Source organism: Branchiostoma belcheri, unplaced genomic scaffold (assembly GCF_001625305.1).
Source record: "Branchiostoma belcheri isolate BF01 breed outbred unplaced genomic scaffold, Haploidv18h27 scaffold207, whole genome shotgun sequence".
Lineage (NCBI taxonomy): Eukaryota > Metazoa > Chordata > Leptocardii > Amphioxiformes > Branchiostomatidae > Branchiostoma > Branchiostoma belcheri.
In genome coordinates, this window is record NW_017803569.1 from 5,670 (window position 1) to 131,807 (window position 126,138).

General features: G+C 39.0%; 8 protein-coding genes across 8 annotated transcripts in view; 2 read left to right on the forward strand and 6 right to left on the reverse strand.

Moving 5' to 3' along the window:
* The first annotated feature begins 26,981 nt into the window (after positions 1-26,981).
* LOC109469543 (cannabinoid receptor 1-like) lies at positions 26,982-28,505 on the forward strand. The gene is made up of 2 exons (XM_019768076.1): positions 26,982-27,995; positions 28,029-28,505. Exons 1-2 carry the CDS (start codon positions 27,084-27,086, stop codon positions 28,113-28,115), a joined length of 999 nt encoding a protein of 332 aa, XP_019623635.1. The 5' UTR covers positions 26,982-27,083; the 3' UTR covers positions 28,116-28,505.
* Positions 28,506-28,935: 430 nt separating this feature from the next.
* On the reverse strand, positions 28,936-36,339 carry LOC109469541 (peptidylglycine alpha-hydroxylating monooxygenase-like). The gene is made up of 12 exons (XM_019768072.1): positions 36,288-36,339; positions 35,578-35,665; positions 35,105-35,220; positions 34,249-34,326; positions 33,958-34,006; positions 33,555-33,614; positions 32,478-32,484; positions 31,599-31,680; positions 31,042-31,118; positions 30,026-30,079; positions 29,706-29,755; positions 28,936-29,201 (listed from the first exon to the last, which is right to left on the reverse strand). Exons 1-12 carry the CDS (start codon positions 36,310-36,312, stop codon positions 28,997-28,999), a joined length of 891 nt encoding a protein of 296 aa, XP_019623631.1. The 5' UTR covers positions 36,313-36,339; the 3' UTR covers positions 28,936-28,996.
* Positions 36,340-39,657: 3,318 nt separating this feature from the next.
* LOC109469533 (nucleoside diphosphate-linked moiety X motif 17-like) lies at positions 39,658-48,981 on the reverse strand. The gene is made up of 5 exons (XM_019768065.1): positions 48,955-48,981; positions 47,941-48,063; positions 45,163-45,372; positions 43,952-44,038; positions 39,658-39,897 (listed from the first exon to the last, which is right to left on the reverse strand). The coding sequence occupies exons 1-5, from the start codon at positions 48,979-48,981 to the stop codon at positions 39,658-39,660; spliced, it is 687 nt and encodes a 228-aa protein (XP_019623624.1).
* A 2,795-nt stretch (positions 48,982-51,776) lies between these two features.
* Positions 51,777-68,131, reverse strand: LOC109469534 (protein tyrosine phosphatase domain-containing protein 1-like). Its single transcript, XM_019768066.1, has 3 exons — positions 68,034-68,131; positions 53,999-55,251; positions 51,777-53,906 (listed from the first exon to the last, which is right to left on the reverse strand). The coding sequence occupies exons 2-3, from the start codon at positions 55,124-55,126 to the stop codon at positions 52,572-52,574; spliced, it is 2,463 nt and encodes an 820-aa protein (XP_019623625.1). The 5' UTR covers positions 55,127-55,251; positions 68,034-68,131; the 3' UTR covers positions 51,777-52,571.
* Positions 68,132-68,539: 408 nt separating this feature from the next.
* Positions 68,540-90,340, forward strand: LOC109469547 (DNA-directed RNA polymerase III subunit RPC3-like). The gene is made up of 16 exons (XM_019768080.1): positions 68,540-68,731; positions 69,351-69,472; positions 70,532-70,665; positions 71,068-71,244; positions 71,796-71,920; positions 72,187-72,291; positions 72,582-72,674; positions 73,970-74,050; positions 76,360-76,411; positions 77,105-77,165; positions 77,481-77,547; positions 83,535-83,618; positions 85,586-85,687; positions 87,987-88,036; positions 88,878-89,027; positions 89,671-90,340. Exons 1-16 carry the CDS (start codon positions 68,585-68,587, stop codon positions 89,756-89,758), a joined length of 1,638 nt encoding a protein of 545 aa, XP_019623639.1. The 5' UTR covers positions 68,540-68,584; the 3' UTR covers positions 89,759-90,340.
* Positions 90,341-90,683: 343 nt separating this feature from the next.
* LOC109469542 lies at positions 90,684-93,121 on the reverse strand. Its single transcript, XM_019768073.1, has 3 exons — positions 92,660-93,121; positions 92,241-92,307; positions 90,684-91,805 (listed from the first exon to the last, which is right to left on the reverse strand). Exons 1-3 carry the CDS (start codon positions 92,731-92,733, stop codon positions 91,197-91,199), a joined length of 750 nt encoding a protein of 249 aa, XP_019623632.1. The 5' UTR covers positions 92,734-93,121; the 3' UTR covers positions 90,684-91,196.
* Positions 93,122-97,439: 4,318 nt separating this feature from the next.
* Positions 97,440-126,138, reverse strand: part of LOC109469552 (molybdopterin synthase catalytic subunit-like) — a 50,295-nt gene continuing 21,596 nt past the window's right edge. Inside the window, exons 4-8 of the mRNA XM_019768084.1 lie at positions 123,741-123,888; positions 121,861-121,979; positions 115,354-115,504; positions 101,860-101,983; positions 97,440-99,792 (exon numbers count right to left, since the gene is read on the reverse strand). Of these exons, the coding sequence (XP_019623643.1) occupies positions 99,730-99,792; positions 101,860-101,983; positions 115,354-115,504; positions 121,861-121,975 (453 nt within the window). The 5' untranslated portion in view covers positions 121,976-121,979; positions 123,741-123,888 and the 3' untranslated portion in view covers positions 97,440-99,729. The remainder of the gene's footprint in view (positions 99,793-101,859; positions 101,984-115,353; positions 115,505-121,860; positions 121,980-123,740; positions 123,889-126,138) is intronic.
* LOC109469535 (molybdopterin synthase sulfur carrier subunit-like) overlaps positions 123,762-126,138 on the reverse strand; it is a 21,263-nt gene continuing 18,886 nt past the window's right edge. Inside the window, exon 3 of the mRNA XM_019768067.1 lies at positions 123,762-123,888. Within this exon, the coding sequence (XP_019623626.1) occupies positions 123,762-123,888 (127 nt within the window). The remainder of the gene's footprint in view (positions 123,889-126,138) is intronic.

The window sequence follows — 126,138 nt, forward strand, 5'->3', positions numbered from 1 at the left end:
TAACAGTTGAAGAAAGTCCGTGTCTTTCCTGATGTTACAGTTCTTACATTTATTCAAATACCAGCACCAGGCACAGTTTTCATTCATCATATATTATGGCAGGGAGTAGGTTGATGTTCATATCAGCGCTGCAAAAAGACAGTGGCTTTTTCCTGTCCTCTGCATTAAAGGTTTTAATAAACATCACATTTAAATGTTGTAAATGTATTTTTGGCAACACCACAGGGGCAAAGACAGTTTTTCACTTTATTGTAGTTTCGGGCTTGTTTTAACATGTTCCTGTGTTGTTTTTCCTCTTCTTCCTTTAGCTGGTTAGGTCCCTGGTGGATGCCGTTGTCCTCCTGTGTACCCTTGTGGAGCTGGGCCTGTGCATCGCTTCTGTAACTGTCACTGCCTACACACTGACCAATGGGTGCTGTGCTTGCTGTGCGAAAGGGAACACCCAACAACCCTACCAGGTGATTTTACTATGTTATGTCAGACTGTGCATTTATGACAGGAAATTCGAACTATCCACTATTCAGACTGTCCACACACAGCTAACATGACTGTCCTTGGTGCTGAACACCTTCCACACACAAACATGCCTATATTGTGTGTGGAATATGCCTGTATTGTATAGACAGGATAACTGCCCTTCAGTATAACACACCAGCTTCACAGGCACGCAGCATGGCAGCAGCTTTTATACCGAGTGTAGGCCCAATCTTTGCACATCTAACTGTAGGAGTTGTTTAAAGCTTTCTAGTGATGATGCCCTTACTGTGCTTGGTGGCACTTGGTTCCACTCTAAGTTCTTGGAAAATAGGAGTTTTGAGCACCTCAATTCTTGACTGATAAATCTGATGTTTACTGTGAATTGACGATTAAGTTCCTTATTACTACATGTACTACTGTATCTTGTATCTGGTAAGCTAACATTAAATTTAGTATTGTAGGTCTTACACACACACTCATCTGTAAAAACTCAATTCAGCTTTGGGGTTTTGTGCAGTTCTTTTCATTTCAACCAGAATGAGCAGAGTGGGCTGATATGTACTCTAGGGACTAGTTCTAAAGTTGTTGAGGGCACTGTGCATGCTTGGTAGCTATTTTCTAACCTTCACCACATGTAATATAATTTAAGAACAGTTAGGTTGGGACCTAACAGCATCTTGACTGTGGCTTCCTGACAATTGATCAATATTGTTGATACAGAATGTACCCATGAAGTGCAAACAAATCAATTCAACAAAGAATCTGTACATCGGTGAAGGTTAGACATCCAGGTAATGAGATACACGGTCAAGAAATTGTTGCTTAAGCAACTGAATTGAAAACTGCCAGACGTTTCAACTTGCACCCACTACTTTTCATTAGTGACTAATATTGAAAGTATTTGTTAGTTTTTAGGTGATGCTTATTTTCATTTACAGTGATTTGTCACCATTTTATTTAGGTTCTCCTGGATGTTGGCCCACGTGGCCCCCTGCAGCCCCTTCAGCAGAACGTTGTCCAGTTTGACAGCAGGACAGCACAGGTGGTCTCCCCCCCTGGACAGCCGACTTTTGTCGCTACCTACAACACTGGCCCACAGGGAGGTACTGATCAAGGTGACAATTTTCATAATGCCTTAAAAATTGCTTCTCTACTGAATTGCAATTGTGGAATCCTGTCATCAGTAAATGTATGTACTAGACTTCTTTTTCAAAGTAGTATAAGGCAACAAGGCAATCTTTACAACACGACAAGAAACAAAATAATAGTTTGCTGATATAAATTGTGTTCCACCTTTTGCATTTCATAGTCATAATAATTTTAAGGTCATGGAATATCCCTTTGGGCCATAAGATTCACAACAATCTAAGGAAGCAACATCCAGCAATTCAGGCCTGGTATCCATTGTTTTGTAGCTCCAGTCCACTCCTCTGATACTAGCCTGGGTACCATCCTCTGTAGTATTTCTCAGTACCCCTGTGGTAGGGAGTGGTATAAACTACGGAGGAGGACACCCAGGCTATCAGATTGTTTCCCTGCCAACTAATATGTTAACCAAATTTGATATAGAAACATTCGGCATTCAAATATTCGCCATAAGTATTAATAATTGGACTGGAGCTACAAAACTGTAATATTCTCTAAGCTACACAGTCCTGTGTAAGACTATTTAAAATTTGGCAGAGATTGATATTATATATAAAGTTTGTTGCAAAATACCCAAGGGCTAGTTGCAAGTACAAACAACATGATGTGTATGAAAAAAGAAAATACCATGATATAAAAGACTATGTCTAGCCTAATGCTAAAGTCTACAACATATGTGATACTGATTTTGCTCAGGGTTTGACTTCTTTTCAGGCAGTGGAAGATGAAATTAAATGATGGCTTGGCCGGAGTGAATTAGTGCTAGGATGGATACCAGATTGCAACATGCCATGACAAATGTCAACACTACTTTTTTGTTCTGTGTGTACATTTTGAACAGGTACAGGTGGGCAGGTCATCCTGGCAGGTGCTCAGCCGCCACAGCAGCAGCTGCAGAGTGAAGTTCCAGGTGCAGGTGCACCTGCCAGCCCCCCTCCCTCATACAGCACTGGACAATAAAGTCCATGTCATGTGTTGCGAACTTTTTTTATCAGGCTACACTGACTTGATTTTGTGAATGACATGAAAGAAAAGAAGGGAAATGATGTCTTGGGTTCTTTTATGGATAAATGGAGCAATTTCTGTGGATAGAGAGGGTGGGCATGGTGTGAAGGATTGTATTCTGTTATTATCTTTTCAGTTGGGGGCTTAAAACTGGCAGCCCAGTGTATAGGGCTGACCTACTAGTCATCGATTGAATGAGAAATACTGTGAAATACCTATATGTGATATACTGGCTAGGAAAACGTATATTAATCAACTTGAAGCTGACAGTGGATTAAACCTGAACCAGCTGCCTGCAGCGATGGACAACAGGGAGCTATGGAGACATCTAGTCATGAAAGATTCCGAGCGAGTCTCGACGGAGTGAGTGAGTGAGTGAGTGATATACTGGCAGTAAATTTTGTGTTGCATGGTGACTTGCACCCATTCAGCATTATTATATTTTTTATACCATCATGCAACAGACTTATGGCAATATTAACTATAATTGTTTTACATGTACTATGTGCATTATCAATTTTTAGTAAATCACAATGCTTAGTATTAAAACATATCTTTTGTATACCTATGTTACATATCTTTTGTGTACCAAATAAGTATGTTATTGAGTATGTTGAGTTATTTTTTGTACTACATTGTTCATGTATATCACCAATGAACAAGTTAACATTTTACAATTTGTACTTTTCAATATGATGGTCACACCCCTGTTGTTTAATTTGGTCAACTTTGGCCAACCTCCGAGCAGATATAGGTATTTTGTGGTATTTTGCAGGTATTTTTATGAAGAGTTAAAAAGGTGCACTGCTAAACAATGTGTTAAATGAAGCAAAAACATGTGTATTAAAACTCTGAAACTGAGCAACTGATCCTACATCTGCTTGGCAAATGGTAAATCTTCAAGCAGACATTGGAGGAAAGATTGTTTTCCAGTAGTTTATCCAGTAGAGTGTGATTTGTCTTTGAATGTGTTCGAAGCTGTTGCTGGCTTGAACTGAGTAAAGGTATGTACACCTGTGTCTACACGTCACGATAGACCATGCGTAACAAAGTACTTGTGTCATCACACAAATAATGGATTACACCGATTAATCCATTGACGATAAACTCATCAAAACATGAGATAAGCTACAGGAGGCAGGACGATTGCTTGATTGATCAATATTGATCAGATATGCTTCATATATTGACAAAAGGTTGAACAAAATACAATTTAGGTGAGTATAATTGAAGAAATAGTGAATTGGTAGAAAACATGATTAAATGGTGTAAGAACATGTGTTATGAACAAAAGGAGAAACCTGGTGCGGCCACTACTGTGTTTGTCCTTGGTGCTGAAAGTGTTATCCGTCAGAATTTTCAAGTGCCACAACATACTTCTCACGAATAAAATCTGTTCTAGCCAGGTGTGGACTGGATGAATTGTTCTTATTCTCGACATGGTGCCTAACCCTGTAACTAATAGAAAATCGGTAGGTTAATATATTCATTGAAAATTTTGTTTACCCCTCGTTGATCCTCCATGTTCAAAGCTGTTTATATAATGCTAGTCATTTTAAGGTTTGCTACCATCCCTTGTACGTCTCCTACACTAAAAGTAACGTTTAAGCCTGTAGCTGTTCTTGTATTATATATGGAACAAGAGAAGAGAAACCTGATGTGGCCACTACTGTGTCTGTCCTTGGTACTGAAAGTGTTATCCGTCAGCATGTTCAAGTGCCACAACATAGTTCTCACCTTTGATTCATAGCCAAGTTATGAACCCACTATCATCATAATGCAACCGAAAAATCTTACTGAATAGTTACGTATATCAAACGTAGACATGACTGTGCTTTGGACTTGGAAGGTTTAAGTATCAAGTTAATTAGATGCTGATGGCCATAATGATCCCAATTTTAAGTTTTTATTTCATCCTTTGTGAAAATGAAAGTAAAAACCAGAAATCGGTCGAAGAGACCCTAAACAGTCGCTATTGTCGGATGGCAACGTTCCGAGAGACAAGTCCAAAAGTTTGAGTCGTTCCTTTAATTAGTCTATGATAATTGAATTAATTAGATCAGCTGGATAGTGCACCTGGTGTTAATTACCCATGGCGCATCGCGCCACGGACCCGCCATTTCCGAAGAGGAGGAAGACGAAAATGGCGGCTGGGCACTTGGAGAGAAGAAACAACTCCCCGAAAATTCGTTGTGGACCCGTGCAACGCCATGTTTTTGAGGCAAGTCCCATTTCATTTTGTTGTTTATATGTCTGTATCTCGTTTGGTCCGAGATTTAGTGCAAATGTGACGTTATTTTGCAGAATACTGAGAGGAAGGTATTCTGACCTCCGACTGTAGAAAAAAAAATCGCCGCCACGTTTTGCCCCGGCGGTTGGGCAAAACACAAAATGTGCAAGTTGGGTTAATGGACAATACTGAAGTCGGTACATTCTTTGATAGTCTAACAAGTAGTACTCGGTAGGTTAAACCATTGGTCTTTTTTTATTTCGTTACCCTGAATTTAAAAGCATGAACCAGTTCAAAACCAGGTTAGATACTAGCCGCGGCGACTGTTGCAGGGCTTCTCTTGCTTGCAGTCCCTAACAACAGTCGCGGAGTGGTGTATAATTTGGGCCAAATGAACAAACATGCGTTTTACCGTGCCGGTTAACACTTTGAGACCGAAGTTAGCACGTCCCTAGAATCCTAACAGCCTCACCTAACGTGCCGGGGTGTTTTGCGCGTCAATCGGCCCCTTCTCTCCTGTATAAGTATCAATGTATCAAGGTAAGTTTGGTAAAACATTCCCATGCCTCTATTCTGTGTGTGTTTTGTACCATGCTTGCTTTTAAAAAAATTTGTGTCACGTGTAAGTATATTTCAGTACAATATTGGTCAGTAGCTAAACTTCAACGGTAAGCCGCTTCAAGTTAGGCGTGATTTTGACGGGTTAACACCTAATTGTCTGGTCTCAACACGTGGTTTGTGGAGACTTTTTTGCTGAATTCTAGTACAGAGGCTTTTCAACGATATAATAATTATCATATGAACGTGGACGACCAGGTGGTGTTGTTTTTTGGCGGGTAAATTGATTAATTTTGATTGATTAATTACTTTTCGTAGCCCAATATATAAACCATAAACTCCCGGACACATTTGATGACTTTTTTAATCTTCGTTCTCAGATTCACAACTATCAAACTCGCAAACACTCCGATTTTCATATCCCCCTAGTAAAAACTTCTCTTGCCCAAATGTCGGTTAGATACAAAGGTGTCACCTTATGGAATGAACTAACTCCAGCCCTAAAGAATCCTACCTTGTCTCTTCTCTCACTTAAACAAGCTTTGAAAAACCATCTGATTAACGAACCTAGCCCCCTGTAGTAGTTTTATTTAGTGTTTTCTCCTATTATAACTCATACCAATTATTATCATTACCTTATTTTCATTGTTATTAACTTATACCATACATTATTTCATTATCCTTATTGTATTATTTCCATTTTCTATTGTATTATTTCCATTTATTAATTACATTTAATTTTGTATAGTTTAGAGGAGGAGGGCCTAGTATAAGCACGCCATGCTTCTCCCCTCCTCCTGCACCTGTTTTATCATTGTTTTTATATTATTATTGTACGTCTTGTTAATGTGCAAACAATAAAATCAAATCAAATCAAAAAATCAATTAGCAGCATGTTGGCATATTTAACAGATATACACTGTAATCCAACAAGTAAAAGGTTGCACATATTGCTTCTCATGTGACTCTGCCCTGCCAACTGTACTTCCCTTTTCCTGGTATTGTTTGCTTCTACTAACAACATGCTTTAATTTAGTTGTTGTGTTTAAAAGGATAAAAGTTGTATAACTTGACTGCAGACCTATACTTAATTTGAATAAAACAGACACAACAAGAAATGACACCTGTTGACCAGTTTTCTGCTATACTTTGTTATGTAAAGAAAAATTTGATATTTTTATATTGATATATATCCATAAGAGAGCCCACAGGAGGAGGCTAGACAAAGTATTACCAACCAAAACTTGTGCTTAACAAGTACACTTCATTTTTAGTAGCTGTTTTTCAATGCGTCTATTCACTTGTTCTGTTCAGAACATATTCATACCTACATTGTACTTGTTTATAAAGTCATTGAAATGAAACAAACATTGCAAGCTGTGTGTTCTATAATACATTGCTGGAATGTTTTGCTGCTTTAACACGACTTTTGAGTACTTTTTGTCTTGACCGGTGGCACCGGGTACCCAAGAAGGACTGTTTGAACGGACAAAATATACGTAAGAAATGTGAAATAATGACACAAATGTGTTGAAAAGTGATAGTAACTGTTAATAACACTGAAATTTAGTATAATTAGAATATTCCAAATTTTTGCGCAAAAAACTACATAGAGTGCCTTTAACTGCCAGACTGAAATCATTAAGGTCATTTGTCTTTGTCATAATGTTTGTGTTTTCTCCAACAACAAAGGATTTTTACAATGTGCAGGGTTGGACAAGTCCCATTGCCCACTTGCCCAGGGCAAGTAAAAGTACTGTCCGGGCAAGTGAATATCCCCATGTACTTGCTCGATTGGGCAAGTAAATTTTTTGGAGCAAAATTTCACATTATTTTCAAATAAAGATATTATATTGATACCAGTCAAAACAATATGCCTTTTTGTAAAAAAAAAAAAGTCTCCAGGTACCCTATGGTACCCTTATATGAACTTTTTTTTTATTGAAAAATAGAATAATTTCCTTTCTGTAAGTATAATGCATAGAAAAACGTCATATTTTTGGGCAAGTGAAATGTTGGTTCGGGCAAGTGGAAATAACAATGTACTTGCCCAATAGGGCAAGAGGATTTTTGAAAACTTGTCCAACCCTGAATGTGATTGTAATTTTTTATAGATTCATACTATTTTCATAGTATAATTTTCTGTTGTTAAAAACGTTTTTGAACCATGCCATTTATGATTGATAGATAATTTTTAACATGGTACATTTTCCTCCATAAAGTTACAGGTTTTTCAAGTCTGCTTTATAGCTTTACTAGATATTTCTTGGTTTTGATATGTTTTGTAGCTTACTTAACTTTCTTACAAATGTTAACATGAAAGCATGTTACCTTGCCTGATTGTTGCTTGGTCATGGTGATGTAATTCACTTATGGTAGAATATGTTCTATTTTTCCTCAGAAACAAATTTTATGTTTTCTTGCCCCAACCAAAAGTAGATTATAACCATTGTTAAATGTATTTTCAAGTTGTCTGATGACAGGAATTTGAATACTATTGGTATTCAAATTCATTTGTAAATTTGGCATGTGATTTTTCTGAATGAGTTTTTCTTTTATACCACAGGATACCTTATGACCATGTAGCCTGGGACCTAACCGTGTTCCTGTGTGTGCAGTCATTGGGACCTGTCGATCAGCTATCCTGTGTACCTTCCCACGTTCCTGGAGGACCTGCCTGTGTTCCTGTTCATATTCAGGAAGATCTTTCAGCAATCCTGTGTTCCTGTCTGTTATTCCAGGAGGATCTACTTGTGTTCCAGAGGGACCTGCCACCTATCTACAAGACAAGAGAACATCGGACTTTGACTGTGAGTTGTCTTTACTTGTTGGCTTTCAAAAATTGAGGTCTGCATGTCGCAATGTGTAATCAGCCATTTTAGTTTTGCATAATGTGAGGTCGGGTCATTCTGATGTAATGTTAAACATTCTCTGCGCAGTATGGGCAAAGCGCCGGGCTTGCATGAAGGAAGCGTAATTCGGAGCCATTGCTTTTCAGAACTTTTCATAATTTAAAGTCCACTCCTAGACATTTAAGTGCCTTGCCCTTCGAATTTTGCATAATTTCGAAGTCTTACAACTCTGATTTAACATCAAATGTGATCTACTTGTTAAGCGTCCAGTCTTAATGAATGAAGAGTAAATCATGGCCGCTGCTTTCCAGGATTTAACGTTAAGTGTGGTCAGGACCCCCAAATGCAGACCCCTAATTATAAGAAATGACAATTGTTTGTTTTTATTTATTTAACCAGGGGGATACATATCGCCCGTAGGGCGCTTTTTAATGAGCCCTGGGCCTGGGGAAGACCCCAAACAAAAACATCAAACTCAAACTAATACAAATAACAACAAAAGTAACTTATAAAGTTACAAAAGTTACTAAATAATACAAAAGCAAGGTAACTTAAGTAGTATACATTGCGCATGAAATCTTAATACCAAAATAAGTGAAACAAAAGTAAAGCCTGACCATCATATAACATAGAACCAAGGTAGGACAAAAAAGAAATCAAGATTAAAATCAGGCTTGGAATTTGCTTATCAATGATTGCCCAGTACATAAAGTTGTTTGAAGGCTGCTAGGGTCCTGGCTGCTTTTAGGTGATGTGGTAGTGTGTTCCACAATACCGCCCCAGACGAAGAAAAGGCACGTCTTCTGTATATCTAGCCTAGTCATTGGCAACTGAAGACCTCCTTGCGCCCTGAGGCTAGTGTTGTGAGTATGCACGTGTAATAATTGGGTGAACATTGCAGAGATGTAGGAAGGAGTCAAACCGTTAATAGCTTTATAGACAAGAGTAGCTTTGCTTTTCTTATGTATTTCAACCACTGGGACCCATTTTAGTGTGTTTAGAAGGGTTGAGGTAGAAGTTCGCCTGTCACAGCCCAGAATCACCCGACCCACCCTGTTTTGTAGCTTTTGCAAATTTTCAATGTATCCCTTCCCTGCCGTGTCCCAGACAGTGCTACAGTACTGTATGTGCGGAATGAATAGCGTTGTGTACATTACATCTAGGGCTTGTCTGTTTAGGTAGGGTTTCAAGTGCTTAATAATACCAATGGTCTGAGCAAGTTTCTTATACATATGTTTGAAATGTTCGTTCCACTTGAGTAGGCAATCATTAGTGACCCCAAGGTATTTAAAACTAGTCACCAGTTCGAGTTTAGCCCCATCTAATATAAGCTTGGTATTCGCCACATTCATACCTGCTGACCCTAAGCATTGTCTTACATTTACTAGGATTTAGGGAAAGCTTGTTTGCTACAATGAAAGATGTAGGAATAGGGTATCTCTGCGAACCTCAAAATTTATATTCCCCAAAACACCATGATATGTGATTGTTGAAACTAGACCAGATACCCTGCTATTTGTTGTCATTTCTGAAATAATTCCTTGTACTAACATCTAGTTTAAGGTTGTGACTAATGTCTTAGTCAAATATGGTGAAGAACACAGTACATTTTCCTATTGAGGAGAGCATTTGTAGTATTGTGTATTGTTTCATTCTGTATAGAAATGGGATATATTTTCAAAAGCATTAATTTAATTTTTGATCAAACTGATTGTGATCAAACTGTTTTTCCCTTATATCCTCTCCATCAAAGCATTGATTTAATTTTTGATCAATCTGATTGATCAAACTGTTTTTCCCTTTGTGTGAAGAAAAGAAAATGTTAAAAGTGAAGCAATCAATTAAAGCAATGAAATGTTCAGAGATGGAAAAGTAGATGGAATTTTTGTGATGATCATGAATTTTGTGATGATCATGAATTTTACTGCATGCATAGTCAAGATTTGGAAAGGTTTATAGCTCTTTTTTTTACCATTACAATGTATATCATTCTTTACAGATTTTCCAAAATTAATACCTTAATATGGTAAATAAAAAAAAATGCAAAATAGTTCATTGAACTCAATAAAATCCACTTTGAGGTTGGGAATGCTTTTTACGTTCTAAGTCACTAAATATTTAACACTTAACAGTGATTTTACCTACTTTGCTACATGAACATGTATGTTTAAATGCAATGTGTTTGCAATAATGCTTTGTACAAAGCATTCAAATCCAAAGTTAGACTCTGATTTACATTGATTTTGTGTCTTGTCAAATAAGCTTGAAGTAGTTATCAAAATAATATTGCAAGTGATGCATACTTATGATTGTTTAGTATTCTGTGATGGAGTGAATTTCAGGGAAAAATGCTTTGGTCACATAATGATTGTTGGAAATATGTGCTATCTCTTTACAGAAAATAGAAAAAGGAACACAGGTGTGTGTGTGTGATGTTTCAAGGGGAGGAATCAGCGAAACAAAAATAGGTCTAGTCTTTTTGCAAGGATTAAAAAAATATACTCTGAAGTTGCTTTCTCCCTAAGACGTAGTTAAGTCACAATGAGAGGTCCAGTGACCAGCAGGTATGGCCTTCACAGTGGGTCAGGATCTCTTTCCTGGTCCCGGTGGTCTCTGCAAAAAGATAAACATTAATACGAGGATAATATACATGTACTCTCATGTGACTTTCTAAGTTAAAAGTAGTCATCTCACAAGTACTTAGGCTGTTGTTATGCGCACTTTATACACAAATTTTTTGCAACAGTGGGAACGCAGTGTAAAGAGAATTCCTGACCACATAGCCCCGCTATCATCAAATTTTCTGCTTGTTATCAAATTTATCAACAAGTTGTCGGCAGAAAATTTGATGATAGCGGGGCGCGAAAATCTGTATTAACTGGGCTGTAGTGGGACGTTGAGTTGACACGTTGATTTAATTATATGGATGACAGCTGTGCCCGCATAAATTTTCGGCCGTTTTCCAAAAAAAAGTTTTCAACCATGCTGCAAATCGTACAAAACAGTTGCAAAGTCAGCAAATATATACCGTAAAAACGATACCAATGTCGTAGAATGCCAAAATCAAACAAAAGACGAAAATGGAAAGAAATGAATTTGAAGAGTAGATCATTCACCATACCATTCTGTGTCATTTGTTCAACCTTTAGGACCATGTAGATTTCATAACGAAAGTAACTTTTTTTTTTTTGCAAAACTTTTTTTTTATTAGCACGCGCACATCAGTTTTGTGGTTCCCAGAGAATGTCATCCATGTAATCAAATCAACATGGCCTTACATATGTATGTGTAAAAAAAAAAGCTTTTTGATTGAAATGCATCCCATATCTAAGTTACTGAAGTAGGTTTAAAAAGTAAACAGTTTTAGAAAGTAAAGGTTTTTGGAGGAAATAAAAACCTTTTTCGCTGATTCCTTTCTTCCTAAGACAATTTTCCCGCCAAAAAATAAATAATTTATACACAAATTTTTGCAACACTAGTGGGAACGCCGTGTAAAGAGAATTCCCGACAGCATAGCCCAGCTATCAATCATAAAATTTTCTGAAGTTATCGGTAGGAACTTTGATGACAGCGGGACTACATTGGCAGGAATTCTCTTTAAATGTAGCCCATATGTAATTTACAGAAGTTGGTTTAAACAGTTTAAGGTTTTTGGAGGAAACCTTTCAATTTTTCAATTTTTTCAAAAGGTATTCAATTTTGTCCATTAATTGCTTAACATACACCAATAAACAGTTACTCATTGACAACCAATATGATTTTGGAAACAGACATTTCAGGACTTCCAAAATATTTGTCCTCACCTATTTGCATATCAATCAATAGTTATTGGTTATTTTATTAAACCTGCCTTTCTGCCAAGTCTCCAGTGTCACTGATGAAAGGTAGTGGATGCTGCCTGAAACGTCTGACTGTCCAAAATCATATCCAGTTGCTTGTCAAAATGAATACCTATTTTTGGCATATTCTTATTATATTTAATACCTGGATGTTTAACCTTAAATGACGTATAGAAATTCTTTTCAAGCTGAAAATGCATTTGGTTTACTAGACCCTGTAAATGGACCAAGATTGGAGCTTTTAGAATGATCTTTAAGTTGTAAATTGCCTTTTGTACATATTTTGGAAGTTTTGGAAATTAAGGTGACCATACTAGATAGTGTAATTGTTTTGGCCACATGTTTTCCTTTTCCAATTTTAAGTTCTCTTCAGTAAAATTGAGGGTTTTCATGTTGGGAATTAAGTTGCATGTGGTTAATATAAACTTGCATGTTGACTGTGACATAATGTCTTGCAACACCTGAATCACTGGTTTCAATACACTGACTTTTGTTTCTCCTGTCTTCAACATGTGGACCCGAAGCCTGGTCTGAGCGGGAGGAAGAACCAGACTTTTATGGGCAGAGCTGTGTGAAAGAAGATGGGGAGGTGTGAGTATGATTTCTTTATTAACACAAGACAACACTCCACATGCCTTCAGGTGCACACATGTACACTCACGTTTCTTTCTCTTGCCCAGTTCACTCTACTCTGAGGGTCTGCATGCCTTTTAGCTTTCAATAGTAGCTGGCCACTTTAATTCCACAACTATAATAGTGCATTACTGAAAACTTCGTTGTATCGTATAGTTGAATGCAACAGATTGCCCCAAAATTGTTGCTTTGGACCTTCACACTTAAATTCTCCAAACACAACTTTTTATCGTGTAGTTGAAATAACCAGAAATGCCCAAAAATTGTCACTTTGTTGGACCTATTGTCTGGACATGTAGTTAATGGAAAGTTTCTGGTGAATTTTGCGGTTCTCTCCCCCCCCCCAAAAAAAATAACTGGGACCCTCACCTGGTTAATTAATTGGATTAAAGTTTTCCCGCCAAAAAACTTAGTATATGGGGGACTCTAACCTTGAACTTGTGCCCCCCCCCTCCCCACAGTTAACGTCTTCCACAACACACACAGTATGTTAGTTACACTTTAGACTTGTTTGGACATGTAACCTCTCCGAACATGTAGTCACCACACTCTGCTACCCAGTTAGTTAATGGACCGCAGTTTTTCCACCAAAAGACTTTGGAAGAAGTTCTCGCTCTCCTGGTCAGTCAATTGCACTGGTATACTGATGTGTCGAAGCATCAATGTCTCCGAAAAGACATCCCCCGGGGAGTACACTTAGTGCGTTGACTGACCAGGAGAGCGAGAACTTCTTCCAAAGTCTTTTGGTGGAAAAACTGCGGTCCATTAACTAACTGGGTAGCAGAGTGTGGTGACTACATGTTCGGAGAAGTTACATGTCCAAACAAGTCTAAAGTGTAACTAACATACTGTGTGTGTTGTGGAAGAAGTTAACTGTGGGGAGGGGGGGGGCACAAGTTCAAGGTTAGAGTCCCCCATATACTAAGTTTTTTGGCGGGAAAAATTTAATCCAATTAATTAACCAGGCGAGGGTCCCATTTCTTTTTTTTGGGGGGCAGGAAAATTGACTTACAAAGGAATCAGCGTGGAATTCATACAAGTCTTTGGGCGGGGATGCAAAGCTACAATTTTTGAGCAATTTGGCATTCAACTACGCGCTACAAAGGGGATAACGATGTGGAATTAAATGCGGCCAGCTAGGATACCGGCGGGAGAATTTAAAGTGTACAGGTCGAAAGAGACAATTTTGGGGCAATTTGGTATTAAACAATATGATACGAAGAGGATAACAATGTGGAATAAAAAAGACACCGGCATACCAAGTTTTTTGTGGGGGGGAATTTAAGTGTGAAGGTCCAAAGCAACAATGTTTGGGCAATTTGGTATTCAACAATACGATATGAAGAGTGGAATGAAAGCTGCCATAATAAGTTTTTTTGTGGGGAAATGTAAGTGTAAAGGTCCAAAGCGACAATGTTTGGGCAATTTGGGGAAATGTAAGTGTAAAGGTCCAAAGCGACAAAGTTTAGGCAATTTGGCATTCAACTATATGATGCAGAAAAAAGGCATGCCGACCCTAAGAGTAGAGTGAAATGGCAGAAGAGAGAACTGCAAGTGTGTGTGCACCAGAAGGCATGTGGAGTGTTGTCTTGTGTTAATAAAGAAAATATACTCACACCTCCTCATCTTCTTTCACACAGCTCTGCCAAGTCTGGTTCTTCCTCCCACGGTCCCACCCATTCCAGTCTCCGGGTTCACATCTTGAGGACAGAGAAACATACATTGTAAGTCAGTGTATTGAAAACAGCGATTGGCTGTGCACTGAATATGTCACACAACTTGCAAGTTTATGACAAGAATGTAGATAAAATCATAAACCTCATTCAACTTTCATGGTCGCAACATCAAAACCCAGGGTGAGTGATTTTACTCAAAGAGACTTAAAAAGTCACCAATCATATTATAATCAACCATCCATAAAACCACACTATTATTTGCCTAAATTCTCATCCAAACTATGTAAAAAAAGGCACTTTACAAAGATTCCAAAAGCTCCAATCTTGCAATGGTTTGCTCAGTTCAGTCTTAGTTTAAAAACAACATCGATTTCATCCCCAAAAGAACTATCTATGTTAAGTATTAATGACGTTCGATCAAAAAATAATAATCGATTGTCCACTTTGGTGGCCACGAAGTACAAAATCCATAGTTATTCACAACAAAAGGAACAATTTTGCACCTGCATCAACCTTAGAAAAAAATAGTCCACATTCAAATTATAATGGAATCTAACAAGTGTCCATAGGCGACAATTCTCCGTGAAGTTTTATATTTTGCAGACTGAGAACAGTAATACTATTAGTGTATGTAAACAGTGTGTGATCACTTAACAACTGCTGACAACGTATCGTAAAAATGGCTAAATCCCTTTTCTAATAAATCTAGCCTGACTAGAAAATCGCACTCCTGGTGGCCATCTGCCCAGAAGTTTGCCGCCCCCCCTTGGGAAAACAGTTGCAGACTGACTAGTGTAAACACAGGCTACATAAAATCAACAACACGACAATCTAAATAGATGGACAAAGTCAGCTTTTATACAATATCTTTCATTTACTACATACTATTCATTTGACAAGGTATCGCAGAAGGTGCCAACCACAATCCCAAAAGATACTCGCATCCATTATGCACAACAGCCACCTAATATCTGCTTAGAGAACCTCGGCTACGAGACAACTATCTAAACCTACGGCCTATTTCACAGGATTGTAAAAGTAGTCTAAATTAGAGTTCAACGATCTCATACCTTCGCCAAAATTTGAATGATGTTAATCTTTATGACTGACAAAGTAAAGATTATTCCTCCTGATTATGGAAATAGAATCCTCATTTGCATGAATTATATCAGTTGATCATATTCTCCACCAAAAGACAGCCTTGTCTTAACAAAGAAAGCCATTCTATCATTTCCTCATAAATTATGCAAATGAGGTCCTCATTTGAATAAGTTATGTTTTATGATGTTCACCTTAACTTAACTTTCAAATACCCCAAGTATGAAATTCCAGGCAGTTNTTTTTGGGGGGGGGAATTTAAGTGTGAAGGTCCAAAGCAACAATGTTTGGGCAATTTGGTATTCAACTATATGATATGAAGAGTATAACAACGTGGAATGAAAGCTGCCATAACAAGTTTTTTTGTGGGGAAAATGTAAAAGTGTAAAGGTCCAAAGCGACAATGTTTGGGCAATTTGGCATTCAACTATATGATGCAGAAAAAAGGCATGCCGACCCTAAGAGTAGAGTGAAATGGGCAGAAGAGAGAACTGCAAGTGTGTGTGCACCGGAAGGCATGTGGAGTGTTGTCTAGTGTTAATAAAGAAAACATACTCACACCTCCCCATCTTCTTTCACACAGCTCTGCCAAGTCTGGTTCTTCCTCCCGCCCATTCCAGTCTCCGGGTTCACATCTTGAGGACAGAGAAACATAGTTATTACTGTAAGTCTCTTTAGATTCGCGGGGCCTAAAGTTCGCGGTTTCGGGAAAATGGACAATCCGCTGTATTTTTAGATTCGCGATTTCTCCTTGGCTATTTTCAAAGAAAAATTTGTAAAGTGTATATTTAAAATAATAAAAGTTCGTGTTCCGGCATTTATATCCTAAAACGCGGCGCAAAAATTTGTTTCGTGCACCGCGCGAGACTGCCGGCGGTATAGCTGACGATCGATCTGACGCACGTGTAAACAATTTTCTTTGTTTGGAAATAAGCGCTAAAAAGCTATTTTCCACGACTACACATCGATACTCTAGTGAAGAAATGCATAATCGAAAGAATCTTTCGGGAAAATATATATTACTAAGAATCTTTATGCCGTCTTCGGCGAGATTTTGAACCCGGAAGTATGCAAAGGTCACCTACGGTTTTGTAGCGGCCCACGGTAGCGTTTCTATCCAGCAAAACAAGAAGAAAAAAAACGACCCGCAAAGCAGGGCGCAAAAGAGAACCAACTAACACTTCCCAGGTACCAGCAGTTATAATTTTCATCAAAATATTTGTAGATTTGCCCGATGTGCCCGCAATTTTCAAGCGCCCGGGCGCGCATGGCCGGCGCTCAGCACACAGAGATTTTTGTCCGGCGGTGCACGTTTGACACGGCCAGTGCCGCAGTATCACGATTCGGTGTCTCATAATATTATAATTTTTTGACATCAGTATAACTTAAAAAAATTTTGGTACTCAACATACGTACATTTGCTAAGAATGGAGTTGATTTGCAGTGATTTGTGTTTGTCGCGTGTGTTTGTGTTTCACTTACCGTCGTGAATGCATGTGGGGAGGGGGGCGCACTTACGCAAAACATATTCGCGGGGGAAATAGATTTGCGGTACAAAGGTCCCCGCGAATTCCGCGAATCTAAATATACCGCGGAAATTTGTAGACTTACAGTACATTGTCAGTCAGTGTATTGAAAGCACTGAATATGTCACACAACTTGCAAGTTCATGACAAGAATGTAGATAAAATCATAAACCTCATGCAACTTTCATGGTCGCAAAATCAAAACCCTGATTTTACTCAAAACAACAAATCTCTTGTCATTTTTTGATATCTTTCACATCATATTATTATCAACCATTACCAATACTCTATCCTGGACTCCGTTCATCAAAATTGTTGCCAAGAATACGGCCAGGTTATACATCCTTGGGCACACCAGAGACCTTCTCCCTCTTCAGGCTCGAATAACGGTATATAAGGCAAATATTCGTCCCCTCATGGAATATTCGTCCCCTCATGGAATATGCTTCCCAAATATGGAGCAGAGCTGATGCAACTGTACTTAAGCTACTTGACAGCATTAAGAAGAAAGCTGTACGTCGATCAGCTTCAACTTGGGGATCCGCAAATGGTAGGAATATATCCCTTGGAACACCGGAGAAAAGTAGCCAGTCTGAGGTCTTCCTGCAACCCTCAGAGGAACTCACTGGAATTCTGCCGACCAAAGTATCTGGAACGCGAGTAACTGATCGCTCAACTACAACTTAAGGTACAAGTGGGCACCCATACCTCGTTAAAGTGCAAAGATCCAACACCCAGCTTCACATGTCTTCATATGTACCAAGGACTAGCAGGCTGTGGAACTCCTTACCAGCCTCGGCCTTCCCTGACAGTCCTAATATGACTAAGTTCAAGACTGCTGTAAACAAATTCTTGTTGAACTCTTAGAGATTTCTACTTTATGACAATTAATTATGTACCATGCAATTATGTATTATGTATAAGGTATTTGATTATGATAGTTGGGATGGAATGCGCTGTGTACTAAAGCAAGGGGAATTGATGTGACATTATATTGAACCGAAAATCATCGATATATTATGTTAAGATCAGGTTCAGGTGCACTGATTAGAAAAAAAAATCCATAAAACCCACACTATTTGTCTAAATTCTCATAAATAATCCAAAAGATGTACAAAAGACAATTTATGAAGATCCCAAAAGCTCCAATCTTGCAATGGTTTGCTCAGTCCAGTCTAGTTAAACAACATCGATATCTAATGCATTTTCATTGTGTTAATAACATGTACATTGCAATTTTTCATTTTCTAGTGCTACTTGCAATAAAGAAAAACATTATCCAAAGTTAGAGCTAGATTGTTTGTGCAATTGTCAGCATACGTAATTATTCTGAACCGATTGCAACATGATAATTAGTTTCTAATATAAAATATTTGTGCAAACAAGAATGGACATTTATCAGGAGTTCTTAACAATTCAGAGATTAAAGAAATGTGCAAGTTTTAAAACATTGTCTCACCACTACAACTGTTTTTCTCATCTGCTCTAGTATGGACCGAAGATGCCTGGCCAACATGGATTTGATATATGGATGACATCCACGTGCGCATGAATTTTTGTGCGTTTCCAAAAAAAGTTTTTGACCATACTGTAAATTGTACAAAATAAGCAAAGATATCTCTAAGTTTGCAAAAAAAGTATTGGAAAACTAGAAAGGCCGACATTTGCTTGGGAGCAAATACAGCATATTTCAGTCCATCTCCCTCCCACGCAAAAGTGGACTATTCCAAACTTACCCCAGTGCAAAACTGGCAAAGGTTCTCAAATAAAGGAATTAAATGCTATATGAGAACAAAGATGCAACAACAAGTACTTTGAATCTTGAAAGCTTTACTAATCTTATTACAGGTATGCAAAAACTAACAATGATGAGATTTGATACATTTTGAAGGTCTTAGGCACATAAAATTGAATGTGTGGGTCATTACGCACCACTTAGGTGCAATGTGACCTCAGGTAACCCGCAATGGAACACGTGTTCCATGGATGGAACCGGCCATTCTTTAGATAGAACATGGAACGGGTACAGCACTTTTGGCCCTTTTTTTGCTGAAAATAGCCATTAAAGTCCCCCAAATGAGTCATTTGGACGTGGTGTATGCCAAATACATGACTGCTATTCTGTAGACACACGTTCAAGGTACCCTTATACCGAATGTCATATCATTTGGTTGTAATACCAGGGCTCAGGATCCAAAAATCCATTTTTTGTCGAAAAATGCCCCAAAAAACCTTCATAAAAATTTTTCAAAGGCATGTTTCAAAAAAATGAAAAAACACGTCTGGGGGTATTTGCCCACTCTACCTCCATGCCAAATTTCAGGTCATTTGGCTGAATGATGGCGGAGTTGAATCCCTCTGAACGAGTGGCAGGAGGAGAAGGAGAAGGAGGAGGAGGAGAAACATGAGGGAACACAATATATTTCATCCATACCATGGTATGGACTGAAATATAACAATATTATACAAATGTCATAGAAAGTCAAAATCAATTCAGGAAAAGAACAAAATGTGAAGAAATGACAATGAAGAGTTATTACATGTATTTGCCATACTCTGTGTGTTTAGTCATTTGTTCAACCTTAATGACCATGTAGATTTCATAATGAAGTAAACCTCTTTTTGCCAAACCTTTTTTTTATTCGCCCACTCACATCAGTTTTGAGGTTCACAGAGGATGTAATCCATATAATCAAATCAACAATGGCCTAAAGGAGAATAGTTACTGTAACAGTTATGCCACCCCCCCAAAATTCCAGGCAATACCGAATGGTTTTGAAATGAAATTATTATTCTTAAAAAAAGCAAATAAAAGCATGTTTTTATCATCATGTTTAGTGTTACTGGTAGCATACCATGCCTTGGAGTTAACTTGGAAGAAGAGAAAAGAGACGAAAATGTAACATGTAACATCCTTGGTCCTATTTATTGCATTATTACTCCGTGAAGGAGGTCAGGACCTCCGGACGGAGTGTTGTAATCGGCTGATTTTTCATGTTCGCAGTCAAAACACTGGGTTCTCTTTGTGTAATCGGCACGCAATTTTATACGCCGTCTGCGGGCATGCCCGTGTTGATGCACGAATGTGTATTTTTGCCGTTGCTGCATTCGCGGTCAATGTAATATCGCAGACGCACCCCTACAATTACGAGGCGAATTGGAATGGTCCAGAAAAACGCGTTGTTTGGAATAGCAGTGGGGTTCAAAAAAGTTCATGCAGATACGGGGTGGTTTTTATAAGTGGTTCCAGATGTTTTTGCCCATGGTTAAGAGATGCCAAGTTTTTTGGAAGATGTTCGCAGCCAAAACGCATTCTTCCGTACGTCGCATTTCTGTGTAATTTCGCGTGTGGTGTTGCATTATGTCCGGGATGATGCACGTCTTTTTATTTTTACCGTAGCTGTTTTGATATTGGAGTAAATGCTTATTTTCGAAACATCCCCATTTCTTTGAAATGGTTTCGTCCGTTTATGCAACTGTTACTGCGCTAATGACGACCAGTCGCGCTGTCCTGATACACCGCGAATGTGCGAGTGTTCCCTGTAGACAGTCCCGGGAGTCATTTTTTTCGCACATTCCAGGAGCCAAACCAAAATACGTTCATGAACCGAGTCCAAAAAACCGAAACGTGAAAATCGGATGATCGGACCTGATGTACATTTCTCTTTCTATAGATTGTACACACAATACACACATCTTTAGATAATCTGGCCATGGCAGGTTAAAAAAAAGTAACCCTGAATCATACTAGATTAGCGTAAATGCATGTTAATGCGTTCAAAACAAGAAAAAAATTGTTTCCGGGTATTAATCTCTTGAATCACGGCGCTGAATATTGACGCAAAAATATTTCGGGCATCGCGCGCCCTTCCCGCGTCACGTGTAGGCATCTCGCATCTCTGATTGGTTGTTGCGTCTTAAGATGACTGAGCCGACGCGCGTTTAAACAATTTTTCTTTGTTCGATTTATCACACTTCACAGAGAATTGTCGCCAATGGCTACTTCTTTTTGTTGCAATATATAATACTTCACGGAGAATTGTCGCCTATGGCTTCTTGTTATGATGTTGCAGATCATACAGGAGAATGGAGCCATCCTTTGTTTATTTAATACTATATAGTGCAGACTCTGTAATGTGGGTTTGCAGGTATTTACTACCAGCTGCATTCACAGGACTCTGTCATTGGTGAGATGAAACTTCACCCGGTGACCTCGCCGAGACATGCAAGTTGGCTACTGGTGAAGCCTGTATCCAGAGTCTAACAAAACCAGCAAAAATACAGAAACTACCGCGCACAATGACATGCCAATTTTTATCCAAGAGCATATCATGGAATAAATCCTCGATCATCCAAACTATGATCCCATGCTATTAGGTTTATAGGAAAGGCTTAATTATTTGAGAATTTTAATTTAGGCCACACCGACCTAATTTTATGGATGACATCCTCTGAAGACCCCCAAACTAGTGTGCGGTGCGTGGGCGAATAAAAAAAATTCTGGCCAAAAATAAAAATGCTACTAAACCAAAGGAATACATTTAGCTGGTATTGTGAATTTGCGGTAGTTCTGATAGTGATGTATTTTTCAAATTTGGACATGCGTGTGCCGGCTTGTCATTGACAAGCCGGCACACGCATGTCCAAATTTGAAAAATATGACGATAACTAGAGTTCCACGATCTCATACCTTCGCCAAATAATGTTAATCTGTATGACTGACAAAGTAAAGATTATTCCTCCTGAGAGTCCTGATAATGCAAATAGATTCTCATTTGCATGAATTATATCAGTTGACCATATTCTCCACCAAAAGATAGCCTTATCTTATATTAATTAACAAAGAAAGCCATTCTATCATTTCCTCAAATTATGCAAATGAGGACCTTAGTTGAATAAGTTATGTTTAATGATGTTCACCTTCACTTAACTTTCAAATACCCCAAGTATGAAAATCCAGGCAGTTACCATTATGGAATTCTAACATTTTCTCATTAATCAAGTGTTAATTTACATAATCAATATCTGCCTGTGTTTCTCTCGTTCTCAATTACATATGTCACAAGCTTGAATAGTCCTATAATGTAATGCAGCTGATTGATAGAATTTCCACATAAATTATGCAAATTACATCTAGGTTTGCATAATTGTCGCATAATTATGTCAAGCGTGACTTAAGCTACCTACATACCAAAAATCATGACGATCCGTTAACCGGTTCTTGAGTTATCCTGTTTTTAAAGAAATGCTTTTAAAGGAAATAAGGGGCCAAAACCTACGTCACTTCATCCTCAGCACAAGACCTACCTACCATCCAAATTTCATCACCCTAGCATGTCTAGATCATGAGATATCAAAAAGTTCCACTGCAGTACCACAACAAACTGCCAGGGGGCCTAAAATTTAATAATTTCGAGGTCTCATCAAGACCTGCCCTCCTACCATGTATGAAGACAACCAATTTAAGCCTTCTTGAGTTATTGTGTTTACAGACACACACACACACACACACACGAACGACTCTGAAAACATAACCTTCTTGCAGTTCTTGGCGAGGGTAATTAGATCAAATTAGGACCGGGGATGTTAAGTTGTAAAGTTTGTCTGAGCCGTCATCTACCGTGATTTCTCCCTGTCAGGACAGGAACATTAATAAGACACACATAACTACGGAGAGGCAGAGCCTTTGGTATAGTACTGCGATTGAGTTGGAAATACATGTAAATTAAGAATTCCACAAATGCATTCCCTGGGGAATTAAATTTTGTCAACAAGATAACTCAAGAATGGCTGGACGGATTGGTTTCATACTTAGTGAGTTGGTAGGGTGGGACATACTAGGGTCATGAATTTTAGATGGTAAGTAGCTCTTGTGCTTGGAAAGAAGTCACGTGAGTTAAGGCCCCCTAGCAGCTTGTTATGGAACTGCAGGACAATTTCTTTAAAAAAACATTTAAGAGAGGATAACTAAAAACCGGTTGACGGATCCTCATGATTTTTGGTATGTAGGTAGCTTAAGTGATGCTTGATGTACTAGTAATTGAATTACAATTATACAAATCAGGATCTAATTTGCATAATTAATCAAGAAATTCTATAAATCTGCTGTGTTCAGTATCAGGGCTATGAAACACTTGTGACATTATAATTGAGAAAGACATTGATTATGTAAATGAAGACCGAAGTTCAGTGAAGGTAAACATCACTAAACATAATTTATTCAAATCAGTCCTAATTTGTATAATTTATTAGGAAATGCTAGAATAGCCTTATCTCTCAAGTGCATGTTTATTATTAAATCCTCGTGAGAAACTTATGACTGGCTCACATACTTAAACAAGCACCTCCACCAACAATAACCAAAACAGACACCATGATCATCACTCACATCAAAAGAGAATCACGTCGCCGAGGCTTGTTTTAAACGCCACTTTATTACCGTCGCCAAGAAGGTTTTGTTGTTGTAGGCGTTTTCGTGTGTGTGTGTCACCACGATAACTCAAGAAGGCTAAGATGGATTGTCTTCAATTTTGATATTTGGTAGGTGTACTAGGTGGATAGGTCTTCATGAGACGTGGAAATGATTAAATTTTGATAGGACTATTGAAGCTTGTGAAATTGGTAATGGAGAACAAGAGAAACACAGGCAGATATTGATCATGTAAATGAAGACTTAATTTGCATAATTAATGAGAAAATTTTGTAATTATGTAATGATAACTGCCCGGAATTTCATACTTGTGGTATTTGAAAGTTCAGTGAAGGTGAACATCATTAAACAATGTATTCAAATCAGGACCTCATTTGCATAATTTATGAGGAAATGCTAGAATGGCATTGTTTGTTAATATATCTGTCTTATGGTTTAGAATATGATAAATTGATATAATTCATTAAAATGAGGGTCCTGTTTGCATAATCAGGGGGAATAATCTACAAATTGTCAGTTATAAAGATAAACATCATTTGGCGAAGGTATGATATCGGGGAAATCTACTTTTCAAATGCTGTAGAAGACTAACGCGAAGTCAGCCTACGAAACATAACGGTTATTAAATGAAATAACTGAGAATATCTGCTGTTGCAAGTTTGTTGGAAATACGAACATGTACACTCAAGGACATAATTTGTTGTCTTACCTGATGAGAATGAGTCCTCTCAACACCACGCCGTTCTTCCCGCCATGTCAGTGGCCATAATTTTCGTTTCTTGTCCAAGTTCGCCCTGTCAGGAAATGCGCATTTTCTCCATCAAATATCCAACAAACCGCATAAATCCAGCCCGGAAACGTTCGTCCTGGTAACTGCACACTTTAAGACGGATAATTTGCTGACAAAAAGCAGAAAATTGACCCTAAATGTTGGGGGAACTGGGAGACATCTCACTGAGCCACACGACAGCGTGCGTCACACAGCGGCAGCTGTGCTGCACCTGGTCAGACGGACCGTACCATGTGTGATTAGATAGGGGTGAAAAACAGCTAATTTTGTTAATCATCGATGTTTCATTCCAAGGAAGTAAAGAGAACTCGTCAAAATAATTCTGCTCCCTGCGAGTATTTCGGACTTGTTTTCTGTGAAAAAAAAACAGCGTAACGTCTTCTAAAGCAAGTGTTGATCTCGAAACTTACTTCTGAATAATTATTAATCAAAAGTTAATTGATATCAGCCAATCACCATGTACATCTTGTACGAACTGTAATGTTAATTACTTAAGGTTTGCTTGAGAAACATACTTCACCTGAAAGTGGGTATCTGAGATAGCCACTTTCAGGTGAAGCATGTTTCTCAAGCAAACCTTATTCTGTATGGAATATATTTCCGATCACAAATGCGTGGCCCAATGGCACAGCCCCTATTGACCGAAACAAGAAGGAAAGATTTTAATTTTCAAAAACTACTTTAAAAAAAAGGAGAAAAAAATTACAGTAGAACTTTCATAATGTTTAGGCCACACCAATTTCATTTGATGGTTCTCAGAATGTTTCGGAATAGCTCAGTTATATTTATATGAAAATTTGATAAAACAGACGCTTTCAACATCAACATATTTTGGTGACACAAAACGTTAGTAGCGTTAGATCAGTACTTCTATAACATTTGTAATGGTGGTCCGGGTAGATGTAAAAGGCCCTTGTAATACAAATGTACTCCTTGTATGTGTTACCTTGATGAAAAAGAGATAAAAAGAACAAATGACTTTGAAATAGCGATGTGTCAAGTTTTATGCATACGCCATTGAGAAACAGCAACTGAAATCTTCCAGTTGTTGTTTATCACTCTTTGTTGGTCATGATTCCGTAGATGACGTTCATGCGAGCGACAGAAATATGAAATAGTATAGTATGCGATATGAGATTGAGAAACGTGGTAATCAAGGACTCATTTTCTGTAGCTTGTCGCTGTTTTGGTTGTTGCCATGGGCAACCACACGCCAAGCAACCGTTTTGAAGTGTCAGAAATATTCAGTGACGTCTGAGCATTGATGAACCTCATTGTAAGATTGTTAGTATACATTAATACATTGTACATGTAATCTACAACCTATTCTCTGGTGATTGGCACTTTGATTCGCAATAATCAAGCCTGACGACAATAGAGATACGTGAAAAATACACTTATCAAGGACCTATTATTTACTGATTGACCATCTGTTAATATATATAAAGACACCCAAAGCAACTTGAAGGCAGTAAAATGTCAATTTTCTGGTCATTTTTTTAGGGATTTGATTAAAAAATCAAATTTGATTTAAAAATCAAATCCCTATCCCAAAGCATACTGATATCTGTGAGGCAAAGATGCGATGTCTGACGAAAAACGGTCGCTTGTTTTCTTCAAACACCTCTCCCATACCGTAAATTCGTTTGAAGGACTTAACTTTACGGTATTCGGTAGCATGGGGAAGGTGAATGTTCGCGGTGTTTTAGCTTCGCAGTTGCAGCAATACACTGGAAACGCATCTTCGCTGTTATTAATTTACTGTGGAGACACACACCGAAAAAACTTGAACAAATAAACAAAAGAATAATAAAAACATGAACATTTCATGACCAAAATTTACAGCATTTTCTTCTCTATTCATGCCAGCACTAATGAACGCCCATTCAATATTTCCAAGTATATCTAAGCCACAATGAAATGTTAACTACATAACAGAAACAGCATGTTAATCTTTGGCACAAAGGAATCAGTGGTTGATTGGCATATTGTATTACATCTTTTTGTGTCTCATACAATAGACCAATCATGTAAATCACGCCCACGTCTGTCCGAACATGAAACATGGATGGCCAAAAATTTGTCTGAGCCGCTCTCTGATTGGTTGAACCGCTACTTTTGATTGACAGTTGGGATGGGCGATAGCTAGTCAGCTGCATTCAGACACTTGTCTTCTTCAGCTCTCTGTTGCGACGGCACCACAGGCTTGGAACCGCTACTCGCCGTCCGAGCGCCCTGATATAGTAGGTGACTAAGAAGAAGGAGAGTTCGTAGGAGGAGGCTACGGAAGACACAGGAGAAGAAAGAGATGGATACCTGACGCGGTAACGCAGTCTTTCTCTGTCTTTTCCCTTCTTTCGGAAACCGCAGACGCCCACTGCTGAGACTCAGGCATAGTGACTAAAAAGAAGGAAAAATAGAGCTGGAAAAAGAAAGATAAGGAAATAAAGGAACAGTAGAAGAAGAGGAGCTAGAGGGAGAAGAGAAATAACCTCGTCACGAGCCCTCCTCTGATCAATTACTTCTTCACTGAACACGTCGGACCGCTAAAAATCAGACATGTACAACAATAGCTCTGTCCTTCCCTTGGTCTTCGCGGAAAAAGAGAGATGGAACGATCCTGTACAGTGTGTCCTGTGGCACGTACAGAACAAGACCACCACCCTTGAACAAGCTGAAGCCGCCTGCTCAATGGACAACATGGATGGGTTGGAAATAGCGCCCGTCGTCATCTTGCTAGGAATCTTCACTATTTTCACTAATGCTCTTGTGATATGGGGAATTCTCGTAACACACGAACTTCACAAACCGCTCTACTTCTACATGTCAAATCTGGCCATGGCCGACATTTTTGGCGGAATCGGACTGATGATCCAAGCGGCGAAGTTGGCCACGATACGCGGGGTCATGACTACGGTGACTTTCATGACGCATAGTCAGGTAATGTCGGCATCGGCTCTAGCCTTAATGTCTGCAAACTGCTATGTCGCCGTGAGGCATCCTATATACCTGCACACCCATGCTCACACTGCCAAACGTAACGCAGCTTTAGCTATCGTCTCTTCGTGGCTTGTTCTGTCGTTGTTCACTTTCTCGCCTGCTATGGGTTGGAACTGTCTTGACATGCCCGTGGCGGACTGTTTCGACTTCTTTCACAAGTCCTATATGGGGATTTTGGTTGCCGTAGCCCTCTTGTGTATCGTTGTCATGCTATTCACAAATATCAGCGTGTACATCGCTATCAAACAAAGGCAAAAGAGAAGGCTTGGGCAGCCAGGAGGGGTCCAAGTAAACAATCAGGGACAAAATATGGCAGGGGAAGATCAGGCTAACAACGACAGACAAGCCGAGGCGGACCGAAAATTTAAGAAAAGTGTGCACAAGGCGAGAACAGTTATGATTCACGTGGTGGTAGCAATTATCCTATGGCTCTTATCTCTTGTAGTAGTTCCCATTTGCGTAGGCGACAAAGAAAACTGTCCGCTTCCCGTTGCCATCCCCGTGCTCATAACTCTGAACTCTGCGATAAATCCCGTCGCTGGTATAGTCCGTACACCAGACTTAAGGAAAGGAATCAGAGAGAACCTTGCGAGTATCCATCGGGCGCTTGTCACCGCGATACGGGGAAACCGTGTGAACCCACAGGGCGAACAACCTGCAACTGTTACGGTAACTGCCATGAGCGTACAGGGCGGTGCTGCTACCAGTGGAAGCGCCCAAAAGACGCCAAAACAGCCAACTCCAAAATACTGCAAATCTGTTAGCCAGGGTAAAGAAAGGACAAAAATAACTCATAGAAACACAGAAGGGCCGAAAACACAGAACGCTAGTCTTCCCATCGTAGAAGCAGACTAGATAATAGAGCATTAAGATACAGAATGACATATGCCAGGAAAAAGGAAACCAGGTTGTGCAGAATACTGATGAACACGTACAACAACTATGGACAGCAATGGCAATCAACACTGTGCTATATAATAGACTAGACAATTTCTGTATAGACACTGTATACAAGTTCACACGGTGTATCTTCATGTGAATGTATCAAAATTGCACTGTATAATATAATATTTCATACCTTATAACAATTGCAGTTTAAGATACTGCATGCAAATTCATGATGTATAATTATCATACATGTTTGGGACAAATATGTTGTTTGTAATATTGCAAGTTTTGCACTTTGTACAGTCACAGACTTTACACATTAAATTGTAAATTGTACCGTGACCATATTCTCGTATTTCTTGTGTTGTGTATGTTAAGTCACTAAATCCACCCAAGCCTTCAGAAACAATTTGCCGGAAATTCTGACAAACGTGTACTAGGAAATCGACACAAACAGTACTAGCGACGGTATGCTTGGATATTTGAAACAACTACTTGTGTCAGAAAGAATATACATATATGACATATATTGTATCTATAAAAGTAAAATCCTTTTGCTAGGATCTCATTTTAATTTTCCATCACGAATTATGCTAATGAACTCACCCTTAATTAACTTATATATGTTATAACTAAAAAAATGCCACCCTTATTCAGGTTAACACTTCTAACACACCCACTTTAAACTTAAAGCATCAAAATGACAACTCAGTCGTTTTTCGTGGATAGATCGGCATACATTTTATGACGCGTTATTAGGAGTAACGACACGCTTCTATGACTCCAAAACTTGTTACATGCAAGTTTATTAGTCAGGTACGCCACCTAGCGTATACAGCAGAAATGCATCAATCATGGTGGTGCACCTGATGATCCATGACGTCATCATCAGCTGGCGGGATGCCGTCCAATGAGCTTGCCTTGTCGGGAATGCCGGAGAAATGTTCCTCCCAATGGTAGTTATTTTGGAAACACCACCGCACGGTGAGATCGTCCGTTCGTCCGGTGTAGTACATGATGTAGAAGTTGCACATCTCGTCAGCATTGGTCTCCCTACGCGTACAATAACAAAACAGACTAGACAGGTAACATTTGTCAAGCAAATGCATAATGATGGCCTAGTCCAACTCAATACTGCTGTTTGTCAAACACATTCTTATTCATTTATATGGTGACTGGCCCCTACAACTGTACTACCACACCTGTAATTCAACACCACATGGTGTCTGCCACAGCATCAGTTACCATGGTGACAGACGTCTGGTCCAGGTCATTGACTTTATTTGTTTATGCTGAGGTCACATTTCCAAACCGGGGCCCGGCCGGGCAGCTTTTGGGGACGAAAAGTACGATATAAAAGACAACAAAACACAGAAACGTTTTTGATGATAATCATGGGCACTATATCTATATACTCTTGATGTGGATTGTTAATACAGACAGCCCGGTCGGGCCCCGGTTTGGAAATGTAACCTAAGCATTAGGGAAGAAGTATGGGGAACCTTGGCAAGGTTTGTGGGGACTATACATTTACCAATCTAACGTTGTTTAACTTACCCAATCTTTGTCACAGTGTCCCTGTCACTTGTCATCGTACAACGCGCGGCCTACACAGTACACCAGAAGACAAATGTAATTCAGACTGGCTTTAAGATCATATCATTATCATAACAACAAGAAGGGAAGAAGCGTAAGTACCATTCAAGACAAATACGTTGTATAACGTTCGAGTTTGCGCATCGAATTTTTGACTATTCTACTGCAGTCCTTCCTCAGAATTCAAGTGACCAATCGTTTGACCAATCCTTACGTACACATGACGCCAATGATTGGTTAAAAGTGACAGAAAGTTGGATGAATACTAGTATTTTGCTTACCAGGACATCACCCTGCAGTACCGACATCCCAGGTGTGGTGGCGTTATAAAACATCTGGAGGGGAAAATGTCAAATGTACGATGAGTGATTGAGACTTTCAACCGCTGGCACAATACTACGCGATCACTAGCTGTGGTAGATACAACCATAAAGACTAGAAAGGCCAATATTTGCTTTGGAGCAAATACAGCGATGGGTTCACCACATTTTACGACATGGCAGGGAAAGAATGAGAAACACAAGGGAAAACAATGATTTACATTGATATAACTATAATATGAAGTAACATACAACTAAAACAACAGTTGGATAGCTATTCCCTACTTTATTGGTTAGGATTTTTAATTGCATAATGCAAACTGTTGATTTTCAAAATAAAAAAAAACGTTCATGCCCCGCATTCCAATGCTGGAGCAGAAAAGCTTGAAATACCTACCAAAACACTTGAATAAAGACATACTGTCAGTATGGAAATGCTCTGTGCAGGTGTTAATCAAGTTAAATCCCAACAGCCAATCAGCAAGAAGTATAGAGGAAAGCTGCATGCCTATTGGTTGATGCCCTGCATTCCATTGTGATGACTCATGCCCAGACGTGGTAAACACGGCACACTAACACAGTAATACATTTGCTATAACACAGCCAAAAAACTCAAATAAAACCATTCTAAAAGCCTGTATCACAAAAATTTAAAAAACGCCTAGGGGTATTTGCCCACTGTACCTCCATACCAAATTTCAGGACCTTAGGCCCTAAAATGAAGAAGCTGAATCCATTTAAAAAATGGCAGGAGAAGGAGAAGAAGAAGAAGAAACATCAGAAAAAGCAATATGGGTTCACCACCACTTCGTGGTGGTGAACCCATAATAAAGGATTGGTCCACAGAATTTTGATATGGTCTCCCAGTGACGCACGAGATTGAAAACGTTCCCGAACTAAATTGTTGGTATACAATTGTATGGCATTGGACCTAATAAAGTTCTGTAAGATAGATAGAAAGACAGTATGGAAAATACCTGTGGCCTCTGGGGAGACATCCGGCCAATCTCCGTCCATTGGTTGTTGCGGATTCGATAGCCTGACGTAACCACCCCTGATGAAAATATAGAGCGTTTCAGCTTTTGACCACCATGTTGGCGTCCTTTCAATGGTTCGTCGGTAAAGCGTACACAGCTTTTCTGTGTTTAGTCGCAATTCTTAAGTATTCGTTTTGTTATTGTTTTCTCTGTAGATATTAGATGTTATTTGGGAGCGTCAGATTATCAAGTCTAAAAGTGCTTGAGCCATCATTCACTGAAACGTTAATTGGGACACCAACATGGCGACGGTCGCAGAGATAACAACGTGAAGGTGGTCTGTACGTGCGAAAGGGTAGACGCGTAGTCAGTTACAGGAAATGATCGGGCTTCAATAGTTCTCAAAACACGGATCGGTGTGCCCGCAAAAAACACACAGTATTTATGGTGATCGACAGGGATAGATTTACGGTCATCTATGCAAACCAATTGGTCGTCTGTGATATAGTCAGGAATAGTGGGATTTTTGCCTTGCGTACAAATCGTATAAAACGTACCCAGACTGTGCGAGTGAGTCCGGTAGGCAATGGGATACATGGGAGATGGATCCGTATATTCACAGGCGGTCTCCATGTGGTAGTCTGTCAAACAAAACAATGAGGAATACCCGTTGTTGTTGTCCATCAGAGGTGAAGCATACGATATCATGCTTTTCCGAGTTGCTTATGCTTCGCTACGGCTCGCACATACCCCGCAACAAGCACAAACGCACGTTCGTTTATTGAAGTAACCAAAAAAAAAAAAAGATTTTCAAGACTTGGAATAGCAAAAGCCATGATTATTCAATGTAGTTAATGTATGCATGAACTTGTTCTGAAAAGGGGCGATTGAATTAAAACAAGATTGATGCTTCCGCCCCTGAGGCGTCACCAAGATATTCCAACTTACTTAATTTAATAATTGTTTATTGATTGATCGAAGATAAAAGAGTACAATCGCTAGCATGTTGCAGCGCAACTAATAAGTAGTGCTGAATTATATGCTAGTTTAAAAACAAAGAAACAAATATTGCACAGTTAACAAATACACGACTAGACAAGTGAGTATTTCACATTTAACATATATAAGCGAGTAAAATGAACTTAACAATATTTACAATATCAACATCATCAGTGTAAAAATTATTAATTATATAGTATGTTACGTGATAACTGATCTTGGGTGGGCCGGTCATGGGAGATTTACTATGTGCCATATTTGTTTAATAGACTTGTAAGATAGGGGATCGGGCTATTTTTGTATCGCTTTGTTCTCGGGAGGGGGGCAAGGAGCTGGTTAAACTGTTTACATTTTCTAACATGGATCGTCTCTCGGCAAGGTGGGAGCCAGGGTCTAAAGGGAGAGTTAAAAAGGGATCTGGCAAATTTCAAACTTAGGTCCTCCCTCCTCTTTTCAAGGGAGGGGAGACCTAGGTTGGATAAGGCGTCGTTATAGCATGTGTACTCAGGACCAAGGGTTATCCGTAATGCACGTTTCTGAATGCGTTCAATCTTCCTGGTTTGTAGGGCCGTAATGCCGGAGGTCCAGATGGGTGCTGCATATTCAAGAATGGGGCGTATATACATTTGGTAAAAATCGATTAGGTCATTTGAAGGGAGCCCAAAACGTTTCAATTTCTTTAGTAGGAAGAGTCGGGAACTAGCTTTGCTTATAATGGATTCAACGTGCTTGTCCCATTTCAAATTGTGGGATAGCCATAGGCCGAGAATACATGCGTCATCTGTATATTCTAGTGGCTTATCATTGACGGAAATTAATTGGGGAGGGGGGCAATCTCGCATAAAGGTAATCATCATTAATTTACATTTGTCAGCATTCAATGTCATGTCATTTTTGGAAGCCCAGACATTTAATTGATCAAGAGATGGTTGGATAAGGCTGGGTTCATAGAGAAGTCTACTTTCACAAACAGAGAGGTCGTCGACATATTTGTATCGATTTAAACTGTTGACTTGGAGAGCATCATTTACATAAATCAAAAACAGNAACAGAGAGGTCGTCGACATATTTGTATCGATTTAAACTGTTGACTTGGAGAGCATCATTTACATAAATCAAAAACAGAATGGGACCTAATTTCGTACCTTGCGGGACTCCAGATGAGATAGTTTTCCATTGTGAGGTTTTACCATGATATCGGACACACTGCGAACGGTTGGAAATGAAATTGCAAAGCCAAGGCATAACCGACGTACGTATCCCACATTCCAACATCTTATTTATCAATTTTGTGTGATTAATCCTATCAAAGGCTTTGCTGAAGTCGGTTAACAAGATGGTCTGTATATTGTTTGGCGTTTCAGCGTTAAGGAATAAAAAATTCGTCATGGTAGTCAAGTAATGAACAGTTGACATGCCTTTTCGGCTGCCAAACTGATTAGGATCGAGGACTTTTGTGACATCAAGGAGAACCCATTTTGCTACGAACGATTCAAGAACCTTAACAAGTATAGACGTGTGGAGGTATGGATCCCCATGTGCCAAGCACGTAAAACCCAGCCTGGAATTTCGGTCTGAAAGAAAAATCGATTGAAGATAAAACACACAACATATTATCATACGACCAGATGTGACTAACCAATCAGGAGCCTGTATTAGATACTAATTATCATTTCGTGATGCCATTGGCCAGTCAACGTGAATAGCGCAGGCATTACGTCACATATTACACATACGGTCGGGACATCAACTCTTTCTTTATGACTCACATACAAGTGTTAGTTTGGAACTCTTTATTTTAACATGAGAATAATATAATGCATCATTTCCCCATGTCATTTCTACACTAAAGACAAAAGCAATCCTAATGCAGGATTTTCACCTAGACGCAGAACAGTCATGGTGAACACTACTCACTGTTTCCTTTGCATGTGCAGTGTGACTCCAGAGTTGTCATTGGTTCCCGCTAGGGGGTTAATACATGTACATAATTATATAATCATAAAAAGTGAAAATGACCTTAGAGCATTCATAGACAACGCATAAAATCAGCACAGGTTCAGCATATGTAGTACATAATGCATATTATTTCAATATTTCGTACATGCGATTGCCTGGTACGGTGTTTGGCAGAAAAAATCACCCAGTAATGTTGGACATTACAGTAATGTTAGACATTACTAGTATAAACACTTGTTTAATGGTCACCTGGCAGCTTGTTCTTGTAGTGCAGCTGCAGTACGATATACTTGATCCGTGTTGTCCCGCCAACTCGGAAGCCGACGTCTAAAACAATACGGTACAGACGACAAGTATGAAGGACAGAAAACAAGTACATGTGACATGCTGCAGATCTAGTGTTCTTCTAATAACGTCAACTGTCATAAGACCACCACATAAAAAAACGTGAATTTGAAGATATCTACCAATGCATGAAGTCGTAATCCCTGAGGTATGCAGACCTCAGATATTCCGCTGTTCAAAACATTCTTGAGATTATGCCTCAATAACCCAATATGGGTCCCCGGCGGACTTCTGAGGGTTGGCATTACTCCATCAATCATAACTAATTATTGTTCGTTGGTGCCAAACGTGCAATCCAATGTAACCCGATATAAAATTTTCTCTTTTTCAAAGATAGATACGAACGGACTAAATCTCACTAGTCGCTAGCCATTATGTATCATAAAAATATACACTATAGTATATATGATATGTGTCTGTAATATATTCAGTATAACCGCCCTTCGGCGTAACACATAAGATTCGCAGGCACGCGGCGCGACGGCAGCTGGATATACTTCCCCGAATGACCTGTTACACCAAATCTTTGAACGTCTAACTACGGGAATTTTTAAAAGTTATCTAGTGATGATGACCCAACTGTAATTGGTAACAGCGAGCTAGTTCCACTCTACGATGGTTCTTGGAAAATTAATACGAATTTTTAAACACATCCTTGGTTGATAGCTCTGATATTTGAAGGCGTGACTGCTTCTTGTTCTCTTCTGAGCTGGTATTTCGTACTTAGTAGTAACTAATGTTTGTATGTACGAAGTAATACCTTCCGGCATGTAGAGTGCCGGAGCGTCCAGGGCCCAGGCGTACACCACCTGGCGGGAGTCCTGCCCCTCCCCGTCCGCACACACCCGCCCGCCTCCCCGGGTCTCCTCACAGTTCCTGAAAAATCAAACAAGAAATCGTCAGACTTCTGTGAGGCAAAATACGATGTCGCTGAAAATAAAGAACGGTTACTTGTTTCGTGCTGGCTAGTTCTAGCTATTTGTTGGTGGTAAAAAAAGGGATTCCTCACGTAGCTTGTTTTGGGACTATTTCAAATGCTTCAATGATGATGAAAATGTGCTAAGAAATGTCAGCAAATGTCAATATCGAACAGAATATTTTTGTATTTCCGCCGTGAAAGTACATTGAATGCCTTTAAAGGTTTGAAATTGAACCAACGACAGTAATGCAATGGAAGACAGAGCATAGAAGGACTACTTTGTAATTTTCAGTATTTCTACAATATAATCCTACCACATCTCGTCAGTACTCCCCGGCTCCTCACACCCGTACAGCATCATGTGATGGGCGATCTCTCCGGACGCATGCGGCTCGTACCCAACTATCGGCAAAAAATCATAGAAATCAAGAAAGCAGCATCATGTTCATCCATCGTCTCTGTGCACTTTCAACGTACTTAAAATACAATGCTCTATTGGCGCTACAAAACCATAGCGAATTTCACAAGATAGTCTACAACTATTGATACGCAAAAGGAAATTATGATTTTAACACGATAATTAAACGAATATGAGTATGTCGATACATACACGCCGACGAAGGTTAAACATACAGGTAATAAAACACATAGGTTACACATGCAACAGGATATGATTTTGAAAACGGTCAGATGTTTCAGGTAGCATTCACTACCTTTTTTTATCAGTGACTTTGGCGTATCAATACGTACAGGTTAATTATCCCGTCCACCTCAGTTTTTTTTAGTAGACTTTCTCAAATTTATCTGTCTATTTGCACATGCACTGTAAGGCTTGTCTCCTCCTACAATATAAGTGACATTTATTTTCAATCACATATGAACTGAATAGACAGAACCCGTAGTCATTGGGAATTTTGTGATACCTTAATTCAAGGCTCCATACATTGTCAAGCTCCTTGCTTCATTCAATTCATATTACATAATACTTCCTCTTCCTGTGACCCATAGGCTACTAGTATCTTACCGATATACGTGGGGTCGTCCTCCATCTTAACAGCATGGCATATCAGCGCTTCGGGCTGGAATAAACCACAAACGTGTGCCTTTAGAAATCCACGTTAATGTCATTCTGTTTTGGGTAGAAAGCCATTCAACGTAATGTTGCACATTTATATCATATTGGCTAGCCTGCACAATATATAGTCCTGCATGCAGTACTAGTACTGAAATAACCAAGGTTTATATCATACGAATATAATGCAAGAATGTGCAATAAACTGCAAGTTTTCCTCCAGTATTTGGCTTGATCTAGCAAGAAGAGAAAACATATCGAACATCTAGTTGTGACCAGGTTTAGTTTGCAACACGAATCGTAACAACGTTATAGAAAACAAGTCATTAATCAATATGTTGCAAATATATTGCACCGTGGTACAACTCACATGCTCTGGGGTAGCGCCCGGCATTCGTAGAGTTTTCGTGAACGTTCCATCTTCCAAAGTCCAGCAGACATTGGCCGCCAACAGTAGCAGAGCAAAATAACAGCCCGCCATCTTAGATCTAACAATCATTTTAGCTACAAGCTTGTTACAGTCCTATGCCCTATTGTGTAGTCAGTGCCAAAGATAGGGACAGATCATTTAATACTTTCACGTCATCCTCTTGCTTTCCAATAACACAAGCAAATCTATTTCTCTTATACTTTCTAAAGGCCGTTCTGAAATTATCGACGATTATCATTTTTGTACTGGCCAGTGAATTTGTTTACAACAGAATTGTAGTGAATATTTTATGATTTAATGACTTTAACAGCACAGACGCGAGTTGTCCCTGGCATGTATGTTGTTACATGGTGGATATGACGCAGAAAAAAACACCTGTCTGTATTGTTTACTTTCCCATCGCACAACGTAACCTGGATGTCCGCCATGTTGAAAAGTACGTCGGCATAGTACATCGTGTTATCACAATCTACAAGCAGATGTAGAAGGACTGGCCGTTTATAACAGAAACGGGGCACCAGGAAAACGTCACAGTTTTGCCTCCTAACAACTGTAACCAAATGAAGTCTCCATGGCCGGTTTTCAAAATATTGTGACTTATCCCCAAGGATATGTTTCATTTAACTGTAATTTGAACAGTTCAAGAGTTTGAAAAGTTACTTACCGTTACCTTTTTGAAACTAACTATAAAAATTAGGGCCTTATTTGCATAAGTAATGCTACTATTTCTTTTGGACGAATTATAGAAATTTCACACTTGTGAAACATGTAAGTTACTACTAAGTAAAGGTGAACATAAACATAGCATACATCATGTAAATTTGATGTCCAACAATTTTGCAAACAAAAGATGTTTGAAGTCTGAAATCTAATTGAGCGTAAATGTTGTCAAAATATCTGAACACACAGATCAAGCTATACCAAAAAATTAAAACAATCTTTTATTCTTGTCCCTCCAGCAATAGGTAGGTTTGATACAAATTATGAAATATGTATAATACTAGTATATTTCATACTAGTAATTTGTATCAAACTGACTACATGTACATGTATAACTTGTTATTTGTTATTTTTGGAGGTATGTTGCCCTGTTTCAGAACGCAGTTTCTTTTTGACAACTAGCAAGAATTGATGTACACACAGATCTCATCCATACGATCAAAGGAGTGTGGCTAAGGCCACACCAATTTAATTTGTTGGTTCTCGGATTCGCCTCTTCATTTTTTCCTGATTTGCAAAAAAAAAAAAAATTTCAGAATCAACTGCAAAATACTCATATTTTGCCCTGAACAGTTGAAAACAGTCCTTTTCTTCCTAGTCGTTACAGTTATTCCATCTTTCAATGCAGTGGTATCATTAGAAGTTCAAAATTCATCGTTTAAATTTTGAACCAGCCTTTTGTGTTGACTTCATACCTCCTATCGTAGCATTTGGGGCTATATTAGGATGCCTAGATCTGTTTTTATTTTTATTTTTTTTCGCCCTGTCGCTTCATATTTTTCCTGAAAAATCCGAGAACCAACAAATTAAATTGGTGTGGCCTAAAGGTTAGAAAATATTCCAAAAAAGGAGTCAGTTCATAACCTCTCATTTTATCTGATAGCATTGTTTTTGTAAAGCTATTCCTGGCAATGTTGTGGTTGAGTCACATATCAGCACCAAGGACAGGTCCACAGAATTAGGCCATTTTTTATTTTTATTTTTTTAATGACGATTTACCACATTTGTGGAAGGATTGACATAACAGGTGACTATCACCTCTTCAAAGATGTCAACCCTGAGACCAGACTGTAAGGCTTGAACCACTCACAACGGGAAGGTCCCCTACAAGTATGTTGATTTGATTATATGGACGACATCCTCTGGGAACCCCAAAACTGATGCGAGCGCGCGAATAAAAAAAAGTTTTGCCAAAAAAAAAAAGTTGCTGTCATGAAATCTACGTTGTTATGAAGGTCGAACAAATGACACATGGTATGGCATTCTACGACGTTGGAATCGTTTTCAAATATTTTTTTTTGCAACTTTCGGTATATATTTGCTCATTTTGCAACTGTTTTGTACAATTTACAGTGTGGTTGGAAACGTTTTTTTTTTTGGACACGGCCAAAAATTCATGCGCGCGTGGATGTCATCCATATAATCAAATCAACATGGCCTTACAGAAAATACACTGTATTCAAAACCATGTGTGTACATATGCATGTTTTTTGGGCCACAAAATATGTCAAAGAAGAATAAAAAATTATGTGTAATTTGATATCATGATATTAGAAAAGTTCCTGTGATCTGTTGTCAATGATATATATAAAATACCTACTAATCTATTAGTGTCTAAAATTTTCTTTTGATAATGTACGTTAATGAATTTATTATCATATAATAGTAGATATTACCCCATCCACTTCATCAAATGTTACTATGGCTTTGTTTCCCATCCCCACGCTTCCCTTCAGATATACATTTAATCCACTGGGCCAGAGCAAACTTAGTCCCAGTGCTCACTCTCTCCTGGTCTTGTCTGGCCTGCAATGATGGTATCATCAGCATGGTGGTGCTCATGTACTCAGTTAGAGCTTGGCCATCTGGATTCAACACTGTGGCTCTATGGAGACAAGTATAATTATTTTATTTGTTAAACTCTTTGCAATTCAGGAGTTTTATCCCTGCTGTAAAGTTTACTTTTGGAACACAATGGAAGTTTGCATACACTGGTCACTGTGAAAGAGGTAAATGAAAAGAACAGTACTGGAAAAATATTAAAATTTTTCAAATTAACAACACTGAGTACTAGTATCTGAAGTGTTGACCAATTATTGTAAGATACAGGTTTGTGCATTTCTATTGTCTTTTTTTAGAGACACCATGACCATGAGTATGTAAGCCCTTTACTCACTTGAAGGTCTTTGGTATCGATGGACTTGAACACGTGACACCCTCCTCCTCCTGATCTGATGCAACAATAGCCTCCACCAGGCTCCTGTCCAGCCAGGCTGCCCCGTCCACCTCAGAAGCCTGCAGCTCCAGTCTGTCCTGCAGTACCGCCTGAGACTGCTGGGCGAGCAGGTGTACGTACACCACGATGTGATGGCGTTTGGGCAGGCCCAGGTTCAGCATGGGGGGGAACACTGACTGTGAAAGACGAAACCAGCATCAAGGTTACATGTAAAATCTCAATGATTGGTTACAAAATCATGTCAATGCTCAAGTTAAACTCATACTTAAAATCATTAAACTAACTGAATACATTACGTTGATGAAGGTTAGACATCCAGGTAAACGATACTCGTAAGAAAATTCAAACTCTACTACTGGATCAGTTACGGATTTTATTTATTTCCGGACGTTACGTGATAAAGCTTCTTACGGACCTGGTTGTTTAACCGGTTTTTCTAGTTACTTGTATATAAGAGTGAATCGGTTCTCTGTTCATTTGTGACGCTGAAGAAGAGTGATGGATGTCACTCGAAACGTCCGGAAATAAATAAAATCTGTAACTGATCCAGTAGTAGAGTTTGAATTTTCTTACGAGTACTGAATACATTGTTACTAATTGTGAAGCTTTACATAATTTAAAAACAGACAGTGTAAACTGGCCACACTTGTTGCATGCATAGCCTAATATATAAAATACTATAACAAAATAATTATATAATTGCACAAAACTTTGGAAAACTTGATAAACACCTGACAGTGTGTAAGTGGGGATCATTATGCCATAAATTTTTAGATTAGATATTGTTAGCAAATTGTTTCAGGTTTTTGATATATTTATTTTAGGTTCACCTGTCTTCATTGTTCTTTGTTTTGAAAAATACTAAAAAAAAAATCTCAATACGTACTTCCAGAAAGGTGTTGTTTTGACAGCTTATTCCTTGACAAATTCAGGAAAAAGTCTTGTTCTTGGAGACTGGAAATTATAACACTTCTAAATTTGCAGCACTTAAATCTCACTGTACAGGACCTGTCACTTGTATGTTACTTCAGTTTTGGTGATAACCAGGGCAAGTTGACTTGATGTTCGCCTAACTGACGATCACGAGACATTGCCTGAGGGAGGCAAAAGCACGAGGTTACAACCAACGTCATCCCACGTCATCAATATGTCGGGGGAGCCGGCCAGCAAGAACCACTACTAGTATTTCCTCTTCTTGCCTCCTTCAGGGAGGAATTATTTGTAGCACCTCACTGCTTACTAATCGGCTGCTAATATGCTACTTTGATGATGTACATGTAGGATAATGTCTGCTAGCACATAAAGAGGAGACTGTCAACTTCAACTGAAGTAGCTTAACTACACGCTCCATAGTACCTGAGTAATGTGTCACATATAGCTTGGGCTTTCAGAAAAGTGTGAGCAAATTCTTCTCCGTGGTTTCTACTATGAAGTTAGATTCTGCTACATGTATGCTGTAGCACATGAAGAAGAGACTGGAAACTTCAAAGTAGCTAAACTTTACTCCATAGTAACTTGTCACATAACGTCACAGCTGAGGCTTACACCAAAGTGTGACCAAATTCTTCACTGTCAGATACAGCAGAACTATTGCCACTGGCTATCTCACCCCTTCCATACATGTACATCGTAAGGTTGTGATTGAAGTTAGATTTGTTGGTTCTCGGATTCACACCTTCATTTTTTCTGATTTGCAAAAAATGTCAGGTTCTGAATCAACTCCAAAATGCTCATATTTTGACCCCAACAGTTGAAGGAAGTCCCTTCTCTTCAGAGTTGTTACAGTTTTTCCCATCTATCAATGCAGTGGTATGTTGACTTCATGGCTCCAATCATAGCATTTGGGGCTATCATTGGATGCCTAGGCCTATTTATTTACTTGTTTTTTTTTGCCCTATCACTTCATATTTTTTCTGACAAAATCCGAGAACCGACAAATTAAGATGGTGTAGCCTAAGGTTTGAAGAAACCGAATATCTCACAGTGAATGTAATAAGCCACCCTGGAACTCACACTGCCTGTCACTGTCGATAGTACTGATCAGAAACAACATCCACCAGATATATTACTGTATTGCAGTACAGTAAAACTATGGAGTGTTTTCACATGTTATCATTGCTATGTCTGCCGCCATGTTGGTGTCTCTATTTGCAGTGAGACCACAACTCAAGAATTGAAAAATCTTATGACCCTCGATCCAATAACCACTATTGAATGTCTATTACTTGAAGAAGAGAATAGCAGAGAATACTTAAAGCGCTTGCTGATGAGACACAAAAATGCTTGAGCTACAGTCCGTTGAATAAAATACTGGATAGACCAAGATTCTAACACAACAGCTTATATTAAGACATTTCAAGGACAATTTGGGAACAATCACTGGCATACACTATTTTGTTCTGAAATTGTTACTACCGGTATCACAATTTGGTCAGTCCGTGTGATCACTTTTTTTTCAAATCAGGGAGAATAATTTAGCTGAATCTGAGAAAGGATAAAATTAAATTTGTGTAGCCTTGAAGTAAGCATGTCCTTGAAGCTTGACTTCCCATGTGAAATGTGACAGGAAACCCCTCCAGTACAGGAGATAGTGGCAGTGCTAATAAGATCCTTGGGGAGGGCGTGTGCCGCCATGGTCTGCCAATGCCAGAACTTGACGTGCATACAAATTTTCCTGCGTGTTTGGTGTGGACCTAAGGCCACACCAATTTGTTTGGTGTGTTCTTGGATTTTTTCATAAAAAATCTGAAATGACTGCAAAAAAAAAAGAAAACAGGCCTAAGGCATCCTATGATAGCCTGTAAAGCTTCGATAGGAGCTGTGAAGTCAACATACCGGTTTACAATTCAAACAACGAATCTTAAATGTTTTGTCTAAGTAATGCATTGAAAGATGGAAAAACTGTTGCAGTAACAAGTAGGAAGACAAGGCACTTTCTTCAACTGTTGGGGCCAAAATATATTCAATTGAGCATTTTGAATTTGATTCAGAACCTGAAACTTAGTTTTCATCCTTTATCTTTTATTTGCAAGTAAAAAAAACTGAAGCAGGCAAATCCAAGACCCCACAAATCAAATTGGTGTGGCCTAATCAGAGCACACTTACTAGTGTGTAGCGCGTCACTGAAACGTTAGTCCATTTTTTTGCGTGCAAAGTAATATAACGTTACGGCCAATTTTGTACTGAAATTCTAGGTTTTACTTTAATTTTTGATTACCAATGCTCATCAAAACATGTTAATCAATTTAGCAGTTTGTGCCTTTATCTGTACAAAAACTCAATCCTGCCTTTTCATTGACGTTGAGTTGACCCTTGAGGTCGCAAGTTGATAGGGGAGAAAAGGGTCAACTGATGATACAACATACAAGGGTCAATTATACATTACCCGAGGAGTATACCTGCATTCAACTACACAGTTTGTAATACGTTATGAAATTGCATAATAAAAAAGAGAATTTCTTTTATAGAATAAAAAAATGGAGGTTGGGAAGATCAGGCAGTACTGTTTAGAGACCTAAGTAATAATATTATAAGGCACAACCCAATCTAGCCCTTGGACAGTCAATTCTAGATGTGCAGGCCCCAAGGACCCTATTGACTATGCAATGAAAGTTGGAGAACATATTATCAGATTTAAGATTGTGCTGGGTAGTATAGATTCTTGAATATGGAGGCCCTCTGGGTATTTTCAGACTGAAGAATGCTTGTCAATAAAATTCAATGACTGCATGTCTTCAGTAGGGACTGTTATCCTCCCTGCCGGTATAACAGCCTTCAATGAAAGTCAATCTTGTCAATGGAACATTGACTGCCTATCTTTAATTGGGACGGAAAATTCTTTTTAAATTCAAAAGCATGATAATCAGTAACACGGAGTCCTAGCTATTACAGAAATTAAGTCTAATACAGCTCAAGTTTTGTGACAATAGCAACTATGAAATTTGGTAATTAGGTCTACATGTAGGTCTGCCATTGCAATTAATTCTAATCCCACTGATTGCTCCAACAACAAAGACTAGATCTGCTTGAATGAAAATCTAATCTAACTTGTATTTGACCTTGCTGAGGCCACACAAAGGCCCGAGACCTGCCATTGCAATTAACTTTAATCCAGTTGATTGGTCTGACAGTAAGCCCTAATTTTCAATGAAACAGATACGACTGTTTGAATGAGGATTTAATCTTGCCATATTTGACCATGGAGTGGTATATATGTGACCTTCACTGTACCTCCCACAGCCCAAGGACGTCTCCGCGACACTTGGGAAGGTGAAGTCCAGTCTCCTCCTGCAGTTCCCGCCTGCCGGCCTCCAGCAGCTGTACATGTAGGAAACACTTCCATGACACCCATTTTCTGTACTAATTCCAAATGGCTCATATTTTTTCAGTCCAGGCCTTGAGAGGACAAAAGGTGCAATATATTGTTTACACCTGCAATGTATATGTAACAATCATCAAAGACTGACATTTTCACATTGTACAACTCAAAAACATCTAACAGGCTCCAGTTTAATATGAGACTTTTAGTTTAATTTGTGACTAATTCCCATATCTCAGCAACCGTACATCTAGATGGGCTAATATTGTAAACTATAGGTAAAAATAATGTAAGAAGTATATAGCAGCCATCGAGAACCCCTTGGGGATTAACCCAATTCTACAGAATTCTGCAGCACAGAATTCTGGGACCTGCAGCCAGAATTCTGCAGAATTCTACACAGAATTGGGTTAATCCCCAAGGGGTCCTTGATGGCTGCTACGTTTACATATTTCTATTTCTTACTATTATTTTTACTTAATATGGTTTATGATATCAGCCCATCTAGATGTACGGTTGCTGAGGTATGGAAGTAGTCCCAAATTAAACTGGAAGTCCCAAATTAAACTGGAGCCTTCATAAGTGAACTGAATTTGTATTTGCCATGATGTTAGAATGGATGGTGTGACTTGAAGCCATTCACTGGCAGAGCTTTTGGGTAAGTATTTTAGGCAAAGTGCCAGTTGGTTCTGTGCCAGGGACGACGGATGATGGTTCTCTATTAACCAGTGCCAGAGTCTTCAGCAGGAAAGCAATCATTATAGCAGCAGACTGGTGCCAACATAGGATGGATACTGACTGTAGCAGCAGTGTTGGTGAACATACAATTTGTTTTTACAAATCAAAAGGAACATGACACCTCTGTGTCTGTTATGAGCCAAGCCACATGGCACATTGACAACAAACAGTTACTCAAGCAACTAGATATGATATGGGAAATGTTTCAGGTAGCAACCACTACCTTTCGTCAGTGACACTGGTGAATTGCTTTCTCACAATTCTCCAGTGTCACTGACGAAAGGTAGTGGTTGCTTGAGTACATGTAACTGTTCTTTGGTGTATCGTATTACCTGGATGTCTAACCTTCACCGACGCATATGGCACACTGATAACAAACACTCACTGTTTCCCCCTGCTCTATGTGCCCGCCCGGCGGTACCCACACCCTGGGGAAGGTTCTCATGTGTCGGGCCCTGCGGGTCAGCAGGACGTGCTGGTCTGTGGTCTCCAGGACGACGGCCACGCCCACGTCCACACCCCTGTTGGCGGTGTCCGTTGGGAGGGAGGCAGCGGCCTCGGGCGACAGATGGGTGATGGGACAGAACACTGGGCGCTGGAGACAACAGCAAGGGGAAACAAGTTAGGGCAGGTTTACACACATTTTCAATAACACTAACATGTATAATGTTAACTTTTGCAGTTTCTTCTTCTTCCTCTTCTTCTCCAAACAAATCAAGTGGATGACCAGGACCAGATGTCTGTCATCATGGTAATTTGTGGTGATGGGTTACATTATGTAGCAGAACAGAGTTGGAGAGGCTGCTCACCCTACATATGAGCACTGTCCTTGGTGCTGATATTTCATTCAATGCAACAAACATTCCAACTCCTGCATCTGAATGACAATTGCTTCAGTTAGTGGCCATTTATTCATAACCTAGTAAAATTTTGAACTTTATTCCAACACAAGGGGTACACAGAGATCAAATTTTCAATGACTACTGTCGCCTTCATCAGGATATTTAATAACAAGTCACTTTCGAACGCAATGATTTGTGTGAATAAGTGACTGGTCATTAATCATCCTGATGAAGGTGACGGTAGTCGTTAAAAATATTTGATCTCTGTGTACCCTTTGTGTTGGAATAAAGTTTAACATTCTACTACTATGATTACTACCAACACAGATAAACTTTCATGATTCCTAACCTAAGGCCACACCAATTTAATTTGTTGGTTCTCGGATTTTTTCAGAAAAAATATGAAGCGACAGGGCGAAAAGAAATAAAAATAAAAACAGGTCTAGGCATCCTATTAAAGCCTTAAATGCTACGGAATGAGCCATGAAGTCAACACAAAAGGCTGGGTTAAAATTTAAACATTGAATTTTTAACTTTTAACCAAATCACTGCAATGATAGAAGGGAAAACTGTAACTAGTAGGAAGAAAAGGACTTTCCTCAACTGTTGGGGGCAAAACATGAGCATTTTTCAGTTGATTCAGGACCAGAATCAAATTATTTTTTTTTGCAAATCAGAAAAAAACGAAGAGGCGAATCCGAGAACCAACAAATTAAATTGGTGTGGCCTAATCACACCGAACATTGGTTCTGGTCCTGGTAGAGCTTTCATAGCTCCATCACTATTTCTGGGGCCAGATACACTTGCTCCAAATTTAATGTGTTTGACCCTGTAAAATTTTAACATAAGTTGTTACTGGTAGAAATGGCCATTGTAAGGTAAACTTATTCCAGGTGCTGTCCTTGGTACTGAAAGTAGTGTTTGCAGAAACATAACTGCCCCTTGTGCTGGCTACCAGTTATTCCAACACTACAAACTATCCATAGTGAGAGCTGTCCTTGGTATTTCTAACACAGTGCATTATGTATAACATTCACACTGACACTGTTGCCCCTGCAGTCACAAATCGTTCATATGATTCAATGTGCCATGGTTCCTGTGATTCAATGTGCAGAATGTCCTTCACACTATATACTGCATGTAAAGTGCTATCTGACATTTGCACCATCTTAAGAATGACAAACATAGACAGATATATAGATTTTTAGGTACTGCAGCTTGACAGTAAATATCATAAAGTCCTTAGGCTGTCAGTGCTTGACTGACCATGTATTCATGGTGACCACACTGCATGTACTCATCAAAACTTTTTCTGTTTGCTTTTCAGAAACAAAATATTTATTTTGACTTTTGTACCTCATACAAACTTGAAAGAACCATCACATAGAAATGGTGCTGACACAATTACTTTTTTCAGGGCAACTAATAGGTTTCCATCCTTGTTGTAGGAATTGTAATGTTAGGCCACACCAATTTCATTTCTCGGTTAACGGATTTTCCTAGAGAAATAATGGAGCGGGCGGGCGAAAAAAAAAAAAAACAGGCCTAGGCATCCTATTATGGTCCAAAATGGTACAATAGGAGCCATGAAGTCAACACACCAGGCTGGTCCAAAATTTAAACAATGAATTTTGAACTTTTAATGATACCATTGCATTGAAAGATGGAATAACTGTAACAACTAGGATGAAAAGGACTGCTTTCAACTGTTCAGGGCAAAATATGAGCATTTTGCAGTTGATTCTGAATTTTTATTTTATTTGCAAATCCAAAAAAAATGAAGCGGGCGAATCCGTTAACCAAGAAATCAAATTGGTGTGGCCTTATATCTTTATTCATAGAAGTCTTGTAGTATATGTTTCAGTGTAATCTTATTTAGATATGGTACTTGTACACTGACTTTTGGTATTTTAGACCTGAACCTAACAGATGTAATTTGTTGTAGCATTGATGTACCTGTACCGGCACGCAGCTCTAAAGTGAGAAAAAATGGCCCCTGGTACATGTAGGTTGGTTCTAGGATGATCATTTTGTAAGATAATTATTACATTGCCTGTCTCCTTTTCGGAAAAGTTCTCCTTCATTAAACTGCATACTCTGTTTTCACTTGTCTGAGTCTGTATGATAATTATATTTTTTTAGATGTACTTTAAATAAATAACTTTATGTTTGCGTTAACAATTAAAGTTTGTGGTCTGAGAAAAATGGACATGTTCGCAGAACTATGTGTTTGTGGTGGCACCTGGTACAGCAAAAAAAGTTGGCAGATTATTTGTCAACAGTAATGAATCGTGAATATAAAAGTACATAATTTGCAGTACCTTGAGCGGGACCAGCTCATCTTCTCTGTCTGTCTGGTACAGCACCAGCTGGTCGTCCCTCAGGGCACAGCCCACCCTCACCACATGGCTGCTCTCTGTTCCGCCAAAGTATCCCACAATGCTCTGGGAGGGTGAGGCAGGGATCGTAAAAATAAAGACTACAAACCCTCTACTGGTGATGTTGATACGAAACATATTTTGTGGATGTTTGAATGTACAAAAACATTAAACCATCGACATAATTTTTGACCAAAATATGAGATTCGAATAAGTGAAATACATGAAGTTTTTGCTGTCTAGAGGTGTGTATACTGTTACATTTCATGCCAATTTCTTGTATAAAATAATTGCAAATCCTGGAGACCTGTGTCCTAAATCTTTCTTTTTTCTCAGGTTAGAATGCAAAATTTGCAGGAGGAACACCTGTCTGGACCACTCAAGCCAATTTAACAGGGAGCTTTGCTCCATCAAACTGAGAATACACAATGTACAAATCTAGAGCTGTTGAGAGCCCTGGGCCTTCTCTTAGAAAGAGTTCCATTAACCTTTATAGGACACTGATTCAGAAGCATCTATTTAGCCATTCAGCTAAAAATACTCTTATTGGTTATGGGGGTTAGGCAGCAGGGAGAAGGTGAGTGACAGCATGTGGCAGGCACTCAACAGGGACCTGTGATGTGTGCTGACTGATTTAGGCCAGGATTCACAGCTAACATCTTAAACTGATAGGCGTAATTTCTCCACAGACCTGTTTACAGAAACTCTACATTTGATATTTATAGTTTATTTGTATATATCATGATTGTGTTAAAATATGCTATACAAAATAGTGTGTGCTTGTATTTGTCACATGTACGTATTTGTGTGTGTGTGCATGTTACTTATGTGTGCCAGTGCATAAGCACATGTGCTAGTGTGTGTGCATCTGTGTGCATGTGACTTATTCCCTGCGACCTGTTTACAGCCTTTCTCTCTTCCCCCTTCTCCCATAAATGCTGATCTACCCCTACTCACATCAAACCCCCCTCCACCATGAATCATGGTCTTTCCCTGAATCCTCCTCATTTCAATCTTTTTCCATTGACATTTATGTCTGAAGAGTTTGGGCACTGATGTCTACACATGAACTACCATGCTACCATGCAGTCATCTGTTGTTAAACACAAGTATGACAAGTCAATGCTGTAAAAAAAACAAGTCAATGCTGTAAAAAAAAAAACAACAACAATAAAGCATAAAGTACATGTACAGTTTCTGACAATATATGTTTCAGCCACAAAAAAAGTCAGATGCAGAGTCCATCAAAATTTTATTTTGAACTCACAAGCATACAGTGCAGAAAGTGGAGGTTTATACTGAAGGCACACAACAGTGAAAATGCAAACAGAAAAAGGTGAAGCCAATTGGGAAGTCTGCTGTTGGAAATGATGCCAAGCAGGTAAGAGGTATATATAAAGCACTGCTAGAATTTATTGCTATGTTCTGCATAGTGTCCACTCGTAATGACTCATTTTATAATAATAGACAACTTCTCTGATAAATCAACACGTCCTCTACAAAGATAATCATTCTTATTAAGTACTGGTCACTTACGGTACTCGTGAATACATTATGGACACACAAACAGTCACTTATTAACTGACTACAATTTAAGAGGTATTACCAAACAACTGACATAGTTGACTGAGAATATTTCAACACTGATTTTTATGTTAATATGCATGCATACAATCATTATGATGATGTGACTGAATATTAACATTTTTCATTTTGACACTTTCTGCACAGAAGCCAGCATCATTTCCAAACAACACAGAAGTAAAATGTACATGACTATCCCATCCAATTTTTAATAATGGAAGGCTGAATCGGTGCAAACCCACTCGTGATATGCAAATACTTGCAACATTAAAGTGACATACATATACATGTACAGTATAGCAAGTGTACACTAATTACAATATCTTGGCAAGGCATTAAAATTTTCTTGGATGGACTGATACAGACATTTTCAGGATTGTCACAGCCATAATAAAAAGAATGTGCATAAAATTCACAACCATCTATTATATAATATACATGTATTATATACACATGCCTTGTAGTTCATCTTTAGTTTTAAGAGCTCCATTTCTGAATAGTGTGATCAATATTTGAAAGAATGGCCTACGTGTACGTAGCACACAACATATTCAGGTTTCTTCAGTTCTGTATCTGTACAGCAGATACAACAGTACAACCCTTTAGCGTAACACACTGGTTAAGTGGTACCTAAATTTATCCATTTCTTGCGACAGTTTATCAATTAGACCTTTTCAACAATCCCATTGCATGCTGGGACAAGTGGTGCACCATGGGTAAAGTGGGCAAACATGCAAACTGTGTCTCATCCAGGTTGCCATGGTAACAATTTTGTTTACACTTTAAGCTACCCATAATGCCTGTTTCTCCCAGCATGCAATGGGTTCTGTGAGAAGGCCTGTGAAGTGGAATGTGAGCAGTTGAACTTGGTTTTCTTCTTGAGATCTTAATTCTACATTAAATTTTACTAAACCAAAGACTTCACTTCCTAAGATATCTTCTTTCTGAGTCATAAGACACTTTTATGACCAACAACAACCCACACATTGACATGTCATGCATAGCTTCATTGAATTACTCAATATGTCTTCTGACATTCAACAAATCGCAAAATTATCAGAGATATTCAAAATAGATGCGGAAAAATAGCATTTTTCTAAAAAGTCCACAGATACTTCAAGTCCTCTTAAATTTACAATTTTCTATAAGATAATTTGGAAATCAAGCCATATTTAAGTCATTGATCAATTTTTCTACAAGTGCAACCACAGAAGTATACTAGTCTGTCTCTATCTTGTATATCTAATTTCTTCAATAAAGTACCATACAATATGTTTCAAAGCTCCTTCTGTGTTAAACTTAAGCATAAATTTAAGTTAAGTTATAACTAGATTGAACAGCATACTTGAAAAACTTTCAAACATAAATAAATGCTGCCTTAAAAAGTTTCCTGTCTGGTTTCACTTGAAACTCATTACATATACATGTATTCTCCAAACAGAAGCTAAAAACAATTTCCTGTGTAACCTTGCATCCTGTGTAACTGTTTTAATCATAATTATCATAATCTAGATTATCTTTCAACATGCTGTAGATTTAACCGTTGTCAAGGTGAGAATAAGTCCATGTTGTACCAGTGAATTATATCTTTTTAAGTTACTGTAACACAAGTGCTATGTACTTGTACACGTACACATGTATATGTACCCTGATATATATACATTTGCTCTTAGCACATAAAAGTCAACATTACTCCCTCACAGTACAGAACAGTGCCACTCCATACATTAGTAACAATATCTTTGAGATGTCTTAAAAAAATTAATGATTGAGATCCCAGCATTTCTGAATATCATCAAACAAAAGGGATCAACAGAAAAATATTTTCTTCTGTTCTGACAAATATGTTCTTTATTACAATTGAAGCCACATATACTTTATAGATGACCTATACATAGTACAAATGTAATGAATATATACAGCTAAATGTGTTCAATTAGTAGTACTTGGTGAAAATACAACACAGCAAATTTGCATTACGTACTGTAACAGAAAACTAACAATTAACAGTGAATCTAAATCCACTTTACTTTAAATCTGGTGCAACAAAAACAACACACTTGTCACCACCTGATTACACTACATGAAAAAAAGAAACCGACTATAAAATTTGAAAATACAGTATAGGGAAATTGAAAACACCTGGTATTTTGCAGTGGTTGTATACAAATTAAGGAGATTTTTGCAATTAGCTTTTACGCAGTTCATTTACCAGTGAATTATATTATGCACATTTAGCATAAAGACACACACCAAGTGCTAAAATGCTGATTTTTTTCATATGAAGAATTCAGTCAAATCAGTCTGTATATACTGTACAAAAGTACTTTTTTAAGGTATAGATGAGTAGCAGCCACTGAAACAAGCACAAATAAGACAATATCATAATATATATCTCAAACTATGATACTTTGGCAGCATATAGACAAATTTTGCAGCATAGTTTTGGATGGGGTTGTATACATGTATATCCCCCAGTAGTACTTCTGAATCAATACTTACATCTCTTGGTTTGAACAGTTTGGTCATACACAGTATGTTTGACTCTTTGCTGTCCACAGAAATGGTATCATTCAACCCTAAAAATAAATAAATCCCTTACTAAAGTGGTGTGTAGTGCTGCCCCGATGCTTAAAGTTTGGTGTTGTTGTAGTTTTGGCATTGGTGCCATTTTCTGTCGTGGTAATCAGTTACATTGTGGTCAGTTACATTGCATGTGGAACCATGAGTGCCCGGCTAAGATTAGTGGCCTGAAGGGAGAAGCCAAAAGAGGGTTGATTTCATGTGACTGGCAGTTGAATCTGCTTGTCTAAGGTGTCCGAATAATCAATGGTCAACAAATCAGTGCATCATTGATGCTAATTTGCAAAGGATCTGGAATGGCAATTTTTTTTAGCATAAATGCCTAAAATGCCAGACGAATTCAGCGTTAATCCAGCATTACACACCACTTTTGCGATACGATCATGCTTACCACTAGCTTTCATGAGCTAGTCATCATCTTCTACATTCTTGGAGGGATTCTCCTCATCAGAAGTCTTGGCTGTCAGTTTCGAGACGTCTGCGATCTCCTCAGAGGAAGAGCTTGAGTCGTCTTCTTCTGGCTTAACATCGTCTTCTTGGACTGTCTCTCCCGAGGTCTCCTGGATCTGTGATGGTTCCTCATCCTGGTTGCTGCCTGCTTCTTGCTCTGCATTGTTTTCTGGTACTTTGTTCTGGAAACGTTGTTCATTATCCTCCTCTGAGATGTGGGATGCCTCTTCCGCTGCGGGCTCTTTTTCATCAGCATTGTTTTGGTCACCTTGAGTTGTGACAGCAAATTCCTCCAATGTCTCTTTTGATTCTTTCTCTTCATTTCCAATTGGTTTCTCTTTCTCAATTTCTGATACCGTGTCACTGAACACATCATCTGTTTTGCTAATGTTACTTGAGGCTGTAGGATTCTCCTTTTCAACAATCTTCTGCTTTTCAGATAAGACCACTCTCTTTAGAAACTCCATAACTTTAACCTTTTCTGCAGGCTCAGTTTGCGGTGCTGCGTCCCCGCCGGCCTGCTTTGGGTTAGTTTGCTTGGTAAAGGCAGTGATGAGACGAGCTAGAACCTTCTCCTCAAACCGCCGGGGGGGAATGTTGGGAAGTTTAGCTACAGTTTTCAGGATGTGCATCAGCGTGTGCTTGTGTCCCTTCTCCAGTTGTTCGAGTGCTTCGTGAGGATTGTCTGCCATCTCGACTAGATTACTGATGTCTTTGTCACCTAGGACTGGCTCCTTCAACTCTTCCAGCCACGACCACATCAGGCAACTCAAGACTCGTGGACACTTCTCCACCTTCAACCTCTCCCATGCTGCGTCGTCTTCGTTCAGCTCTGCCTGCCAAACCTCAACTTCCTGATTCACATTCTGGTCTGTTGACATGTCAAAAGCCATGGCAGTGGCCACCTTCTCTGCTGCAGACATTGAGTTTCTCGGAGAAAGCGCAACGGGCTCCTTCTTCTCACTGTTTATTGCCTCGCTCTCTGACTTCCTTTTCCTTCGATCTTCCTTCAGTCTCTGCAAGGTGCTCTTTTTCTTCTTCAGTCTTGGCCTAGAAGATCCGTTCTCAGGCAATTCCCCTGACAACGAAGAAGAAGTAGAGCCGTCCTTGCCCAGATCAGAGTTGCTGCTATAGTTGCTGTCTGAGGAGGTTGATTCCTCCCCTAAACTTTGTTGTTGTTGTTGTTGCTGTGAGGCAGTAGTACTGGTATTTGTTGTTGTGGTTGTTGCGTCTCCACCACCTGGTGCGCCTAAAACGGAGTTGTCAGATGGCGGCGTAAAAGGATCCGATTCCTTTTCTTACATTATTCTTTGTTAGAATCCTCTTGATCAGCCCTCTCCTGTTGCCTTGGTACCGCGATGTCTTCTATGGTGTGATTCGCTTAAGGCTCTTGACACGCGAGGCTGCCCTTCTCGGGCTGCAGAGAATCCTTTACGTTTGGCAAGTTATTAGCAAGTTGTGATGAAGGCACCTCTTCAAGAGACAATGCCGAGATGGTGGTGCTGTCTGGGCTGGCCCCTTCTTCGGTGTTATCAAATGCAGCGGGGGCACACTCCTTGATTGCCTCGACGACTTGCTCCTTTGAGAGAGTCCGGCGCAGACCAGTATGGCTTCCTGCGTTGCTAGCAACGTGGGCTTTTGCTGCCAACAGCTTGCAGACCACGTCGACAATCTTGGGGATGTACTTCAACTCCCGAGCTTCAAACCCGTGCAGGTAACGCTTCTGCCTGCCGAGATACTGGTTGAAGGTGAAGGGAGAGGAGATTGGGTCTTGGGACGGAAAGATGACTCTGAGCGGACGGATATACTGGGAGAACTCCTGTATACACTGGATCTGCCCCCTGGTTTGGATGGCGTTGGACCTCTTCTCCCTTACAAAGTGGATGGCCTGATGGGGGTTGAGTCGTTTTGCCCAGACCAAGTAGCAGCCAATCAGGACGCCCGTACGCCCCAGCCCTGCGTGACAGTGAATGGCGACCTTGCCCTCCTCCATAGCGAACGACATGACCTTGACCATGTCCAGGATGGTGCCCAGCGATGCTACCCCGTAGTCCTTCCACCCAAAGTTGTAGAAGTAGATGTCGTTCTCCATGAAGTCCTGAGGGAGATAGGTGAAGCCGCTTTCCGGCTCCAGTGCATTGCCACAGCTGGCATGTTCAAATGGCCTCTGTAGGTTGACCACAGATTTGATCCCTTGCTCCTGGAACTGTTCGATGATGTTGTATTTTGTAATGATCTCCGTTGAGGGCCTTGCCATGGCCAAGATGTCGTCGGTGACCCATGATGAGTAGAGCCCTTTCACGGCTTGATCCTTAGCCGGCCATTTTGCAGGGTTTTCGTATTTGCAACCCTTTCCCCCACAGAACATTGAGCACTGGATGTGGCCAGGTGTAACATGCCGGAGGCCCTCGGATATCTTGTTGTATTTAGCAGTCGGAGCGTTTACCGGGTGTATAGTGGGCACGGACATCGCTGACGGCGTCCACTTGATTTCTCCCGGCTGGGACGACATCCTCACTCACCGTTTCCTCACGCAATCCTTATTAAGACCTCTCAGGTACAAGACAATCTGGCCGTTTTCATCTAGTCGTCTGTGTAGCAGCCTGTCAGCATCCAATTTGTTGCAGTCGATACAGTCTATGCACAAAGACAGGTGAAACATCACAGATTAATAAGGAGGCTTCTATGCAAGACGTGTGCCACATAATAATGAGCTGTGTATTACGGCGCCGTGCCTATTAGATATAATTCTCTACCTGTACGTGCTGGCAGTTTAACGTATGACAATTGTGCAAGGTAGGGGCCCCTTCATAGCATCCTGAATGCAGAACAAGTAATTACAAAAACGAGTAAGTGATAGATGGAAAGTCAACAGTCATAAATGTATGTCTGGAATTGTATGGTACTGCTGAGAGTTATCTGAAACACATTTTGGAAGTAAATGAGATGAAAAATTTTCTAAAACGTAGATAATGATTAGCCTTTGCAGGCTGTATATAATATAACAAGCTTGACTCAATTACAATCATCATGTAGTATTTATATGTACTACTGTAGCTACTAGCTAGCTATATATATCTCAGAGACACATCACAGTCAGGACTAGAATTCTCAACAATGTTTCCACAGCCTGGTAATCCGTGCACATTCACCAGAGCGTGACAGCACGGAGCAGAATAAATGCTGCGAAAAGAATCTAATTACCAGTGTAACAATCATCAAACTCACGTGTCTCCTAATACAGACAAGATGTCTCCTGCCACATTACTCCCATTTAATTAGACCATAATACAACATACAACACACATTCACCTCACAAATTCTATCATGCGTGCCTTGAATCAAGACAAAGAGCTTACTATCTCCTTATACGGTTGACTGGGTTAGAAGCTAATTTTCCAGTATGAATAAAACAGAATTAAGCCAGCCAATGGCAGCTGCAGACTGATGTATGAAGAGATGATCCTAATTATATTTTATATTGGACCAGGTTTCCATTTTTGCCAATTTGCTACACCAGGTAAATGTATAAAGGATCAGAAAACTGCTTGCCTGAAGGAAGAACCCAACTGAGTGTGTGATTTATATACTTTGTAGTGGAATACATTTGATCTCCGGATCTGACATTGCCGTAATTGGAAAAATAAACCATTCAGTTAGAAACCGCATTGGGGGGTTACTTTATAGTAAATTTGATTTTCAAGACAGTACAATTGTATCTATTGCAGATCAACAAGCATAATAATATAAGTGCAGTCTTATCTTAAAAGAGTGTCACTGTGAGTTCAAAATTGTAATTTTCAGTACAGTAAACTGGTATATATATATAAAGCTTAAGCATTTTGGCCAATTCCCAAATTTATTAATTCAGGAGTTCCTGAAGGGCGATCAGTTTAGATTTTCATACTTCAAGAAATGGTTAACAACCATTTCAAAAATTTGCCAACGGCATTCAGCTATATCGGATAATGAATTCTCAAGGTGCTATAAGCCCTGATAATACTGTATATCTCCATATTACTTGGCTGATTAATCTTCTTGTAGCTTAGCCAGCTTAAGTCACACAATATTCAATTGCAAGGCACAAAGTAGGGGTAACTTAACTACATACTAGTATGTTTCTGATTGAAGAGAAGGATCAACTACAAAATAAAATGTACATATCCTACATTTTGGGCTCAATTGTCACAAAATGTGATGAACATGACTTCTAGAGGAATGAGTTAATGCATTTAATTTGTAATTGTAAAGCTAGAGGTACATGTATAATAAACTAGGTACGTGATAAGGTCTGTCATAATTCTGCAAGGTTCCCTATTAGAAGATTGTCACAGTCACACACACAAAAAAAAAACATATTAGAATACTGATAAAGAAATCTACTAAATGCAACCTTCTTCAGAACTTCTTCAGAATGTCCTGAACAGCTGGGGTTTTGAAGTGTACATTAGTAGGGGATTACTTGATGTGGCATTTTATATGTAGGTCTCTTTGATTAAATTAAATGGGTAATCTGTCTTGTGGTATCCAGTGGGATTTGGGGAGTTGGTGTTATCTTACATGTAAGTCTTGCGTGACTTGTGTTTTGCCCACAAATGTATGTGTACTAAAGTACATGTACTCAATACAAAATGCATGTATCATTAATCACTATTATTAATAATATGTACATATAGAATACAACACGGTGTATTCCGTATCGCCCGAGGTACCAGCCCGACCGCGGGTCGGATCGCCCGACGGCCGCAGGCCGGAGGGCGATCCGACCCGCGGGAGGGCTGGGACCGAGGGCGATGCGGATACACCGTGTTGTATTTTATTTATGTCATCCCTGGGCTGCGAAAGCGTTGATTTCATTGCCAAACTACTAAAAAAAGGACACAAATTGAGACACTGATGCCCTGTGTCACTGCAACAACTTTATTCTTAAGAAGAACAATTCGAGAAAAGATTCGAAAAAAGAACCATGTTCGATTGCACCTGTGCATTGCTACTGTGCATGTTCAACAAGATGTAACAGTTCAAAACATGATGTAACAGTTCAAAACAGTCATTCAAAGTCACTGTGTGTTGATTTGTTGAGTCGCTTGTGCGCTGGAGGATGCACATGTGCCGCCGAAGTTGAACGTTCCCCCTTGAATAGAAGCGCCCGCGAAGTTGATCTGAATCGTCGGCTGTGCTGAAGGGCAGGTCGGCACTGTAACGTTAAGTACAGGCGCTTCGCAGGTGTTTCCAGTGCTAGTGAGAATGTCGCACATCTCCTTCTGCTGATCTTCAGTAGCGCACGAATAGTTATTGACAGACTGTAGATTTCGGTGTCCAGATAGCTGAACGATCCGAGTCGGGGGGACATTGGCTGCCACCAAGGCTTGCATCATAGTCTTACGAGCACTATGATTTACCTTCCGGCCGGCGAAGCCCGCCTTTTCAGCCATAGTGGACATGATGGTCCCTATCTTGTTCTTCCCCATCGGGGCGTTGATGAACCACACCTCTGATCCCGGCTTGCGCGCTCTGTTGATGCCCAGGTAAAAGGGGGCTGTCGGGTGCATCTGCGTGATTGGGCGTCGCTTCCTGTATTCTCGGTACAAGTTGACCGGGCAGGCTGGACTTTCTGGACAGGCATAGGCTCGGGGCTTAAATGGCCGGGAATCAGAAGTGATGCCGGTCCTTGTCTTGGTTGCACGCTCGCTGAATTCCAGCACAATGCGGCCTTGACTGTCAGTCGTTTCCTCTACGTCTCCCCAAAGCATGTTGCAGTGTTCCGTCCTGGACCTCATCCCAAACAGCATTGTGTTCTTCAGCCAGAGTCCACTGATTAGGCTCTCTGGGTTGTACGGTCCGATAAGCTTCTTCTTTTCCAACATTTTCTCTTCGGCTGCGCTTAACGGGTCGGCACGGTTTGGCTTATTGCCCTCCCTCCTTCTTCAAGCTCTTCCGCTTTGCTACAAGGCATTCGCGAGAGTGGGCAAACGTCTTGTCAACAAGGATGTCTTCTTGATACCCCTTTTCTCTCAAATACCTGGCGATTGATCGATGTTTGCTTGTAAGGCTGTCTGGTTCATAGTCTTCTCCATTGTCCTTTCGTATCCCGAGAAAGAACATTCCCAGCCTCTCATCCAGTTCTGCCGCCGAGATGTCCTCTGGCCTCCTCTCCTCTCCATTCGCCCCCAGAAACAACAAGAAATGCTGGATATCAGATTCCGTCTTTCTTTTGGTGTTGGGATTCTTCTGCTGCTCGATGTAAGTTGAGCTTGAAACAGTATCATAGCCTTGAAAGACAATACGTCTGTTCATCTTGGATGCCGCCATCGTAAAAATGTAACAATTTGGTTCGAGAACCCGGCGTTCGGACAACGGCACACCTGGCGAAACGCGTTCGAACTATGCTATGGAACATTTGGAAGGCCCGGGCCGTACGCCTTAAGAACACCCGGGCTGTACCGCTAGTTATCACACGGGCCGGAACACCCGTATCGAACGTAATCGCGGCCCAGGTAGGACATAAAATGCCATATGCATCCTGATCATGTACATGGAGAACTAAAGCACTAGAGGGTGCATGGAGATGACTGTGATCATGTTTTTACTTTTAAATTTTACAGCCCTTCAACAGCCTAGAATTAATATCATAGAGTTAGATAAATAAATCATGACTATTTCTAGGGGATTAACTCAAAATTTCTAATAATACTTCGCTCCAATGAGCTCACAAATGTGCACACTTTATACTGGAACATATAAGTCAATGCATAAGTAACACATTTAACAATGTATAGTCCATGGCCATTGAATATAACCAATTGTATAATTTGCAATTCACAAATACACAATGACATGCCTAAATTGGTTTGAAGAAAGCTGTTTACAAGAGAAAATATGGACACAAATTCTTTACACCCGCTTTGGTGCATTGTATTAATTAAATGACACTTTTCAGACAGATGAATGTAGTCCCAGTGACAGATACATTTACAATCATGGCAATATCCTTGGGGACTTTTTTTTTCTGAATCAGGATTAACTCTTCTACTTTACACCTTTAGAGACTTTATTAAAATCAGAAAATGGTATTTCATAGACAGGCAGAACTGTAATTCATGACTAGCTGTTGAAGTGGTGGAAGGAATTTACTAGCGATGGGCTGCCTTCGAAAACCATGCATATGCCCAAGATGCACGTGCACGTACAGTGTGGATTAACTAAATACCTGTAACAGTGGGGGGTTTATAGGCGCTACCAACAGATCAGGCAAACGGGTCTAGACCTTTTAGCGGAGAGGTTAGAGTGTCTGACTGGTGCCCGGGTTTGGTCGTGGGTTCGAACCCCGGCCCGGGACCAGAAGGGTTTTTACTGTCTCCTCCTGTTTCTTACATACCAAATGCACCTACAGCCTCAAAAAGGCTATGGCACCGTTACCTTTACTGTAATTAGCAATTTCATAATTCAATCTTTCTCCCGATCTGTCTTCTACACTGTGTATAAGTAAGAGGAATTACATACAGATTATATAACACAGTGTATTCTTTATCACCCGAGGTACAAAATGTACCAGCCCGACCGCAAGTCGGATTGCTCGAAGGCCAAAGGGAGGGCTGGGACCGAGGGTTAGGCGGAATATACCGTGTTGTCTTTTATCTATGTAGTTCCCACCCAAGAAAACATGCCTATATATCATATAGTATCAATGCGAAATGAGGCAAAATTTAGTTTGCCTATGAAACCCAAAAATGCGACAACATCCCACATCCGAAATTGGAATTTTTGAAAGCCGCGCAGGCGAAACATGCTCTATGGAACATTTGGAAGCCCATGTGATAACCAAATAGAACCGGGCTGTAGTTATCACATGGGCCGGAACACCTGTATCGAAATTGCGGCCCAGGAGGTACGACATAAATGTACAATATCATAATTTTGTGCAAGTGACAATGTATATGTAGCACTCCCCTACATTGTACCTTACCTGAGGCTGAGTATAGAACACAAAGGACCCGTTGTTCTCATTTGTCATGCCCTGGTCATGCTGTACTGCCTGTACTCAGGTATCCTGGTTCAAATATTTCTACTCTATGTACAAAATACAGTGTGCCATTCATGGAATATCCCTACTCATTTCCACCTGAGTTCTATTTCCTGGTGAAAATTTCGATTCAACCACCCCTGTGTAGTGCCCGATAAGATTCTGTGGAGATCACAAATCACTTGTCTTGCCAAGTATGCAAAAAACTAGAGTCCATAGGACACAAACCTCCGTGCAACACTTTGGAGTGGACAGAGGTACATATCGTGCTGACAAAATCACAACTTGACTAGAAGTAACCTTTGCATTTTGCATTTCTACCTTCACATGATGTAGCCTAACAAACTACTGCTCTGTTTATTGTTACTCATAATCATGTCCATTGATATGTATATTACATGTATATGGTGCGCAGCAGCCCCCAACTCTGTCCCGCTACATAATGTAACCCAACACCACAGGGTGTCTGCTACAGCACCAGTTACCATGGCGACAGATGTCTGGTCCAGGTCATTGACCTTATTTGTTTGGAAACTGAGCAAAAACAAATTATGTTTTCCTTCTGCAAAGGTAAACATAGTTATAAAAGTAGCATTATAGATGATCCCACACCACATACAACACAGGGTTATCAATTTTTTGTTTCAACACTTGGAAATACAGATTTTATTTAATTCACAAAGACTTGAGAGCATTGGATGTAGAAAGCACATAGCATAATGTGCTTATGGGGATCCTTTGTTTGCTCATAAAACATAGAACATAATCACAAAGTTGGGGTAACAAATACAAACTTGGACATAAAACAGAAAATACAGATACAATGAAAATAGAAAAAATCATCTGGACCCCAATATATCACTATTCCTGATAAAAAATATACTGAAAATCAAAGAAATCTGCCAAACCCTCAGATACAATTGCGATGAAAAGAATATCTTCCTGTGTAAGGATATCTCTTTTCTCGTAGGAAATTATGTTACGAGATATTCCTCATATTTCAGAAAATTCTAAACACAAACCCGGTATGCAATTAGCAACTTGCACTGGCAACTCAAACTGTTGAGTAGGTACATAATTGTAGCATGAATGCAGACAACAAAGGTACTATAGAAACAGGACTGAAAGTACACCATGAACCCACCTTGTAATTTAGAGGATTGCAGGTTTGATACAATGAAACAGCTTGCAATTTTACAATACAAGCTAAAAGAATTTTAGGCTCAGCACAAATGTTGTTGAATTCTGTGACATCTTTAAGCAACAAGAATCCCGTAACAGATATCCTGACTGATCGCAGATGACTGGTATTTCATAGGCCTGTCCTTGAGGAAGCTCATAGTATCCTACTTAAAATGTACGATGTAGTCCGAGAGTTGCACTTATCAAACAGCGGAGATCACCAGAAGTGGTGCATGAGTTTTAAAATGCAATTTAGCAGGAAACAGCCTGGAAGCTACAAGTAAGGTTTACATGACGTGGATTGATGGGCCGTGCATTAAGCTGTTGCAAGGAGTGCATGTTGAGGGGCATGTTTGAGAAAGGCCCATCAGTATAGAGTAGGGCTGCGGACCGGTACACTGTACTGGTCCAATACCGTAAAAATCGTTTCGGTACAGGTCCAAAATACCGGATCATGAAGTAACGAGTATATACCGAAATAGCTAGTTTACACCATGTATATGACTAAAGATAGGTAAATCCTACCACAAAGACGAAAAACTAGCACTGGAAAAGGCGTAAACACCGTCGATTGATTTGAGATCCTCAGTCTCACGAGACATCGCGAGAGTGTGGCTGATCCAGGGTTGTGATTGGAAGATACTGACAAGTTGTCAACACTTTATTATTGTTTGTATCATGATTGAAAAAGTGAAGAACACGTGTTAATTTGTCAAATTGTTCAGGTACAGGTACAGGTCCGGACCTGTACCTAAACCTCTGTACCGGTACTTGTACCTGTACCTGATGTTGCGTTTAGGTACGCAGCCCTAGTATAGAGCGCACTTCAGAATCTTGACAAAAATCCATGACGTAAATGCTACGGAAACTTCGGGGCATTTGCCTCCTAAGGATAATTCCACTTCCTCTTTAAGAAGGTTCTATGGTAATTTTTTTTTTCAGTCCCAATTCTATGCCTTATACAACCTCAGTTTTCAGAATCAGTTATAAATTTAAAAAATGAAGAAAAATGTTAAACTTTTGACTAAAATACATGTACATGTATAAGGCCACAGTCCTTCTTTTATCAATTTGAAAATAGAAATATTAGAATCTGTACATGTATATACATAATCTCACCACAAATGGAAGAAAAAAATGGCCATTCCTGATTATGATTTCCCACAACACTTGGCAAATGAAAAAAGATTTTAAACTGCTATGGTACTTTAATGTATCTTAGAATTATAGAACAGCAAAATTACATTTACATGTGAACTATACTTTTATCTAAAAATATGTGAGAGTATGTGACTATTTCGAAGTCCTGATGAAATTATATTCTGTAGCAAGAAATTCTTCCTGAAGTTGGTAGTGAATTTGTTTAGTTCTTACTAACCACTGAGGTACCAAATTTGCTAACAGCCTAGAGTCTGACAGCAGCTTAGAGGAAAATGCAACAGTACTAAAGCCACATTGATTTGATTTTATGGATGACATCCGTGTGTGCATTGATTTTCGCCACGAAAAAAGTACCTCCGAGGAGGCTCTGGCCAAGATGCCATTCTTCATAGTCCACAGTAGCTACTGTAGCGACAATAGCTGGGAGTCGGCTATAACAGCAATAACAATATAATAGGGACCAGACTGCTGAAGCGCCACGGAACTCAAGAAATCAGTACAGTACCGGCTTGTCATAAAGTTTCTATGTACTACATGTAACTGCAAATTCACAATACTATGCAGCTTTGTATTCCTACATGGTTTAGCAGCATTTTTTTGCCTGGATTTTTTTTTCATTCGCCCATCCATAATTGCATCCATAAAATTAAGATAGTGTGGCCTAATGAAAATTGAAATAGGTGTAATTTAACAAGCAAAACCAATCATACAATGTTGTGCAAGTAAAAACATCTAAATTAGGCCACACCAATTTAATTTGTTGGTTCTCGGATTTTTTCAGAAAAAATATGAAGCGACAGGGCGAAAAAAAATAAAAATAAAAACAGGTCTAGGCATCCTATTATAGGCTTAAATGCTATGAAATGAGCCATGAAGTCAACACAAAAGGCTGGGTTAAAATTTAAACATTGAATTGTGAACTTTTAATCAAACCACTGCAATGATAGATGGGAAAACTGTAACAACTAGGAAGAAAAGGACTTTCCTCAATTGTTTGGGGCAAAACATGAGCATTTTTCAGTTGATTCAGGACCAGAATCAATTTCTTTTTTTTGCAAATCAGAAAAAAACAAAGAGGTGAATCCGAGAACCAACAAATTAAATTGGTGTGGCCTTCTAAGAATAAAGTGGTTCACATGATTGACATGAATGTTGTTGAACAACGTTAACACAATTTGTTTCTTTTCACAATGATAACAAACCCATGTCAGTGTTAGAAATACCCATGCATCTGTAGTCTGCATTTTGCAGAGACATTTTCAACATCGTATAAGAAAAATTACTAAGCAACCTCCAATTTTGCAGAATCAGGCTAGGGGGTTCAGCTTTTGTGTTTACTCAACTGACTCTATAATATATTATATGCCAAGTAATTTTCCATTGTGTTTTTTAAATTGCATGTAAAATGTTTGCCAACATGCATATGCCATGGGTTTAGATCCAGACTTTTAAGTGCGTACATGTATTTGCAGAAAGTATCTCTGAATCGCAGAACAAAATGTTGACATTCTGCAATATTGCAGAACACTGACCAAAAGGATTTCTACCACTGTCTTGTAGTAGACATACTAGTAATAATACTCAATAAGATGAAGTAACATGTACCAGTAGCCTACTAGTAATCATATCTTTCAACCTACCTGTGAGACATTCAGAATAAATGTCAAGTGCTTGATTTGTACTGTCTGCTCCATACAAAAATAGACAACTGGTACTACAAAACATTACCTGGTCCAACTGGGTGCTCAACAGTGACTGTAGCGTATGACGGTTTGCTCACCTGTGCTATTTCCATAACTGCCGTTATAATATGCCACAGAAAGCCACACCCACACCATGGACACAGACACGTTGTCTGCTCATGAATAGTCATTGACACTACGCACACAGAGAAACCAGAGACGCGTAATACGGTGGACACAAAGGGGTGTAATGTAACCATAGAGTCATAACACTGGGTCGGACCTTGGGACAATTATCAATCTTTGTCAATGCCACTGGGCGCAACATATCAGGGGAGTCAGTATGTTGCATCTATTCATAAGGGCACACCAATTTAATTTGTTGGTTCATGGATTCACGCCTCTGAACTCCAAAATGCTCATATTTTGGCCCCAGCAGTTGAAGGAAGTCCCTTCTCTTCAGAGTTTTTCCATCTATCAATGCAGTGGTTTTTGAAATTCATTGTTTGAATTACAAATCGGCCTGGTATATGGACTTCAAGGCTCCTATCATAGAATGCCTAGGTCTGTTTTCATTTATTTTTTTCGCCCTGTACATGTCGCTTCATATTTCTTTGTAAAAAAATCTGAGAACCAACAGATCAAATTTATGTGGCCTAATTATCAGCAGTTCAGATTGGCCGGCTCTTTATCCTTCCTACAGTAGCAACATCGGTATCACATGACAAATGTGAATGAAGTAGAGGGTATTGATTAACTCCTATGAATAGCACGGGAAGGCGGTAAGACACCGGTGTAATAAATGACACACAGAAGGCTTGACGTCAACGCTTAACAGATTGACCACAAAAGAGATCACCGTTCGTTTGTGGTTGAGACTGATGAATGAGATATTCAGTACGTTATACTGATCCACCTGCCCTACTAAAGACAAGAAACGTCTGACGCCATGGCCTACATACACGTAGATTAAGTTAAGATCAGACATGCTCTAGTTGGAACATTTCATGCAATTTATACCTGTCATACAAATTCAAATGGTAATAGCTAAATAAGCTATACTGGTCATTACCCTAAATGATTGGACACTTTTCAAAAGACAATTACTAAAACCTTAGGAGATGAGTGCATGTTTTGAGACCAGGTCAAAATCTATCCCTGGCCAGAATGCATCCGAGCATATCCAGGCTAGGGGAATACTAGGTCTACTTACTATATATATATATAATCTGGTAAGTAAAAGATTCTGAAAAAAATTATATACATGTACCTTTAATTTCCAGGCACATTATACTTATGATAGACAAATCAAAAGAGAAAGCTCACAAAAGTTTACAATTATCATACTTAGATGTGGTAAATCAACACTCTATTCAACATACGAGTTGTACAAACCTAATAAATCAATAAATCATGTCACTACTTATACTTATAAGATTACATTTCTCTGAAGTGTAGACCAGCAGTTTCCAAAGATATATTGACAAAAATTCAACACTCCCGGTATATAGAAAATAATGGGCACACAAGGTACCTGTGGTATATCTGGCACATTTGAAGCCCTCATAGTATTATTAGAAATATACAAGAAAGGATACATGTACATACGTAGGGAATATGCAATCTTAAACACTAAATTGTAACACTAAAATTGAAATATATTTAGATGAGTCAGAGGCAATATCCTGCAGCCTTTTAGCCGACATTATGTGGTATAGCTACTTATTTGACACACTAATTACTAATAGGTTTCTCGAAATTCTAAAGGATACAGATTAGGGTTAATCTCCATGCAGATGCATGGTTTTAACTTGTTTTTTATGCAGCTCTTTTTGGCGCCTTTCTTTCAAGTGGCATGACCCGCACACATTTATTGAAAAAACACTCACCACTTGAGAGAAGTCTAAAACAAGCAAAAGATGTACAAAAACAAGTTGATGCCTTACATATGCTTGGAGACGAGGGTAGTACCTGTTTTTTACAGCTACATGTATTATGTTAGGATGCTGAACCTGTAGTGTATGTTAAGATATTTTCGAATATAGCATATATCATACAGCATTTATTCTAAGTAATTAGTCAGTTCATATGGCATACATGTATTATGTATAGTAGGATATATAACATTACATTACTAGGAATATAACCCTATATCTAAACGTCACGCTACATGTATATACAAAGTATAATGTCCTTGCACCTACTAAGAATTACATGCTTTTTTACCTGTGAATTACAGGAAATTAAAATAGTCACAATGATTTACAGAAAGGGCATGAAGACTACTTTAAAATTTTATTATATGTTTGTCTGCAGGATGCATTTGTTCAATCTCCCCCTCCCACATATACATGAGGGCCTGCATGGGGGTCCCGACAACACTATCTATGCCAAATTTTTTATACGCGATTACGTTTTACGATAAATTCGGGTAGCTAGGTATACAACATAGAATCAAAACGGCGAATTACGCTCTACCCTAAATGCGCCGAATACACTCTACGTTGAATTAGAGCAGTCTGTCTACGCTCTACGAGTCTACGTAGAATTAAAATGGCTGATTACGCTCTACGTAAAAGGGCATGCAGGCCCCCATACATGTGTGTTATGTCCATCTGTCATTTTGGTCTGTGTTGGTTTAGGTAATATTTAAGACACGGAAGGAATATGGAAGAAAAGTTGACATGCAACGTTAACAACGAAGCTTCTAAAAATTCAATCAGACTCTATAACCGGACTGTACAGACAGAGTCTGGCACAGGATAATGGACCTTGTAAATATCTGGGTTGTACACCTACTGTACTGTTTTTATAGTTGTTGTAAATATATAATTTTTTGACATTTTATCTTGTAAATATCAACGCCATTCAGGCAACATTGTATGTCATGTTTGTCTGTTATGTTTGGTATCTAAATAAAGAATTGAATTGAATTGAAAATAATCTAACCTCACACACTAATAGCCTTTGTTCACTTGTACCTACCACCGGTAGCTGTCAAGCGCCACAAGCTATAACCAAAACAAATTTAATATGCCATATAAAATTATTTATCAAAGAGTTATCTACAGGATAAGCTGGTGTGTTAAGCCAAAAGGCGGTTATACCGGCTATACAGATACAGATACGGGATTGTGCCCACAAGATACCACAGTAGATACTGATATTGGTTACAATTTTCCCACTTTTCGGGTGTACGTTATGTGCTCTATGTACACACATCATAACATCATATTCACAGGTGTTTAGTCTAACGTTACACCTCGGCTTGGTGACGTTACAAACTCTCCCCAATCCAATTAAGAAACATTTCTGGCCATCTCTGGTGTCTAGAAACATTTTATAGAAGTTACGGCGGGAGGACAACTCACCTGGGTGAACTTTGCTACGGTTGGAGAAGTTTCGCCGGCCTTTTGCAGGTGCACCAAGATTCTTTTCATTGGTATCTCCGCCATTTTGTCTAAGGAATGATGCAAACTGAAATAGGGGGTCTTTTCCTAAGAAAATATATTGCGCTATCTGGGAACAACCTTCCCTAATCTAGGCCAATTTTAGACAACTCTATTGCATAATCCTATTTTGGGACTTTGGTTACCAAATACTTGCTTTTTGATGCAGAAAAAATACTTCATAGTTTTATCACCCCTCCTTCCAAAGTGATAGATCCCAAAGTTACCTGCACTCGTTTTGCATAATTTTACAGCTGATGTCCAAAATCAATGCGCAAAGTATTCCAGAATCGATTGCCTAATTGAATCACTAATTGAGCAAAAAATTAAACTGATCAGATGGCAATCATGATTAGATTTATTGTAATGAAAAGATCGAAACGTAATGTTGTATTTCGCCCTATATTTTGGAAACTATTTTTCAGCAGGCGGAGGCGTTGTGTTTATGTGAGTCTGTGCTGAGGCTAAACAGCATGGCTCAAACCCAGGTCAGGCTGGGCGGTCTGCTTTTGCAGCATCAATACGGGGAGATTGTGGAGAATGTCGGCACTTTCTTGGCTGCTAAAGGATCATTTCCACTCAAGGATATCGCAGATGGCACCAAACTGGGAATGAATGAGGTAGAAAGAGATGAGAATACATTAAGATACAGAGGACTATGCGTGTGGGGAGGGGGGGGGGGCGTGTTTTTGCAGTCTGAAATGCAATCAGTAATGGAATCTTCTGCCAATGAAATGATATATAATATCATTGGTTCTGCTAATTAGAGCGATGTTGGTATGCGGTAATTATTATTATAGAAGACTAAATAAATCTACCACAAGGCGTTAAGTCAGCATAGTGAAAGTGTAGCATGTATAAAGTAAAGACGTAAGTGAAAGTGAAGTGAAAGTACATGTATCTTAAAGTTTACATAGTTTTTGAAATGTTCAAGTCTACAGTACACTAGTGAGGGTATGGTTGATTTTTTTAAATACTAAGTCTGGGCATATAATCTTATCAACAGGCACATTTACTGACATTGGATATTTAGGTTTACAATGAAATTATGAAAAGTTCTGCACTTATATATTTTTCTAACGTTATTGTCTGCTTGGAGATGTTACTTTTCATAACCTTCTTTCTACTGCCTAACCCTGTAGAATTGCTATCTAAAATGGCTACTTAAGTGTGCTGAAGGTTACAAGTACAAAAGAACATGACATCACAGTAAATATCATATTGGCATTTTTGTTTCAGGTGAAGAAAGCCCTGTGTGTGTTGATCCAGCATAACATGATGGACTTTGAGAGAAATAGGCGGGGTCTACTGGAGTACACCATTCACATCAACAAGGTGCTACACATCACACGGTACCCCAGGTAAGACTGGCATTTACTAGTACTGTCAGTACCCAGGTAAGACTGGCATTTACTAGTGTACTGTCAGTACTCAGGTACATTGTAAGACTGTCCTTCAGTGTACTGTCAGTATCCAGGTAAGACTGTCCTTCAGTGTACTGTCAGTACTCAGGTAAGACTGTCCTTCAGTGTACTGTCAGTATCCAGGTAAGACTGTCCTTCAGTGTACTGTCAGTATCCAGGTAAGACTGTCCTTCAGTGTACTGTCAGTATCCAGGTAAGACTGTCCTTCAGTGTACTGTCAGTACTCAGGTAAGACTGTCCTTCAGTGTACTGTCAGTATCCAGGTAAGACTGTCCTTCAGTGTACTGTCAGTATCCAGGTAAGACTGTCCTTCAGTGTACTGTCAGTATCCAGGTAAGACTGTCCTTCAGTGTACTGTCAGTATCCAGGTAAGACTGTCCTTCAGTGTACTGTCAGTATCCAGGTAAGACTGTCCTTCTAGTGTACTGTCAGTATCCAGGTAAGACTGGCCTTCAGTGTACTGTCAGTATCCAGGTAAGACTGTCCTTCAGTGTACTGTCAGTATCCAGGTAAGACTGGCATTTAGTGTACTATCAGTATCCAGGTAAGACTGTCCTTCAGTGTACTGTCAGTATCCAGGTAAGACTGTCCTTCAGTGTACTGTCAGTACCCAGGTAAGACTGTCCTTCAGTGTACTGTCAGTATCCAGGTAAGACTGTCCTTCAGTGTACTGTCAGTATCCAGGTAAGACTGTCCTTCAGTGTACTGTCAGTATCCAGGTAAGACTGGCATTTAGTGTACTATCAGTCACCACATATATCTGACCAGAAATCACTAGCTCAAATAATAATTGTGTATTTAATAACTGTGTATATCAGTTGACAGGAACCTAAAGTTAATTAATAGTTCAAATCTCTGTGTGTAAAAGAACCCAACACACCTGTTCCAGTAAAACGAATGGTTGTAAATAAAAGAACTTAAATATTCATTACAATCAATTACCAACCTTATGGAATTATTTACAGATATACTGTTGTTTGTTTTTTCTATGGACAGATATATATACTGTGCCAAGACCCTGTATGGAGATGTAGGAGAGTTCCTTGTGGAAGAACTGCTGAGTCATGGGCAGATGATGATGAGTCAGGTTTGCAGGAGGGTGTCTGAACGCATCACACAGGCTTTGGAAGGTCAAGCCATATACATGACTGTACTTCAATTTGTATGTAAGGCCTAGGAAAAAAATGTTGTATTTCTTGTTTCCCAACTGACCCTAGAAAAAACTACCAAGTCTAGCCTTTCCTTGCAGTACTCATGAGTTGGCACTGTACTGAGTTCTTGAGTTTCGTGGAGCTTTGGCAGCCTGGGTGCCATCCTCCGTAAGTAAAGCTGGCTCCCTATTGTCGCTTAAGCGACCATGGACTACAGAGGATGGCACCCAGGCCAGAGCCTCGTTTTTTTTTAGAACAGGTAAAAATCAATCCGTGCTTGCATGTCATCCATAAAATAAAATCAGTGTGGCCTAAATCATTGTGCTTCACTTTAGTCTGATCTGAGGTCCCTTTACCCTACTTCATTTTCTCTTACTACAGAAGGCCAGTCGGTTGATGAGTTCCAGGTGAGAAAGACGTTTGTTGACCTGGTGAAGACACACTTCCTGCAGCGAGTGGCGGCTCCTCCGTCAGACAGCGGGGACAAGACAGACGCAGAGACAGAACTGCAGGTCAAGGAGAAGGAGATGTTCCTTATCCCACCTGCCATGGATGTTGGTAAGCTTTCTTGTAGAAATGAATTATACTATTAATATAATATAATAATAAAAGATAGAATTATTGCAATGGTTTTCTTTTGTGTTTTTTGTGGTAAGCTCTTGTTGAAAACTCATTATATTGCTTTTAAATCTACTTTGTCTTGCAAGGATGAACTGAACTGAACTTGCAATGTGTTGCTTGATTTTTCACTCTTTGGCAGAATTTATTATTTAGTGCCATGAACTTAAAATGAAGTTTTAGCAGATCCACTTTTACAAGTACAGAGCTGTTTTGTAAAATATTGTGTACCTGCTGATCAAGATAATTTGTCCTTTTTAGTCACGAGGTTACTTACATTTTGTACATTCAATTTTGGTAACATCATCTCAAAGTTCATTATCATAAGTAACCAGCAAGTTGGGCATTAAAAGCATGATATCCTTGCCCTTATCCTATATATTGCAAAGTAACTACTGTACAGATGTCTCCATATCTTAAAACGTTACATGCCTTCAGTAAGGATCTTACAGTCCACTTCAGGGCTTTGAATGTTTTTCTCTACTTTGCAGACTACAGTAAAGTCAACCCCAGTGTGTCCTCTAGTGGCAAAAGGAAAAGAGAAGATGGGGAAGAAGGGGACAAGGTTGCCAAGAGACCTCGCAGTACATCTCCTTTGTCGGATGAAAAGAATGAAGTATGTCATTGGATGAAATATAAAGATTGATTCATGTCATTAGATGAAAAGATTGAGGCTTGTCATTGGATGAAAAGATTGAGACATGTCATTGGATGAAAAAATTGAGGCATGTCATTGGATGAAAAGATTGATGTATTATCATTGGATAAAAAGCTGTCGAATGACAGTCTCAGTCAGTGATTTTTCATGGACAAAAATAATTATTTTAGGTAAGAAACATCATTGAAGACTTACTGTAATATTTCATTGTGTTGCTATCCCAGGATGCTCCAGACAAAGGTGTTTACTGGCACGTGAACTTCACCAGATTTCACCAGTTTTTCCGAGACCAGGCTGTCCTGTCTGCTGTCAACAGTAAGATGGACAGGGTAAGGTTCTCTCCTCAACCAGTCATTCTTTCTTCATCCACTGTAGGAAATGTAGCATTCCTGCTCTCCAAAGAAGTCACACTTGTAGGTTCAGGGCATCTTTGTTCTGAAATTAAATCTTTATGCAGGGCTTGAGTCAGCTAAGGCCTAGGAAAAAAATGTTGTGTTTGCTGTTTCAAAACGGCTAGGGTTGGTAGTTTTTTCTAGGATCGGTCGAGAAATAGGACACACAACATTTTTTCCCAAGGCCTAATAAATTGATAAAGATATTCTTGTGCACTTTATTTCAGTATGCGTGTGAAATAGTGCGGACAATGCTGCGCATCAGTGAAAAGACAACAGTACCCTTAGCGCCAACTACACAGCCCATGTCTTCTCATGAGGTTTGTATCAGGCTTGGTCTCTATCATGATTATCGTAGTGAATTCTATCACAGACCAAAATTACCTATCAGCTACATTTTATCTTACCTAGTATGATAACCTATTCATTTAATGGAAGGATACTAGGCATGGTTTGCTCCAGTAAATTCAATTTCTTCCTTTATTTGCTAAGGATGTGCACAGTGCACAAACACCCTGTCTGTACTATTGTATTACTAAGTTAACACATACTCAATGCTAGAAAATAATGTTTACTGTAGCAGCATCTACTGGTATAGCCTGGGTACCATCCCCAGTAGTATATTCGCAAACTCTATAACTGGGTCTGGACTTGCACACATATAAAACGATTGGTCATGACGTCACGTAATGAGCTAGCCCGAGCAGCGGGGCTTCATTTGATTGGCTAAGCCCCAGAGGCGACGGCCAATGTCGCGCCTGCATTATTCAAGTGATGTTTGTTGTTTTGTAAACACAGATCTTCGTGCGAGTGTTCCTTTTCTCGGCGCGTTCTTTTTTTTACCGGTAGGACGCCCAAAACATCACGAACGAAATTATTCAATGCATCTTTTTGCTCATTTTTGAGCGACGATATTCCGTCTAAATCGTCCAAAACGGACGTGATTGCGAGGTCAACATCAACCTCCGTGAGCTGAGCGGCTTGTGCGTCAGCCATGTTGATGATTTATCGCGGAAAGACTGACTACGGCTATATCATGTGCGCTGTAGCGTTCGGTTCGCCGTCGGACATGTTGATGATAAGGCGTTCGGACGTTCGAACGGACGCTAACGTCGCCGTTCGGACATCCGAACAGCCCTTACCTAATATGTACACACCCAAAAAAGGGCTTAGACGAGTAGGACCAATCAGCGCGCTCGTTCAAAATCTGAACGAATATTTAGACTCCAGACGCTACATATGTGTGCAAGTCCAGACCCAGTTATAGAGTTTGCGAATATACTACTGGGGATGGTACCCAGGCTACTACTGGTATGCTAGTGGCTATAAACATGAGCAACATTGTTGTATAGCAAAGCCACATTCTACTCGTACAATTATAATATCAATAATGATAATAGTAAATCTACTTGGAAAAGCAATATGTCTCACCTCACTTGTACCAACAAAAAAAAATACTTGCAACCCCAAGAAATAATAGGTACTACTGTACACAACCAAAAGTACATGTACATGTAGTATGATTTTAGACAAGCAGGCTACTGGCAACTTTAGCTATTGTTATGATATCTTAATATTACATGATTGTGTGGTGCATTTATTTATTTTTTTCCAGATCTTCCAAAACTTGCCTTCAGAGCTGGACTTGAGCAGATCCACTCTTGGGGAATACCTGACTCTACTAGCTGAAGACAAGGTGATTTCATTATTGTGTTGATATATGTAATGTATGTAATACGCAGCCTTATAGATGTGGTGGGATACAAAAAGGGGTGAACCGATTGGTGTATGGGAAAGTATATAAATTGGATCATTTACAATTTTACTTTTTTAACAGGTATGGACTTTTCTGATGGACGATGAAATAAATCAAAGGATGATAAAACAAGGCCATGATCATTCTACGGTATCGAAAATAAAATCAACAGTACCAGCAATTTCTATCATACACTTTGCGATTGCTTATTTAGATGTCTGCCCTTTGAGCTAGAAACCCTTACTTCACAAAAACAATGATAATCTTCAGAGCTGAACGGAACCCATAATCAGTTACTTGCACATTTTAGGTGTCTGCCAGACATCTAGATCTTATTGCATGGTCTGGCCATCTTTGTTGTAAAGCTGGAGACTGGATGTCTCAGATATGGGAGTCTCATCCCCATATTGCCATGATTGTGGTTTTCATGTGCTATACATCAAGCAGTATGAAACAGTATGAGACAGTATGTCTTTGCATAAAATGACTGGTTTTGTTGTACTTTAATCTTATGACCATAAGATGTGGGTATGATGAGCAATTTGCATCATTTACAGTCATGTGGTATCTGTGTTGCTGTAATGTTAGATATTATCTCTAAGCCATGATTGGGAAGCATGTACCGTAAAAAGAAATCATCACCTTCATCTTTGCCACTTCATAAAAACATGTTGGCCATTAGATATTATTATTCATACTAATAGGGGTTCTTCCTGGTATGAGTGGATCAAACCTACACATACATGTAGGTTTACACAGCTTGTACGTAACAAGTGGTTTGTTATGCCTTAAGGCCACACCAATTTAATTTGTTGGTTCTCGGATTTTTTCAGAAAAAATATGAAGCGACAGGGCGAAAAAAAATAAAAACAAGAAGCCATAGGTAACAATTCTCCGTGAAGTATTATATATTGCAACAAAAAGAAGTAGCCATTGGCGACAATTCTCTGTGAAGTGTGATAAATCGAACAAAGAAAAATTGTTTAAACGCGCGTCGGCTCAGTCATCTTAAGACGCAACAACCAATCAGAGATGCGAGATGCCTACACGTGACGCGGGAAGGGCGCGCGATGCCCGAAATATTTTTGCGTCAATATTCAGCGCCGTGATTCAAGAGATTAATACCCGGAAACAATTTTTTTCTTGTTTTGAACGCATTAACATGCATTTACGCTAATCTAGTATGATTCAGGGTTACTTTTTTTAAAACCTGCCATGGCCAGATTATCTAAAGATGTGTGTATTGTGTGTACAATCTATAGAAAGAGAAATGTACATCAGGTCCGATCATCCGATTTTCACGTTTCGGTTTTTTGGACTCGGTTCATGAACGTATTTTGGTTTGGCTCCTGGAATGTGCAAAAAAATGACTCCCGGGACTGTCTACAGGGAACACTCGCACATTCGTGGTGTATCAGGACAGCGCGACTGGTCGGCATTAGCGCAGTAACAGTTGCATAAACGGACGAAACCATTTCAAAGAAATGGGGATGTTTCGAAAATAAGCATTTACTCCAATATCAAAACAGCTACGGTAAAAATAAAAAGACGTGCATCATCCCGGACATAATGCAACACCACATGCGAAATTACACAGAAATGCGACGTACGGAAGAATGCGTTTTGGCTGCGAACATCTTCCAAAAAACTTGGCATCTCTTAACCATGGGCAAAAACATCTGGAACCACTTATAAAAACCACCCCGTATCTGCATGAACTTTTTTGAACCCCACTGCTATTCCAAACAACGCGTTTTTCTGGACCATTCCAATTCGCCTCGTAATTGTAGGGGTGCGTCTGCGATATTACATTGACCGCGAAAGCAGCAACGGCAAAAATACACATTCGTGCATCAACACGGGCAAAATATGAGCATTTTTCAGTTGATTCAGGACCAGAATCAATTTTTTTTCTTTTTTGCAAATCAGAAAAAAACCAAGAGGCAAATCCGAGAACCAACAAATTAAATTGGTGTGGCCTAAAGGTGGAAATTCTGGAATACTGATTAAGCAATGCAAACTAACACATTCCAATAAGATGATTAATTTAATGATTATGAATAAAATCAAGACCAGCAGATTGAAAAAAGATGCTGTTTTAGAATATAACATAATATAATCAATGTTTACAACTGTTACAGTGAGTGAGACTGTTTACAGCATCTCTCTTTGTATATGTCCCATAGGTCATGGCTATACTTTGATAGATGACACTGACTATGATGGGTTCATTTTTGTCTTCATTTCAGACTGAGATTGTGAACAAAGCAGGAGAGAGTGGAGGAGGAATGTACATCCTCAGTATCCTTTACTGTAGATCATGGATGCTCAGGTGTCTTCTGAGTACTGTAAATCACTTTATATTCATGGTAGCAAAATTTCTGAGAAAAATGGACATGCTTGCAGAACTTAACATTTGCGGTGGTGGCAGGTGCAGAAGAAAGAAAGTCGGCGAATTATCTGTTATGCAATAATGATAAATTTGTGGTACAGAAGTGAAGGCAAAAACCCGCAACAATATCAAATTAACATGAAAAAATATCATTTACAGTATACTAGAGCTTTCATTTTTACACAGCTTCAAACAAATCTAATATAAACAGGGTTTTGATGAGTCATTTTACATGAAGTATCATAGCCAGCTGCTGATTAGTATTTGCTCAACCCAAAAGCAGCAGAGGTGAATACATTGTACCTGTAGCAATGGTGAGCCTTGTCTAGTTAGGCGTAACACTGCTACAGACTTGTTAGTGATCAACCAGTTAGGCATATTGACAACATTTGGTGTAATGCACTACATACATTGGGCTGATATGAAACAGGTTTACTCACACACACCAAATCTTTTATTAATGAAAAGAAAACATGCCAACAGGTTTGGGAAGATTTAAAGAGTTAGCATTGTCCAAGTAGTATACATATTATTTATAGTAATTACACGTATGTAGAGAAGGGAAAGATATTCCCAGTGGACAACCTTAACTGAAGTGTCAGATATGCAAAAAGCACTGCAGACCCTTTGCAAGGCCAGTATTGAATCTGTTGTGCAAGAGAGGTAAGAGTATTTGTGTTTGCTGTAAGCCCATGGTCAGCTAAATCTTTTTAAGTCAAGTTGTAGGGCATCATCATGCTAGCTAGTGGACAAGACCAGAAATTAGAATAAAAAGAATTCATGTCTGTGTATTTTGAGTTGTTGCTTTTTTGAGAAATTGAGGTGCATAATAAATTTTTTAGTTAAAACAAATTTACGTAATTTGGTAAAAAATGAAATGTTATATTCATTGTAAGTATCTTGTTCCAAATACTTTGGTTGAAGAAAAGAAAATGTCAGTTGACATTTGCCATGAAACCACCTTTTTTGTTTGTGCAGATTCGGATCCAAGTGTTCACGAATATTCCGCCTGTTGCTGATGAAACGTCACTTGGAGCAGAAACAGGTTAGTACGCACGGCATCATGGGTAATGTAAGGTCTCTCTCTCTCCATAAATCGTCCCAGACAGCCTTTATGATTATTACGAACACTTGCAGTCACCCATTTTTTCTTTTTTAATATTCTTTTATGGTCCCATTACACACCCATTTCCTAAAGTACAGGTAGGTATTTGTATATGTTACATGTACACGTAGCTTCCCCAGTATGCAGTGCAGGTTAGTTGTTAAAAATGTCTACTACCTGTTACATGTGACACACTATAAACCTTTAGTGATTAAGTTCCTATCAGAGACAATATATATATTGTCTATCTGTAGATAGTAGCAAAGATAGCAAGAATATTAAGTTTTTTTTAGTATACATGTAGATGTAAAGACAGAAAGCAAGAATCATAATAAATTGCATGCTCCTAGTACAATGTTGAACTTTGAATTGCACACTATACTATATAAATTGCATCCTCATACAGACAGTAAATAAAGTGAAAGATGGAAAGGGGTCATAAATGTACTGCCCCTCAGAGAGTATTAAACGGAACAGCCTTCCTAGTTTTATTACCTGCTCCGTCCATTTACAGGAGAGGGTTCTTTGAATACAGCTTTGCAACAAAAAGATGTCAATCAAAAAGAAATAAAAGCTGAAGATAATGTATTGATTTTGAAGTAATAGACCCATGCATGAGAGGTTTCAAATTGGTAGCCACTAATTATGCATGAAGGTACAGAAGCCATTTTTTATGAATGATGTTTAAGTTATAATTTCCCTTACAATAATAGAACTCAAGCATTCCCTAAAAACAGTTAAACTTCATGCAGGCAAAAGTATTAATTTATTTAAAAGTAAAATCAAGCAAGTTGTATGAGATACATTTTTCTCAACCGGTAATACAAAATAAGAATAGAATTGACCCTGTTACAGTAAAAGATGATGTACAACAGTGTTCTACATTTTATAGCTTTGATCCTTCATTTCAAGTCATTTTGGCAGATATATGTAACCTGACCTAATTAGGTATTGACCGGGCCTATAAGTTGTTGCACCTGAGGTCCCTGCATGTCAGCTGTAACAGGTGCGTTATAGCGTCAACTGCATGGGTATCATCATCATAATTTACGCAGTATATTGCAAGCCAGATGCAACGGCATAAGATACAAATTTTGCTGGATTGAACCAAATTAGAACACATTGTGAGTACATTACTCAGTCGTATCCAGTATTTGATTATACTGAAGGAATGAAAGATGCAAAATTAGACAGCAGTTATAAAATCACAGAGCTACTGCAATATGCTGTGATATATACTTGTAGGAAACAAATTTGTAGTAAGTCAAGTTTCTAGGATTAATTCTTTGCAATCCTGACTCGATTTACCGTATTATGCATTCCTGCCAAGTATACATACGTCATGTAGCAATCAAGATGAGGTCCACATTACAGTTGATGACATGATGTTCATACAACATTACCCAATAATTAATACAAAATTTAATGTAACTATACACTAGCAATTTGTGAAAGTAGGTAGACTTGAAGTAATCTACATGTACATTTGTAAATAGGAAGTGATTTGTCAATAGCATTAACTTAAGTTTCGATTCACCTTACTTGACCTGTGTGACCTCAATGCTGAACCTTAAAAGAGACAGATTGAAAACACTTTCTTGATTCAAATTCGTCGGTTTCGCTGATATGTCAAGGGAAACAACAATTCCTGACTAGTTATGTTTATATTGTACCTTCACAGAATGAAAACATACTTGTTTTTGCTCAGTTTCTTCCTCTTCTTCTTCTCCAAACAAATAAAAGTCAATGACCTGGACCAGATGTCTCTTACCATGGTAACTGGTGCTGTAGCAGACACCATGTGGTGTTAAGTTACATTTTGTACCAGGACAGAGCTGGAGGGGCTGCTCACAATGTACTCTATATTATGAATGTGTTTGAGTAGTACACAGAGCAGTAGTTTGGTAAGCTAGAACATGTGAAGGTAAACATTATGCATTTGTTTGCTTTCGCAAATGTTACCTTTCTAGTACTTAAATTTGCTGTGGAGGAAATGAAGACCATCCTAAACATTTCACGTTTCACATTATATGGCAGAGGAACACTTGAATGATTCATTACTGAGTATATGACCTTAATCTACAATCTGGGTGGCAGCTGAAAGAAGTTGATCCATGTAGTCAACAAGATTAATGTCAGGATTTAGGTTATCAGTACATCATTAGTCTCATACAGTTGATGGATCTCCTATACTTACTTACTAGGTTACAAAGTGATGCTTCACTTTTGTTTGGCCCATATTATATATTATATCATGTTCAGCTACCAGTATTGATTTTGAGATAAAAGACAAGGTTTCGTGATGTGAGAACTTGGGACCTGGATGGAGACCATTCAAGTGACCAAAATAAGTTTATAAACTGGTGGACGTACCAACCACTAAGTATCTAATACCAGCCCAGAAAAGAATAAGAAACAGTCATGCCTTCAAATATCAGAGTTATCAACCAAGAATTGAGGTGTTCAAAAACTCGTACATTGTACTTTCCAAGAACTATCGTAGCGTGGAACTCGTTGCCACCAAGCACAGTTGGAGCATCATCACTAGAAGGCTTCAAACATCTCCTGCCAATAAATGTGCAAAGATTGGGTGTAACAGGTTGTTCGGTGTATAATATAGCTAGCTGCCGCCGCGCCGCATGCCTGCGAAGCTGGTGTGTTATGCCAAAGGGCGGCTAAACTGAGGCAGATATAAATTGATTTTGATTCATGATGACTTGACAAATTACCCTTCACTGAAATTCATTGGAACTAATGAAATTTTTAGTTGCTCAAGGGTTACTCAATCGTTTGTCACCTCAGTGGAGTCAGTGGAAAGGGGTTATAGATTAATACCTTGGTTGTCACCTTGGTTGTCCATCATTGTCAATGAAGACTTCTAAGATTGGTAATAAGGTAACATGAAACAGTAATAATACTGTATTGTTGTCCATGTATCCTTTCAGAGAAAGAAGCACTTTTATGACTGGATTACTGTTGAGCAGGCACGAGTTTCTAGAGTCGCTGTAATACCGTGAGCTTGACCTGTACATATATAAGGCCATGTTGATTTGATTATATGGATGACATCCGCGCGCGCATGAATTTTCGGCCGTTTCCAAAAAAAAAAACGTTTTCAATCATACTGTAAATCATACAAAACAGTTGCAAAATGAGCAAAAATATACCATAAGTTACAAAAAAAATAAATAAAAATCATACCAATGTCATAGAATGCCAAAATCAAACGAAAAAAGACGAAATTGTAAAGAAATGAACTTGAAGACTAGATTATTCGCCAAACCATATTCTGTCCCATTTGTTCAACCCTCATGACCACGTAGATTTCATAATGAAAACAACTTTTTTTTTTGGCAAAACTTTTTTTTATTCGCACGCGCGCATCAATTTTGGGGTTCCTGGAGGATGTCATCCATATAATCAAATCAACATGGCCTAATGTGGAACAGACAGACTGGCTTTCACAAAGGATCTGGTAGATAGGTTATTTAAAGTAAGGGTCCTAATGCCAGTAGTCTGCTGCAGTCTTATCGTACACTGGCACATGCTTCAAAATATGCTGTTTTTGGAGAGTAGAGCACAGCCTGGCTCTTTATGGTGGTCAAGGTGTAGATTCTGAAGTTGTAACTACTGTGAACTAGAATTCATGCAAGTCGATATGGACATGTACAAAATGTACAACACTGTCATGTACTATCATGTGAAATGTCCAAGGCAGATACAAAATTATATCAAGAGAGTAGAGCTAGGCTTAGTCTGTGTTATGCAAACATTCACTGAATGGGCCATAAACTACCATTTCTACAGAGTTTGTGGACATAAACGTCTTATGAGAACCGGTTTTAAAAACATGAAAGTCTATCAGTTGCAACTAGATGGGAGTCACTGTGAATTTGTGACTGTTGCTTGTCATATCATCAAGCCTAGTGTCTAGTTGACTCACTCAGTGGAAGAGCTGAAAGTTGTGCAATTTTATCAGTCTAGGCAAGGCTCAAGTCTGTAGGCACTGTGGTAACTTCAGGTCATTTGCTTGAAAAATGAAGAAATTGAATCCAATTGACGAAATCTCAGGAGAGGAAACATGACAGAAAACAATATATTTCATCCATACCATACGTACGGAGTGAAATATAGCTATGCACCATTGCAAGTCTGCATGATGTACCAGAAAGGCAGTCTCACACAAGCCACAGATACTACATGACGTTTTAATACATGATGTTTGATTCTACATATTTTGGTTCCTCATTAAGTTACTGACACCAGTAAAAGTCAAGTATAACAAGAAATTCCATGGGAGGGAAGAAAATCTTTCTCATTCAGGTCCCGGGAAAGAGTCAATCAGGTGCCATGACATGTACCGCGTCACAGTCACTATATTTGGTTCCCCACTAAGTACACTGACACCAGTAAAAGTCAAGTGTAACAAGGAATTCCCCAGTGGGAAATAACAAAATCAGCCCTTTTCATTAAACTTCCAGGAAAGAGTCAATCAGGTGCCAGTCGTGACGGTTTCACACACGCTATATTTGGTTCCGCAGTTAGTCAACCCGACACCGGTAAAAGTCAAGTGTGACAAAAAAAATTCCCTCATATCAGTCCTTTTCATTCAGATTCCAGGAAGAAGTCAGTGAGGTGCCGTGCGTGATGTTCCTAGCTGTCTTGTGAAGATAAGGCATGGTTTCATTGATGAGCAAAGCCAACCCTTGTCCTCAAGCTGCACCTAACCTTTAGAAGTTATGTTAACGCATTTATTTTTATGACAAGTTGATCCCGAGTCCCAAAAGGTGTATCTGGCAGGATGAGATAGCCGCCTTAACATTAATTTGATGAAATATTACTGTAAATCTTGTAATATTTGGACCAAAATCATGAGATCATGACAAAGGCAAATATGAGTTATGTCTTCAACTTTTTGTTCTACAGTATTTTTTGAAAAAATTCAAACTACACTGTATATAAATAACTAGTAATGTCTGTGTTACTGAATACTTTCCACACAAATAACAGCCCTGTCCCTGAATACTTTCCACACAAATAACAGCCCTGTCCTTGGTGCTGAACACTTTCCACACAAATAACAGTCCTGTCCCTGGTGCTGAACACTTTCCACACAAATAACAGCCCTGTCCTTGGTGCTGAACACTTTCTACATAAATAACAGCCCTGTCCTTGGTGCTGAACACTTTCCACACAAATAACAGTCCTATCCCTGGTGCTGAACACTTTCCACACAAATAACAGCCCTGTCCTTGGTTCTGAACACTTTCCACACAAATAACAGTCCTATCCCTGGTGCTGAACACTTTCCACACAAATTACAGCCCTGTCCCTGGTGCTGAACACTTTCCACACAAATAACAGTCCTATCCCTCGTGCTGAACACTTTCCACACAAATAACAGCCCTGTCCCTGGTGCTGAACACTTTCCACACAAATAACAGCCCTGTCCCTGGTACTGAATTTTCCACACACATATCAGTCCTGTCCCTATTATTGCTAATTACTTTCTGCCAAAATAGTAGCCCTGTCCCTGGTACTATTTTGTACTTTCCACACAAATAAACATGCCTGTCCGTGGTGCTGAACACATATTCTGTTAAAATTTGGAGACTACATGTATATAATTTTGTCCGCCAGCTCATTTCATTTCCTTTCATGCAAAACTCCAACAACCAATAAATTAATTTGATGTGGCCTTACATCCTGCAAAGTATACTTAAGCACTAAAGTTGTAATAAATTAGCCTGTGTGGCAGCCTTTTTAGCTTTTGTCTGCTCCTCACAATTTTTTGACCGGTAGCAAATCTTGGGGCCAGTAGCAAATTTTGGGGAGTGGACGAAAGCTGAAAGGCTGACCCTCAGGCTTTTAGTAAATAGTAGGATAAAGTTTTTTTTCCAGTCTAATGTTTGTAATCTATGTTCCAGGTGGAGGATATGGCCATGATTCCAGCCAAGGAAGCCAAAGAACTGCTGTACAAGTTATTCTCAGAGAACTTTGTTACCATGCAGGTAAGGACAATGTTGGGATCTGTATCAGTATAGGCGGTATAACCGCCCTTTGGCATAACACACCAGCTTCACAGGCACGCGGCACGGCGGCAGCTGGCTACATTACACCGAACGGCCTGTTACACCCAACCTTTGTACATTTATTTGCAGGATTTGTTTAAAGCGTTCTCGTGATCATGCCCCAACTGTACATGTACTTGGTGGCAGCAAGTTCCAATCTTTGATAGTCACACTCTTTGAAAATACGATGGATGTGATCTCAGACCAGTTAAGCTTGCTGAAGAACTACTCTTCCGCTGGTTGTCACAAGAAAGGCAATGATACAGGATACGGGAAATTCTCAACTTAGCACAATGAAGAGTGGACCGTAGGTTAACATCCTTTCTTACTGAACGTGACCCTTTCTGGCGTACATGTACATGTCGGTTGAGCGACAGCAGTTCGGATTCGAACCCCCAACCTGTTGGTCCAGGGGCAAGATTACTAACCACAGTCCACTGATGTGTACTGTGCATGCAGGAGATGGTCCAGGTTTAGATTTTCATGGGGAAAATTGAGAAATTTCAAAACTACTTTTGGACAGCATTGAAAACAAGAATAGACTGTAATAGATAGAAAGATACATGTAGATAGATAGATACATACATACATATTATGTCTACCAGATAGATGGGTTAAAATCATGCTAATGGCCATTGAAACCTGAGGCTGTTGTCATGTTGATCTTTCAGATCACAGATTTGATGCGCCCTATGTTTCATGATGTCCTGTCACCAACATGTCCAGGAAACTTAGGAAATAAATAATTATTGATGTCATATAAACACACTTTGTTCCTTTGTGATTTTACAGTATGGATCTGAATTGGGAAAATTGTCAATGATTACCTTTATCAACTGAATATCGGCAGAAAAAACAGCTGGACAGCCAATACACGTCTTATATTATCTAAGTGCAATGCAATAACTATCCATCCGTCAAGAGTGGATGTCGCACAAATCCTTGTCGTGATAGATAAACCTATAATGTAATTCTCCAGGTACGGGTATTATTAAAACCTTGTTATTGGAGCTTATCCAGGATCAATACCATTGACGTCAGCAGTCTTCAGATGTGCGGCTGATTTGTTGCTAGTAGGTCTGACACAGGCCAACCCTTGTAAATATAGGCTTCCTGTAATGGGTTTTTCCATAAATAGCAAAGTGTGCTAAGTCAGGAGAGTCCCAACGACAATATAGGAGACAGGCTTGAGGGAGATCGTGAGATTGAAAAAGTCAGCATATAATGTACCGTGGTACAAGTAAGTAGATTGTCCAGTGCAGTCGTTAGTCTGTGTACTAGTCAGTCAAATGTCTAATGTCAAGTGCAAAAGACATTTTCTTCTTATGTTAACTATAGTTGTAATTCTGGCAGGTACCCTGACACCATCATCTTACAAAATAGTGAATTTAGGAACATCTACTAGTGCAGCATCAGTAGATTTGCAAAGACTGAGTGTAACAGGCTGTTCAGTGTAATACAGCCAGCTGCCGCCACCCCGCGTGCCTGCGAAGCTGGTGTATTACGCCAAAGGGTGGATATACCGGCTATACTGAGTTATGGCCACTTAAGATATCAAGGTGTTCAAGACATTGGTGAGAAGACTGTTTTTCTTGTTAATGTGACAGTTTTAGAGTAGCAGGAACAAGTCATAGAGTACATTAATCACATGGCTGATAGATTAGGCATGACGGCCAGAGGTGTAATGATCTTAGGGGGTCTTGACCTCTCTACTGGATTTTGAGGGGCAGATTTTGCTGGTAGACTAAGCTTACTTTAATGACAATCATGTAAATTTTTGTCCCTAAAAGATGATAGACTAGGCAAAATGTTTATCCGTCACAAGCAGCAAAAATTTGTCTGACGGAATGACAGATGCTGCATGTACCAATATGTGTTTAATGTTGAATATTTCTTTTCTCATACAGGAAATCCCCAAAACTCCAGACCACGCACCCTCCCGGACGTTCTACCTGTTTGGCATTAATATCCACCAGGTGAGCAGGATGCTCCTGGACAGGTGTTACAAGGTATGTACACTTCAAGAGATAACAGATAACATGGAGATCTATTGTAACAATAAATGTCTGATACAACTCAATGTTCCCCTACTTCATACACCTAAGTAGTACAGATTTTCTAATGAACTTAGACAAACCTTCCATTATGAAACATTCGTGTGAGCCATAGTTGTTAGACTTGAAAAAGGCTACTGCAACATGTTTTGTACACATCAGCAATAACCCTTTTTATCTAAAACATTAGCCTCTTTGCCTAAAATATATATATGGTACATTTAATTCCGTTATGTCTGAGTTGACATGTTAAGTACCACTGTACATGAAACAATCTTGGCAAAGTTGTACCAATAGACTGCATTGTTTCTTGCAGTACATAGATTCTTATGCAACGTGTGTGTACACACCGTGTCCAAACATTATTGCCTGTGATCATCAAGACATATTGACCTTGACTGCACGTACAGTAATAGCACACAATATTGCTGTGTCTACAAAACAGCACCGACTTCCCTATATCCAACTCATTTGGCACAACTCGAGCATGTGACAGTTTGGGGTTGGAGTATAAACGATGGCCACTTTTCTTGCTGGAAATAGTACTTGTATATGATTGCTTCCTCCCACATCCAAAGCCTAACCTTATTCTGTCTCATATCCGTGACTAAAGCTCTGACTTTCTCATGTATCAGTCGTGACAAGTGTCATCTATCAGTGATGATAATGTCATGGCCGCACCTTCCATCATACTGTGACCTGGGGTACTGACACATGTGTGCTTCCCCTTTTAAGACTGTGTATTCCAGACACTGTGGTTCAGCAGAGGTCATTCTAAATGCTGCAGCACAAACCGCTGAACTTTACCAAAGGCACAGGAACATTGGCTGATATATGCAGTGTCCGTTTTCTTTTTTTGGATCATTTTTCATATGTCATTGAAATTCTTGAGTTGGTTAAGTACACAGTCTCTTGCTGCTACATGTAGTCAAAGTTTAATGTATAATAGGTCCCTTTTGTCTTATTTTTTCCATTAATTTTTATTTATTTCATTTTATTTAGCACTGTTTATACACTGTATCTGGCATCAAAAGTATCAGTTGAGTTTTAAAAAAAAACATCTCGCTGGCACTACAGGTTCTATTTATATCAAGTTGATGAAAAATTTTGCTGGATAGAGTGCAGCTTTGCTTACAGAAGTGGCACACAACTGTCAGGTTGTCATACAGTAAGTTAGTTTGCAGTGAGTGGATCGAGGGGTCATGGGTTTGATCCCCGGGTCATGTCCTTGGGAAATGCACTTTCCTCATCCCCATAGATGTAGGTGTAGGTGTAAATGGTTGGGGAAATAAAAGATGTTGGAAGGAGAGAGATAGGAGCCTGATTCTGCCTTGTGGTACCATGCCCAAGGCAAAGTGATTTAAAAACCCTCTGCCCTTATATTTGGCGGAAAAAAGGCTACATGTCTATATGTACCGTTACCCTTTTTCCCCTTACACAGCTTGACATTTACATCGTATTTACATACAAATAGAGGATGTTGACATGTGATAAATTGGCATGAAGAAACAATAATATCAAAATTTTTGATAAACCTGGATTAATCATTCCTGTTTAGTCATTCCAATGCCATTCTGTCTTGATGGGTAGTTGTGCTATCTAGTCAGGACTGTATACCGGTAGCAGGTTAAGTAAAATACTGCTCCTCCCAGCCTTTGTCTGGAAGTAGAGTGTTTTATAGTCCCCGAAAACCCATCACCACAGACTGTCATAAAAAGGGTACTTGCTGTGTCACCGAATTCCATCCCCATAACTTTGCTCGAAGTTGAATGGTTAATTTCGAAGGAATGGATGTACCATCAGTATCCCAGACTCCCAGGCAAGGCCTAGGGAAAAAATGTTGTGTTTCCTGTTTCCCCGACTGCCCCTAGAAAAAACTGCCGACCTTCGCCTTTTTTTTCAGGTAGACCCCTGCAAGGGACATAAATGTTTCAAGCTGATCAGCCATTTCTAGCTCCCTGATATGAAACCTGAGTCAGTGATGAAATGTTGCACAATCGGTTTTCCAACATTGACATTGAATTCAAAATAGCAGTGTGCTCATGCAAGTTTTACTTTGATTAACTGTTTTTCATAAGTCAGATCAACTAGGGATTGCCGAAGTCTAATAAAAAAAAGAGGAAAAAAAAATCTCTACCTACTGACCCTAATTTTTTCAGGACTGAAACAGGAAACACAACATTTTTTTCCTAGGCCCAAGGGAGGGTTACATATATACACCTCCTAATGGTCCTATCTGGGCTTTTGTCCACAGGCAATGGGGAACCTCATCAGCCGCAGAGAGCACGAGAACACAGAGAACAGGTACGGAAAATCAATGTAGAAGGGAATGAAAAGACTCAGCCAAGTATCAAAGGCAGCTTGATTAGACCATTTGGTTTGAAGTGTGGGTACTGGGTAGTCTTTATTTACAACTCTATCTCTTAAGGGATATATGTCTACTAGTAGGTTTTCGCTCTGGCATTGAAAGACATTCAGCATTTGCTCAGAGTCTGATGTTGTACCGGGAGAAGGTTTAACATAGTACATGACATTGTACATGTTTGCACAGGAATGTTCAACTTGGGAATATTCTCGTGGCTCTATATTCACAGTCTTTACAGTGAGAGTCCACACCACCAATATGTGCTGTCTTGTATTGCATTATTACACTGCTATTCCAACATTACTGCAAAGTACACTGAAAATTCTTCATCTTCACCTTGCCTTGAAACTTTTGAATGTCCCGCAAACTGAATTGAATTTACAGTACGTCAGGGTGTAAGGTGGCGTAAAAAAAGTTATTTCAGTTCCTTACAATGTTTTTAAAGGATATCTGGGATGTAAGGATTTTTGTTAAATATATGATTGTTTGTATATTTTCAAAAATTGGAAAAAGTTGAATGCTCAGTAAATCACTTATGTTTGCAGTAGCTAAATTTTGTAGTCTGGGAAAAATGGACATGTTCACAGAATTATAATGTTTGCGATGGCAGCAGGTGCAGCAAAAATAACGTTGGCGGATTATTTGTCCACGGTAATGGTAAGTTCGCGGTACAGAAGTGACCGCAAAAACTGCGAATACAAAAGTACCATGAAACAATTGTGATTTACAGTATATACTGGAGTAGATAAGTGCTGATGCATGCAGTAATTTTTTCCCCAGGAGGCTACTAGAGAAGTCCCAGCGAGTGGACGCCATCGCTGCGTCCCTACAGAGCTCGGGCGCCGACACCACACAGATGTCTGAAGTAGAGGAGATGATCACACCTCCCGAGAGACAACAACTCAACAAGCTCAAACACGACATCAACAAGTAAGTCAAACTTAATTACTGTAAATCACGTCATGTTCACGGTAGCAAAAGGTCGCGGTTTGAGAGAAATGGCCATGTTCACGGAAATTTATGTTTGTGGTGGTAGCATGCAGGTGTAGCCAAAATAAGTTGGCAAATTATCTGTTCAAGGTAATGATAAGTTTGCAGTACAAAAAGTGACTGCAAAAACCAGAAATATAAAAGTGCCATGACAAAATTTACAGTACCTAAGAAGTTGGGTTTTTGGACAGCATATATTAGCGAAAAAAAAGCTGTGGATGGAAAAGAATGATACTCTACATACAGACTCAAAATCCTTTCATTTTCTGCCTATCCACAAAAGCACATTGAAAATTACCAGCGCCAGACAAATTTTACCTGCACCACTCAGAGTTTAGGAAGCAATTTGGATCACAATAAAACCTTCAGAAACCTTTGCCATTATTTCTTTTTTATTTCATAGTACAGCAACAGTCAATGCAGCAGTTAAAAATCATGAACATTTAAATCTAGTACATGGACCAGTGTAGGTTGCATAGGGTGCAGGCAGACATCAGAAATAAATAAAAAAAAAAAGTTCACAGCTCCAATTTTACCTGCACTAACCTGCATAATTATACATTTTGTTTTTGTTGGTTTTCAGATTAGAACAGAGTGAACTTCAACTGGATGAGACTATTTTCCTGCTAGAGAGTTACCTCCCTGGCTCAGAGGCTATGGTGATGTATTAGTTATTAACAGTCAGATTTCCAGTCAGATCTATGTAATTGCATATGCCGTCAACTGAACTACATGTGCTTTATATGAAGTAACCATCCTATGGCCACATTATTAGAAGGAAATTGCTGACAGTATAGAAGTTCAGAAACTGGCTTAACAACTGTACTAAGTAAACATTCAATACAATCATACTACTTTTGACAGCGTACTTCTTTTGTTATTGACAGTGAGAATTACAAAGTGTTACTTGTTAGTTATTAATTCATTTAAAGTGAGTCAGAGATTCTACTGTTACAGTTTTTGGTTCTTCGTGTTGTACCCTTGCAATTCTGTAATAAAATCTTTACAAAGTAGTGAGCATTTTATTCTTTTTGCTTCATGCCTTTATCTATAGCAAAACCCGGAGATCTGAGCAGGGAAAACACAAAGCTGATCAGAGAAAATGAGTCGTATAATATCTGTGTAGATTATCCAGATCTATTTTTCTTCAGCACTTAACACAGGCTAAGTAAGGTAGACTTGCTGTTGGAAACATTTTCATTCCCATTTATTAGTAGTCAGCTCATGTCTTCTCCAGGAGCTCCGATTGACAAAAATAGAATATAGCTTGAGTCCAGGTCGGCTGGTGCTTCAGTCACAGGTGTTTTGTGTGTACCAGTCCTGATGATCAGACTTACATGTAATGTCTGGGAGACATGTACATGTGCACTACTCAAGCCAAGGTTCAGTTCACAAAGTTTAGCTGGCAGATATACATGTAGGCCTGGCCCATCGGTATTTATACTGTATATAGTTTAAAAGTTTATTGCAAATACATGCCCTATGCAGGGCTAATTGCAGGTACAAACAACATGTACATGTATGAAAAAAAATACAATGATATAAGAGACTACGTCTAACATTATTCTACATTCCACTAGTTTTGTTGGGTTGCTTTCAAATTGACTTCTTTTGAGGCAGTGGAAGACAAATTTAATTTACCCACTTCTATAATGTGTGGTTTCTTTGATTATCATAGTAGTAAAATTGTTTTCTCATGGTAGGAAATAGTGGGAAAGTAAGGGTGCATTTTGGACACGATAGTAAATAATTGGTTTCTGATATAAGCGGGGTAAAAACACTGAAGAAAACTAATGCCCGTGGTCCAGCTTGTGTCGGTCTTGTGTGTGGGTGCGTAAGGGGGTTTCACGAAAAAGCAACAGCAGATTTGCCCGTTGTATCCTTGACGTGGATACTGTAAATCACTTTAATTTGTGGCACTTTTGTATCCAGGGTTTTCGTGGTCAATTGTGTACGGCGAATTAATCATTACCAAAACAATTTGCCGACTTTCTTTCTTCTGTACCTGCCGCCACTGCAAACACATAGTTCTGTGAACATGTCCATTTTTCACAGACCACGAAATTTTGCTACCGCGAATATAGTGATTTACAGGTGGATAACGTCTTCTCAGTGTTTTCCATCTTTTCCCTTGTCTTTTGACTCGTCCTGTTGGCGTGTAGGTGGGGGGGAGGGGGAGCCTCGGGACGTACGCTCCAGCGCGACCGCCAGCTCCCTTTTCAGGATGGCAGCAAATTCTGCAGACGACACCTCTGGTACAGGTGAAGCCGAGGCACCTGCTGTAACAGGTGGGAGGCCCTGTAAAGCAGCTGTCAGTGCAGGTGATTCTGCTCTAGCACCTAGGCCTTCCTCTTGTGTTGTAAGGGGAGGGGGAACACTCTGCTCCGGAGTAGTCATCTGCTCCGGAGGAATTATCTCTTCCTTAGCACCAGGGGTGTCCTGTATAGAGGCTTTACCAGTCCCAGATTCTTGCTCAGAAGCTAAATTCTCCTCTGTCACAGCTGCAGTCATTTTGGCTTCTTTGCTGGATGGTACAGGTGTATCCACCTCAGGAGAAGATGTCCTTTGATCAGTGTCTATGGTCACATCTCTTGGGGCATGCGCAGAGGCAGAATCCTGTGCCAGGAGACTCTTCAGTGCGCCTGCAAAGTTCAGAAGGTCTCGTAGGTCTACAAAGCCAAGGTCTCTCCGAAGACATTGATAAAAGAATTCTGGTGCCTAAAAGAGAAGATGGAGGCATGTTGGTGACACAGTAATGTATAGGTACAGGTACCAGAATGGGACAAGATTTCAAATGCTACAGGACTGTGTGCACTGACATACATTGAACATATATTTTTATTGTGTTCTAAATAATCATTAAATATCAATGTAACCTAGAGGCTGTTGATGTCTCAATGCATAAGAAAATAATATGAATGAAAACACGTCTATATATTTTACAATTAGTACATCTCCTTATTTTGTAACATCTTATTAGTTAATTAAAAACATATGCAGGAAGCAGACTAAAAATTTGACCAAAATGAACCAACTTACAGTTCCTCAGAAAATCAATTCCACAGACTGTTTCAGTATCTGTCTGTCTTACATTTTATATGATGTACAAGTATGTCTGGGGACAGAAGCAACCATTAGTATGCAAGGGCCTACCTCAGCTCGAAGGGAGTGGAGCTGGTACAAGAACTTGCCATCTACGGCCTGCAACAAGGGGGCATCACTGCAAAATGGACAGGAACAATTATTAGCAACTTACAACAACAAAACAAACACTCAGCTATATTGAGCTTGTTGAGGTAATTTTTGCGTGTCTCCGTGTATGTTTCTGTGCATGTTTCAAAATATTTTGACCTGGCTCAGCATACATGTAGTTCAAGAAGCTGTAGATGGATTGTGATCCTGATATTTGGTATGTGGGTAGGACTTGGAAAGACAAAGGTCAAGGTTAATTTTGTGCCTCCTCGTAGTTTTCCTTGAGAAGAACACTCAGTCTGGAGGTAGAATAGGATGGAAACCAGGCCAACTACCCAGAACAAATTTTAAATGTATTTACATGATCATTGTACACTTACCATGGTATATTGAGACTCAGTAGCCATGCCTGCACGTCATAACTGCTCCACTGTCTGACCGTGCTCTCTCCCATCCTGGTCGAGTGTGTTTGCTGCTTCAGATGACTCGAACAGATAGCGCTGAAGGACACTTATTATTCTAAGACTCGAGAAGTCTTCTAAAACATGAACACATGCTGATGTACTAGATGTACACTTATGGGCAACAGTGTGTCGGCCGTGTACAGTCTGCAGTAGTATTGCACAGTTGTTCTAACAGTTTACCCCCATGCAGACAGGCATTGACTAAAACAGCTCATGTTTCTTCCCAGCCGGTTGCAGCCTGCTATAAATAGTCGACTCTCCTCACATGGGGACAGACCCTGAGGCCACACACGGGATGTGTTACCAGGAAATATGGCCAATATGTGGACCTCTGTAGCTTTAAATTCGAAAGAGAATTTATTAAAAATAATTTCATTCTCTAGCCCTTACCCGTATACACACAAATCACACTATATACACACTATAGGTCTCTTCTGATTCAACATTTTTTTTTCTAATGTGGACCAGGTGGTCTAATTCTAATTAGGGCACCTGGTAGAGTTAAGAGAGATGAGACTTGTACGACCCTGTTCACACTAAAAAAAACCAATCTGGATTGAGCTTCGATTTGGATAAAAATTCATTAATCAGGATCATTTTTTGAGTGTGAATGATCCCAATTGGTTCAATTTTCTCCAATCCAATTTAAAAGTAGTCCATTTTCAGGAGGTAAGTTCAAGACGTTTGTGGCGGATCCAGATTGGACATAACCGCAAGTGTGTCAACGCAAAGTGTCTTGGCTTGAACCGACTTGCTTCGCTTGTGTGACACGATGTGCCACAAATATCACAACCGATCCGGTCTAATATGCAGTATACATTTTAAAGACAAGAATCAATCCGGATCATTTTTTTTGTGTGAACGGGGTCCAGTACTGTAGTCTTAGAGGTGTCAGACTGGTATTCTGCCCAACAGGTCAAGACAAATTTCTATTATATTATTATTATTGTATAGAGATGGTGTCAGCATAAAGTCTGAGGGAAAGCACAAACATTTTATGGAGTCAGACAATCCTTTATTGCAACATACCTGAACAGCTGATACAGGTATCTCCAAAATCATCACAGTGTACTGTAAAAACTCCAATACACATGCAATGCGTGATCATACTTCCATAACTTTTTCACTTTTTTAATGGATCAACTTCAAGTTGATGCATCTGAATCATTTGGTACTATTTCATGCCAGAAACTGCTGCCAATAAAAGAATACACTTTCTGCTGAGTGACTGTGTTCACAGTGTGTGTCGGCTTTAGGCAGGAAATTGTAGAAAACTACCATCAACGGAACAAAAGCGAAGACGGGCACAAGAAGACATCCTGGGGGAAAGATGTCACAGTTGAGATACCTGAAGGATGGGTACTTTGGAGCGAAGTGACAGTTCCAATACCTCATGCATTGGGGCTTGATTTGTTCTGGAGCGGGTCAGAGCCTCCCACTGCCTATTGCAACTCAAGTCTGCACCTGTGACAGTGTGGAGAGCTTCAATTTAGAACTGGATTGAGTTCTAATCAGTTTTGCTATAAAGGACGTTTTCAAAAAAACTACATTAAAAAATGGGGGTTATAGACCGTAACAGCTGGATAAATTTTTTGTTTCTTTTAAACATGTTTTCTAAATTTAATTTTTACCTGTACGGAGTGAGAGTTCTGTAGCTGTTGTACATTGTACTTTGAATATTACTAGTATCTTTAGAAAAATCATGATGTTTCACCTGCTGCAGTGTTATATAATCTAACCTTAGCAATCTACAGGTGGCCTCGCATGTTTGAATCTGTACACTACATGTTAATTAACTTGACATGCAGAATGTGTTGAAAAGTATTGGAAACAACTTGGGTCAAAGAAACATGTTGATATCCCCAGTCTATCTACCTATCTGTTTCTCATAACAAAATGTGTTCTATATTGCTTGTTGATGCAGTTATTTATGATTCTTGACAGTAAATCAAGGTAGGAGTCATCAATCAGTTATGCTTGATTCTGTATCATTTGCATACTTGGGATGACTTACATAAACTCTGATAAACAGCACAGTTCAAAAAGCCAGGAGAATGATGGATGGTGTACTGAAAGGGACCAATAAGGAAGGAACATCTGGAACTCAGGTGAACAATATAGGTCAGAGGTTAAGAGTTGATCCAATTACTCCACTCTGGGTGATTATTGGGTATCTGGGATGAGGTCTGTCAAGCACATCCAATTGCAGAGCTTTGCCTAGACGGAGGAATATTATCAGTTAAAGTGGGATATTGCAGTGGGATGTTTTAATCATTATGATTGGGGATGGGAGATGACTTTAAATGTGTAACTTCAGGGTTCAAAATTTGCACACGAGTTATTGCCCAGCGCACAAGCTATCTTTTCTTTTTATTAGTTGCATGCAAAGCGACCTTTTTATTCAAGCTTACAGCAGTCCAGCTTTACATGTATATGGCTTCTGAATTGCACTGTGTCCCAGCCAGCATGTGAGAGATACATTTTACAATGTAACAGGTGGCTTGCCTTCTAAAATAACCTCGGCTGACAACCTGAAATCATGGGCAACCTAGATTTTGGCTTACATGTACAATGTACATGTAGGTTGCCCACCTGGCAACCTGAGAAACCCAAACCCTGAACATACAATGTACACTACAGTGTAGTTCACCTGTAGCTTAAGCAGCAATCTTTTTAAGAACATGATTGTACTGTAAATTTTTCATGGTGACTTTATTTTCACAATGTCTTCTTTACCACAACATCACGACACCATGAATATTATGCATTTCCACTGATGTATTTCTACATAATTTTATACTACATACAAATTATTATCATATTGAATTAAACATATTATTAGACTGCTTTGAACTGTGAAGTTAAAATACCATGAAAACTCTCTCTCCCCTACTTTGAAGTCCACATGAAAATATTTTACTGAGTTTACAGTGCCTTATTAATCAGTGCACTGTCAGGATACTGAAATACAGTAAATCAATATTTCTTCCACCTTTGCAATATTTCTTCATCTGAAAACTCATTTTTAGGGACATAAATATGTACTGCAGTGGGAAGCTGTCTCAACTTAATTCTACATGTTCTCCCAGGAAGTGCTAGTTGTGTACCATGCATGCAGACTTAGTTATTATTACATGTACAATGTACATGTATGTCATGTACATCACCAGTCCTGTTATTAATGGATCCCCTGTGTAAAATAAAACTGTCATCAAGCTATTCATATACAAATGTAGAATCATCAAAATGAATACACTTGTTATCATTAGGGGGCCTAACCTACATTGTACCCAATAATTCTTCATGTGGCCAGAGCATGTCCAGAAATTCTGAATCAAAAGGAAAGCTGCTCGGGGCAACATTCATATTGTTTCATTCTTACCTGGTCAAGATCTGATGTACTCACCTGCCGAATTCCATGAAAATTCATCCATGAAAATTAAACCATGTTAAAATATACAAATGCTACCAAAAACATTTCCCTTCTAGGTTGTAGGTAACAATGAATTCCTCTCCAAATCCTTTTGACAATGTCTTGTTGAATTTTGTACCATGAGACTCGCACAGTACTAGCTTCTTCCTTTACATACATGTAGCGTTACATGTGTTTTGTGTTTCTTTTGAACAACCCTGGGAATACCTTCAACATGTAAACCCTTCCATTTAGTATTTAACCTCACGTGACATCATGGAATCCCTGCAATATAGTACTGGCAGGTAGGGGGCTCTGAGTCACGTCTAGCCAGTTTCACAGCTGATTTATGACCTGACCTTTTGGATACCTTGTTGTGAAGGTCAAATCCTAAATGTGTTAATAATTGATGTTGGGGTCTGTTAAACGCATACATCAATAAAGCTTATCATTCAACAGTTTTTCTGAATAAGGGTATAATATAAATACAAAATGAGTCTACAAATACTACATGTACATTTAGTATTCACCAATGGAAAATGATGAATTAGAAATTCTCCAAAGGTTTTCTTTAATGAAAAAAATGCAGCAAATATGTCGATCAGTTTGGAAATATTGATGCAAATCTTTGATGACATGGCTAAGGTTTTTTCACCATTGATATAATTATGCCAAATACATTATAATAATTGCATATTACATGTTGACATTGAAAAAAATAGTAAAATGCAGTGATTTAATCATTTGTGGCTGATGCCATTTTAATGGCAATTTATAATCATATACGTGTAAGTGTAATGATATGATGGCAAACTGATTGTGCAATTTGATACATGCCATGTCATGATTGAGTAGTAATAGGATTGAACGACACCTGAAATCAAATCAGTCCAAACTGGGTTGGTCTGTTTTACATAATCTAACCCTCCCAGCTAGTCAGAATGGTACAGAGTGTAATCACCCAGCACTGATCATGACAGGCCCAAGGACAGTTAGGGTTGAAGGCATGCTATTTTTTTGGGGGGGAGGGGTCAGGGGGCAAAACCCAAAATATTCTTGATGATAAAGTCTGTCAGATATTCCCATTTCTGATAGAAGATTTTCCTCATCATTTCATATACTTCAGGCAATACAATAACATTACCCCAAAACAAGCTACATATTGTACACGCACGTTTTTATGGTACCAGCCATACATTTGTACATTGCTTTTACGCATGCAATGTACCAACCCATGAAGCCATTCTAGAAGCAACTTTATAATTGATGACATTGGCTATAGTATTACTGTGTTTTCAAAGGATTTTTATTGAAAGATTTAACGAAAGAAAAGTTCAAAATCCAACAACCTTCTTTTCAACATCTACATTGTGTACATGCATGATACATACTCTGGCCAAATTTAAATGGGCATGGTCATGCAAGATTTTGTCACTTTGATAAAAATCAACATAAATGTACAATGTACATTTATAATGGTACAAAGCAAAAATAATCTTGATACAATTATTATGATGGTTGATATCTTATATGGCTGCGATGAAAACAAAACATTACATAAAGTTATACATCATCATCATGCATACAATATAACTATCACAATTTGACAGGAACTACAGTAATAACCCTACATGTACACATGAAGATTTACACTATTTTCACAATTCCATTAACAAAATTGTCATACATTCGCTATTATAAATTATAATAGATCTTCTACATTCCGCTTTGTCTTTTTCCAAACATCTGGACCTGAGTGAGGGTGATAACACCGAGCCCGCGTACAGCCAGGTTCAATCTCGTCCTACGCGTTCCACAGACGGTCGTGACTCTGTGACTGTGACGAAGGTAATAAACCCAGACCATACATCACCTGACACTTTGTAAAACCCAATTATTGCACTTCCCGTAATATTGATTCCCGCTGCAGTTGAACTTGAAGAAGTTGAGGAAAACTAGCGTGGAATGGGGTATATATTACACAGGTCAATAGCCACAGGCAAGCAAACTTCGCTTCAGTCTGTACTATAGATTTTTCTTGTGTGTCCTCATTTCACATCCCGACCGCAGACAGCCTCAATCAATATGCTTTTTACAATCGTGTACTGATATGAACTGAACATCCCACACTTTCTGATATTCTAGTACTAGTAACTGTCAACCTACTCATTTTATATAAAATCAAACCCGTTGAGACTAATAGCCACCAGTAGTTTAAGTGGCAGTATGTTTATGCAACAGTCTGGGGAAACAGACTTGCCATGTAAAATCCCTTTATCTATTATGTTACCAAGTCAGTGTGGTAACAACAGATGACTACGGTGTATTGAGATCTCTCTAATATATATATGTGTGTGCGTAAATTGGAAAAAAATTGCTTGTTCAGGTCAGAACATATTGAATTCATTTCCTTCCAGTTCAATTGGGTATTTCAAAGTGAAAATTTAGCAAAAGGGTGTGATAAAAACTTGAAGAGAGGCAAACTTGGATCTGATTTTATTCACTCCCCAAAACGGAATGTACCAACTTGGGCACAAATCTGGCCCTCGGGATCTGTTTTTCCACTTCAGCATATTTAATATCTAAAAATCAAACATTAGATATGTGTGCCCTTAGTACAGCCAATACTGTAAATCATTAATATTCATCGCAGTTTTCACAGTAACTTCTGTACCAGGAACTTATCATTTTCCTTGAACAAATAATTCTTCAACTTAAGTTTCTTTTCTTGCACCTGATGCCACTGCGAATGCATAGTTCTGTGAACATGTCCATTTTTCTTGGACCGCGAACTTTTGGTGCCGCGAACATAAAGTGATTTACCATAACTAAGTATGCAAATGATGCATAATGCCAAATTACTACAGTGTAACTGCAGACATAATGTTTGTCATTGAACCTCTGCATACATGACCTTTCACCCATTAGTATAATATAGATCAGACAATTGTGTGTGGCTGAGATTTCTGATTGGCCACAAGAGTCAAGGTCAATCAAAAGTCCCAGTTACACTCAACTGTAATGACAGACATACTGAGTACTATACAATGTCCAATCATATGTGTGTTCCTTGGTAACTTGATTATAACCATCCCTGGAGTCTCTAATCATACATGTACATGTATGCTAGTAGTAATTGCTACACAAGGCCCAAGCAACTACATGTACATTTGTACATGTTCATGCCAACTGCCCAAAGCATTTTCTAGAAACCAATAAGCACAGTCATATTTCTATTGGATAAACTAAACTTAGGTTTATAACTTAATAACTGGTGATGCGCGTATGACCCTGTATGTATAAATATTAAAACTACAGACTGAGCTATAATACACAATGTACCAAATACATGGTAAATTCAACAAATTTCAGAATAATACAAAATGTATATATATGTCTGCTGGATGAATAATAAAAATTCATTCAATTCATGATCAGGTTTCAAACGTGTAATTTTCTCCCATATCCTGATATGCAATGAAACACCCATATTGATAATGATGTTAAAAATGACACAGTTTGTCATATATGATTTCTTGATCTAATGACTAAATGTGAAATTCTTGAATGACCTCTAGGCTGACCAACTGCACTCTTTGTTTTCCTTCCAACTAGGCTCTCCTTCTTCATAAAGTTCCTGTGACAAAACAAAAACATTGAGTAATGACAGGCCTAATCTGACAAAAACATGCCTGCAGTTCCATAAAAATCTGCTAGTAGGCCCTTGATCCAACTGTCCTTTGTTGATTGTTTTAGTAACTTTTACCTTCCAAATTTTATTATGCTGTTAAACCACAAATTGAACTGCAACTAGAAAGGCAACATTTAAAAAGAAAATGCATAATGTTTATTATCATACCTTGTTCGCATATGGTCTGCTTTATATCTGTTAATTCTTACTCAAACACATTCATGTACGTACATACTATATGGTCAGACAGGAGTCTAAATCCCTCCTGCTATAAAAATTGCAACATGGCGTAACCCAACACTAGTTACCATGGTAACAGACAGTCTGGTTCAGGTCATTGACTTTTTTGGTTTCGAGAGGAGGAGGAAGAGGAAACAGAGCAAAAACAATATGTTTTCCTTCGGTAAACTATCACTTCTTGGCAAAGGTAAAATGATTGTCTGCCACACCGTAGTTCAATGTGTACCAAATGTACCTGCTTCCTTCATCATGGCACAGTGATAATGCTTTGCTCTGGAAAATAAATGGCATTGGGGATAGTGGAAAGGCCTCTCTTGATAACAAAAATAAGCTATCACTGGGGAAAGTGGGAATTTGTAGTTGCTGCTTCGTATGTACCTGTACATCCATCCATGCTACCTCTGTGATAATTCTAGGCCCACCTGTGCCTCTCCATGGTCTCTAAAGCTATTAATTTTTCTGAAACAAGACAGCTCTGAGGTCTACGCAGAGACTGGCAATAAGGAACTAAACAAATTGTTCTGCATTGAATATTCCCGCAGTCTGGCCTTAGGGAGCTTATTTTTGACTAGTTTCGGGAAGACTGGCAAAGAGGAGCAAAATCTGAACAGATTGAAATGTTGCTGAATGTTTAGGGGGAAAGAGGTCACACATTGGCATGCTACTCGTGTGCACATTGTGACTTCCAGGACCTTGGCCTTACATACACATCAGAACATTGAACCGTAAATCGAGTGCCTGCTGCCAAAATGAACAAACGGCTAACTACAACACATTGTTAAAAATGATACAGTCATGGCCTGCCTTTCACGTAACCTGCAGCTAACACAAAACTCCCCAGGTGTTTCATGCCCACTGCTGTTTGAACCTGATAAAAGTCATTTTGTTACCGGTGACAACAACGGTGACTGCTACAGTGTATTTCACAAAAAGCATTCTAAACGCTTTCTCAGAAGATTTATAGCCCGTGAAGGGAGTTAACATTCAGCTATCAATTTACGTTTTCCGCAGTCCTACTTGGCACTGACTTCTGGGAACGCCACATTCCCGGGTACATTTTCGAGGGGTACGTTCTGACCTGCTACACCTGGAAATGTTGTAGTGTGGGAGTATACGGGTACTAGCCGTCCAATCATGGAGAGTTATTTGCAGGTCGTGCACAGTTTTATTCTGGGAACATTTGTACGCCGTCTGAAACAAAGTACCAAGGTCAAGGTGGAGTAAAATCTCATCTGTGCGGCACACGACCCCCAGGGGAAAGGTGACCGACCCTGAATTAGGCTGGTATTGATCTTCAAGGTGAATCTCCGAGGTTGAACTGAGGGCATACATGTGTAGCTTAGGGGTACTTAGTAAGGACACATGCACACAGCCAGGATTTTGCTTGAGGGGTTCTTCTGACTATCTGAGGGACCAGTGAGCGCTGCAGGCAAGAGCTTCAAAGTGGATCCAGGGGCATGTCCCCTGGAAAATTTTGAAAATTAAAACTTCCAAAAATGGCATTTCCTGTGTTTTAATTTCGAGAGTATGTCACGGAAACACTCAGTGACACATAACTGTTCCAGGCAGCATTTTATCGGAAGAACAGGAACGATTGAGTAGCATCGGATGATATTCATTATAAAATTGGCCTCCACAATAATGGTATTAGGACAGAAATCGTCAGAACCTTTAGATTTTACATGTATCTCAACCATCCTATCCACAAGGTTCGTGACTCTATCTAATCCATCCTTCACACGTATCTACTGGAGACACGTCTGTCCCTCTTACCTTCTTCCATATCGGGACGGTTGCTTTTAACGTGTCGATGGCGTATCTGACGGCCTCCAGACCTTCTCTGCGATGCGGAGAGGAGATCGCGATGATCACACTCGACTCTGTTATTGGTACACACCTGTTCAGCAAGAGGCAAGATTTCATTTTGTAGCAGAAAAATTAATACAAAATAGAGCCATACCAATTAAATTTGTTGGTTTTCAGATTCGCCTCTTTCTGAATCAACTCAAATATGCTCATATTTTGCCCCCAACAGTTGAGGAAGATCCTTTTCTTCCTAGTTGTTACAGTTTTTCCATCGACGCAGTTGTTTGATTAAAAGTCAAAATTCATTGTTTAAATATTAACCCAACCTTTTGTGTTGACGTCATGGCTCCTATCATAGCTTACAGTTTTTCATGACATTGTTAATTCAACAAAACTACTAAGTATCATGCATACCCCTAGCAAATTTGAAACTTTTTCTCAAGACTAAAACTGTCTTAACTAAAACAATAGAATTTGGATCATTTAAAAAAAATCATTTACTTGTCAATCCTTACAAATTAATGCACAATCCTAACCGTAAACTTAAACTATAATGGGAAAGAGTAATAAGTATTATGAACATGTCATCTTTTCTAAAAAAAAAAGGAAAAGCAAATTTAGTACCCCTGAACCATCTAGTGTCCAAAATGAGTATTACTAAACCGGTAGTATCATTAGTTTTTTTTCTAACTTAGCTACTGAAGTACACAAAGAACTAATATACTTTTTGCAAAACAAATTACTCAATGAAAGAATGACAGGTAACAATTTTGTTGTTAACCTAATACTAATAGCATCCATGCATGTGCACACACTTAATTCAACACACTACATGTATGAATTTTAAACCCATTCAAGACAATTTTGGTTATGATTATTAATGTGTAAGAATATACAAGGACAAGACCAAACATATTCAGTTTACATTTTGTACACTCTGTATTTTATATAGTGGTTGTTTCAACCCAAATTTACAAAAAAAACACCTTAAACTCTTGAGATTTACCTTGCTGCACTATCTAACTGCGGCAAACTTAAAAAAATATGAATCTGTACAACAAAAAGTACAGGGACATTTGTATGGTCTACAACACAACTAAGATCGAACAAAGCTAAACACATGAAAATGTATAATCAAAAAAGTCATCCTACTTTCAGGATATATGTATGTGGCAAACTATGTACAAATTTATGTCATTAGAGCTTTAAAATGCAGTCTCTTAGATTTAAACTTTCATGTGTTTCGGAATTCCCTAAATGAGTTTCCAGTATTCATAGGATGTGATTGAGAAGCACAAGCCGGTAAAGTAATGCCATCAGACTGAACCGTCTGACTGACTGGAGTTCATGTAGACAACCTCGTGTGGCTAAACCCTCGACTCCTCATCATTACACAAATCTAATGAGGCCGACTCCAACCCAGAAACTTTTTCCTTCTGTGTATTTAGGTTAACGTTCCAATTCAATTTTGCGGCGAGTGCTGACGTCACGTCGTCAACTTGAAATCAGATCAGCGAGGTGTGGTGCCGATAGTTGACCCAATACGGCTCCCCCGGCGAAATCAATCTTTTGTGGTCTGTTCCGCAGATTCCATTACAATCAATCAGGGTCGGCACTAACCGGGAAGGGGGAGACAGACGGTGGTCCTCCCTGGGACGGTACGGAATCAAATTACCGGGGACAGTGATGGCATCATCTCCGAAAACTGCTTTACATCCAGTCGACGGTAATCTACATCCCCTCCCACTTAATGAGAATATCTAAAAGTAGAGTGTATTCCTACTCGTGTTGTATTTCCCTCGATGCACACATTTATGTATGCATGCAGGAAACAGACAACTTTGTACATGATACAAAGTGAATTCTGCTATTCCATTGGCAAAAATGGGATAAAGGAAAACAGAGGTGACCAGCAGAGGCTCAGAACACAGTTGTGCAGATTTGGCCTCTAAATCATGGTTGTGTGAAACAGCAGTTTCTCTCCACTCTTCATCCAATGCATGGCATTAACAAGAAGTCAAATAGTTTAGTGAATTTCATGACAGTTTTATTCAATATTGTGAATTTCTTAATGATTCTCTCTGATATAATCTTGATGGCTTCCATAAGGCAATAGGCACAAATATAGAAAATTAAAGAGAGGAAATGTGATAACCTTTTCTGGGAGCTTTGAGCTATCTTCCTGTCAGTGTCCCTGGCGTGCCTAGCATGTACAATGTAGAAAACTCATTCAAGCTAACACCAAACAGAAAACCTCGATCTGTACACAAAATAAGGTAATCAACGAAAAAGTGGTAGACTTGTACATGTACTGGGTATTACACCAATATTGATCAATACAGATCAATCCATTGGACTGAAACCACTGTTAAATTAGTTGAGGATATACTTGCCTACTTGTTGTCTTAAAGCTATATTATGTAGAATTTTGACTATTTTAGAAATCTTTCTTTTACACATTTTCTTGCTCTTTACACCTACCTGACTTCATGATGACATTTGGGGATTAACATATCAACGTCGTTTCGCCGCAAATACGCGTCGGAAAACTGCGCACTCCGCGGCGCTAGCGCGGATCGCGGCCATGTTTGTTTACATCCGACCGCGTCCGAGCATTCCCGAATCCAGCCGAACCGCAGGTCACCGTAGAGCACATTATTCTCTAAAATACGGCATATGGCCGGTCACGATTTGACAACTGTCAATAGTGCAACAAAAACACCTTAGACATACGTAACGTTTATACTTTTTCATATCTACAGGACTTGCCTAGTACAACAATGTAGATATTTCGTGCATTACAAAATGACACCGATCGTTATGGCCTTCCAAACATTAGCATTTTTGGTCAGTTTATTTGTGCTTATCTTTTTTTACTGGCCAACTGGATCCCATTAGTTAATACCACAGTGTGATAGCCCACATCTTCACCTTTACATCGATACCAAATTCCCCTGTTTAGTTTTAGGTCAAACGGGTTTGCCCCAAAGAAAACCGCGACGGTGCACACATCGCGGTGACGAAATTTTAGCCCAGTTGTAGCTACCGGCGCACACCATTCTGAGTTTCCGCAACATTTTGATACATTTAGCGTAATGTCATAAACTTCGTTCCTTGGTATGAGAAACTATATGAATGTGGTTACCACATGGAATATTATAAGTGACATGATAACTTTCAAGTATATACAAAAAGAGGATTTTAGATTAGGTACTGACCGTTCAAAAATTGGCAAATTTGAAGTCAATCGGCTTCGAACTCCAGCGTTCGAAAGCGTTCGAACCATGGAACCCAGACACGCGCCGGAAGTTGCCGAAGATTTCCGAACGAAAACCGTTGTTTGTTTACATTCTATTTATTGTGGCACAAATAAATACGTTGGGCCTTGCGCACCTTATTCTCGCGCTGCGCTGAGTTGCAGAAAAGGCGAAATAGCGACGCTAATATGTTGAAAGTTATCGAAAATGACAATCTAGATGAGAAAATTTCAATTATTTGTATTTTCAGTTTTGGCGCGAAAATCCTACATAATATCACTTTAATAATTTTATTTGTTGAACATGGCAGAAGAAAGAAAAACATTGGAAAACAAGGAATGCAGGAATGGAATGCATGATTGTTCACTTACCATCCAGCCATGCCACAGACCTTACCCAGCCTTAAAACAAGAGACAGACTATTGAGGAGTTTGTAAGTAGGACAGTGGGTAGGATGACATGATTTTGTGGTCAGGAAGATGAAAGCAAACTGTGCAGATAGATGTTTTGTGACATCAGCTAATGGCTGTGTCTTATAGCTAATCCCCAGACATCTTTTGATGATAAATGAGTGGGAGGGCTCAGAACACCTCAATAGTCAGAATTTACAGTCTGACATTGATGGCTATCCTCTTCTTACATGGTTGGGTAGTAGCTTTTATTCTATATTCTAATGTAGGGTATTTTTGAAAGGATATATGCTACTGTCACATCATTACATGACATGATTTTCCACACTGTATGTGTTTCTGTCAAAATCTAACATTTTGGTTAAGTTACATCAAAACGCATGTCCCTGTGGTGGCATATGTGGATTCTGTGGAGGGTGGGGGTTCAAGCCCTGTTTGGCACGACTGGTTTGGGTTACATCCATAATTTTGGATAGGGACATAACGTCAGCATCCCTGTGTATTGCGGAGCTTCATGTATAAGCCTCAAGGAATCAACCCACTGCATGTTAAAGAGCCCAAGACTACGATTGACCCAGTGACAGTGTGCTTGGCAGAAAAAGCAAGCAAAGCTGCATCCAGCCATGCCACAGACCTTACCCTGCCTTCAAAGTCAAACAGGAGACAGACTATTGAGGAGTTCGTATTATAAGTAGGACAGTGGGAAGCACTACGTCTGTCTACTTGGAGAAGCATCATGCTTCAGTTGAGATGTGGATGACTGGTTTGCCTGTTAATTGAATTTTCCTCCTCACCACTTAGTCCATTTAACATGTCACCAAGCTTCATGTAGGATGTGCAAGTGAGATAAAATCTATGACAGAAAGCAGCCCTGGCATAAGCAAAAGTGGAAATTCTGGACCATTAAGCAATGGGCAACAATTTTTTGTACTTTTTAATCTTTTTCAGGTAAATCAAGAAAAGATTGGGAGAACTGAGAATAAGGCCACACCAATTTAATTTGTTGGTTCTCGGATTTCGCCTCTTCGTTTTTTTCTGATTTGCAAAAAAAAAAAAATTGATTCTTTTCCTGAATCAAGTGAAAAATGCTCATGTTTTGCCCCCCAACAGTTGAGGAAAGTCCTTTTCTTCCTATTTGTTACAGTTTTCTCATCTATCATTGCAGTGGTTTGATAAAAAGTTCAAAATTCAATGTTTAAATTTTAACCCAGCCCTTTGTGTTGACTTCATGGCTCATTTCGTACCATTTAAGCCTATAATTAGGATGCCTAGACCTGTTTTTATTTTTTTTTTTCGCCCTAGGCCTGTCGCTTCATATTTTTTCTGAAAAAATCCGAGAACCAACAAATTAAATTGGTGTGGCCTAAATAATCATCACTCCTCCAGCGGAGTCAGTGATTGGTCAATAATAAATATGGATGGAAATACATCAATACATTCAAGAGCAAGCCATATACTAATACGTCATTTGCATATGTATATGCCTTACCATCAGTACAATGTTAATGTTATATCTGGTAAACATGATTTAAGATGTCCCAGACCACACCAGCCAAAAGGACAGAAAAACACTATAAGATCTGACCAATCAGCACCAAGGACAGACGCCATAATAACGCAATTGTGGAATGTCTTAGTTTGGGGTTGTAACTAACTACTGGAGTCTTCTGTATAATTGCAGCATCTTTTCTCAAGCCCACTGTTAGCACTAAATACACTTGGAATTGTCCATTGAGTATTGCTATTGGTAAGCTGTAAAGAGTGATGATGTTTCCATTGCTTAGCTATTCACTATCATGTTATAATAACCTTTTGTATGTCCTGCATTTACATTCATGCACAGGTCATTAAATATACATGTTTGATAAAAGTTTATTTGCAAAATCTCATCCTTTGTTTTATTTTTTTTTATTTTTTTTACTTCAGAATTCACCTCAAAACAAGGCTCGTGAGAGCCACTTACATGTTTTGGGTTACAGTGATGACTGCGTGGTCAGATATTTGTTCACCCTTGATTTAAACCGTTGGAGGTTGTAATTAGCGGTGAAACATTCACGGGGAAGCTTGTTCCACAGTGAAGTGGTTCTGGGGAAGAAACTGTCAGCATGAAATTTTCTCTTGACTGATGGACTATTGAGGAAGAAAGGGTGATTTTCTGCTGTTGAGGTGGCTAAGCGTGTTCTTGCAGAGAATGTTATGATGATCTGTTATAGGATTGATACATTGTATATATATAAGGGCTTTAAAGACTAATTGCAATTGTACAACAGAACCTTAAACAAACAGTAGACAAATAAAAATGGCAAAAGTATCAACTACTGAAAAGTTTAACACAACATTCTTGGCAAAGGTAACATTACATATAATACTTACAAATTGTTTCCAAGTTTTCTTACTTTAACTCAAGGAGGCAAATTACCAGGAAGTAGGATTACTTAGGCCACACCAATTTAATTTGTTGGTTCTCGGATTTTTTCAGGAAAAATATGAAGCGACAGGGCGAAAAAACAAATAAAAATAAAAACAGGCCTAGGCATCCTATTATGGCCCCAAATGCTTCGATTGGAGCCATGAAGTCAACACAAAAGGCTGGGATAAAATTTAAACAATGAATTTTTAACTTTTAACCAAACCACTGCATTAAAAGATTGAAAAACTGTAACAACTAGGAAGAAAAGGACTTTCCTCAACTGTTCTGAGCAAAATATGAGCATTTTTTAGATGATTCAGAACCAGAATTTTTTTTTTTTTTGCAAATCAGAAAAAAATGAAGAGGCGAATCCGAGAACCAACAAATTAAATTGGTGTGGCCTTACTAAAAACTAAATGGTTTGTTGGCCAGTAAGATTCTATGGATAAAACCAAACATATTAACCTGAACTGATACATGTTTTCTGGCATCAGCTAATGGCTGTGACTCATAGCTAAACTCCAGAGGCCTTGTGAAGAGTGGGTGGGAAGGAGGAAGAAGTCAGCAGTGGGAATTCACCGTTAAAAACAGACATATCCTGCTGACATCTAACGACAGCTGAGCGTTTGATTTGGACTCCCAAAATTGCAGTAACAACTAGACAAGTACGAATGACATGCTGATCATAATCTTTATAAAGAGCTGGGCTGGATGGAAATACTTTCTAGTACTGTGTATCTTCACTAGTGCAGGTAATAGTTAGAGTTACCTGCACCAGACAAAATCAACCTGCAATACCAATTTAATTTGTTGGTTCACAGATTCTTCATTTTTTCTGATTTGCAAAAAATAAAAAAAATTCAGGCTCTGTTTTTATTTATTTTTTCAGGCATCAGGATGTATGAGTCACATTGGATACTATTCACAAAATTGTTCCAATTTTTTTGGTTTGTACTATGCATGCATTTATACATTTACACACGTACATTGAGTAGAGGTAGTGTGCAGACATTCAAAAACACCTGTACAGCTCCAATATGCAAGTACATGTAGTATTTAAAGCCCTGGTCCGATGTGAGAATGTTATAATGTAAGTTCTGAGATGCTGACTTACATTGACATGTGCTCATTTTACCATGCTAACTCAACTGTGACTACACATGTACAGTCCATTAAAGATGTCACTATACCACATGTACATGTACAAAATGTACGTGTACATGTGTATGTTCATAGTGGAAGTGACAGAGTTACAAGCGAACACAGACATGTACATGTACCACACAATGTACACATATTTCTGGACATCCCCATGTAAATATTTTGTTTCAGGAGTCATGGTACTTGAGCTTGAGATTGAAGCAACCGATTGTGGAGTCATAGAATTTAGAAAACAGGGCATTCTACGGCAACGGGGACCACGAGATGTTAAACGGATAGTGTAAGTGAGTGTAATTGATGGCTGAATTTTCCACTTTTAGCAGAATCTGCTCTCAAGTATAAGACAGTGCAGCAGCCTTGATGGGTAATACATGTACAATGTAAGAGGGTGTAGCACCCTGTTCCCCTGTTCAGGCCATACCAAGTAATTTTTATGAATGACGTCCTCTGGAAACCCTAAATCTAATGTGGGAGTGCCAAAAAAAAAAGGAAAACACAAGAAGGGCCAAAAAAACAAGATGCCTAAATTTAAAATATACTAAAAGACGACAAATGTTAGGACACAAATTGAATGCGAGAACACAGTGTAACAACCAACAACTCTTTTAGTAGTCATGAAAACTGTAATAAATCAGTGGAACAGCAGTTATTGTCCTGCCCTGTTTCTTGTGCACATTTACCCATTTCGTGTTACAGGTTTTACGTTTAATCTTACGATTTCCTGCACCACCATGACTCTTTGGTCATAGGAAGTGGAATTTTTTTTTTCTGGGAACAGGCCAAAATCAATGTGTGCGCGGACGTCATCCATAAAAATTACTTGGTGTGGCCTAATACATAAGAGAGTGCAGCACCCCTGTTCCCCTGTTTAGAAAAAAAATCCTGACTCATTCCCCAGACAAATTAATGCTGTCCTTGTCACTATGAAGGATGCATAGACGCATGTTAAGACCTTCAGTAGCTAATACTCCATTCACATCAATGCAACAAAACCATTCATCTGTGGGTAATGCATGTTTCCCAGGGTGGCCATTATCTTACTTACCAAGCAGTGGGGACGCAATTATCACAATTACATCTACTTGGGAGTCATCCGTATCTATTAGGAGTTAAGACATTTTTAAAAGGCACTTAGGAATGCCTTATGTCTTACCATTAACTGTAAAATGCACAAGGGTAAACAGCTTATACACAGTGATGTTTGTTTTTCCTAAGGCCACACCAATTTAATTTCTTGGTTAACGGATTTTTCTAGAAAAATAATGGAGCGGGCGGGCGAAAAAAATAAAAAAATAAAAACAGGCCTAGGGATCCTATTATGGCCAAAAATGGTATGATAGAAGCCATGAAGTCAACACACCAGGCTGGTTCAAAATTTAAACAATGAATTTTGAACTTTTAATGATACCACTCCACTGGAAGATGGAATAACTGTAACAACTAGGAAGAAAAGGACTGTTTTCAACTGTTCAGGGCAAAATATAAGCATTTTGCAGTTGATTCTGAATTTTTATTTTTATTTTCAAATCAGAAAAAAACGAAGCGGGCGAATCCGTTAACCAAGAAATTAAATTGCTGTGGCCTAAAGCTTCTATTGAGAGTTTTGGCCTCAATGACCTGGAGTAAGGCCACATTAACTTGATTTTATGGATGACATCCTCTGAAGACCCCCAAACTAGTGCGCACGGGCAAATTAAAAAAATCCAGCTCCCAAAAAAACGCTGCTTAACCACAGTAATACAAAGCTGGTATTGTGAAGTTACATATTAGTTATTTTTACGACAAGCCGGCACATGCTGGCCTTTGCGGCATTTATGAGTCGGCACTGTACCTCAAGTTCCTTGGAGCATTTAGTAGCCTAGGTACCGTCCTTAAGTTTGTAGTTACCACCGGCTTCCCTACTGTTGCTGGCTACCATGGAATATGGAGGATAGCACCCAGGAGCCTTTTTCTAGAACAGATTGAAATTAATGTGTGCTCAGATGTTATCCATAAAATTAAATCAGTGTGGCCTTAGCAGATGCAACATAAAGAGTTGAGAGGCCAGGATTTCTGATTATATAAGATGTCATATCCTTGGGAATGCACAAACATGACTTTCCTTTCACTCCACACAGGTGAAAATGGGAATCTAACTTTTGTTGGGGAGGTAATTCCATGTCCTACTGACACAGTGGATCAACAACCAACTGCCCCCAAGGCTCCTAAAAGGCTGTGGGACATATACCTTGTTTAATTTTTACCCATTGAAAGTCTACCAACTAGAAAGAAGAACAGATTGTGCAAATGTGCTAACAATGTTGGCTAATTTGACCAATCAGTACCAAGGACAGACCATACTACTTTTATTTCCAATGAGTGCCAATGTGACTAATCAGAATCAAGGACATGATAATATGGTTGGGATGAGCTCTATCAAAAGGCATGTTGACATCATTATAGTATGTCCTGCCATCCGACATTAGAAATATATGACTGTTAACATTATCTATGATGTTGACTGTTCAGTTAGGAAATGAAAGAATCAAAAAGATTTCTGATCATCAGCTATCAAAATCAGTACCAAGGACAGACGCCAGCAAGAAATTTTATTTTAGGAAAATACATAAATTTTGTGTGATGCAGAGTTTTTTTTTTTAAATTACATTTCAAGGTCTTGTTACTCAACCAAATCTTTCCTTCCATATGGTGCACTATTAATATACATTAATATCATTTATATGAAGGTTAGACATGCATACTAGTAATCACCATCTGGATTTGAGGTAGAAATCATATTATTATTAACTATTACAATCTGTTACAGTTATAGTAAGACAGACTGAGATAAAATGTGAAATCTGGAGGTTATATTGCAGTCCTGAGGAAAGCCACTAGGAGACCCAAAAGGAGACCATAGCCCTTGCTTTATCCTTTTGTTTCTTGCTCTTTTCCTTCGGTTTTGGGGCTGTCTTCTGTTGTTCCACTTTCTTAAACGTCCATGGAGAGTAGCCATAATGTGTGAGGGCCCTCATCACATGTTGTATCTCTAGTTCCTTGTCTTGATCTTTTGTCATCACTGTATTGCACCGGTCTAGCAAAGTGCGGATGACTCCTTATTTTTTGGTGCAGTACTTCAGTCAGAATCTCTGGTGAATATGTCTGACTGACATCGAAACGTAAGCCCAGGTGAGAGACATTACCGGTTGTGTAGGAGGAAATTCCCAATATTGTGCCAAAAGCATTGTACATGTAAGGGCCACATTCACTCAGTACTGAGAAAGGCAGACGGACTACTGAAATTTTGGCAGGTAAACCCCAAATGTGTTTGTGCAGCAAAGAACTGTTTACATACATGTATACACCAACCTGATGAAACTTATAACTCACAGAAGTCTTCCTATTTCTAACTTTTCCATTCCTGTGATAAACTTCATTTCTTCAATACTGCTTTCGCTGCAGCTTCCCCTGAAAGTATGATACAATTCCCTCTGAAAGCCAACATCCCTGGCTTACATAAAACTGTCCAGAATCCTTTTAAGAGTACATTTCCCTTAGCCAGAGGAAGCACTAACTGTCTGAAGTGTATCCGTCTACTCCTAGGCCAGGCTTAGCCAGGAGGGGCACTCACCCATCCGTTGCTAATGGCTGAGTCCCATCAGTTCTTGACGTGATCGGGAGCCACCGAACACGGCAAATCACCGTCTCTTGGAAAAAAAACTACCCGTAGAAGATTGCAGAACTGGACTGTGAGGAATTTGTTAGTCTCTTATCTCTGACAGCAACTGTCACTATCAGTGTTAGAGGTGAAGAGGGTCACACCCATCCATCTGAAGATATTGTACGGATGCAGAGAAAATCTTCTACCGGGGGTACTATAATTAAGTTTTAGGCCACACCAATTTGTTGGTTCTCGGATTTTTTCAGAAAAAATATGAAGCGACAGGGCGAAAAAAAATAAAAATAAAAACAGATCTAAGGCATCCTATTATGGGCTTAAATGCTATGAAATGAGCCATGAAGTCAACACAAAAGGCTGGGTTAAAATTTAAACATTGAATTTTGAACTTTTAATCAAACCACTGCAATGATAGATGGAAAAACTGTAACAGCTAGGAAGAAAAGGACTTTCCTTAACTGTTGGGGGCAAAACTTTTGCATTTTTCAGTTGATTCAGGACCAGAATCAAATTTTTTTGCAAATCAGAAAAAAACGAAGAGGCGAATCCGAGAACCAACAAATTAAATTGGTGTGGCCTTACTATAAGTTTTACGCATGAGTCTGAAATACCCACTGTCAGTGTACATAAATAACATAATACACTTAAGTAATGAATCATATTCTTATTTTATGACTGACAACATGCAATTGCAAAGATGAAAATTTAGCACTGGATAAAGATGAAAACATTACATGGGCATTGAAATCAGTTACGAATAGGTACATTGTACACACATTAACAAATTCTCATTTGATTTTGTGATACATGCATGTGCATGTGGATTATTTGGTTTTAGTAATGATTGAAATAAAATAAAGTATTTATGATCCAATTCAATCCATACCATTTTCCCACTCACCAGTACAGAAAGACACCGTATACAATATTTCAGTGCACTGTGACAGTGAAATTCCAATATCTTATACAGTAATACAGATATTGACTGAGGATAATGTTGACGATCTCCAAGAAATATGATGGGATTATTAGCCACCTGTTAGCAGGTGCTTGTTATAATTACTCCACCAAATAGATATGCAAATTCTTCCAGCACCTGCTGGAAATGTTTAAAAGGTAGCAACAGCAGTTTTCTACCAGATACATTCGAACATAAGGCCACACCAATTTAATTTGTTGGTTCTCGGATTTTTTCAGAAAAAATATGAAGCGACAGGGCGAAAAAAATAAAAATAAAAACAGGTCTAGGCATCCTATTATAGCCCCAAATGCTACAATATGAGCCATGAAGTCAACAAAAAAGGCTGGGTTAAAATTTAAAGTATAAATTTTTAACTTTTAATCAAACCACTGCATTGAGAGATGGAAAAAACTGTAAAAACTAGGAAGAAAAGGAATTTCCTCAACTGTTGGGGGCAAAATATGAGCATTTTTGAGTTGATTCAAAACCAGAATCTTTTTTTTTTTTTTTTGCAAATCAGAAAAAAATGAAGAGGCAAATCCGAGAACCAACAAATTAAATTGGTGTGGCCTAAGGCATCATCACCAAAGCCTTCTCTAACAACATTGTTTTGAAGATTTTGAATGCAACATTGTCACTGTAGTGACATTTTTCCCACATGTCAACCGTTGTCTAAGGAGGTTCTGTTTTTAGTATGATGATTATTCTATTTGTGGTTGAATAGCATAACTCAAAAAGCTAGTGGATGGATTGCTTACAAATGGCGTCATCTTGAAACTAAAATACAGTCACAAGTTCCATTAAAATCCATACAGTCATGTACATTGTAGCCTCTGTACATTTAAACAAGCACGCTGTAACATCAAACTTGGCCCACACATCACTTCAACAGATCTTCCCCAATGTGACATCCTTAATCTGGAGTGTACATTAAGTTCCAGTCTATGGCTTGCTGCCCGTGCAAGTTCATATATCTACCTTGTAGTTGCGGATGGGCTGTTCACAAGAGAGCTACACTTAGTGCCCTGCATACTGCGGAAATGTAGACTGTCTCACAGGTTTGTGGCAGTTAAATCGCCATTTGGACCCCGCGTGTGTGACCAATATGTGCTAACGTTAGGTGATGGCCGCCTCGGCACATAATTCTTTCGGACGGGAAGAGATTTCCTCTCACAACATGGGATTGATCCCATTCTCTCCCCGGCAGGGACAATATATACATCAGATAGATGTGCTAGGTTCAGTATCTGTGATTTGTAGAAAAGACAAACTGGGTGGTGGGGAAGAAACCATAAATCACTTTATGTTCGCGGTAGCAAAAGTTCAATCACTGATAGCCCCAAAATCTACGATACCAGCCATGAAGTCAACTTACTAGGCTGGTTTATAATTCAAACAATGATCAAACCGATGCATTAATAGATGAAAAACTGTAACAATTTTAGGAAGACAACGAGCTTTCTTCAACAGTTTGGGCCACAACATGAGCATTTTGGGGTTGATTTAGAACTCGAATTTTTTTTTTTTTGTAAAATCAGAAAAAACGAAGCGAGCGTAACCAATTAACTACATTGTAGGTGTGGCCTAATGTCAGAGTTACTTACCCCAGCCTGTGGAACACAGCGATGTTCTCCACCTCCCACTTCTCCCTGATCTGTGCACAGATCTTCCTGAGTTCAGTCTCTGCCATGGCCTCATATGCCTCATACTCCAGCCTCACAACCTTCTTACCAGCAAAGTTATTCCTCGTTGTGCCTGACAAGTAGGGGGAAAGCAGTACTTTAGTCCCAGGTTTGGAAGTATTGTTTTGGGTGGCTGAGCTGTGTGTTTGTATGTTTCTGTAGTTTGAGTAGGATGACAGCATGTGCCCATTCTTCTTTGAAGTAACTTTTGCTAACATATTAGAAGAAATATCATGAGGATTTACTATAGCTAATCAGCACCAAGGACAGATCATGCTATTTTAAAAAAGGTTAGCAACGTGTTAATTCACAGCCAATCGACACTAAGGACATATGCTAGCATGTGTACAACTTGTGCTTTCTATACCAATCAGCACCAAGGACAGACCATGCTGCTAGCAACATGCTGATTGACAGCCAATCAGCAACAAGAAACTACATGCTCCATTCTGACCAATCAGCACCAAGGACAGATTGTGCACATGTAAATGTGCCTACAACATTGGCCAATCAGCACCAAGGACAGACCACGTTACTCTATCTCCAATGAGAGCCAATGTGACCAATCAGCACCAAGGGGAGATCCTGTGGTCTACATTAATGACAAGAACAGTAAACAAAATGTTTATTTTGACCTTCAGTATCTCATGCTAAGACTCTACTCTCTTTTCAAATCAAAATGGTGATAGTTTCGACATTGATACAATCATGTTTTGTCCTTGTAGTGAAAATTGTATGTTTTTACATTACAAAATAAGGATATTAGGAAGAATCTTATTCAGGTACAGTACCAGTACATTTGTACCTGTACCTAAAAAGATTTTTGTGGTGTTGTATACAGACCTATCCATGACTCATCTCCCCACATAATGACATTAACGTACCATCCCACCGCCGATTAGCCCCAGACAGATGACACCCTACATTAATTATGGAGGAGTTGGGGCTTCTGGCTGTCCCATTACTACCTGCTGAGGGAACACTTTAGCACCTGTCCCAGTAAAACACATCACCCCAGTCTGTATCTTACAGGTGTCAGGTGCCCATGGATAGGCTTTACTAATTCATTTATGCTAATTGCTGTTCTTCAACCAATCAGCGGCAAGCAGCTAAATGGCTTGATGATGAAATCAGATACTAACACCATTTAAGGCATGATTATCAAATATGCACTTGCAGTGGCTATTAAAACATTTGTAGCTTTTTAAAGGCCATTTGAATGCTACTTTCTCAATTAATTTGCTAAAGAACGACTAGCTCTCTCAATTGGAAAATCTAAATAAAGGAAAAATCTGCAAAACAATTAGAGTAACAATTGTTATCACGAAATAAGAAAGGTCCCTGTTGACAATTCCATGAACATTTGAAAGATAAACCTTTAGTGCACTATGCCAAAATACAGAAATGATAAAAACATTGCATGAGCCTTGAAATGAATATTGACTATGTTGTGATGATAACATTGACTGTATGCACTATTCCCACAGCTGTTTGTCTCAATATAACACAGGCCTGTAGAGTTATAATCTAACTACATGTACGTGTATCATTCCATGATAAGTTGGTAATCTCTGTGGAAAATACATCAATTCTCTGCCTTCTTCTCATTTGAAACATGTTTATCATAGGACACACCTTAAACATGGACACTATGATACATGTATTTGTAAAACACCAAATGTTAATCCATCAACTGAGTTTACAAAAATCACATCGTAAATTTATAGAAAAGTATTTTGTTGTCATTTCTTTTTTTTTAGTGGTAGATGGTCATCTTTGTATGTATTGAGGATTTATATAAATTTCATTTCAAAGCAATAGTATTAACTTGTCACATTTTCCTCAATTTTTCAAATTGTTCAGGTACAGGTACACTTAAGATCCAGGTCCAGGTCTGTACATAAATAATTTCGCCTAATCCTGCCTGTCCCACATGTACATGTACCTTGTGGATTAAATCTCTTCATTGTGAAGATGACTAGGTAAGTGTTTGGGGATTATGGTGTACACAAGAGTTTTGCATATTCATGTAAAAAAAATTGATTTCATTATGACATAACGGTGCAAGAGCAATGTGACTATCACGTGCCTTAAGTCACATGACTGTGTATGTTGTTGTCGTATACCAGCATGTCGGCAGAACATACTGCATCTGCACGAAACCACGATTTTTTGTAGGATTTTTTTGGTCAATGTTGCATCAGAATTTTGCCCGTTGCAGACGACATATTTTCCGACACAACCTTTGGAAAGTTCAGACGGGATGCTTACCATATAATACACAAATACGACCTTAGGCCACACCAATTTAATTTGTTGGTTCTCGGATTCGCCTCTTCGTTTTTTTCTGATTTGCAAAAAAAAAAATTGATTCTGGTCCTGAATCAACTGAAAAATGCTCATGTTTTGCCCCCCAACAGTTGAGGAAAGTCCTTTTCTTCCTAGTTGTTACAGTTTTCCCATCTATCATTGCAGTAGTGGTTTGATTAAAAGTTCAAAATTCAATGTTTAAATTTTAACCCAGCCTTTTGTGTTGACTTCATGGCTCATTTTGTAGCATTTAAGCCTATAATAGGATGCCTAGACCTGTTTTCATTTTTATTTTTTTTCACCCTGTCGCTTCATATTTTTTCTGAAAAAATCCGAGAACCAACAAATTAAATTGGAGTGGCCTTACATGTATATGATACGTTCTACCAAAGTACTATACACAATACATTACGCAGGTGAAGTACATTCTGCCGACATGCTTCATATCCCCCTATATGCTCACAAGAATTCTTTCAATGCCTTAAGTTATTAGAATCATTCTACAAACCTGTCAATGGCTTTCAGTTGCATTTGCTGATTGCCAGAAGGTTGCTGTATTTCAAACAGTACTTCTTATTACATAGAGAGTTGAGCATATTTTTCCCTGTTGCAGTGGAAAGGGTTTCAGTGACCTGCACAATCCCTAAAATCTCAGTGAGGCCATGTTGATTTGATTCTATGGATGACATCCTCTGGGAACCCCAAAACTGATGCGCGCGTGCGAATAAAAAAAAAGTTTGCAAAAAAAAAAAGGTTGCTTTCACTATGAAATCTACGTGGTCATGAAGGTTGAACAAATGACACAGAGTATGGTATGGCGAATAATCTACACTTCGAATTCATTTCTTTACATTTTTGTCTTTTTTCCTTTGATTTTGGCATTCTACAACATTGGTATCGTTTCTAAATGTTTTCCTTGCAACTTATGGTATATTTTTGCTCATTTAGCAACGGTTTTGCACGATTTACAGTATGGTTGAAAACTTTTTTGGGGGGAGGAAACGGTCGAAAATTCATGCGCGCGGATGTCATCCATATAATCAAATCAACATGGCCTGATTGAGAGGAGTGTTCCAGGCAAAAATCTTCTTTCCTGCTTGGGCAAGGTGTTCTTATATGCTGTGTGATGCAGACATTATGAATGGCCTGATCCAGAACTGCAGCCAGTTTCCACAAATATTCTCCACCCTGGAGCTATGGTATCAGTCTTAGGATATCTGATGTGGTGACATACATGTATATATAGACCCTGTTCATACCAGACTTATATTTAGCGGTTTCAACCGGTTTTTCAAAAACCGGTTTTTATTTAACCTGGTGTGAACGCAAATTAACCGGTTTTTTAGGGGTTTAAATCCGATTTTCAAAGACCACCTCGGGAGGTGGTTTTTGAGGGTTTTTTCCACCGAAAAACCTGGTCTGAACGCTAAGGGTTTATTGAACCGGTTTTTGCGTCATAATTCTGGGGTCACGGGGTCAGCATCCTGGCCGTGTGCGACCTCCAAGCTTGTTTGATCGCGCTGTTTAGACCGTTTCCACTGTTTTGCCACGGTTTCTCTTCATTTTTACGATGGAATCAGCCAACGCAACCTGGTCGGTGGGCAAGACGCTCCCGATACGTATTTTTGGAGAGCAGGAGTTGATCGCCGAATTCGAAAAAGCTGGGGGGAGGGCTCTATTGAGGTCTCTACCGAAACAAAAATGTTGGAGGAGCCTGGTAATGGCCGATTAACCGGATATTCGCTGGACAGGTTTTTTGAAAAACTGGTTTTGTAAGTCTGGTGTGAACGCGACGGGTTTTTGCCGGGTTAATTATTTAGCGGTTTCAACCGGTTTATATAAGTCTAGTATGAACAGGGTCATAGTGCGGCCTAGGGAAAAAACTGTTTCAATCCTGAAAAGGATTAGGGTTGGTAGGTAGGGATTATCTTTTTTTCTTTTCCCTAGTGATCTCAAGTGATAATATTAACCCAGCCTTTTGTGTTGACTTCATGGCTCCTATCGTTGCATTTTGGGTTATTATTATTGTTTTTAGTTTTATTTTTTTTACTCTGTCTCTTCATGTTTTTTCCTTAAAAAATCCAAGAACCAACAAATCAAATTGGTGTGGCCTCAGGATATCTGATGTGGTGACATATCTATACTGACTGTGACTGCAGCAGAGTATGACGCAGCCATCATGCATGCCGCTCCCGTACCTCCCCCAGTGTAATTTGTCACGGCCTCTCTCCCCATATGTACCGGATTTTCCCTCTACCTTTGATACAACGGCGGTAACAACACCTCAATCAGGCTGGCGCGCCCGGGGGAATACCGCGCCCAGGAATCTGTGAGCGCCAAACATTAACCGCGCGCTGAAACCAATAAAGCAGGCATCTCCAGAGCCCCCGCGCACACAGGCATAGGGTCCTGATGTATACCATACAACCATCTGTCAGTGTCCGACTGGATCAACTGGGAATCAAAACTGAGAAGACTCAGAGATGCATTTTATGACGGCCGTTGGCACGCAATTCACATTTTGGGACTTAAGGCCTGATCTCTTCTAAGCCTGAAATTTACAGATGTTAGCTGCTGATTTCAGCAGATATTTTTTCAGTCTGGTTTCAGCAAATTTTCTTGGGCAAGAATCATCGACCAGGGATAAATACTGCCGCATGAAAGCTCACCTAATACAATGTAGTATATTGTTTGACATTATAATTTTTTTCTAAACATTTGAAAATATTTTTTTATTTTTTTATTTCTTAATTTTTTATTATCATTTTTTCTTTTCTTTTTATTTTTCAATTTCTTTATTTCTTTGATTTTTAATTTTTAAATTTTTCTATTTTCATCATTTTTCTATTATTTTATGATCGATACTACATGTATCATACCTTGTTCTGACAAAACAACATTGCATTAAATGTAAATTGTACTATCATTGAGGTGTTCATCAGAATAAATGACCAACCACTCCTGAGTCATTTATGTTGACCTCCTGTTAATTCTTTTCCTCAGGAAGCATTCAAGGACTAGCCTGGGTGCCATCCCCAGTAGTATATTCGCCAGCTCTATAACTGGGTCTGGACTTGATGACATATGTAGCGTCTGTAGTCTGAATATTCGTTCAGATTTTGAACGAGCGCGCTGATTGGTCCTACTCGTCTAAGCCCTTTTTTGGGTGTGTACATATTAGGTAAGGGCCGTTCGGACGTCCGAACAGGGACGTTAGCGTCCGTTCGAACGTCCGAACGGCTACGTTAAGATAGATCGTTATTCTTATCTTATTATCATCAACATGTCCGACGCCGAACGCTAAAGCGCGCTTGATATAGTCAGTGTACTTTCCGCGATCGATCATCAACATGGCTGGCGCACACGCCGCTCAGCTCTCGGAGCTTGATGTTGACCTCGCAAAAGTAGAATGCACCGAGAAAAGGAACACTCGCGCGAAGATCTGTGTTTACAAAACAACAAACATCACTTGAATAATACAGGCGCGCCATTGGCCGTCGCCTCTGAGGCTCAGCCAATCAAATGAAGACCCGCTGCTCGGACTAGCTCATTACGTGACGTCATCACCAGACGTTTCATATGTCATCAAGTCCAGACCCAGTTATAGAGCTGGCGAATATACTACTGGGGATGGCACCCAGGCTATTCAAGGACAAGATGTCATTCAACTGAATGACATCTTAACAGTTGAAACTAGTTGTCAATTACTGATTTCACAAGACAGGAATGCGGGTTTCACAATCAAAGAACATTTTCTTTGAAATACTTTCAAGTCTCAGATGCTAGCACATTTTGATACACAAATATAACAAAACAATCAAAACTTAACATAGTATACTGAAAGGCACACATAAGTACTATCAACAAAATGTACAATATATTTCGAATTGTAAATGGTACATGGAAGAATGTTATAGACCTAACCAATACATGTATTACCTAAAGGTACATTCAAGAAACATTAAAAATTGAGCACATAAAAATGTACAAGGTATATGTAGTATGATGTACAGTTAATGTACAGTATGATGTACAACCAAGCTCCTTGATTCAACAAACAACACTAAATCTTGTATGGTATACATTGTGTACATGCATGCAGTGAACATGTCGTCTTACCAATGAAAACAGAGATGGCTCCTGAGGTTGGTGAGGTCACCAGGGTGGTCAGTTCCTCCACACTGAGCTGGTCAGTGGTCAGTTTGATGTGGTCTGTCCCTTGTACTCTAGACATGTCTCTGTGGGAGTTGCGTGGTCAGAATACATTGAATTAGTAAATTAAATACATTGTAAGGAAAAATGACTGTGATGACAGTATATGTTGAAATAACAACTGTGCATGATATTGTAAAGATAGACAACCAGTCACGGTGAACGCTTAACTCAACTGGTTTATTCAATCTGTAACCGGCCGGTTCTAGAGCCCCTTCCCTCGAACGGTACCGGTATACATTGTAGATCACCTGTTCGAACACGGCGCTGGCACGTGCGCTGGCACGTGTTCGCTTAATAAAACTAACAATACACATTGTTACAATATCATAAGGCATAACTGTATTGCCAAGCATGTAATGTACATGTACAGTATTTAGCGTATACAGACTGATGTAGTGTACAATGTCATGACACAGTGCAAGTAAGTCATAAATTTTCATGTAAATTCATTTATTAAATATGATCAAGTTTGCTAAGTTCCTGGTATGAAGACTGGACAAGTCACCACAAAAACTGCAAAGAGAAAACATCACAAAAATTCTACACTTTACAGTAAATCAGAAGTATGTACAATCATTGTGCATGATTTCATTCTCCCAGAAATGTTTTGAAATTGAAATTGGAAGTGTTCACAGACTAATAGTATTCCAAAACCCATCATTGGCAAAACTCCATAGTGTAGGGCAACATTCTAAATCTGTACTACATTTTGTACCACTGCAGATACATGTATGACTACATTTGTAAGCTTGTTGAAGTATGTGATGGCTGCAAATGTAGCATTTCTTATTCAGTTCAGACATAGAAGATGTGATAAAAGAAAAAAATATCCTGATCCAAGCGTCAAACTAACAGCTGAAACAATATATGACTGTAAATGTTGTTAGGCCTAGGAAAAAATGTTGTGTTTCTTGTTTTCCGACTGACCCTAGAAAAAAATGCCGACCCTAGACTTTTGCAAGGGACATAAATTTTCCGAGCTGATTGACCTTTCCAGCTCCATGATCTGACAATTGAGAGAATGGAATGCACAATCAATTTTCCAACATTGAAAATGTAAGTGTCCTGATCATATGCAAGAGGGTCTGCATGGCGGTGTCCTAGTAACGGTTAACGGTAAATTGAAACGCATTTTTTTAGAACTCCACTATATTCAGTATCTGAATTGGTGAGAAATAGTGATCGCTGACGAAATGTATGTAACGAAGTGTGTTCACACCAGTGTCCTCTGTGTTTCACGCCTGCCTTGGACCCCGAGTGCCCTCACAAATGCTTGAAGAGGGGGACCGAGCGCAGCAGGCGCGAGCAATGTAGGGGGGTCCGGGGGCATGCTCCCCCGAGAAATTTTGCATTATATAACGCATTCTCCTGCATTTTGAGGCGCAAAGTGACGACCGCTTCTTCAGGTTTGACTACTAGTACGCAGGTCTATGCGTAACGAAGAATTATTCAGTAACGCTTAACGCTGAATTTAGGATGACAACGTTTTACGAAGAATTAAAAGGACCAATAACGCTTCACGAGGAATATACCGATAACGCTTAACGTTGAATTAGAGCAGGCTGGCAACAATTAACGGTGAATTAAAATAGCCCATAACGGTTAACGAAAAAGGGCATGCAGGCCTTCATGCAAGTTTTACTTTCATTGTTAAACCGCATTGTATGTTGGATCAGTAGAGATTAAGAAAAGAAAAGAAAAGAAAAAAAAAGAAAATCCCTACCCAAGACCCTTATTTTTTCAGGACTGAAACAGGAAACACAACATTTTTTCCAAGGCCTTACCTCGTTAATGTTGCACTTGAATCACCCTCCACTGATTGGTGGGATCACTGCCACCTCATCTCCAGGCTGGAGGGTCAAGAGGTCGTTGCCGGGGGCGACGTATTCTTGATTGACAGCCAGCACCAGGTTGTTGGAGATCACAGCAAGACTGAGCAAAGGAACATGGGAAATAAATAGTAACCACTTAATAAATATGCTATTACAGCATTGTGCAGTCAAAAATTAATGTGGAGGCTCTCATTAATTTTTTCTGGGGGTTCTCATTAATTTTGCTATTTTTATTGTCTCCTGGTTTTATATTTAATTTGTAGTTACGCGTTTGCGTCACTTATTTTGTATGTTGTGCCATGCTTTCCTTTTGTTATAATTTTGAAAATCAATAAAACGAAAGAAGTAAAAAAAATTAATGTATACAGATGTCACATACAGAATTGATGATAAGCCCTTACACTTGACAAATAGTTCTATAATAAAAATATATGTATAAGTAAAGCAATTCATATTCATCTAATTCATGTGTATATGAGAAGATTCAATAGAGTAGGTAATAAACTATGTACTTCAAATTGTCACTGTAAGTAACTTAAATAATAAATTAATGAATTATATGGTCTCTATTGGGCAATTTATTTCAACATAACAGGTAATATTGCGAGTGTTCTGTTCTATTTTTACATCCTCCCTTAATAAGAACTAAGCTTTGCACTTGTAAATGATCTACATGTATCACTTGGAGTTTTGAGCATTTGCGGCAAAATCCATAATCCCACAAGTAACTTACAAAATTGGCATGTACGTGTACTGCATATAATTGATGCTCATACGTATGACACCAAGACTAAAACGTGTTCATTTTAGTTCTAAGCAAACAGTGGTTGTAGATAATATACAATGTATAATCACAAGATACTACTCTTAACACATTTATATGTATTCTTTTACAACTTTTCAAAAGAGCTGGTCACAGCATTCAAAGTGACATGAGACACATAACTTTGAGTTTAAAGAAATTTTGAGATTCAATAATACAAGAAGATAACAATATTTGGTGCAAACACTGTACTATCATAATTTGTTGTTGTAATGTTGAATATAATCAGAAAATTAATTTTCGTGTCATATGGTCTTATATGACAAAAGACAATAATATGATATATAATATTCTAATTATCATTATTCATATTGAAGCAGCAAGAAAGGAATTACGTCTGCTTTGACGTAATACACAATATACAATCATTTTACCTTCGCCAAGGTTATGTTTTCAGAGGCGTTTGTGTGTGTGTCGGTCTGTCTGTCTGTCTGTGGACACGATAACTTGAGAAGGCTTGAATGGATTGTCTTGATACTTGGTAGGTGGGTAGGTCTTGATGAGACCTCAAAATGATTAGATTTTGGGCCCCCTGGCGGCTTGTTGTGGTACTGCAGCTGAACCTCCGGTTTTGATATCTCATGACGTGCTAGGGTAACGAAATTTGGATGGTAGGTAGCTCTTGTGCTCCAGGGAAAAATTGACGTAGGTTTGGCCCCCTGGCGGCTGGCTCTGGAACTGCAGGGGCATTTCTTTAAAAATATTCAAAAGAGGATAACTCAAGAACCGGTTGGCGGATCGTCATGATTTTTGGTATGTACGTAGCTTATGTGACGCTTGACAAAATAATGTGACAATTATGCAAATCTGGATGTAATTTGCATAACTTATGAGGAAATTCTATAAATCAGCTGCATTACATTATAGGGCTATTTAAGCTTGTGATATATGTAATTGAGAACAAGAGAAACACATTGATATTGATTATGTAAATTAACACTGGATTTGCATAATCAATGAGAAAATGTTATAATTCCATAATGGTAACTGCCTGGAATTTCATACTTGGGGTATTTGAAAGTTAAGTAAAGGTGAACATCATTAAACATAACTTATTCAAATGAGGTCCTCATCATCATCATCATCATCATCATTCATCCTCCGTAGAGGTGGAGCATACAAAGTTAGTTCGCCACAACTGTCTGTCATACATCATTGAGAAAAGTTCATGTCCCTCCAAGCCAGTTTCAGTTTCAATAAGTTTCTTAACTGTTATGTTTGGGCGTCCAACTCTTCTCTTACAGGTATCAGGGTTCCAGAGTAGAAGCCTACTGGCTGGTTCTTCACTACGTATTACATGACCGGCCAAGCTTAGTCGTCGACATTTGACTACTGAAGTTACATTTTGGTAGCGAACCGTATAACTGTTCATTAGTAGTATGTTTCCACCATGGTGTATTGAAAACCACTCGCAACATCTTCGTGTATGTTCCGTTTAGTTTTCAGAATGTGACATATTCATGACCCATGATTCTGACCCATACAAAAGAATTGTTTCAATACATGCCTTAAACACTTTGATCTTAG

Bases quoted from the DNA above. Each gene is read 5' to 3' on its own strand.
- LOC109469541 (XM_019768072.1), bottom strand. From the start codon at position 36,312: ATGGAGGACGACCCCACGTATATCG. The intron at 34,007-34,248 runs GTGACCATTAAA...TTAACCCCCTAG, and splicing joins CTACAAGAACAAGCTGCCAG to CGGGAACCAATGACAACTCT. The intron at 33,615-33,957 runs GTGAGTAGTGTT...TTTTTCTTTCAG, and splicing joins CTGCACATGCAAAGGAAACA to ACCGAAATTCCAGGCTGGGT.
- LOC109469534 (XM_019768066.1), bottom strand. From the start codon at position 55,126: ATGTCGTCCCAGCCGGGAGAAATCAAGTGGACGCCGTCAGCGATGTCC. The intron at 53,907-53,998 runs TAAGCGAATCAC...ATGTAAGAAAAG, and splicing joins GCCTCGCGTGTCAAGAGCCT to GAATCGGATCCTTTTACGCC.
- LOC109469533 (XM_019768065.1), bottom strand. From the start codon at position 48,981: ATGATTCATGGTGGAGGGGGGTTTGAT. The intron at 44,039-45,162 runs GTGAGTGTTTGT...CTACATGTACAG, and splicing joins ACATAGAGCAGGGGGAAACA to CTGCTGGAGGCCGGCAGGCG. The intron at 39,898-43,951 runs GTACAGTGAAGG...CGTCTTTCACAG, and splicing joins ACGTCCTTGGGCTGTGGGAG to TCAGTGTTCCCCCCCATGCT.
- LOC109469543 (XM_019768076.1), top strand. From the start codon at position 27,084: ATGTCAAATCTGGCCATGGCCGACATTTTTGGCGGAATCGGACTGATG. The intron at 27,996-28,028 runs CCAACTCCAAAA...TCTGTTAGCCAG, and splicing joins CCCAAAAGACGCCAAAACAG to GGTAAAGAAAGGACAAAAAT.
- LOC109469547 (XM_019768080.1), top strand. From the start codon at position 68,585: ATGGCTCAAACCCAGGTCAGGCTGGGCGGTCTGCTTTTGCAGCATCAA. The intron at 72,675-73,969 runs GTTTGTATCAGG...ATTTTTTTCCAG, and splicing joins AGCCCATGTCTTCTCATGAG to ATCTTCCAAAACTTGCCTTC. The intron at 77,548-83,534 runs GTTAGTACGCAC...TCTATGTTCCAG, and splicing joins GTCACTTGGAGCAGAAACAG to GTGGAGGATATGGCCATGAT.
- LOC109469542 (XM_019768073.1), bottom strand. From the start codon at position 92,733: ATGGGAGAGAGCACGGTCAGACAGTGGAGCAGTTATGACGTGCAGGCA. The intron at 92,308-92,659 runs GTAAGTGTACAA...TCCATTTTGCAG, and splicing joins CTGAGTCTCAATATACCATG to TGATGCCCCCTTGTTGCAGG. The intron at 91,806-92,240 runs GTAGGCCCTTGC...CTTCTCTTTTAG, and splicing joins TCCACTCCCTTCGAGCTGAG to GCACCAGAATTCTTTTATCA.